Genomic DNA, 123,053 nt, shown 5'->3' with positions numbered 1-123,053 from the left:
ATCAGTTTTACTTCATCATTTTGCTTTGCCTCCCTCACTGCATGGTATTTGATTTTGATGTGCTTTGTGCGGCCATGAAGGATTGGATTTTTGGACATGGCAATTGCTGATTGGTTGTCACAATACAACACATTAGCCTCAGTCTGTTCTAGCCTTAAATCCTTCAGAATTTTTCTCAGCCAAACCAATTGGTTGATTGCAATAGCAGCAGCAACATATTCAGCTTCTACAGTTGATTGTGCTGCAACTTCCTGCTTCTTTGAGATCCAGCTTATGGCACCTGCATTTAAGAAAAAAAACATATTCAGAGGTACTCTTCATATCATCCAAAGAGCCACCCTTATCACTATCAGTGAAACCATACAAGCTGAGGTTTTCAGCTTTCCTGAACCAAATTCCCAGGTTTGGACAGCTTCTAACATACTTAAGAACCCTTTTTGTTGCCTGCAAATGCAGCTCACTTGGTCAATTCATAAATCTAGAGAGTAAGCTTGTTACATACATGATGTCAGGCCTTGTTGCAGTCAAGTACAACAAACACCCAACAATGCTCCTGTACTTAGTTTCATCAACCTTAGTAGCTCCATCATCTTTACAAAGCTTCTGATTTTGTACCAGAGGTGTGTTGATAGACTTGCAATTCTCTATTCCAAATTTTCTAAGAAGTTCATTAGCATATTTCTTTTGGGAAATGAATATGCCATTAGGAGATTGCCACACTTCCATTCCCAAACAGAAACTCATTTCACCTAAATCAATCATTTCAAATTCATTGTGCAACTCATTTTTGAAGTCATGTAGCTGTGTAGAGTTACTTCCTGTCACCAGGAGGTCATCAACATACAAGGATACAAATATTCTCTCATCACCAATCTTTCTAACATATAAGGTGTGTTCATTTGAACTCCTTGCAAACCACAAACTCACTACGTATTCATTAATCCTGTTGTACCAAGCCCTAGGGGCCTATTTTAGACCATAAAGAGCCTTCCTAAGGAGATACACCTTATCCTCTTGTCCTTCAACTTTATACCCTTCAGGTTGCTCTACAAAGATTTCTTCATTGAGCCACCTATTTAGGAAAGCAGACTTCACATCAAGTTGGAAAATTTTCCACTTGAATTGGGCTGCAATTACAAGTAGAAGTCTGATTGTATCATGCCTTGCAACTGGTGCGAAAGTGTCAGAAAATCCTCCTCGAACTGTTGTGCATAACGCTTTACTACAAGCCTTGCTTTGTACCTATTAACTGAACCATATATGTTTAGTTTCTTCTTATAAATCCACTTCACCTGAATAACTTTTCTCCCGGCAGGTCTATCCACCAGTTCCCAGGTTATATTTTTCTCAATTATGCCAAGTTCCTCTTCCATTGCTGTCCTCCACTCCTTTACTCTAGCTAATTCAGAATAGCATATTGGTTCTATCAAGGCCATGTTGATTTCTCATAAATCTCTGCCAAGGTCCTTGTTCCCATAACTGGAGAATCTGCTTCAAATTCTAAACTGAAATCTAAAGCATCCTGGTTGTCTGTCAAATCTCCTTCTTGCTCCAGCATCTTATTCTTCTCAACTTCATCTCTTTCCCAATTCCACAAAGCTCCTTCATCTACCTTCACATCTTGGTTGACCAGAAACTTCTTTGTTTTAGGATTATAAATCCTATATGCCTTGGACAGGCTGTTGTACCCAACAAATATTCTAGTTTCAGCTCTCTCATCCAGTTTACTTCTCTTGTCGGCTGGTATGTGTGCATAAAAAATACTTCCAAACACTTTAAGATTGTTAATGTTTGGCTTCACTTCATACCAGGCCTCAAAGGGTGTTTTGTTGTCAAGGGCTTTAGTTGGCGGCCTATTCAACAAGTATACTGCTGTATTTATAGCTTCTGCCCAAAAAAAAATTAGGAAGCTTTTTCTCAAACAGCATACATCTTGCCATCTCCATTATAGTCCTGTTTTTCCTTTCACTCACACCATTTTGATGTGGTGTGTAAGGAGTACTTAGTTGATGCTTTATTCCAGCTCCTATACATAGTTCTTGAAACTAGTTTGAGGTGTATTATGCACCATTATCACTCCGAACAATTTTCAAACTTAGACCAGTTTCATTCTCCACCATTTGTTTAAACCTCTTGAACATTGCAGCCACTTCTCCCTTTTGCTTCAAGAAATAAACCCAGCACAACCCAGAGAAGTCATCTATAAACAGAAGGAAATATCTACTGCCATTCAAAGAAGACACCTACATGGGACCATGTAACACCCCCCTCCAACCGGGTACCCTCTAAGTATTCCATTAGGATGAAAAATTAGAGAATTCACGCCTGGAAGGTTGTGTATTTTAAAATGTAAATCCTGGTTACAAACATTTACTATATGAAAATAAATAAATAAAAACTTCTTCTCTCATTTATATTACTTTCTTAATCAATCTATCAAGACATGACTATATACGAAAAATATGGTTTAAAGAAAATAACAACATCAATTGTTTTATTAGCGGAAGCAAATATAAAATATCTCCCATCATTTATAAGCAAAACATATTTACTATTTCATAAACCTTAGATTATAAACATTAAACTATATACATTAAATTCAAAGCAACATCCTTTATATAACATCATAAGTGTAGTTAGAACAAAAACATGCATGCCCCAAGCCTCCTTGACCGCTGCTCGCCGTTACTACTTTAACCATTACCTGGAAAACATGGAAACTAGGGAAATGAGTGCTAATCACTCAGTAAGGGTATCGATCATTTAACCCTATGTAACATTCTTAAACTTAGGAAGCATCTTATTTACTTGTACATGAACCAAACATTAATAACATAAAAGTAATATAACATAGCATATTCAATCCATATCATAAGGTATAATATAATTCATGCAATGCTTTCCTTTAATGTTCATGAATAATGCACATCAATGTCATGCATGTATAAATACATTTTTCTTTAAAAACCTTTTACTGTCTACCGATTGGACTAAGCTGAGGCATGGATTACGGAACCTTTGGCCAATGAGCTAACCTTAACTTATAACACAGTCCCCATGGTCATGCAAACAATGGACTGTTCATTTCTTTTGGTCTAGACATGTGCATGAGTGAGCTCAGGTTCCCCATAACATGCCAACATCTTCCATAAAATTTACAAATCATTTTCCTTCACAAAAATGCATGTCTATGTACCTTGGAAGCATTTTGCTCAAACTCGGGATCAAGTCCCTCTTTTTTCATCATTAATATGCTTGACATGCTTCATTCTTTAAAAAAACATACACTTTCCATATATGAACATATCATTTCATCATGACCATTTTGTGGATGCATAACAAATTCATAGAACATATCATACTTAAGCTTGTTTTATAACATACACAGCCATATTAGGTAATACATAACATATTACACATAACCTCCATGGTCATCATTACATCAACTATATATGCTCATGTGATCATTAAATAATCATAAAGATCACTCATTCAAACATACTTCAAACCCTTTAAACTTATTTCCATACTTAGAATCAATCCTAGATTATTAGGCTAAAAAATAAATTAGACATTAGAAGCACTTTTGAGATAGTCATTCTGCACAGGTCAGATTAAAGAAGGCATAACTTAGTTATACACATCGGATTGATATGATCTTGGTATAGTTTTAAAGATTAGAGACAGACTACAACTTTTATGTTTAGGTCTCAACCCAGTTCAATTGGTAAGATCCCAAAAATCACTCAGAAGGTCACGACTGTGACAGGGCAACCATGGTAACATGCCTATTTTAGGGCTTTTTCTTACCTATTTACCTCCACTTACTCTCTGACCTTTCCTAACCATTCTCCCCTGTGAAAACATGTTAATGATTAATAAAACCTCCCTTGTAATATGTTAAAAAAAACTCATGTCACACCTACTTCCATTGATTGTCATCAAACTTCAATATTTTATACATTCACATATAAATCCATCAATTATAGCATCAAACCAAGCTCAATTGCTATTGTGTGACAAGAATTAAGGTTTTCTAATACTAAACCTAGAAACCTAATTCTTTATTTCCTATTAAAGGGAGGTTTCCCTTACCTTATTGTCAAGAAACCACACTCCTTTGCAATTTCCTCCTCCTTATCTCCAATGACCATTTCCTATAAATTAAGGAAACTTCAATAACTTGAAATACACAATATTATATAGATAAGGAGTTGAAATTTACCTCTTAATATCCTTAATAAAGGAAGAAATATAAGAACTTGAGAGATTGCAACTAAGAGACTTGAAATTTTAATGGAGTATAAGAAAATTATGGAAGATTGTAGAAAACTTGAAGAAGATAAAGAAAAGTGTAGAAGGCATATGTTGGCCAACCCATACCATCTAATATCTTTTTTTTTTTTTTTTTTTTTCTTTTGTTTTTGCTAAAGAATTATTCATGTGACATTTGCTTTTTTGCATATATGTCCTAAACTTATTTCCTCTTTTTGCCCTAACAATGTCTTTAATTACTCTTAATCCTTCATCATCTTTATCTTGTCAGCCAACAAAAATATCATTATTCTTTTACCACTTTACCCCTAAGGCATATGCATGGTAGTTAACTTACCAAAAAAAAGAAAAGACTATTTTACCCTTGGACGTATTGGTGCGGTTTATAGACCACATACATTCATGTGTATGACTGCAATTTTTCAGCATCTTCCAAGCTTTGTTTGCTGGAAAAGGCTGTTTACTAGTTTGCCTATTGACAGATTTGGCACACCCCTTCTTTCTCCTCAATTTCAAGCATGCTTTGAACAATGTCTCTCCTCTTCATTTCCTTAAGAACTATGTAAAAAATGGCCTAGTTTCTTGCGCCAAATTTCAGTTTCATCAAGTTTGGCAGACAAACTGAGTTTTTCCATTCATTGGAAAACTTTTTCCTAACATTCTCTCACTTTCATCAACTCATTGCCAAGGTTATCAACTACAATGTATGACAGTTCTGAAAATGCAAATAGTATTTCTTTTCTAACTTTGACTCACACTTAGCACTTTGATTGATTTTAGGCACATAAAGACATTTGACAGGATTTGTGTACCTAATGGAGTTGGGACAACAACTTCACCTCTTCCCCTCTGACTTCCACAAATTCTCCATAGCCAATCTTGACTTTACATTGAAAGACTTGTCAATGTCACAAAGCTTGACAGATTTGGGTCAGTTGGTTTGTACAACCACTATCAATCAGCCATACATCATCACACATCTATGGTTCGAGCATGAGGCCATGAAAAGCTGCTCAGCTTCTGAACTTGGCTGCTGGACCTCCACCACTGTAGCATGCTGCTCTTGCTGATCCGTCTTTCTTCCACACTTTTTCTTTTGACCGAACTATTTACATGACCTGCATTGTACACCAGGTCTAAAACAACACTTATTTTCTGGATGGTTCCTCTTTTTGCCGTGCAAACATGGAGGAAATGATTTCATTCCACCACTTTTTTCTCCCTGATTATTGCTCTTCTCTTTTCTCTTCTTCTCACCACCATATATCTTGTCTTCCTTTTGGTATGCTCTTCCTTTCTGACTTGCAACCATGGCTGCCTCAGTTGGTCTTCTTGCCTTAGTAGCCTTCTCTACTTCTGGCTTGAAGTGAGTGAACCAGTTCAGCCAAGCTGATCTGGGACAGTTCTTTAGAGTCTTCTAGGATGAAATTTTTGCCTCAAACCTTTCAGGTAAACTGACCAGGACCTTCTCCACTATCCTCTGGTTGGCCACTCTTCCCCAAGCAGCTTAATTCTGTTACCACAGTCATAAGTCTGTCCCATATTCCTTGATAGATTCAGCCTCTGTATCTTGAGTACCTCAAATTCTCCCTTCAATTTTAAGACTTGCATATTGCAAGTCTGGCTACTCCCTCCAAACTCCCCTTGAGGATGTCTCAAGCTTGTTTAGGGGTCTCACACCAATGATTCGGGAGAAGACTGGTCTGTCACAGCCGAGTGTATACAGGACATTGCTCTTGGAGCCTGGGCTGCCTCTTCTTCATGGATCCCATCTGGTTCAGCTCGGTTTGGTCCAGCTGGGGAACTTGCTTCTCCTCCTCCACATATTGCCATAAACCATGCCCCCTCAAGTAGGTTTTCATCTTGACACCCAAACATGATACTGGTCACCATGTGAAGATAGAGGAGAAAGTGGGGCAGGGTTCGATGCCATGAGGAAGCTTCACTTACGGTGGTTTTTTTGGTCTTGAAAGATCAAGATCAGCTCTGACACCAATTGAAGGTTTTTGAGTTTGAATATGCTAAGAGAAAGATTTTAGCAGGCATAAAGAGAGAGTTGAAATGGAGAAAAATTCATTTCAAAGTCTGCACAGTTTTCGTTCATAGCAGAGAAATATAAAGCCATGTTTCATCTTGTTACAACCACTCTACAGTGAGAACTTTTTTTCAAATATATACAATCTAACCACTCTAACTAATACAAATCACAATGACATATTCTGGCCAAATCACCAGTTGTCCTTACCTAAACTATCACATATTACATTAAAAATACCCAAACCTGCACTTGACAGACAGCCTACATCCCACTCAAATATGACGCCAAACATTCAAACTGAATGCAAAATGGTTTCCAGCAAAATCATCTATACTTTGACAGAATAGACTTGCAGATAACCACTGGGAACTTAGAGACTTCACGCAAAACTGGTTGCTGCATATGCAAAAGGTGAAACTTCTCCACCTATATTGGTTTTCCTCTGTCATCCATGCTTTATGTACATGTTGTAATAAATTTTGTATTATGTTTGCTGTAGATTTGGGCATGTGTATAACACTCTTCAGACACGTCTGACCAAACTCTTCTCAACGCTCTTTTGGACCAAAGCGATCATTGACTCAACATTATGGGCATTCAAGGTTTAGCAGCCCTGGACCCAACGTGGTACTCTCTCTTCTCATGCTTTTTGGAAAAAAAAAAAAAATGTCCTGAAAGTAAATTGGAAAACAATGGTGCAGTTTGTGATGTTTCCTCTCTCTTACAAGTAGGTTCGCCTTCTTCTACTGCCAATCTTGAGCCTTTTGCATCTTCTTGACACCTGAGATGCTACTTGAGAAGCAAAAGAATGAAGTGAAGAGGCATGAGGCCTGGCGAGTGTGTGGGGCCTTGCTGGTAAGTTGCTTTGTGTAAGAATGCTTATACATTATACCCAGGAGGATAAATCTTGAGAAGCTTATCTAATGAGTAATTTGACTTTTCTTTTCCGAGCATGCAGCTGTCAATGCATATACGATCGCCTCAAGATCTTCCCACCTATGCCATCCCCACCAGCTCAGGTGTCTGGAAATCCAATGGAAAAGTTGTTACCACAGTGCCAAGTAAGAGATATACTGACTTTTTGTTTGCTTAGGAGTAAGACATTGATTGATATAGCATCTGTGGGTTTACCAGAACTCCGGATTAATTTGCATGCTTAGGGACCAAGGGTGTTTGAGATTTGTTTGTTTGCCTTAGATTATATGCTCTATGTGATAATCATTATTGATGTATCAATATACTGATGAATGGGTAAGTTCTTGTTATTGAGGGAGAACAACCTTATAATAATTTGTCTAAAATTTGATCCTTAAATAGGACACAGATATTTTAGAAGCACATTTTACAAACATTTGCTGCATTTGTTTAATTGAGAAAACAACTTTAACCCTTGCTTCCCCTTGTGCAACTTCAAGATAAACGCAAGGCAACCATGGACCACTTGAAGAGCAGCCACCCCACAAGAAAATAGCAACTGATGGACCAACTGGTCCAGTGTCTACCAGCTCCTCATCATCTCCCATGCAGGAGACCAGTAGTAGCTTCTTCTTTGGGGATTCTGATGCGGGCCCCTTATCATCTTCTGCACAGATTTCTCATGATAGCGGATCAGGCAGCAGACATAGAGAGGGCAGTGTGATACATCGAGCTTCAAAGATTTCAGCCATCCTACCGCAGATTTGGAAGGATGACTTAAAATCTGGGCAGCTTATGGTTTCATTGTTTGGTCTATTTGGGGAAGGCATTCTCTCCTTTATTCCTGCTCCTGGATGTCTTTGTTTTTGTAAAGGATGATACAGTCGCTGTGAATTTATAATTGAAGAAAGAAAAAATCATATCAATGAAATACATGGTTTCCGTAGAGCTTATATGATGGAATTCATGTGTCTAATTTGACAGCTGCTATTAATCTCTTTAATCATCCTATCAACTAATAGAATTGTCTGGAAAACTTTATAAATCAAAACTGTTGAAATACTAATAATGTATGAAACAACGCTGTTATCTGCCTATAAAAGGGAGTGATTTGATTGGTATATAGGGAGGGTGTGAATGTTTTTTAAATTTGCAATAAGTTTTTAGATTGCTTCTTCTCTCGCAGATACGAGGGATAGGCTAGTTGATGAAGCTTTAAGGTGATTGTTTCTTCCCCCGTCTAGAGGCTCTTCGAAAGTCTTCGATTTTCATATAAACATTAGGAGAAATCTATTATCCTTTGCCTTGGGAGCTGGTTTCTTAATTATAAATGGACGACCATGATTACCAACAACAAAACATTTTTCATTTATTCATCATGACTTGATTACATTGTCTAGAATTCAAGAGGCATATAACCAAAAACAAAAAGGAAAAAGGAAATTGCAATGTTAAATAAAAGAAGAATGAACAGCGTAACAACAAGCAATTTAAGCACCAAATTTAGTGGTCTCCTTCTCCACAGCTTTTCTGAGGATGCTATCCCTTCCAGGGCCATTTGTATGGGCAAAACTCCGTATACCATTGGCCATAGCAAGCATCATTTGCTTGGTCTCTGCCTTGAACTCCTCCAAATCCACAGATCCATTTGAGTCGTGGTCGAATTTCAGGAACAAGGATTTGTACAACTTAGCAAGCTCATCCGGGTCTGGTTTGTCATCGATTCCAAAATGATTCTCAAACACCCTCAGACTCTGTAGCTCCTTCATCATTTCTGCATAGGAAAGACCATCTTATCTTTATCAAGGTTGGCGAAAAGGCACGTACTGGAGCGCTGAATGCATCTTCGTCTTCCAGAAGCTAATAATGGTTGCACCATCTAACACTTCTACACTCATTTTGCTGACTTCTCTTGGTACTGAAAGCTACAACAGGTATCAAGTAGAAGAAATCTTTCAACTTAATTTGATCGTTGAAAAAAAGAGTTCGGTTTGGTTATATTTATATCTCTAGTTAAGATAGTTCGAGAGCAATATGTTGTTTCAAAATTTGCTTTGTTGGCCTGCTGTTTTCGTCTGGCCACAAGTTTTTTGAAATCATTAGTGAAACAGTGAGACTACTTGATCTTTCATAGTTGGCCCATTGAACGCGAATGCAAATATTCACAAGTCATTGGATTAATACCTTTTTAACTGTTCATGGGTTAGTAAGTCTTATGCACTAGAATTTGTCTTGCCTTTCAACCTTTGAATTTAAATCCAATGGCTAGAAAGTCAAAAATCAAAGAAGTTGACCAAAAAGTCAAAGAAGAAATTGCAACTGCAGTTTAATCTTGCTAAGTCCCCTCGCAACCACCGACAGTTGATAACTGTCAAAACAATGAGATCTGCCCTTAGTCATTCCTCAACCTCCCTCTCGAACAACACCCAATTCCGTGACACACGCAAAACATTATACAAAATATTGTCATGACTTGAGAAAACAGAATTCATCCCAACCTCAATATGCATGCCATGGTGGTGACCAAAGATTACTCAAGAAATACTTGTCACATACTCTTATATACTTGGGGGATCCAGTTCAATGAATATTCGATATCATATTTTGAAAATTGTATATCAAGTATTGCTTTAATGTTATGAAATTAGATTGCAACCTTAAACAATTATTATGTTATTTAATCATGAAATTTATTTTTCTTCCAAATGAAATCTACCCACCATTCTGTACATTATCATATATATATATGATAATTACGATCAATCTTCACTAATTTAAAGATAAGTTGCACCATAAAACATTAATTAAGCATTTAAAATGTGGGATTGCGCAAACAGTGCCGAAGCTTTTATTAAAAGTAGGTGGCATTTGGTGAGTAGCATCTACGTGCATACTCGTACCGCCATTATTTAAACAAGCTGATCAATAACACAAGAAGTAGGTCCCATAATTAACATAGAAGTCGTATGGATAAAAGGTGGAAACTTATTTTAGTTCTTAACATCGTCCTCAAACTCCGCATCTGGAGCCTCCTGTGCGTGTGCGCAGCACCTACGGCACCCATTTGAATAACGGTATCCACGGCAGCATCCGTAGTTGCAATATCCCCTTCTTGGTGGGTTCCCTCCGTACCCTCCACGCCCTCCATTATTGTACCCTCCTGGCCCTCCATTATTGTAACCTCCTCCTCCTCCTCCTCCTGGGTATCCTCCATACTTGCCCTCTTCTACGCCATTGCTTTCTTCTACAATTTGTAAACATTAAGGATACTGTTAGCTTGATAAAATCCTATATATATACACACATATACATGTATATCAACAATGTCCTATTTCATGCATGAAACATATATAATTGAAAAGATGAAGCTAGGGACTTTAATTAAGTAATTGCAGAGCTCACTTGTATGATCAGCTCCAACTTCAGAGGACAGTATAAGAACGAGTGCAAAGAGAAGGCAGAAAAGAAGAAACAAAGTCTTAGATGAAGCCATAATTTGCTCTTGAGAACTAAGAGATTTTATCTCTGATTTTAGATGCTTTGACTGTGAGGAGAGCATTGCAGCTTTACCCTATTTATAGATGGCGTAAATGGACATGGTGGTCTATTTTAGAGAGAGATAGTGTACTGTTTAAGATCTAGCATTAATTGTCGCCCGATGCCCATGAAATTATCACATGCAGCTTCTTATCCATCTTCCCTGATTTTTATGTATTATATTTTGCATTGAGTCCCCACGTAGTAAATGAATTTTGGAAACTATATCAACATATATTACTATGTCATTTATATCAGCGTCATACATGACGTTTCCGTATTGGTGTGTATATTTCTATATATATAAATATATCTTCCTCTCTCTTATATGATCAAGCCTGCTTCCATTATCTTTTTTCGCTTCAGTCAAATAATTGAGCTCACAGGGATTTTGCTCTCATTTTTTTCAGTGATGTTCTTACACTTCATTTACATAATGTTGAACGTTGCGTTCATGGAAAGTGGAAAAATGAAAACTTGTAAAGGATATGATTATATATACGAATGCTGGCAATTGGATATTGTTTTGCTTGATAAGAAAGAATGGTTGTTTAACTTTGAAGCGACCCTGTCGGCCAGTTAGCAACACAAATACTTCTGAAATATTTAATGAACCATTTGATCTGACCAAATACGTTGAGACAGAAAACACAATGAGTCCACATTAATTTTCAGGATAATGGAGTGTTTTTTTTTTTTTTTCAATATGTTGCATAGAGAATATGGGGCGGATCTGAAGTAAAAATGTATTTACTCCTTCAGAATGACGAACTTGGAAGTCTACGCGAGTCTAGTTTTCAGTGTTTTATATATTAAGTGTATGTATTCATTTCCTATAGGAATGAAGTTATGGGCATAGTTTTCTGCACGTAATTGTCATGTTCAGGAAGTCTGTTCAACCCTAAGAAGCACAGTCGATCTCCGTCAGTTTGTAATTACTTCTTGTCTATAAATTAGTCTTCAACTTTGTTGGGGTTGGCAGCTACTTCAACAGTAAGGAGTTCGTTTATAAGGGACAATACACATGGGGTCTTATTGCCCGATTGTTACATTTATTATAATGAGAGAGATGAGAAAATTTTAAAATAATATTGATTTTAATAGATGCAACCCAATTTTGGGTGAACAAAGATAAATCACACATATTTTTTCTCTTTATTATTTCGTTGTTTGTGTGTGATTGGTTTTTTTTTATTATTATTCTGAATACTCTCTAGACCGTTTCACTCTCATCATTTATACGTAAGGCATTAAATTTTATTTCAGCTGAAGCATATATATATCAAAGTTTTCCTTCGGCATGGAACTTGAAAGTTTGCATGCCAAGTAAACGTGTATAATTTCATAACGGAGAGACTGAATTTTTTTTCCCTTTCTGTATGAAATTATTCAACAGTTATCACTTCATTTATGTATGGATAATACGCACACCAACAACTGAGATTAAAATTTTTGAACGTACATGGGTATATTGGATTAACTCCGCAATTAAAAAATCCAAATAAAATATATATAATATAAAACGATATAGTAATTTTAATATATTTATGGTGAATAACATATTATATATCATTAACTAGGACTTCTAATAAAAAAAAAATGATTAATTTTTTTTATAAGAAAAAGGTAATATGTTTAAACGGTTTGTAATATCAGAGAAAAATAGTAATTGTAGTTAAGATTAGACCAAGTAATTAAGTAAAGACATTGAAGATAGAAGTATTTGAAGGAGTAAAAAATGGATGTATTCAATGAGTAATGACATTTTTTTACAGGAGCAGGTGTGGAGTCTGACCTATCTCTCAATTGGCACCAGTGTTCTTCTAGCTGTAAGCTTTGGTAAAGAGTTACAGAGTAGCAGTTCAATAATATAGCTTAAGCTTAGGAACAAAAATGTATGCATCAGTTGTTTTGGTCTGCTCGAGTTCAGAGAAAACTTGAAGAGGGTGTTTCTTTATTTTTCTTCAGTTTTAATGTTGGGTTAGTTGTAATTTAGTACGCATAATTGTACAGTGTGTTAAAATCAGTTGTTTGATGTTTCTCATTTTACGCCTGAAATTCAGGCTTTACTTGGGTTGATGAGCTGAGCTGTATCAAAGTATAAAATACAGCTTCTTGGTGTTTGTAAAAAATTACTGAATCAAAAATTCAGTTTCTTGTCCAATCTCTCTTCTACAAATTCCCTGAAACTTTCAGTGTTTTCTCACAAGCCACATTTACCCATAATGCAAGTTTCTTATTATTATTATTTATTTATCGAGGTGTCCAGATTAGTTTGTGCATATGATAAGCACTCTAAAAATCTAATATTCCAAGTAAGTCATAAATATATGTGATAAGTGACCTTAAAGTGATTCGAACCTAAAAAGTCAATGAAGAAACAAATTTTTTTTTATCGTCAAGCCAACCCCTTGCCTTTGGATTAATTATTGTACATCATCTAAAGTTGAATGTCGTTATACCCTAAGCAATGTCGAAAAGTAGACCGTAAGAAGATAGCTTACTTTGTTCTTAATCATGAATTCCACATATGCAATGCTTTGGTTTATTTTCATCCTATTATTTGAAAATTAACTACTGAGATATAGTTTGATACAATGTATACATACCTCGTGTCTCAGCTTGTTTAGGGTCTCACCACACAATGATTCGGGAGAAGACTTGGTCTGTCACAGCCGAGTGTATACAGGACAGTGCTCTTGGAGCCTGGGTCTGCCTCTTCTTCATGGATCCTCATCTGGTTCAGCATCGGGTTTGGTCCAAGCTGGGGAACTTGCTTCTCCTCCTCCACATATTGCCAACCATGCCCCTCAAGTAGGTTTTCATCTTGACAACCCAAACATGATACTGGTCACCATTGAAGATAGGAGGAGAAAGTGGGGCAGGGTTCGATGCCATGAGGAAGCTTCACTACGTGGTTTTTTGGTCTTGAAAGATCAAGATCAGCTCGACACCAATTGAAGTTTTTAGTTTGAATATGCTAAGAGAAAGAAGTTTAGCATGCATGAAAGAGAGAGTTGAAATGAGAGAAAAATTCAGTTCAAAGTCTGCACAGTTTTCGTTCATAGCAGAGAAATATAAAGCCATGTTTTCATCATTGTTACACACCTCTACAGTGAGAACTTTTTTCAAATATAATACATCTAACCCTCTAACTAATACAAATCACATGACATATTCTGGCCAAATCACCAGTTGCCTTACCTAAACTATCACATATTACATTAAAAAATACCAAAACCTGCACTTGACAGACAGCCTACATCCCACTCAAATATGACGCCAAACATTCAAACTGAATTGCAAAATGGTTTCCAGCAAAATATCATATACTTTGACAGAATAGACTTGCAGATAACCACTGGGAACTTAGAGACTTCACGCAAAACTGGTTGCTGCAATATGCAAAGGTGAAACTTCTCCACCTTATTATTGGTTTTCCTCTGTCATCCATGCTTTATGTACATGTTGTAATAATTTTGTATTTTTTGCTGTAGATTTGGGCATGTGTATAACACTCTTCAGACACTCTGACCAAAACTCTCTCAACGCTCTTTTGGACCCAAGCGATCATTGACTCAACATTATGGGCAGTTCAAGGTTTAGCAGCCCTGGGACCCAACGTGGTACTCTCTCTTCTCATGCTTTTCGGAAAAAAAAAAAAAGTGTCCTGAAAGTAAAATTGGAAAACAATGGTGCAGTTTGTGATGTTTCCTCTCTCTTACAGTAGTTCGCCTTCTTCTACTCGCAAATCTTGAGCCTGATTTGCATCTTCTTGAACCTGAGATGCTACTTGAGAAGCAAAAGAATGAAGTGAAGAGGCATGAGGCCTGGCGAGTGTGTGGGGCCTTGCTGGTAAGTTGCTTTGTGTAAGAATGCTTATACAATTATACCCAGGAGTAAATCTTGAGAAGCTTATCTAATGAGTGTAATTTGACTTTTCTTTTCCGAGCATGCAGCTGTCAATGCATATACGATCGCCTCAAGATCTTCCCACCTATGCCATCCCCACCAGCCAGGTGTCTGGAATCCAATGGAAAAGTTGTTACCACAGTGCCAAGTAAGAGATATACTGACTTATTTGTTTGCTTAGGGTAAGACATTGATTGTATAGCATCTGTGGGTTTACCAGAACTCCGGATTAATTTGCATGCTTAGGGACAAGGGTGTTTGAGATTGTTTGTTTGCCTTAGATTATATGCTCTATGTGAAATCAGGATTATTGATGTATCAATATACTGATGAATGGGTAATCTTTTGTTATTGAGGGAGACTAACCTTATAAATAATTTGTCTAAAATTTGATCCTTAAATAGGACACAGATATTTTAGAAGCACATTTTACAAACATTTGCTGCATTTTGTTTATTGAGAAAACAAACATTAACCCTTGCTTCCCCTTGTGCAATCTTCAAGATAACGCAAGGCAACCATGAGCACTTGGAAGAGCAGCCACCCCACAAGAAAATAGCAACTGATGGACCAACTGGTCCGTGTCACCAGCTCCTCATCATCTCCCATGCAGGAGGAACCAGTAGTAGCTTCTTCTTTGGGGATTCTGATGCGGGCCCCTTATCATCCTGCACAGATTTCTCATGATAGCGGATCAGCAGCAGACATAGAAGAGGCAGGGGTGATACTCGAGCTTCAAAGATTTCAGCCATCCTACCGCAGATTTGGAAGGATGACTTAAAATCTGGGCAGCTTATGGTTTCATGTTTGGTCTATTTGGGGAAGGCATTCTCTCCTTTATTCCTGCTCCTGAGATGTCTTTGTTTTTGTAAAGGATGATCAGTCGCTGTGAATTTTAATTGAAGAAAGAAAAATCATATCAATGAAATACTGGTTTCCGTAGAGCTTATATGATGGAATTCATGTGTCTAGATTTGACAGCTGCTAATTGAATCTCTTTAATCTCCTATCATACTAATAGAATTGTCTGGAAAACTTTATAAATCAAAACTGTTGAAAATACTAATAGATGTATGAAACAACGCATGTTATCTGCCTATAAAAGGAGTGATTTGATTGGTATATAGGGAGGTTGGAATGTTTTTTAAATTGCAATAAGTTTTTAGATTGCTTTCTCTCTCGCAGATACAGGGATAGGCTAGTTTGATGAAGCTTTAAGGTGATCTTGTTTCTTCCCCGTCTAGAGGCCTTCGAAAGTCTTCGATTTTCATATAAGCATTAGGAGAAATCTATTATCCTTTGCCTTGGGAGCTGGTTTCTTAATTATAAATGGACGACCATGATTACCAACAAACAAAACATTTTTCATTTATTCACTCATGACTTGATTACATGGTCTAGAATTCAAGAGGCATATAACCAGAAAACAAAAAAGGAAAAGAAATTGCAATGTTAAATAAAAGAAGAATGAATCAGGCGTAACAACAAGCAATTTAAGCACCAATTTAGTGGTCTCCTTCTCCACAGCTTTTCTGAGGATGCTATCCTCTTCCAGGGCCATTTGTATGGGCAAAACTCCGATCCATTGCCATAGCAAGCATCATTTGCTTGGTCTCTGCCTTGAACTCCTCCAAATCCACAGATCCATTTGGGTCGTGGTCGATTTCAGGAACAAGGATTTGTACACTTAGCAGCTCATCCGGGTCTGGTTTGTCATCGATTCCAAAATGAGTCTCAAACACCCTCAGACTTGTAGCTCCTTCATCATTTCTGCATAGAAAGAAGACCATCTTTATCTTTATCAAGGTTGGCGAAAAGGTCACGTACTGAGACGCTGAATGCATCTTCGTCTTCCAGAAAGCTAATAATGGTTGCACCATCTAACACTTCTACACTCATTTTGCTGACTTCTCTTGTACTTGAAAGCTACCATATCAAAAGTAGAAGAAATCTTTCAACTTAATTTGATCTTGTTGAAAAAAAGAGTTCGGTTTGGTTATATTTATAGTTCTCTAGTTAAGATAGTTCGAGAGCAATATGTTGTTTAAAATTTTGCTTGTTGGCCTGCTGTTTTCGTCTGGCACAAGTTTTTTGAAATCATAGTGAAACAGTGGACTAGCTTGATCTTTTCAATAAGTTGGCCCTTGAACGCGAATGCAAATAGTCACAAGTCATTGGATTATAAACCATTTTTAACTGTTCATGGTTGTAAGTCTTTATGCACTAGAATTTGTCTTGCCTTTCAACCTTGAATTTAAATCCAATGGCTTGAAAGTCAAAAATCAAAGAAGTTGACCAAAAGTCAAAAGAAGAAATTGCAACTGCAGTTTGAATCTTGCTAAGTCACTCCAACCACCGACGTTGTATAACTGTCAAAACAATGAGATCGCCCATAGATCATTCCTCAACCTCCCTCTCGAACAACACCCAATTCCGTGACACACGCAAACATTATACAAAATATTGTCTGACTTGAGAAAACAGAATTCATCCCAACCTCATATGCATGCCTGGTGGTGACCAAAATTACTCAAGAAATACTTGTCACATACTCGTATAATACTTGGGGATCCAGTTTCAATGAATATTCGATATCATATTTTAAAATTGTATATCAAGTATTCTTTAATGTTATGAAATATGATTGCAACCTAAAACAATTATATATGTTGGATTTAATCATGATTTTATTTATCTTCCAAATTGAACTACCCACCAATTCTGTACTAATTATCATATATATATATGATAATTACGATCAATCTTCACTAATTTAAAGATAAGTTGCACCATAAAACATTAATTAGCATTTAAAATGTGGGATTGCGCAAACAGTGCCGAAGCTTTTATTAAAGTTGGTGACATTTGGTGAGTAGCTCCAAGTACTACTCGTACCGCCATTATTTAAACAAGCTGTCAATAACACAAGAGTAGGTCCCATAATTAACATAGAAGTCGTATGGATAAAGGTGGAAACTTATTTTATTTATACATCGTCCTCAAACTCCGCATCTGGAGCCTCCTGTGCGTGTGCGCAGCACCTACGGCACCCATTTAATAACGGTATCCACGGCAGCATCCGTAGTTGCAATTTCCCCTTCTTGGTGGGTACCCCCCGTCCCCCTCACGCCCTCCATATTGTACCCTCCTGCCCTCCATTATTGTAACCTCCTCCTCCTCCTCCTCCTCTGGTATCCTCCTACTTGCCCTCTTCTACGCCATTGCTTTCTTCTACAATTTGTAAACATTAGGATACTGTTAGCTTGATAAAACCTATATATATACACACATATACATGTATACAACAATGTCCTATTTCATGCATGAAACATATAAATTGAAAAGATAAGCTAGGGACTTTAATTAGATAGTTGCAGAGCTCACTTGTATGATCAGCTCCAACTTCAGAGGACAGTATAAGAACAGTGCAAGAGAAGGCAGAAAAGAAGAAGCAAAATCTTAGATGAACCTAATTTGCTCTTGGAACTAAGAATTTTATCTCTGATTTTGATGTTTTGACTGTGAGGAGAGCATTGCAGCTTTACCCTATTTATAGATGGCGAATGGACATGGTGGTCTATTTAGAGAGAGATGGTGTACTGTTTAAGATCTAGCATTAATTGTCGCCCAGTGGCGCTCATTCAAACATACTTCAAAACCCTTTAAACATTATTTCCATACTTAGAATCAATCCTAGATTATTAGGCTAAAAATAAATTAAGACATTAGAAGCACTTTTGAGATAGTCATTCTGCACAGGTCAGATTAAAGAAGGCATAACTTGAGTTATACACATCGGATTGATATGATCTTGGTATAGTTTTAAAGATTAGAGACAGGACTACAACTTTTATGTTTAGGTCTCAACCCAGTTCAATTGGTAAGATGCCCAAAAATCACTCAGAAGGTCACGACTGTGACAGGGCAACCATGGTAACATGCCTATTTTAGGGCTTTTACTTACCTATTTACCTCCACTTACTCTCTGACCTTTCCTAACCATTCTCCCCTGTGAAAACATGTTAAATGATTAATAATAACCTCCCTTGTAATATGTTAAAAAAAACTCATGTCACAACTACTTCCATTGATTGTCATCAAACTTCAATATTTTTACAATTCACATATAAATCCATCAATTATAGCATCAAACCAAGCTCAATTGCTATTGTGTGACAAGAATTAAGGTTTTCTAATACTAAACCTAGAAACCTAATTCTTATTTCCTATTAAAGGGAGGTTTCCCTTACCTTATGTCAAGAAACCACACTCCTTTGCAAATTTCCTCCTCCTTATCTCCAATTGACCATTTTCCTATAAATTATAAGGAAACTTCAATAACTTGAAATACACAATATTTATATAAGATAAGGAGTTGAAATTTACCTCTTAATATCCTTAATAAAGGAAGAAATATAAGACACTTGAGAGATTGCAACTAAGAGACTTGAAATTTTAATGGAGTAGTGAAGAAAATTATGGAAGATTGTAGAAAACTTGAAGAAGATAAAGAAAAGTGGTAGAAGGCATATGTTGGCCAACCCATACCATCTAATATCTTTTTTTTTTTTTTTTTTTTCTTTTGTTTTTGCTAAAGAATTATTCATGTGACATTTGTCTTTTGCATATAATGTCCTAGAACATTATTTCCCTTTTTTGCCCTTAACAATTGTCTTTTAATTACTCTTAATCCTTCATCATCTTTATCTTGTCAAGCCAACAAAAATATCATTATTCTTTTACCACTTTACCCCTAAGGCATATGCATGGTAGTTAACTTACCACATAAAAAGAAAAAGACTATTTTACCCTTGGACGTATTGGTGCGGTTTATAGACCACATACATTCATGTGTATGAGCTGCAATTTTTCAGCAGCTCTCCAAGCTTGGTTTGCTGGAAAAGGCTGTTTACTAAGTTTGCCTATTTGACAGATTTGGCACACCCCTTCTTTCTCCTCAATTTCAAGCATGCTTTGAACAATGTCTCTCCTCTTCATTTCCTTAAGAACTATGTAATGAAAATGGCCTAGTTTCTTGCGCCAAATTTCAGTTTCATCAAGTTTGGCAGACAAACTGAGTTTTTCCATTCAATTGGAAAACTTTTTCCTAACATTCTTACTTTCATCAACTCATTGCCAAGGTTATCAACTACAATGTATGACATGTTCTGAAAATGCAAATAGTAGTTCTTTTCTAACATTTGACTCACACTTAGCAAACTTTGATTGATTTTAGGCACATAAAGGACATTTGACATGTATTTTGTACCTAATGGAGTTGGGACAACAACTTCACCTCTTCCCCTGACTTCCACAAATTCTCCATAGCCAATCTTGACTTTACATTGAAAAGACTTGTCAATGCTCACAAAGCTTGACAGATTTGGGGTCATGTGGTTTGTACAACCACTATCAATCAGCCATACATCATCACACATCTTATGGTTCGAGCATGAGGCCATGAAAAGCTGCTCAGCTTCTGAACTTGGCTGCTGGACCTCCACCACTGTAGCATGCTGCTCTTGCTGATTCCGTCTATTCTTACACACTTTTTCTATTTGACCGAACTATTTACATGACCTGCATTGTACACCAGGTCTAAAACAACACTTATTTTCTGGATGGTTCCTCTTTTTGCCGTGCAAACATGGAGGAAATGATTTCAGTCCACCACTTTTTTCTCCCTGATTATTGCTCTTCTCTTTTCTCTTCTTCTCACCACCATATATCTTGTCTTCCTTTTGGTATGCTCTTCCTTTCTGACTTGCAACCATGGCTGCCTCAGTTGAGTCTTCTTGCCTTAGTAGCCTTCTCTACTTCTGGGCTTGAAGTGAGTGAACCAGTTCAGCCAAGCTGATCTGGGACAGGTCTTTAGAGTCTTCTAGGGATGAAATTTTTGCCTCAAACCTTTCAGGTAAACTGACCAGGACCTTCTCCACTATCCTCTGGTTGGCCAGCTCTTCCCCAAGCAGCTTAATTCTGTTCACCACAGTCATAAGTCTGTCCACATATTCCTTGATAGATTCAGCCTCCTGTATCTTGAGTACCTCAAATTCTCCCTTCAAATTTAAGACTTGCATATTGCAAGTCTGGCTACTCCCTCCAAACTCCTCCTTGAGGATGTCTCAAGCTTGTTTAGGGGTCTCACACACAATGATTCGGGAGAAGACTTGGTCTGTCACAGCCGAGTGTATACAGGACAGTGCTCTTGGAGCCTGGGCTGCCTCTTCTTCATGGATCCTCATCTGGTTCAGCATCGGGTTTGGTCCAAGCTGGGGAACTTGCTTCTCCTCCTCCACATATTGCCATAAACCATGCCCCCTCAAGTAGGTTTTCATCTTGACAACCCAAACATGATACTGGTCACCATTGAAGATAGGAGGAGAAAGTGGGGCAGGGTTCGATGCCATGAGGAAGCTTCACTTACGGTGGTTTTTTGGTCTTGAAAGATCAAGATCAGCTCTGACACCAATTGAAGGTTTTTGAGTTTGAATATGCTAAGAGAAAGAAGTTTAGCATGCATGAAAGAGAGAGTTGAAATGAGAGAAAAATTCAGTTCAAAGTCTGCACAGTTTTCGTTCATAGCAGAGAAATATAAAGCCATGTTTTCATCATTGTTACAACCACTCTACAGTGAGAACTTTTTTTCAAATATAATACAATCTAAACCACTCTAACTAATACAAATCACAATGACATATTCTGGCCTAAATCACCAGTTGTCCTTACCTAAACTATCACATATTACATTAAAAAATAACCAAAAACCTGCACTTGACAGACAGCCTACATCCCACTCAAATATGACGCCAAACATTCAAACTGAATTGCAAAATGGTTTCCAGCAAAATATCATATACTTTGACAGAATAGACTTGCAGATAACCACTGGGAACTTAGAGACTTCACAGCAAAACTGGTTGCTGCAATATGCAAAAGGTGAAACTTCTCCACCATATTATTGGTTTTCCTCTGTCATCCATGCTTTATGTACATGTTGTAATAAATTTTGTATTATGTTTGCTGTAGATTTGGGCATGTGTATAACACTCTTCAGACACGTCTGACCAAAACTCTTCTGAACGCTCTTTTGGACCCAAAGCGATCATTGACTCAACATTATGGTGCAATTCAAGGTTTAGCAGCCCTGGGACCCAACGTGGTACTCTCTCTTCTCATGCTTTTTGGAAAAAAAAAAAAAAAGTGTCCTGAAAGTAAAATTGGAAAACAATGGTGCAGTTTGTGATGTTTCCTCTCTTTACAAGTAGGTTCGCCTTCTTCTACTGCCAAATCTTGAGCCTTATTTGCATCTTCTTGAACCTGAGATGCTACTTGAGAAGCAAAAGAATGAAGTGAAGAGGCATGAGGCCTGGCGAGTGTATGGGGCCTTGCTGGTAAGTTGCTTTGTGTAAGAATGCTTATACAATTATACCCAGAAGGATAAATCTTGAGGAGCTTATCTAATGAGTATAATTTGACTTTTCTTTTTCCAGCATGCAGCTGGTCAATGCATATATGATCGCCTCAAGATCTTCCCACCTATGCCATCCCCACCAGCTCATGGTGTCTGGAAATCCAATGGAAAAGTTGTTACCACAGTGCCAAGTAAGAGATATACTGACTTATTTGTTTGCTTAGGAGTAAGACATTGATTGATATAGCATCTGTGGGTTTACCAGAACTCCGGATTAATTTGCATGCTTAGGGACCAAGGGTGTTTGAGAGTTGTTTGTTTGCCTTAGATTATATGCTCTATGTGATAATCAGGATTATTGATGTATCAATATACTGATGAATGGGTAAGTTCGTGTTATTGAGGGAGACTAACCTTATAAATAATTTGTCTGAAATTTGATCCTTAAATAGGACACAGATATTTTAGAAGCACATTTTACAAACATTTGCTGCATTTGTTTAATTGAGAAAACAAACATTTAACCTTGCTTCCCCTTGTGCAATCTTCAAGATAAACGCAAGGCAACCATGGAGCACTTGGAAGAGCAGCCACCCCACAAGAAAATAGCAACTGATGGACCAACTGGTCCAGTGTCTACCAGCTCCTCATCATCTCCCATGCAGGAGGAACCAGTAGTAGCTTCTTCTTTGGGGGATTCTGATGCGGGCCCCTTATCATCTTCTGCACAGATTTCTCATGATAGCGGATCAGGCAGCAGACATAGAAGAGGCAGTGGTGATACTCGAGCTTCAAAGATTTCAGCCATCCTACCGCAGATTTGGAAGGATGACTTAAAATCTGGGCAGCTTATGGTTTCATTGTTTGGTCTATTTGGGGAAGGCATTCTCTCCTTTATTCCTGCTCCTGAGATGTCTTTGTTTTTGTAAAGGATGATATAGTCGCTGTGAATTTATAATTGAAGAAAGAAATATCATATCAATGAAATACATGGTTTACGTAGAGCTTATATGATGGAATTCATGTGTCTAGATTTGACAGCTGCTAATTGAATCTCTTTAATCATCCTATCATACTAATAGAATTGTCTGGAAAACTTTATAAATCAAAACTGTTGAAAATACTAAATAGATGTATGAAACAACGCATGTTATCTGCCTATAAAAGGGAGTGATTTGATTGGTATATAGGGAGGGTTGGAATGTTTTTTAAATTTGCAATAACTTTTTAGATTGCTTCTTCTCTCGCAGATACGAGGGATAGGCTAGTTTGATGAAGCTTTAAGGTGATCTTGTTTCTTCCCCGTCTAGAGGCTCTTCGAAAGTCTTCGATTTTCATATAAAGCATTAGGAGAAATCTATTATCCTTTGCCTTGGGAGCTGGTTTCTTAATTATAAATGGACGACCATGATTACCAACAACAAAACATTTTTCATTTATTCAACTCATGACTTGATTACATTGTCTAGAATTCAAGAGGCATATAACCAGAAAACAAAAAAGGAAAAAGGAAATTGCAATGTTAAATAAAAGAAGAATGAATCAGGCGTAACAACAAGCAATTTAAGCACCAAATTTAGTGGTCTCCTTCCTCCACAGCTTTTCTGAGGATGCTATCCTCTTCCAGGGCCATTTGTATGGGCAAAACTCCTATCCATTGGCCATAGCAAGCATCATTTGCTTGGTCTCTGCCTTGAACTCCTCCAAATCCACAGATCCTTTGAGTCGTGGTCGAATTTCGGAACAAGGATTTGTACAACTTAGCAAGCTCATCGGGTCTGGTTTGTCATCGATTCCAAAATGAGTCTCAAACACCCTCAGACTCTGTAGCTCCTTCATCATTTCTGCATAGGAAAGAAGACCATCTTATCTTTATCAAGGTTGGCGAAAAGGTCACGTACTGAGACGCTGAATGCATCTTCGTCTTCCAGAAAGCTAATAATGGTTGCACCATCTAACACTTCTACACTCTTTTGCTGACTTCTCTTGGTACTTGAAAGCTACAACAGGTATCAAAAGTAGAAGAAATCTTTCAACTTAATTGATCTTGTTGAAAAAAAGAGTTCGGTTTGGTATAATTTATAGTCTCTAGTTAGAGAGTTCGAGAGCAATATGTTTTCAAATTTTGCTTTGTTGGCCTGCTGTTTTCGTCTGGCACAAGTTTTTGAAATCATTAGTGAAACAGTGAGACTAGCTTGACTCTTTCAATAAGTTGGCCCATTGACCGCGAATGCAAATATCACAAGTCATTGATTAATAACCATTTTTACTGTTCAGGGTTAGTAAGTCTTATGCACTAGAATTTGTCTTGCCTTTCAACCTTTGAATTTAAATCCAATGGGCTTAGAAAGTCAAAAATCAAAAGAGTTGACCAAAAGTCAAAGAGAAAATTGCAACTGCAGTTTGAAATCTGGCTAAGTCACCTCCAAACCCACGACAGTTAAACTGTCAAAACAATGAGATCTGCCCATAGATCATTCCTCAACCTCCCTCCGAACAACACCCAATTCCGTGACACACGCAAACATTATACAAATATTGTCATGACTTGAGAAAACAGAATTCATCCCAACCTCAATATGCATGCCATGGTGGACCAAGATTACTCAAGAAATACTTAGTCACATACTCGTATATACTTGGGATCCAGTTCAATGAATATTCGATATCAATTTGAAAATTGTATATCAAGTATTGCTTTAATGTTATGAAATTATGATTGCAACCTTAAACAATTATATATGTTGGATTTAATCATGAAATTTATTTATCTTCCAATTGAAATCTACCCACCAATTCTGTACTAATTATCATATATATATATATAATAGATAATTACGATCAATCTCACTAATTTAAAGATAGTTGCACCTAAAACATTATTAACATTTAAATGTGGGATTGCGCAAACAGTGCCGAAGCTTTTTAAAGTGGTGACATTTGGTGAGTAGCATCTACGTCATACTCGTACCGCCATTATTTAACAAGCTGATCAATAAACAAGAAGTGGTCCCTAATTAACATAGAAGTCGTATGGATAAAGGTGGAAACTTATTTTAGTTCTTAACATCGTCCTCAAACTCCGCATCTGGAGCCCTTGTGCGTGTGCGCAGCACCTACGGCACCCATTTGAATAACGTATCCACCAGCATCCGTAGTTGCAATTCCCCTTCTTGGTGGGTCCCCCGTACCCTCCACGCCCTCCATTTTGTACCCTCCTGGCCCTCCATTATTGTACCACCTCCTCCTCCTGGGTACCTCCATACTTGCCCTCTTCTACGCCATTGCTTTCCCTACAATTTGTAAACATTAAGGATACTGTTGCTGATGAAACCTATATATATAATACACACATATACTAATATCAACAAGTCCTATTTCATGCATGAAACATATATAAGTAAAGATGAAGCTAGGGACTTTAATTAAGTATTGCAGAGCTCACTTGTATGATCACTCCAACTTCAGAGGACAGTATAAGAACGAGTCAAGAGAAGGCAGAAAAAGAACAAATCTTAGATGAAGCCATAATTTGCTCTTGAGAACTAAAGATTTTATCTCTGATTTGATGTTTGACTGTGAGGAGAGCATTGCGCTTTACCCTATTATAGATGGCGTAATGGACATGGTGGTCTTTAGAGAGAGATGTGTACTGTTTAAGATCTAGCATTATTGTCGCCCATGCCATAATTATCACATGCAGCTTCTTATACTCTTCCCTGATTTTTATGTATTATATTTTGCTTGAGTCCCCACGTAGTAATGAATTTTGGAAACTATATCAACATATATTACTATGTCATTTATATCAGCGTCTACATGACGTTTCCGTTTGGTGTGTAATTTCTATATATATAAATATATCTTTCCTCTCTCTTATATGATCAACCTGCTTCCATTATCTTTTTTCGCTTCAGTCAAATAATTGAGCTCACAGGGATTTTGCTCTCATTTTTTCAGTGATGTTCTTACACTCATTTACATATTGTTGAACGTTGCGTTCATGGAAAGTGGAAAAATGAACTTGTAAAGGATATGATTATATATCGAATGCTGGCAATTGATATTGTTTTGCTTGATAGAAAGAATGGTGTTTAACTTTGAAGCGACCCTTCGGCAGTTAGCAACACAAAACTTCTGAAATATATGAACCATTTGATCTGACCAAATACTTGAGACAGAAAACACAATGATCCACATTAATTTTCAGGATAATGGAGTTGTTTTTTTTTTTTTCAATAGTTGCATAGAGAATATGGGGCGGATCTGAAGTAAAAATGTATTTACTCCTTCAGAATGACGAACTTGGAAGTCTACGCGAGTCTAGTTTCAGTGTTTTATATATTAAGTGTATGTATTCATTTTCCTATAGGATGAAGTTATGGGCATAGTTTTCTGCACGTAATTGTCATGTTCAGGAATCTGTTCAACCCTAAGAAGCACAGTCGATCTCCGTCAGTTTGTAATTACTTCTTGTCTATTAGTCTTCAACTTTGTGGGGTTGCAGCTACTTAATAAGGAGTTCATTTTAAGGGACAATAACACGGGTCTTATTACTCGGTTGTTACAGTCTTTAACGAAGAAGAGGAAAAATATTAAATAATATTGATTTTAAAATATAACCCAATTTTGGGGTGAACAAATAAATCACAATTTTTTTCTTTTTATTATTTCGTTTTTGTGTGATTGATTGTTTTTTTATATTATTTCGAATACTCTCTAGACCGTTTCACTCTCATCATTTATACGTAAGGCATTAATTTATATTTCAGCTGAAGCATTATATATATCAAAGTTTTCCTTCGGCAGGGACTTGCAGTTTGCATGCCAAGTAAACGTGTATAATTTCACAACGGAGAGACTGAATTTTTTTTCCTTTCGTATGAAATTATTCAACAGTTATCACTTCATTTATGTATGGATAATACGCACACCAACAACTGAGATTAAAATTTTTGAACATACATGGGTATATTGGATTAACTCCGCAATTAAAAAATCCAAATAAATATATATAATATAAAACGATATTAATTTTAATATATTAGGTGAATACATATTATATATCATTATTAGGACTTCTAATAAAAAAAATGATTATTTTTTTTATATGAGAAAAAGAATATGTTTAAACGGTTTGTAATATCAGAGAAAAATAGTAATTGTATTAAGATTAGACCAAGTAATAGTAAAGACATTGAAGATAGAAGTATTTGAAGGAGTAAAAAATGGATGTATCATGAGTAATGACATTTTTTACAGGAGCAGTGTGAGTCTGACCTACTCTCAATTGGCACAGTGTTCTTCTGCGTAAGCTTTGTAAAGAGTTACAGAGTAGCAGTTCAATATATAGTTTAAGCTTAGGAACAAAAATGTAGCATCAGTGTTTTTGGTCTGCTTGAGTCTAGAGAAAACTTGAAGAGGTGTTTCTTTATTTTTCTTCAGTTTTAATGTTGGGTTAGTTGTAATTTAGTACGCATAATTGTACAGTGTGTTAAATCAGTTGTTTGATGTTTCTCATTTTACGCCTGAAATTCAGGCTTTACTTGGGTTGATGAGCTGAGCTGTATCAAAGTATAAAATACAGCTTCTTGGTGTTTGTAAAAAATTACTGAATCAAAATTCAGTTTCTTGTCCAATCTCTCTTCTACAATTCCCTGAAACTTTCAGTGTTTTCTCACAAGCCACATTTACCCATAATGCAAGTTTCTTATTATTATTATTTATTTATCAGGTGTCAGAAGTTTGTGCATACGTAACACTTAAAAATCTAATATTCCAAGTAGTCATAAATATTGATAAGTGACCTTAAAGTGATTCGAACCTAAAAGTCAATGAAGAAACAAATTTTTTTTTTAAATGTCAACGCCAACCCCTTGCCTTTGGATTAATTATTGTACATCATCTAAAGTTGAATGTCGTTATACCCTAAGCAATGTCGAAAAGTAGACCGTAAGAAGATAGCTTACTTTATTCTTAATCATGAATTCCACATATGCAATGCTTTGGTTTATTTTCATCGTATTATTTGAAAATTAACTACTGATATATAGTTTGATACAATGTATACATACCTCGATATCATAAATTAATCTTCCACACATTCTGCTCTACCTCAACAATTTTAGGTAATTTGAGTGTTGCTTTTAAGTCAAAATAAGTTTATGCACGTATCAGAACCAACAAACCTCACAACAAAAATTTAAGAGTGAAGAGATGAAAGTTTTAATGTTAAGCATATATAGTTATCTTTATCTTTTTTAACAAATCAACAAACCTCACAATAACAACCTCACGTACATTTATTTTAACTTATTGAAGGCTAATTTGATTTATTTAACTTAAATTAGCAAGCAATACAACAATATAAATAGGCAGTTGTATTACTTAGTGTTTATACAAGAAGTTAATTCCCAATCTTTAAACATTATCCAATAGAAACAAGTGGCCTCATCGAAATACAAATACCTGCAGATGTCGAAGAGGGTGGTGATCATCATGCTTTGCATTCTTCTGACTTTGTCACTCTTGGTGAGGGATACGGAGGGAACCCATATCATGTATGAAGCCATTAGAAGAGGGGATCAAGGTCGTAGATGTAGCCCAAGATTTCCCGACGCATGTAAAAAAACACCTTCTAATCCATACCAAAGAGGACTCAGTCCAGCAAACAGGCACCGAGGGGAAGTACCACCTGAACCTAGGGATGGCCGTGGGCTGGGGCGGGATCCGGGATCCTATTCTCCGGCCCCGTCCCCGTCCCTGATCTCTAAGGGATTCGTTGGGCCTAGCCTTTCCCCAGAGTCGTGGATGAAGGGGGATCTTGGGCCCGACCAGTGGGGATTTCGTTGACCCCCGATCTTGCCCCAGTCAACGGGGTTTGCAGGGTCAATGGTTATGATGAGCTTTAGGATTCTTGACTTTGGGCTGGGTTAGGGTTTTGACGGGCTTTAGGATTAATGACTATGGGCTGGGTTAGGATTTTTATGGGCTTTAAAGGCTTAGGCTTTTTATTTTTTATTTTTTAAAAGTACATTAACATTTGTATCTAATTTTGAGAAGTACAAGGGTTTTTATTTGAAAATTTAGCTTTTATTTGAATACAAAAACATCTATTATTACCAATTTGTATATGATTTCACTCAATATTCCCACAATTATGATCACATTTGATCAACTAACAGTGTGAAAATAATAATTATTAAAATGGTAATTTCTTGACAAATGTGATTTTTTTTTTTTTTTTTTAAGAAAAGAAAATGAATAGGAGAATTTCAAGCAAAATTACTAAACCAATTAATTACAAATATTATTTAAATGAAATGTCACAAATTAATTATTATATGTAGTAAGACTTGTTAGATATAATCCATGATCAATTATAATATTTAGTAAGACTTGTTAGATATAACATTAGTAACTTGTTAGATACGTAGTAAAATTAGATATTAGAATTTAAAAAATATTATTGTCTAAAACTAGATATTAGACTTATGTGATACAATTTATTGTGTTTCTCCATCTTTATAATACATAGAAAGTTTCTCTAGTGCAGCCACGTTGCTCCTTGTTCGGCTGAGCCTTTCTTTTGTGATGTCTTGTTGCCCTCTTCTGCTTCTGTTGCTGCGCCACTCCCCGATTCATTACCTGCCACTACGGCTGAGGTTGCTCCCTCTGGCTCTAATGGTCCTCCATTGGCCTTTAATCCTGATCCTGCTTCTAGGTATACTACAACTGACATGACTACACTGCACCATCATCTTCTGCCACCTTGTCACGTCATCATATGATTACTCGGTCAAGGGATGGCACCAGGAAACCGAAGGTCTTCTCCGCCACTCACTACCCTGTTCCAACATGCTTTCTTACTCTTCAATCTAATGCTTCTTTGACCTGTTTCTCTCAGTCTTCAAAGTGTGTGTGCGTGTATACACACACTACGGACACCGAATTTTTGTACCAACGTGACATCCAATCAAACACAATCACGTTGGAGACAAAACACGTTTTTCGTAAATAAAAGGTTTCCAACCATTGTGAACGGCAGTCCATACGAGCATCCACAACAATATCAATGGACTCTCGTCCATATCTATATATATCCGTCCCCGATCCCTTACTTTTTCGAGGATTCCTCGACCCGTTCAGGGCAGGGTAGGGACCCACCTAAGCGGGTCAAACACTCATCTCTACTTGAACCTAAGCCGTGAGGATCTGAAGGAGGCATGGCCAGAAGAACCCATAGTGGACAATACCTTGGACATGTCCGACGCGCGGGGAAAGCCCTTAAGCCTGAAGGTGGCAAGATAGAGGATAACCCTCAGTTGTGACACTTTGGCCATGGAGGGAATGGTGGATACCTTGGACGTGGAGGGAATTGCAGGTACCCTAGACGTGGTGGGTATGGAGGAAATCCTGGACGTGGCGGTGGCAATTATGGTGGTTCTCCTGGACGCGGTGGGTACCGAGGAAGGTATTACGGCTATGGTTGCTGTGATAATGGGTTTTACCGAGGAAGTTGCAGAACGCTAGCCAAGCCGTTGATGGAAATATAGAAACCAAGCCTCAGAACTAAAGCACCATATATTAATTTATGAATGTTCTTAAATTAGTGGTGCATGAACCTCTGAAATTTATAACAACTACTTCCATTGTATTATATAAATAAACGAAAAACATGTTTGAGAGGATATCTATCTGTTTCCTAACTCCTAAACTCCTTCATCAAATCAAATCTCATGTAAAACATTTCCAATATAGAAACAACTTGTTTCATAAAATATAATCTTCTCTTTGTTTTCTCAATGAATAGGTCAAGAAAATATATTCAAGAAATTAATAGACTCATATGACTATACCAATTTGTGAGATGAATCAGTCAATATTTTAATTCCTGTAATCTTCTTTTTTTCTTCCCAACTGGTAATTAAACTAGGGTGCTCAAGGGAAGATTATCAACAGTGTTAGGGAGGAGCAAACACGATATACGCTATATATATATCTTTGCCTTCCTATAGAAGTGGTGATTTAATTTTTTTAATTTTTTTAACTTTGCGTTATCTTGTTTATCATACCAATAAATACAAAAAAGATAATATTTTAATCGAAATTTTTCGATTTTTAAGGCATTATTGCTATTAAAAAAAACCCGAATTAGAAAATATGATCTTATGAAAATTAAGAAGAATTTTCATATTTATGATTAAAATTTGTCTATAGAGTAAACGACATGTTCCCACCCAAGGTTAAGCGAAATTCAAAGTTCCAACCCCCAGTTTCATAAATTTCATATTCTCACCCTTAAGTTAACAATGTTAATGAATTTTGACGGTTGACACAGCTACAAATGGTGCTATTACCATACTACCACTGACTTTTGATTTCACCGCCACAGCCACCGCCACCATCACTATCACCCCCCAGCCACCACTACCTACCACCATCATGATCGAAACCCCAAAGTTACCACCACCACCGTCACAATCCCTCTAAACCCCAAAGTCAGCCCTGCCGCCACCAAACAACCACCACAAACTACCAACAAATTACTCAACTCACCTTCTACAGATCAAACCGTGGCGTTTCGGACCAAATCCACGAGTTTATTCACGTCGTGCAACAACACCCAGATGCCAAAACATAGACTTTAAGCCATAAAATCACTGAGGAATCTAAAAGAATTTGTAAAATAGTAGCAGACAACACTTCTAATAGAGATTTGTTTCTAAATAACGCTCCAATTGAGGTGTCTCCAACACTTGTTCTTGAGGTTTTTAAGAGGCTGAGCAATGCGGGTGTGCTGGCGTTGTCATTCTTTCGGTGAACTGAGAAGCAAAAAGGGTTTAAACATGATGCCTAGATGCTTTGATTGAATTCTTGGAAATATTAAACAATTCAAAATTATATGGGAATTAGTAAGCGAAATGAAGCGTAAAGGGTTTTTAAATAAAAGAAACTTTTGCTTTAATTTCGAGGAGATATGCAAGAGCTATGGAGGTTAAAGAAGCCATTGATGCTTTTGAGAAGATTGAGAAGTTTGGATTGAGGTGTCTCCACCACAAACTTACCTACAAACCCAGATTGGATAGGTTGTCTTTTGGTGGCTTTGAGGCTATTGGATTTGGCTGTCATAAGGGCGCTGTGGCCAAATCTGGCCACAGCGTGATGGCCTTACGGCGGCCAAATCCAGCTGCCTCAGAGCCTATTCTGAGAGGGAATAAGAGGGAAGGAAAAAGTAAGTAGGAGGAAGAGAGGAAGAAAGAGATGAGGAAAAAAGGAGAAGAAGAAGAAGAAGAATGGGTAAAAGAAAAAGAAGAGGCGGCAGTGGTATGGTGACGTTGGGTGGGTAATCAAACATGGAAGAGAAACGAGGGGGAGAGGGGTGAGTTCAATTACCATTTAAACCTTTGGTCATTCCATTAAATAATTTTATGTTAATTTAAGGGTGGGAATCTGTAATTTATGAAACCAGGGGTGGAAACTTTGAAGTTCGCTTAACCTTGGGTGGGAACATGTCGTTTGCCCTTGTCTATACACTTCTGTCTTCCCTAACAAGGCCACCATTAATTAACATGGATAATTGCACGAGAGCTGGCCCAAGCCTATTTATAAACTCGAGTTTTAGGACTAAAATGGTTGAATCACTGTTTTACAAAGTAAATATACGCTGAGCAATATTTTTGTTTTACAACTTCGGAAGTTGGCTCTTTATTAAGTAATCAAGATCGAGCATAATATATACTTTATTGTTAGTATATAGAGTATGGATATATTCAAATTAAAAAAAAAAAAAAAAAAAAAAACCTCGTCTAACAAGTAAATTCATGTTATTTGAAAACTGCTAGTACTTTTGTAGAACTTGAACTAATTAGATGAACTTGACATTCGCTAGGCAGTAATTGCGGAAATTCCATTTCTATAGTATGTTTTTTTCTTAGAAGGGAAAAGAGAGCAATATCTCACAATTTCCGATCAATTCATCAATATTTCCATTTTGGGGTTTTGACAATTATAGTTGTCGAATTAAACTCAATTTATTGATCATGATGTTGGATGATGGCTTGAAATGCTGTCGTATTTATACTTAAATGGAACTACATCGTTTTGATCTAAACGAAAGAAACAATCCTGAGCGTTGATGAAAAGAAGATCTAACCGCTGAAATTCAACCCTAATGTCAACCATATAAAAGCAGAGTTATTTGGTAGTTTACGCATCCAGTCATTTTTTGCAAATCTCTCTCTTCTTCGTTAAACACCATTTTGAGTCTTTAGGGTTTTTCAATTTGAGTTGAGTGAATCGTGTAACTTGTTGATTGAGTGACTAGGTCAGGTCATTCTGGGTGTATTGGATACGCTGTATTTAGGGATTCAAGGGTGTAATCTCTAAGGTGAGTTACGGTTTGAAGAAGGGGGTTTTGAGGGATTTGTGTTGCTGTGTGTAATCTGTAATCTTGACAGTGATTTAGTGCAGCGAGCTCGTGTGATTCTCGAGTTCAACATGGACGTAGCTTGCTCAAATATAGAGCAAGTGAACCACAGTAAATCTGGTTGTTCTTGTGTGTGTGTTTATTGTAATTCTTGTTCTTGATCTATTATTATTTGGTTGATTCTTTCTGTGAGTGATTATAACAATGGTATCAGAGCCATTTCTTGGAAGATTAGGGTTTCTTGTTGCGAAATTAGGGTTTCATGAAATTAGGGTTTTGAAAATTAGGGTTTTTTGGAAATTGGGGCTTTTCGAAACTGTGATTCCTTCTAGTCTCCAATAGGATCTAGGGAGTCAAATCTTGGTTAAGTTCTAAAGGTATATAGGCTAGAAACCAATAATCGCCTTAAAAACTGCTTGGCAGTAATTGGCAAATTCTGGTGTAACAACGCCACGTACCTTCGTAAGTGCTAAGTTCTAAGAGGTATATAGGTTGGAAACCAATAACCGCCTTAAAAACTGCCTGGCAGTAATTGGCAACTTCTGGTGTAACAAAGCCACGTACCTTCTTAGATTCTTTGTTGTTTTCTTTATTTTTTCATTATATTGTAATGAGTACCACTCGTATGGAGATCTCCCAATATGATGGGAAGATCGATTTTGGGAGTTGGAAGAAAAAGATGAAAGCATTGCTTTCTCACAATAAGGTTGCCATCACACTGGAAGAGGACTCTGAAAAATGGTCAGAGGAGAAGTTGAAAAAGAAAGAGGAGATCAATAAGGAGGCATACAATTTGATAATCATGAATCTATCTGATAGCGTCCTCTGGAAGGTAGATGGAATTGAATCACCGATTGAACTCTAGGGTAAACTCACTACCTTGTATGCTTTGCAATCTGCCCCCCAATCTAGCTTTTTTAAAGGGGGCTTTATTCTTTTATAAAATGGATAGTGCTAAGAGTATAGATGAAAATCTAGATGAGTTTCTGAAAATGACCTTGGTCCTAAAAGGGACAGATCAAGCCTTAGGAGAAACCAGCCTAGCTATAATTCTATTGAATTCCCTGACTGAAGACTACCAGGTAGTCAAGAATGCCCTACAGTACTCGGGTACAATACCAAATCTCGACCTAATAACAACATGACTTAGGGCTAGAGTATTAGAATTGAAAACCCAGAAATGGAATGGCACAAATCTGTTTGTTAAGAGTAGACCAGAACCTAGTGTAACTGGCAAGGGAAATCAGAATAATCAGGGGGCTAGAAATAAGAAAAAATGGAAGGGCAGTAACAAGCATAGAGGAGAGTCCAGAAAATGTATCTTTTGTAATAAAACTGGGCATATTAAAAAGAACTGTTTTGAGTGAATTAAAAAGCAGAAACAAGGGAATACTGAGAATAACCTAGCCACTACTAGAAACCTGGTAGAGGAACCTGAAGTTCTTACTGTGTCAATGAATGACACTGGTGAAGAGTGGGTGCTGGACTCAGACTATTCTTTTCACATGAGTCCTAGGAGAGACTGGTTCCAGGAATTTGAAAATGTTGAAAATGAAACTGTTTACATGGGAAACAATAATGCAGGCAGAGTAAAAGAGATAGGCACAGTGACTCTAAGGGTTAACATTGGAAAAGTGGTAAAACTAACTAGGGTTATATACATACCAGAACTTAAAAGAAACTTGATATCCCTTGGTACCTTAGATGAATCAGGATGTTGTTATAAAGCTGAATATGGATGCTTGAACATATATAGGGATAACAAATTGATACTGAAAGGAGAGAAAAGAAATGGCCTTTATATCCTTTGTGGGAATCAGTCCCAAAACTGCTTTAATTCTGTGATTACTTCTACTTACTTGTCCAATACAGAAAAGTAGCATCTTAGATTAGGCCACATAAGTCAAAGAGGCATGGACATTCTGAAGAATAAAGGGCAGTTTGGTAAGGACAAGACCACATCCCTTGAATTCTGTGAGAATTGTGTTTTAGGGAAACAACATAGAAATAGTTTCACCAAAGGGACACACCTAGCCACTAGATCACTAGAATACATTCACTCTAACCTTTGGGGACCTGGAAAAGTGAAATCTTATGGAGGGAATAACTACTTTATGTCTCTGGTGGATGACTACAGCCGCAAGGTGTGGGTGTACTTATTGAAAACCAAAGATCAAGCTCTAGCTAGGTTCAAGGATTGGAAAACCTCAGTAGAGAACCAAATGGGAAAAAGGGTGAAGGATCTTAGAACAGACAATGGGCTGAAATTCTGTAATCAAGAATTTGATAAGTTTTGTAGTGACCAAGGGGTTTTAAGACATAGGACAGTAACCTATACCCCACAACAGAATGGAGTGGCAGAACGAATGAATAGAACCCTCCTTGATAAGGTTAGGTGCCTGTTAATAACCTCCAAACTCCCCACCTCATTTTGGGGAGAAGCTCTTACAACAGCTGCTTACCTGGTAAATAGAAGCTCATCTACTGCAATAAACTTAAAGAGCCCTGAGGAAATGTGGACAGGTAGAGTCCCAGCTTTAAGCCACTTGAGAGTTTTTGGGTGTGCGATTTATGCACACACCACAGGAGCAAAATTGGAACCAAGGTCAACCAAGTGCATATTCCTGGGGTATCAAGAAGGGACCAAAGGTTATAGACTCTGGGATATAGATACTCTATGGGTCAGAATCATTGTGAGCAGAGATGTGTTATTCAATGAGGGAGTTTTTCCTTGTAAGGAAACTAGAACCAAAACTGACCACATGTCAAGTACAGATGATCCCTTCACCCAACCTGAAGTTACACCAATTGAGGTGGAGCTTCCTATCCAAACTCAAACCAGCCAAGAAACCGGAGCTGTTACTGAACATGGAGAAGAAACTGGACAAACTGATCCAGAACATAAGGATGAGATAGAAATAGCAGATGACACTGAGATTCAATCTGAACACTTGCAAGACTACCAGCTTGCAAGAGACAGAACCAGAAGACAGGTAAGGGCACCCATGAGATATTCCTATGCTGATCTAATATACACTGCCCTCCTTGCAGGTACTGAAGTACAAGAAGAGAACCAGAAACTTATGAGGAAGCCATGCAGACAAAAGAAAGGGACCAATGGAAGGCTGCAATGGAAGCTGAAATGAAATCCTTGGAGGTGAACAGAACCTGGAAGCTTGTACCAAAGCCTAAGGATCAGAAACTTGTACAATGCAAGTGGCTGTTCAAACTAAAGGAAGGTATCACTAATAAGGATCCCCTCAGGTATAAGGCTAGACTTGTAGCCAATGGTTTCACCCAAAGAGAGGGAATAGACTTCAATAAAGTCTTTTCCCCAGTAGTTAAATACAAAACCATAAGACTTATGCTGTCCATAGTAGTTCACCAGGATCTAGAGCTTGAACAATTAGATGTCACAACCGCATTTTTTTATGGAGATCTTGAGGAAGAGATATACATGAGCCAACCCTTAGGTTTCATAGATAAAAGGGCCCCCAATCATGTCTGTCTACTGTTGAAATCCTTATATGGTTTAAAGCAATCCCCTAGACAATGGTATAAGAGGTTTGACACCTTTATAGTAAGTATAGGATTCACTAGGAGTAAGTATGATAGTTGTTTCTACTTTGCTGTTTTAGATGAAATACCTATTTACTTACTGCTGTATATAGATGATATGTTACTAATAAGCAAATCAAAGCCTCTAATATGTGAGTTAAAGAAGAAAATGAATGCTGAATTTGAAATGAAAGACCTAGGGGATGCTAGGAAGATTTTAGGCATGCAAATTGATAGAAACAAGAGTAAATGCAAACTAAAAATTCACCAGTGTTCATATCTGCATAAGTTAGTAGAAAAATTTGGAATGTCAGGGTCCAAAACTGTCTCAATGCCTTTAGCAAACCACTTCACATTAAGCAAGGCTCAATGCCCTAATACTGATGCTGGGTTAATTAGAATGGAGACCATACCCTATGCTAATGTGATTGGATCCTTGATGTATGTTATGATTAGCACTGGGCCTGACCTATCATTTGTGATATCATTGCTGAGTAGATTCATGTTCGATCCTGGTATGGAACATTGGACAGCTCTGAAGTGGGTACTCAAGTATGTTAGCAGGTCTTTAAATGTGGGACTGGAATACTGTAAAAGATCTGCCTCACTTGAGCTGGATGGTTTTGTAGACTCTAATTTTGCAGGTGACAGGGACACTAGGAAGTCAACCACTGCATATTGCTTTACCTTGGGGGGCAACTACATAAGTTGAAAGTCCCAATTACAGCCTATAGTTGCATTATCAACAACCGAGGCTGAATATATGGTCGTAGCTGATGTATTTAAAGAGGCAATATGGCTCAAAGGGATCCCAAGTGAAGCAAACCTGTCTGAACTGAGGCCAACCATTTTTCAGACAGTCAAAGTGCAATACATCTGAGTAAGAATCCAGTGTACCATGAGCAAACCAAACACATAGATGTTCTCTATCACTTTGTGAGAGATATGATCACTAGACAATCCAGCAGATATGGGCACGAAGATTGTTACAATTGCTAAGTTCAAGCATTGCTTGAACCTACTGTCCATTCAATAAGCAACAGTAACAAGAGAACTATGACGGACTCACTGAAGGCAAGCTGCACTAGCACAGGGGCTGTTTTTCAACCCATCAAGGTGGAGATTGTTGGATGATGGCTTGAAACGCTGTCGTATTTACACTTAAATGGAACGACGTTGTTTTGATCTAAATGAAAGAAACAATCCTGAGCGTTGATGAAAAGATCTAACGGCTAAAATTCAACCCTAATGTCAACCATATAAAAGCAGAGTTATTTGGTAGTTTACGCATCCAGTCATTTTTTGCAAATCTCTCTCTTCTTCGTTAAACATCATTTTGAGTCTTTAGGGTTTTTCAATTTGGGTTGAGTGAATCGTGTAACTTGTTGATTGAGTGACTGGGTCAGGTCATTCTGGGTGTATTGGATACACTGTATTTAGGGATTCAAGAGTGTAATCTCTAGGGTGAGTTACGGGCTGAAAAGGGGGTTTTGAGGGATTTGTGTTGCTGTGTGTAATCTGTCATCTTGACAGTGATTTAGTGCAGCGAGCTCGTGTGATTCTCGAGTTCAACGTGAACGTAGCTTGCTCAAATATAGAGCAAGTGAACCACGGTAAATCTGGTTGTTCTTTTGTGTGTGTTTATTGTGATTCTTGTTCTTGATCTGTTGTTATTTGGTTGATTCTTTCTGTGAGTAGTTATAACACATGATATATAATTTAATTAATATATTGTATGATTTATTGTATTCTCTAAACTAACATTAACCTTTCAATCATATTTCTCCGAAACGTTGTTGAGTTCCCTGATTTCCAATGTCATTCTACAAATTAATCTTCTTAAAGTTACTGCTAGTTATGAGCTTATGTTCAGATATTTGCCCCCATGGAAGAACAAGAACCGACTAAAAATATAATAAAGAGAAGTCTTCCCTAGGTGGACCTAATTCCAGTACTTTTTCAGTGTCCTCATGATTCAGGCATTTCATATTTACCAAGTATTAACGACTTCAACAGGATTTCTCGTGAGTCCAATCAAAGTTCATCATCAAAATTTAATTTTCCCTGCCCATGAGGAAATTGAATTCCGAAAATGATTCCTCAGCTAGTTTCTACTGTAGTTTTGGCCGTTGGGATGGAAAGAAAACGATGATGAGACAAAACTAAGAGGCAATAATACCATCACTTACTCTGTAGTGGAATTCAAATATACATTGAATGAGAGTATGAATAACAATATATATCATTTCTGAGCATGAATCTTTGTTCTTTTTTTTTTTCTTTTTCTTTTTCTAATGAGTTCAATCTAAACTCAGCTGAGAATTTTCGTATGGAGACTCATCAGGTAACGAATACGGTAGATACCCCACGAGGTGATGAATAATACCCACCAAATCAAGCAACAAAAAATTAAAGATCTTAGGCTAGAAGTATCATACAGGGAGTTTGATTGGACAAGTATATATACTAATATTTACGTGATTCCAGCCATGATTATCACTGTCAATATAAACAACCCCAACTAGCCAACTACCTGTAACATGTTTTTTTATGGCCAGTCACATGCATCCTCTCTTTATTTTTTCTCATTATCAGCCTATATATATGGATTCTAAGACTACTTTTATCACTCATCTCCAATATGTTTATTTAATATAGTGATGTTCACTTTCTTATTTAAGAAAATGGGCTCTAGGGCGTTCCTTCTCTCGGGTCTTTTACTGGCTATTCTTCTTCTTATCTCTTCGGAGGTGGCGGCTAGAGACTTGGCTCAGACTTCCACTGAGAAGCAAAATGGTGAGCTCATTAGTTGGGTTCTGTATTTTGTCCCTTATGTAATAAGAGTGCCTTGGTTTATTATTTCATATCCTATTCTCAATCATATTTTCAAAATATTTATTTGTTTAATTATTTAGAAAATACTATTATATTTTTTTAATTACTTTTAGACTCTTTAAATTTATTAATTTCATTAAATACCCTCAGAAAAAAAGTTTAAAAATTAATAAAAACACCCCTATCCACCTACAGTTGCTAGATTCCGGAAACCACCATTAGTGGTAGCCAGAATATATCACAACGGCCTACAAACGACCTGAACTAGATGGTAATTCCAATGGTGGTGGCCGGAATCTGGCACTGTGGGTGGGTGGGGGTATTTTTGTCATTTTACAAAAATTTTATATAGTGGAGTGTTTAGTTAAACTAGCAAACTCATGGGGTTTTTTTGTTAAATTTTAAATTTTACCTCGTAATAATCACCCTATTCAAATATCCAATATTATTTTCAAAATCCTATCCAAAATAACAAACCAAACGAACCCTAAAATATTTATATTAATTTATCAAAAGAATAAAGGTATTTGTACAAACTCTTTGTACAAAAAGAGTTTGTATAAAATGACATGACATCTAATATGAGTGTCATGTGACATGAAGGTCCACATAACATTAATATGATACTAAATTACGTGGGTCTCAATGTCATATAGCATTCTTTGTATCATGTTATGTCAGTTTGTACAAACTCTCTTTGTGTAAGAGTTCGTACAAGTAGCATTACCCTTATCAAAATTATATATATTATGTTACATGAGGGAGACTCGATGAGTATTAAAGACCGTTGAGTACTCCACGATCAATAAAAAATTAAGTCTAGTATGAAGCATTATATATCTACATGCATTAATTAGAAATTTAGAATCAGAAAACTCTGCATTAAAATTATATACATCATACTCGTAATTGTTGTAATGTTAACTGTTAATATAGAAGAGATTAATTTCAAATGATTTGTGTGCAAAGAGAAATATATTTATTAGAAGATAGGAGAATACACATTCAAGTTTCAACATTAGGCCCTTATATTTTTTTGTTTTAATGTTTACAAATCGACCCCTTACCGAATTTTGTAAATTTTTAAGACCGTGATTACTCTAGGCTTTCTGTCTCTCCTGCACATTCACAAACTGAGAAACTAATAAATATCTTGGCAAATTTTGACACATGGCCTGCAAAGATTTTCCAAAATGGTGAACGGATCTAAAATTGCATGCATTACTTTCTAACATTAAATATAGTTTTTCTTTTTCATACAAAATTATTATATTCTCAACAGAAATTTTAATTTCTTGTGTAGTAAATAATTTGCAAATTTGATTAGCAGTAAGCGAAACTGGTTAATTTATTTAAAATATTATTTTCGCATTTTAAGTCTCGTCAAATAATTAACTTCAAAATAACATTCGTGCACTTAAAACCATCTGCAGCTAAGGAATCATCAACAGGGACAAATGGAGTAGATGAAGCAAAGTATGATGGAAACGGAAGATACGAGCCACAATGTGCATTCCCAACGTTGCCACCTCCCCCGCCACCGCCATGTGGATTCCCACAAGGCCCACCACCATGTGGATGCGGTGGAGGGCCACCTGGTGGAGGCCCACCTGGTGGAGGCCCACCTGGTGGATCCGGAGGATTCTTCCCACCTGGTGGACCCGGAGGATTCTTCCCACCTGGTGGACCCGGAGGATTCTTCCCACCAGGCGGTAGTGGACCAACCCCACCACCAGGTGGTGGTTTTGGTGGAGTCCCTGGAATAGGGTAATATGGGGCTCTAAGCTTTCAGAAGGTTAGGAACTTGTTAATTAGAAGGCTTGGCCGTTGATTGCTACTACTTAATTAAGGCAAGCCTTAAAATAAAGCACCATATATATGCTAATCCAAGAATGTATTTAGATAAGTGGTGCACTAATAAATTAATGCGTGATCACAACGACATGAATGGATGCATGTCTATTTCCTTGATTAATTACTCTTGCTGTCTTTCGATATTGTTTGATCTCTATCATGCAATAAAATCTTCTTATTTGTATGAATCTATTTTAAAATGACACTTCATACTAATTAATATAAAGAGAAATTGGATGATATCAATTAGTACTAACTGAGCTGAATATGCTTTCTCGTGAGTCCAATTAAAATTTGCTCATGCTCATCCCATTAAAATTTTACCATGTTTATGAAGAATTTTTTTAATCTCTTCACTAAATTACTTAGTTTCGAATTGAACTTCCATTGTTTGGATAGAGAGAAAGAACAAGGAAAAGTGAAAGAAAATGCTAGATTTATGCCACATCTTTTGTGAGATGTCACCACTCGAAATAATTTAACAAGCCGAGCTGCCAACTTCTTTGATTCAGATCATTTATGTGGATAAGTGGGTTGAGTATGGTCTAGTAAGGAACTGATATTTTTCGTTAAGTTGCCAATTCCCACCGCTTAGTCAATATTTCTCACCTCAAAAATATCCACATATGTAATTTAATTTGTATCTACATAATATTTGTAACTAGAGTTATGTCAAAGAGAGAGATAAGACTTTGAAACTCTACGCTAAGAGCCAGAGTTCTTCATCAGCCACTTGACTTTTAGGCCTTATACGGCATCACCCTCTTTAATGGATTCGGTCCCTTAACTGCTTCGCGTGCTAGCCGCTACTTCAGCACTATAAATACTGGTTAAGCAACCCTTGGTTTCTCATCCCTTCTTCAAATATCTTTTTAATCTTCGCAACTATAAATCAATATGAGGGCACCTCTTCTTTTTCTAGTTCTTTTTGGAGTTGTACTCCTTTCCACCCCTTCCATCTTGGCAGCCGTGACAACCAAGGATGGAAACAAACGTTAGTATAGATGTTACTTTTCCCATATATAAAAATCGTCTCTTTTTTCATATATATCTTACTTACTTATCATCTTCATTGAATTTCTTTCCATCTTTTAATACATAGTATACGTACTCTCCCACATTAAGATTATATATGCAATGAAACAATGCATAAACCATATATATTTATATGCATATATATACTTTATATTAATTTATGTTATGTGCTTCATTACATTATTTTGTATATTTCATTCTTTTTCTTTCTTCTACTATATACAGTATTAATTTGCAAGCCAGACCTTGTAGGTTAACGTACAAAAATTTATATGCTTAATTATTTTCGAGAATCTCAGTTAGCATCTAATGGCTGTGACTAATGCTTAGCTTATTAATTAAAATATTTATCCGTTTAAAATTTTTTTCTTAATTTGCTGGATGACCAAAGAAAAAGCTTACATCTATTGGGTTAATCATGTATATTCTTTTTCACACAGCAAAAACTTTGTGTTATATTACGAATTAAGTATAGAAGCTCACAAGAATTCTAGTTCATATGACAAGAATTTGAAGGTTGAACTCTTATGATTTTAACTGGTGCAGTGGATGTAGAAAAGGAAACGAAGAAAGTAGATGATTCCAAGTACCACTGCGGAAAATATGGCTGTTGCGGTTGGTACGGCCATCAATGCGGAAGGTGTTGTTCATCACCTGAGGAGGCTAAACTCATGAACTCTGATGCCATGCCTCAAAATTGTTAGTAGCGTATTATAAGATAGCTTATACACATTAACTCTTCGAAAATATTGATTAATTCCTAGCAAAATTTACAAGCTCATTTTGATTGTGCAGCAGCAGATCAGGTAAATGATATGAAGAATCCTGATGGCGGAAACGGAGGATGGTATGGTAGTGGCGGACATGGAGGAGGACATGGCGGTGGCGGTGGAGGTGGAGGTGGCGGACATGGAGGAGGGCATGGCGGTGGTGGACATGGAGGAGGGCATGGCGGTGGCGGCCATGGAGGAGGGCATGGTGGTGGCTGGTCTGGAGGCAGTGGAGGTGGCGGCAACTGAAAATAAAGCCATGAAACTCAACCTCATTAACCACTAATCCATGTACTAGTGGGAAAACTATATAATGAAACTAAGAATAAAACTTCGTTCATGCAGTGTTTCTCCATGCAAGGCGTGAACTAGGCAGGGTGTAATCTCATGAAGTTGACCCCGCTAAGTACGTAATAGTCCATGTAGCTTTTACGTACTTTGTAAATGTTATGTTTGCTTGCAGTAATAAATTTTACTATTTCAGTCCATCAGCTTATCCTAATTAAGAATTCTCGATTACTTTATAAATTAGAATTACAAGTGTGAATCTAAATAATGCCATATTGATTTATGAGTGTGTAGTATGGATTGTTTGATTATTTCTTACCTTACATTTTCATCACATCATATCCAAAACTAATTACAATATAGATAATTTGAATGAATAACTTTATCTTCGAAAAGAGTTTACATATCTTTAAAAAAAAAAAATTTAATATTTACACATATTAAGTACATGTCTATCCAGTAAATTCGATAATAAACCTTATAATTCGGGATACTTACTAATTAATTAAACTCCGCTGAACGCATTACTAATTAGACGCCGCGCTGAAGTTCCGATAATCTTTTTGAGACATCAGTATTAAAAGTATCTACATAGTGCATGTGCATCCACTTAAAACAATTTATTGATTTTACTGTACAGGTTACTTCCACCTCCTATTTCTATTAAATGCGTTGAACACTGCCAAAAACAAAAAAAAAAAAACACAAATCGGTACTTCTTTAATGTCTCTACGCCATTTCAAAGAGCTTCAGTTGACTGCCGGTTAATTAAAGAAAATTTAGTAGCAAGCCAGTTGCCACCTTCTCTTTCATATCCTTCGTGAGCGGTGAGCTGCCATGAGTTGATTCAGTAGCTTACTAGGAACACAACACGTACAATTTCAACATGATCGATACTGGTTGTGTCACCATGCATGACACCATTCGTTTTAGCTGCCAGTTGCCACCAATTGGTCGTTTCTTAGCTCAAATATATCCATCGGGCAACCCACTCGTCAAAACCAAAGAGGTAAGACTTTGAAACTCTACGCTAAGAGCCAAATTTCTTAATAATGGTTTGTGTCTATTATTGAAAGTATTGTGAAGCCAAAAACGGAGCCTTTTCACTTAAGTATATTCAAGTCAAAACGGGGTCGTTTTGTTTAAGACCACTATCAAGTTTCAGCCATCAGATCAAGACAGATCCAGGGCTGAGAATTGCTGATGCAACCGTATATAAAGAAGAGCAACAGTGATACAAAAAGTAGAACGCGTGTTTTTTGTTAATCGGTGCATTGGGTTTGAAAAGAGGGATAACACTCGGGCTAGGGTTGTTGCTGAATCTTTCTGGGTTAATCTGGGTTGAGTGGAAGGGTTGCGTTTCCTTCTAGAGGCTGGTATTTGTCCTCTGTTTTCTTGCAGATTAGAGAGGTTCTTGAGTGATTAGGCCGTGGTGGGTGTTAGTCTGTTTAAGGCAGATTTGTAGTCTTGTTCTTCGTGTATGTTTGAATATCTTATTAGGCTCTGGGCTTCCATATTTCGGAGCTCAACGTGGATGTAGTCTATCCAAGATTGGATAGACGAACCACGGTAAAAATTGTGCCTTGTGTTGTTGTGTGTGATTCTCTTGATCTTTAACCTTGTGTGTGTTGTTTGTGTTGCGAATTTGCTTATTGGCTTGGTTATAACGTGGTATCAGAGCTGACAATTTCTAAGGGATTTAGGGTAGAAATCGTTGGTCTTCGTACAAATTCTAAAATTAGGGTTGTCAATTTGGGGGTTTTTTTCGATTTCAAGATTCTAGACCGTTAGGACTTCAGATCTTGCTAAGTCTTGGGGCTAATTCGTAGATTAGTTACAAACACAAGGGATCGAGCAATTCGTAAAAATTCTAAAATTAGGGTTTGTCAGATTTGGGGGTTTTTCGGATTAAAGGCTTATAGGGCTTTAGGGTTGTCGAATAGTCCTTAATCAGGTCGAATTGGTTAGTCTGAGTCACAAACACAGTCAGAAGAGAAATCTGGGTATTGTCTAAGGGGCTGTAGTCTTGTCACTTCAGTCTTGTTGGTTCTTGCCTTTGTGATACAGTTTAAGGGTATTTAGGCTGGAACACCAGTAACTGCCTTAAAAACTGCTTGGCAATTGGCGAATTCTGGTATAACAACGCCACGTACCCTTTGACTGTCCTGTCCTGTACTACATACAATGAGCACTTCTGTATGGAGATCACCCAATATGATGGGAGATCGATTTTAATACATGGAAAAAGAAGATGAAAGCCCTTCTTTCGCAAAATAAAGTCGGGCTTGCCCTAGAAAAGGATGCCCAAGTGGTCTGAAGAAAACTGAAAAAGAAAGCAGAAGTGGATGAGGAGGCCTACAATCTTATCATAATGAATCGTCCGATGCAGTCCTGCGAAAGGTTGATGGCATGGAAACGCCACTCACACTCTGGGGTAAACTCGAATCCCTTTATTCCTTACAGTCTGCCACCAACTTAGCATTTCTTAAAGGAGCCTTATTTTCTATAAGTGGATGTTACTAAGTCATAGAAGAAAACCTTGATGATTTTCTAAGATGACATTAGTATTGAGGTACAGATCAGGAGTTGAGTGACTCCTCTGGCAATGATATGTTAAATTCACTGCCTGATGAGTACTTAGTGGTGAAGAATGCTTTACAATACACTGACAGTTTCCCAGTGTGACCTGATTATAGCAGGTCTTAAATTCGAGGAATTGGAGTTGAAAATACAGAAAAGGAATGGCAATAACCTGTTTGTCAAAGGTAGATCAGATCCAGGTCAATTAGGAAGGGATAGCAATAAGAATTTTCAACAACACATAAACCCTAGGTCTAAGAAAAAGGGAAGAATAACAAGTCTAAGGGAAACTAGGAAGTGTTTCCACTGTAATAAACCTGGCCACCTTAAGAAGAACTGCTATGATTGATAAAGAAACAAAAACAGCAAAATACAGAGAGTAACCTAGCTAGCACTAGCATTGGCATTGAGGTTTCAGAAGCCCCACTATCTCAAACCATGCTAGCAGTAAGGAATGGGTCCTAGATTCAGGGTGCACTTTTCATATGATCCCAACATCCAATGGTTTCAGAACTTTAGGAAGGGAGAGTTAGAAACTGTCTTCATGGGCAATAATCACTCTTGTAAGGTTCAGGCATAGAAACATAACCATTAGGTTGAATAATGGCAAAATCATAATGTTAACCAGAGTGAGGATATACCTGACCTCAAAAGAAACCTGGTTTCCTTGGGAACTTTGGATAAGCTGGATGTAGTTATAAGGCAGAAAAGGGATCCTAGTGGTGTACAAGAACAATGAAATACTACTTGAAGGGGTCAAACAAAATGGCTGTACATTCTGTGTGGTCAACATTGTGCACTCACTGTAAATCTGCAATATCATCTACATATCTGACTGCTGCAGAGAAATGCATTTGAGACTTTGCCATATCGGCCAAAAAGGTATGACAGTGTTAAGCCAACATGGGTACTTTGGTAAGGAATCAATATCTGATTTACTTTCTGTGAAGTTTGTGTGTTGGGAAACAGCACAGAATGAGTTTCCAAAAGGGGACTCATCTGGCTGAAAAGGGTTAGACTATGTTCATGCAGATCTGTGGGGTCCTGAAAGGGTTAGAACACATGGAGGGAATTGTTTTCCTCTCCATTGTGATGACTATAGCAGAAAGTGTAGGGTGTACCTACTTAGGTCTAAAGAGAAGCCTTAACCAGTTTAAAGGCTGGAAAACCTGGTTGAAAACCAAGTTAACAGGAAGGTAAAACCTTTAGGACTGATAATGGCCTGGAATTCTGTAATCAGGAGTTTGACTCTTATTGTGTAGAAGAGGGAATCTTGAGGCAAGGACTGTTAGGGGAACCCCTCAGCAAAATGGAGTTGTTGAGAGAATGAACAGAACCCTCCTTGAAAGGTTAGATGTCTCTTATTCACAGCTGGTCTACCAAAAACTTTTTGGGGGAAGCCTTAGGCACAGCAGCTTACCTTATAATAAAGCCCTTCTAGCTCAATAGACTTAAGTGCCCTGAAGAGAAGTGTCTGAAAGGAGACCATCTCTTGAACACCTAAGGGTCTTTGGATGTGCACATATGCACATACCAGAGATGGAAAGTTAGAACCAAGATCCCTAAGTGTGTCTTCTTAGGATATCAAGAGGAAACAAAGGGCTTAGGCTGTGGGAAAGGGATCCCTAGGGGTCAGGTAATTGTTATTAGGGATGTGATTTTCAATGAAACGTTTTTCCTTGCAATCTGGTACTAACAGTGCAGGTAGCTCACAAGAAGAGTCTAAACCTCAGGACAAACTGGGACAATTCAGTTTGAGGTGGAGCCTGAAACTAACCCTATCAATACACCCAACAAATGATCCTGACCCTGTTGGAGATCAACCGCAACACAATCAAGAGCAGAGGGGTCAGATGACCCTACTGACAATGCTAAGAGGATCAGCAGGAAAACCTAGCCCAATATCAGTTAGCCAGGGACAGAGTCAGAAGGGAAATCAGACCCCCTGCAAGGTACAGCTATGCTGACCTAATTTTACAGCACTCCTAGCTGGGGCAGAAATACATCGATCAGAACCAAATACCTATGATGAAGCACTGAGTTCAAGGGATAGAAGAGATTGGTTGGCTGCTAGGAGGAAGAGATGGAGTCATTGCACTCAAAACCTGGACACGGTGTTCCAAAGCCAAAGAATCAGAATTGGTTGAATGCAGATGGTTGTACAAACTGAAAGAAGGGATAAATGATCTGACCCACCAAGATTCAAAGCAAGGTTAGTGGCTAAGGCTACACTCAAAGAGCAGGTATTGATTTCACTGAAATATTTTCTCCAGTAGTTAAATTTAAAACAATTAGACTCATGCTAGCAATTGTAGTTCAACAGATTTGAGATAGAACAATTGGATGTTAAAACTGCTTTCTTGCATGGTGAGTTGGATGAGAAAATATCATGAGTCAACCTGTAGGTTTTAAAGACGAAAACTGCCTGTTATGTATGCTTGCTATAAATCTCTGTATGGACTTAAACAGTCCCCTAGACATGGTACGAGAGATTTGATGCATTCATAATAGGAAATTATCACTAGAAGCATGTATGATAACTGTTTCTATTTGCCTGTATGAATAACATACCAATCTACCTTTTGCTATATGTAGATGACATGTTAATAATTAGCAAGTCCATGTCTCAAATTAATGCATTAAAGCCAAATTGAATATGAATTTGATATAGGACTTAGGGAGGCAAAGAAAATACTAGGAATGAGGATTGATAGAAATAGAGTGCACATACTCTTAAACTGCATCAGTCCTCATACTTACAAAAACTAGTGTTAAAATTTGGACTGAATGAATCCAGACAGTGACAATGCCCTTAGCAAACCATTTCATACTTAGTAAGTCACAGTCCCCAAAAACAGAGTCAGAAAGATTGAAATGGAATGTCCCTTACTCTAATGCCATAGGTTCTGTAATGTATTCCATGATATCCACCAGACCTGATTTAGCATATGCAATATCACTATTAAGCAGATTCATGTCAAACCCTGGAAATGAACATTGGAATGCTTAAATGGTTGATGAATATATTAATGGTACTGTTCAAATGGTTTAATGTTTTGTAAAAGATATGCATCACTTGATCTGGTGGGGTATGTAGATGCATTTTGCGTGATAGAGCCTCTAGAAGTCCACAACTGCCTATTACTTCACACTGGGAGGCAACTGTGTTAGTGGAAACTCAGTTGCAACCTCTGGTTCATTATCCACTACTGAGGCTGAGTATGTAGCAGTTTCAGATGCATTCAGGAAGCAACATGGTTGCAAGGAATCCTAAAAAAGCTGATCTGTTAATGGCACAGCAACAGTCTACTCTGATATCAAAGTGCCATCCACTTGAGCAAGAACCCAGTTGATCACGAACGAACTAAACATGTGGATAAGGCATCACTATGTCAGAGACCTGATTGCAAAGGGAAGATAAATCGTTGAAGGTACCCACTAAAGACAATCCAGCGGACATGGGAACAAAAGTGGTGACCACAGCCAAGTTCAAGCATTGCTTGAACCTGCTCATATTAAGTAAATACTGTCCTCCAAGAGCTAGAAGAAACAAATAGCTCACTGCACTAAAAGGAATGAAGTTGGCTTCAAGGTGGAGACTGAAAGTATTGTGAAGCCAAAACGGAGCCGTTTCACTTAAGTATATTCAAGTCAAAACGGGGTCGTTTTGTTTAAGACCACTACCAAGTTTCAGCCATCAGATCAACAGATCCAAGGGCTGAGAATTGCTGATGCACCGTATATAAAGAAGACACAGTGTACAAAAAGTAGAACGCGTGTTTTTTGTTAATCGGTGCATTAGGTTTGAAAAGAGGGATAAACACTCGGGCTAGGGTTGTTGCTGAATCTTTCTGGGTTAATCTGGGTTGAGTGAGGAGGGTTGCGTTTCCTTCTAGAGGCTGGTATTTATCCTCTGTTTTCTGCAGATTATTGAGAGGTTTTTGAGTGTTAGGCCGTGTGGGGTGTTAGTCTGTTTACGGCAGATTTGTAGTCTTGTTCTTCGTGTATGTTGAATATCTTTTAGTGCTCTGGGCTTCCATTCGGAGCTCAACGTGGATGTAGTCTATCCAAGATTGGATAGACTAACCACGGTAAAAATTGTGCCTTGTGTTGTTGTGTGTGATTCTCTTGATCTTTAACCTGTGTGTGTTGTTGTGTGTTGCGAATTGCTTATTGGCTTAGGTTATAACATTATGTATTGGTTCTGCATATGCATGCTTTACCACTGTAAATACTGTTTAAGCAACTCCCGCTATTCACATCTCTTTCTATTCTTCCCAAGGAAATCAATCAGTTACTTTCCTACTTCTCCTCTTTGGACTGTGCTCCTTCCTTCCATTTTGGCAGCCGTGACATCCAAGATGAAAACAGATGTTAGCATTGATCGATGTTACTTTCCCTCCGAGAAAAAAAAATATTTTCTTTTCTTTTCTGTATCAACTTTAGAAAGGTTTCGTTTTCCTTTTAAAAGTCACTCGCGATCGCTTATTAAAAATTTATACGCACGATGCAACCGTGCATACACAATATGCATAATGCATCTGTATATATGCTCAAATTTAAGTACTTCATGTCACCACATTCAGTGTATTGTTTTTTATCTTCTATTATTGTATTAATTGTAATCCCCGTGTTTACAAGTTAACTTAAAATATTTAGATCATGTTTATTATACGAGAACCTTAATGTTAGCAATTGATCGACTTAATGGCTTAGATCCATGATAAGACATTGAGTCTCGATCAAAATATAGTTTTCTTTTTTTATTTGCTGTGTGCATGATAACAAATTTTAATATAATAACTTATATATGTTTGTTTACTATATGTATTAAAGCCAATGAATTATATGGTCATGTTCTATTGTATTATTAAAAAAAAAAAAAAATTAAAAGGGTGAACCATACATGTTGAAGTGGTGCAGTGGATGCAGAATCAGAAAGGAACCAAATAGATCGTGCAAATAACGGATGCGGAGGAAGGGGGGTGTTGCGGTGGTTTGTCCCGCTTTGGGTGCGGAAAATGTTGTTCACCTGGGAGGAGGCTAACCTCATCAAAACTCAAGGACCGTATAGTATATATGTCTCAAAAGTGTTAGGGGGTGTTTGTCTAAGCTTATAAGCGGGTCAAACTTGCTTATAAGCTCTAAAATTGGCTGACCTGTTTGTTTATATTTTTTTGAGCTTATAAGCAAAAAAAAATAAGTTGGAGGGGAGGCACTTTTTTTTTTGGCTTATAAGCACTTGTGCTTATAAGCTAGTTTGACCAAGTATATTACCACATTATCCTTGTTTAATTTAAAATTCTATAGTATGCCATTTGTTAATATAGTACCTTTTTTAGTAATTTTATAATAAATGTACTTATAAGCAACTAGTACTTATACTAATTTTAGCTTATAAGCATTTGAAATTTTAAGCATTACGTATTTGGTTAAAGTACTTATAAGTGACTGATAAGTAGTTGACTGTTTGGTAAAATGTAGCTTATAAGTATGTTTTATTATAAAATGACTAAAAAATGTACTACATTAAACAAGTATACTATAGAATTTTAAAATTAAAAGAATGAAATTGGTAATAACTTGGTCAAACTACTGCTTATAAGCCAAAAAAAAAAAGTCCCTCTCCTCCACTTATTTTTTTTTTTTTTTTACTTATAAGCTCAACTTATAAGCTCAAAAATATAAACAAACAGGTCAGCTTAACTTTAGAGCTTATAAGTTTAGACAAATACCCTCCATAATGGTTTGCTTATTGATTAGGAAAGACCCTTTGCTGCAATAAACAAAAATTTATGAGCCATATTGCATTGTTTATCAGAACAACAATCCAACCAGGTAAATGATGAGAAGATTAAAATTGATGGCGGCTCCAAAGGGGGAGGAAGTGGCGGCGGAGGTATTGGAGGAGGAGGAGAGTGTGGAGGGGGTGGAGGGTCCAAAGGGGGGAGAGGAAGTGGTGGAGGGTCCAAAGAGGGAGGAGCAAGTGGTGGAGGTATGGAGGGTCAAAGGGGGAGGTATGGCGGTGGGTAGTGGGGGTTCCAAGGGGAGAGTAGTGGAGGGTCAAAGGGAGAGGCAGTGGCGGTGGAGGGTCCCAAGGGGAGGAAGTGGCGGCGGAGGTGGAGGTTCGGAAGGAGGAGGTGTGGAGGAGCGGGGGGTCCAAAGGTGAGGTTCGAAAGGCGGAGGAGTGGAGTGGGGTCGGAGGAGAACATGGCGGCAAGTAACCGAAGCTCATTGCAGAAGAATGGAAGTAGTATTGAAAAGATGTAAATAGAATAAAATGGGTTATGAGGTGCCGTTTGCATGTAACCACCAACCAAGCTAAGATACTCAAATCTAAAGTTGAGCCCGCCAAGGACATTAGTCCACGTGTATTTGTAAATATTTTCTCTACTAGCTGTAAATAAATTTTGGTTTTTTAATAATTATCATAAGTAGACATATTTAATGTAATAGACTTAAGCTTTTTATATCCTAGATTCACAGTAAGAATCATAATTTTATATTCAAACAATGGATTATTACTTAAATTTGTAACATATATATATATATCTCATTTATGCTATTAAATTTAACATTTCAATAAATGAAAGACTTAAAAACTTATATTTATTGTGACCACTAATTAAAAGAATCAAAGACAAGAGGCATCCCATCCCATGCTGTTATAATTTAAACAATTTAGAATACCAAAGGAGAGCTAACTCGGTATCTTTGCACTTGATAAATAAAAAAGAAGATTATATTGTGTAAGTTATGCATGCGTGCTCCCAACTACCAAATCAGAAGGCAGTGTCAAAAACACGAGGAAAAGAATTCATTGTTTCCTTTGTCTGCCCGCTCTATTATGATATAACATCAGATGGATGGGAGTGGACTTTCAATTAATTATGCTGAAAAATCATAATATTTGAATTTATATATACACCATCATCGGGGCTCTGGGCATGGTAAATACCTGAAACCCCAATTCAAGTGATGTCATAGTCTAGTCATACACATATACATGACAAGACAAGATTCCTTTACCGACTCTCGCCCTTTTTCAATCCAAAGCTTAAGATTCCCTACAGCATTTGAAGTCAAACCACCACATTTTCATTTTTCACCATCTACAGTACACTACGAGTAGGTCAAACTTTAAACAGTGGCCCACTTCTTCTTCTTCAACGGGCCTGCGCCGGTCAAACTTATTTGTTGCAGTTGCCTGTCGTTGAGAAAATCATTTCTTCAAAGTCTTGCTCTTTTTATCCACAGCCACACGTTTACTACTTCAATTTATCATATTCTATATTTTTGATCACATCATTCTACACCACTTCGAACTGTCTCATCCATATTTTATTTGTTTTAGTTTTTCCCTTTATATCTTGAACAAGACTTTTTCACCATCAATGAAAATAATTTTTATAAGAAGTTCGTTTTCAATTAAAAAATGTATTCTTTCAATTATCATTTATTAAATTCTTTTCAATATTATGTTTTACAACACGACATTAGCATTTATAACCCTTAAGAAACAAACTCATCTCATCATTAATTCTTGAAAGAAAATATATTAATTACCGATTAACTAGATGTTGAGAATACCAAACCACTTGGCTTCATATTAATTTCTCAGTTGGGTGCAACTCTAAAGTCTTACTTTTATAATGTCATCAACAATTTTATATATATTTAGTGAGGAAGAGAGATTGTATGGAGGAGATGTGGGGGTCTCTACAGTTAGACGGGCCTCCTCTTCCTCAAGTTGTAGAAGTAAATAAGCACAATGATTAATTAATGGGAGAAATATTAATGCTTCGGTTTGACCACCGTTTGAGTAGAAATTGTCAGGTTCTTTAATTGTGGTAGTGACTGTCATTGATGCTAATTTGAATACCAACACCCCAATTAATTCTTACCAAATACCAACTATATACGTGTTTAAGTATCTAATTTAAGCCAAGAATAGTAAGTTATATGGTGATAAATCTTTCGTATATATGACACCATTTTTCTTTTTGTCTTGCATGTTCAATATCAATTACCTGTGATAAAGAAAGATGGTGCGAATAAATCACAAGCGTTGAAAAAGGAAACAATAAACCAAACATTGATTTTGTCAATATACCATTCCAACAAGAAATTGTTTACTACTGCTGCCTGCCTAATTTTCTGGCCTCTTCGAATGAAAACATTATATTAACAATAACACCAGGAAAACATCAGACAGGTGTCATATATTTATTTATTAAAATTCAATAAACAAATTGATATAATAAACACATCCCTCGAATCATTAACTTGAATTTATACTGTTCCCTAAATTAAGGCTAGGTTTGTTGAAAGAAATCAAGGGTTTAATAAATAAACAAAGTGATTTTGGTTAATTAAAACCATTTTGACTGTTGTGAAGACAAAGTGAACCACCCCAACGTGTGAAACAAAAAGGCCTGTTCTTGGCCCACCTTTGAAAACAATACTAGTAATTCTCGTCATCTTCTTGGGAACAATCTTCTCCTTCCTTTCTATCTCTCTCTTTCTTTATAAACCCTTTCTCTGTTCTTCTCCTCATCCATTGATTCATTCCTATACTTCTATCTACATACATCACTTTTCTTTCTTACATATTTTGGTTCTATAAAATCTTTTGGTTTTTTGTAACTACAAAAACTAAGTTTTATGATGGTGAAGAAGAAGAAAAAGAAGAAGAGGAGGTATGATTTCGTCTAGTGGCTTCAAGAAGCATGTTTATACTGTTACATATATTTATATATATAAATTTATATTCACGGAGTTGCAGAAGCTTTTTTTCCTTTTTTTGGGTGAATGATCGGGCACTGATCATGATCAATACACATGATCTCTCTGGTGTCAACATTTAACGGTATACGATTTGCTTAGAGGAATCCTCTTCCCGGTGAAGAATTCATCGGACGGCGTACATGGGAAAGCCAGGCATTTGTTCGTTGTTCTTGTTCTTTTTTTTTTTTTCGGACGGCGTACATGGGAAAGCCAGGCATTTGTTCGTTGTTCTTGTTCTTTTTTTTTTTTAAAGTTTGCTTAGATTTTTTTTTTTTTATAAATTTTTGCTTTGGGTTTTTATTGAGTATGAGAATGGGGATAGGGAGAAATAGTTTACAGGAAGCAATATGTAAAATGTTGTTAGAATGTAAAAAGTGAGAGAGGAGAGTGGTAGCAATGAAAATAAGATTTGGCTGGTTTTCCGAGTCTCTCGCATGCTCATGTTCATGTTCTTATCATGTTTCTTGTTATTCTCGATTCTTACAATATGGTTCAACATGAATTACTTGCAATAAATATTAATAGTTACTGTGTTTAAAATTACTTCTTTATTTCATCTAATATGTATTAATTAATAAAAATGTTGTTATGTTTAACATTATTTATACTATATAAATATATGTATTTTCTCACAAAATACATATATTTATAAAGTATAATTTCTATCAGTAGGGATTCTTCATTTCTTTGGGTGTATTACTAAAGATGTTTTAAGTTTGAGTTTCTCTACAAGCGTTATTACTTATTAGGGATAGTCATTGGAATTTTTATTCGGCCGTTACTTTCAGGATCTTGAGAGATTAATTGAAATACACGTAAATTAGTCAAGACAACTAGCATTATAAAAAAATAAATCTATCAGTAGTTTTTGGTGTGCACAGTTGCATGTGAATTTTTCATGTCCTTAAAAGATAACTAGAAAGAATTGCCTGAGAAATTAACAATATAAATGAAATAAAACAGTTAGAAAGTCGAAGCAAATGTTTTTGCCAATTTGAGTCATATATTATATATTGTTCCTCTATAATTGGTTGGTACAGCGTTAAATCAAATAGAAGGATCGAAACATTTGTTACATTTCATCAGCAACATCGCTTTCATTTCATGACGAATGTTTAATTTGAGGCTTCACCAACTAGTATAATTGAACATCTCTGGATAGTATCAAGTCAATTTTAATAATTATATTAAATAAAATATTAGGCAAACAATACCTTGTATACCTTTCTTTCTTCTACTAATTTGTTTTAATTATTTTTGTCTGGCCCATGAATAAGAGATAGGTGCTACAGTAGAAGAGAAAAATAATTCTCTAACTATATTCTACCCATTAATTATATGGTTTGTTCTGGTTGTATTTGTTTCTGCCAATATATCTAGAAGAGGAACCTTCACCTAACACTTGATTTTGACAATTTAGTATTAAATTTGTATGTTATAATTATTATGCTAAGATAAATCCATTTATTTGAACAAAGACGTATAAAGACGGCATAATAGTCATTATCAACTATGTATTAGGTGTAATCTTCTCGTTGATTGCCCTAATTAAGTAATTGTGTCTGTTAGGTGAGTAATTAGACTTGGTGCATGCGCACAAACAGCTATCTGCAATTAATTTGAAACATTAATTCATAGTTATTAACATGAAAATTATAAGCTACATTTAAGTATCAATGATCAAAAATCTTTTTTCTTAACATTTTAAGAACATCTCTAATTATACTTTTTCTTTTAAAGAACATTTTTCATATAAATAAATAACATCTTCGTTAATGTATAAATATAAAGAACAAAATTTTTATTCAAATTTAATACGCTCTTTAAATTTAATGAAGATGATATTTATTTTCAAGAAATATACCTAATATGAAAGAAAATTAATAAATAAAATTTATTAATTAAACTTATGATAGAGAGTGAAATTTAACTTTTTAGATATAGAGAGTCAAACTCACTCTTTAATTTATATATAAACGATGAAGAGTCAGTTAGACTCTTATTTTTACGAATAGACTCTTTATAATAAAAAGTTTGAGCCATATAAAAAGTCTTTTAAAGATGTTCTAACTTAAAAGACCTATATTAATACTATGGTCTGACCTATTTTTAGAAACTGTACAAGTACATTTGTTTTATTATTATTAATTTGTTGATTATATAATTGAAACCCCCTTTGTATTTCTTATCTTATTTGTTGGTTTTAGAATAAAGATGCAGGGTGTGTGGGTTGTGGTTTTTCTAGCTTTTAGGCGGATTTATTTTGAATTTAGGTTATGGTTTTAAATGGGGGAGAACGACATGTTCCCACCCAAGGTTTGGCGAAACGACACTTTTCCACTTATCAAGTTTCAAAATAACACTTTTCCACCATTCATTAGGTTCTGTTATGTTTTCCGTTAATATTTTACTGAAAAGACGAAAACACCCTTAAATATTTTCCTTTATAAATTTTTTATTATTTTTTAATTAGCCAAAAAGTCAAATATTAAAAATTCAAAAAAGAAAAAATATTTAACCTCACCTAAAAAGTTACGAGTAATGTTATAAAATTGGTTAAAGTTAAACAATCTTAATATTTATTTATAATGTCATCAATATCACATCACTATTATTTATAATGTTTTTCATTTTTATTAATTAACATAAAAAATCAATATTCCTAATTAATTAAATAAATAAAGAAAAAAATATATCTTTATACTTGGACTAATAAATAATCGAATAAAGACTTTGACTTAACTAATTTTAATTTATAATAGACTAATTAAGAAATAAACTATTTAAGGGTATTTTCGTCTTTTCAGTTAAATATTATCTGAAAACACTAACAAAACCTAACAAATGGTGGGAAAATGTCATTTTAAAACTTGACGGGTGAGAAAATGTCGTTCTACCTTTAAATGGAGAGAGTTTCTGGTTTATTAGGATTAAGGAGTAGACAATAAATTGTGGTATTGAGAACTAGTATTTGTTTTGTAGAGCGTGTCGAAGGGAAGGAGGGAGGTTTCAAAATTATACGGCATGCATTACGCCCGAGGGTAACTTGTTTGACTACCATTCTTTAATTTTAATTGAATCTATAAGTTTAGAAATTACTGCCTATTTGCAATTATTGAATATACATTAGAAAGATTGTCGACCTTTTTTAATGTAATATATAAGATAAGATTATGGGCAACAATATTAATTGAATCTTCAACGACAAGAATGCCTTGGAATTTTGTACCTAATAAAGACAGGTAAAAACTGGAATTCTTGACATAACGTAACCCTCCACACGTGAGTCAACAATAATATTTCTCTTTTCAAAAGACAAGTTGCTTGCTCCAGGCATTAGCCTTTACAAATGTGGGCTATATTTATAAGCTTGACCTTAATCTACTTTAAATCAAATCGCGAGAACCGGGAGTAGAAGGCTGAATTCTTAAGAGGGCAGGCCATGTGGTATTGGAATGACAAGACCCAATAAATGCTCAGTTTATTTGTGTACTTTATAATTATATAGATCCTAGTCCCATCAAGGTTTTCTATTAAGAAGGCAGGCCACGTTGTATATGATAATATGAAGCTTTCCAGTTAATGGTATCTTCGGTTCTTAATTTGACAATAAACTAAAAGATGCTATCTCTCGGGGTTGGGGTTGACATCCAAATTCAAATTTGTGTATATGAAATCAGGCACAACAATATGCATATATGAAAGTCTTGGTTTATGAGCGCGCAGTTGAACAAACTTTTGACTTGTTTAAACAAAATACTAGTATTAGTTGCATGAATCCCAATAATACAAACGCTGGCGTTGTGGGCTCGTGGGTTCACGTAACCGCTTAAAATTTAATTACTTTTTATGTACAAAACCATTTTAGTCAAATATGAATGGCTGTCATACACTTTCTCACGTTTTGGGATCAATTTTTATTGGTTCTAGTTTAGGCCATTCATTATGATTTATTATATTAACTAAAATAGTTTTATTAATTTACATATGCTACAAATTCTCAAAGTTCAAATTTAAAATTTAAAATTTGGAATTAATGACTTTTTTCCACCCAAATAATGGTTTAATGACACTTTCCCACCTACAAACTTTTAAAATATCATTTTATTACCTAAATTTATATTTCGACGACAAACAAAGAGTAAATTCGGTTCAGACTGTTGGAGTTTTTGAAAATGGGAGGTCGATGAGTATTTTGATGATGAAATGTTAGGTTTTGGTGGTTGGGATTAATCAGAATTTGACTTTGAAGGGACAATTGTACAAACCCTAATCGCTCTATTGCCGATGATTAACGGGGCGATAGGAGTAGGGTTTGAGGGGTTTTGGTAAGTGATGATTGGAGAAGAAAATTGTAATATTGTGGGGTCGCAACGATGTCGAAATAGGAAACGAAATATAAAATTGAGTAATAAAGTGGTATTTTAAAAGTCTGAGTAGGAAAGTGTCATTAAGCTATTATATGGGTGGGAGAAAGTCGTTTACTCTAAAATTTAAACCTAAATTATAGAGTAACTAAAAATTAAGGCTGATGCTACCTATCACAATAACATCGTGACTTATCTGGTCTTATATTTGTAAGGTGTTTAATGGATTATGGAGATTAATTGAAGTGTGCACAATATAAAAATTAAGGTTAACGAACTATAGCTCATTTTGATATTACATGCACCATATAAAATTGTTAACCACTTATCAATTTTGGTCATTCACACTGAAGAATAAGTGTTATATATATGATGATGTTGCTCTAGATATTGTTTGTATTAAGTGCTATATAACGATTAACGATTAGCAATTGGGTGAAATGAAATTGTAGAACTTGCTAGAGTATTGGGCCAATTGTTTTTATGAACTGGTAATGATGGAGGTGGTCATCAGAAGCAGATAACATATGATATGTGGCGTTCTGACTTGGCATTGAAGATAAAAACAAATGGTAGCTTCACGTGAAATATAAGAAATACTGCCTTGGAGAATGATGAAGTTGAGGTTGATTGAGCAGCAAGGGACCCCTCAAATTCCACCAAAGTAACGGTGCCCTCCATCTCTTGCTGCTCTTCTCTTCCATCCTCAACCTCATCATGGAAACAATTTTTTTTTTTAAATATTATTTTCAAAAGGTTAGCATTTAAGGAATATTTTTTTCCTCCAGTCAAATATTAAATACAGAAAGACAAAAGAAACTTGTAAACTAAAACAAGGTAGCTTATATTACATTATGAACAGATTCACAAATTCACAAATTCTGTAAACTTTGTCATGCTAGATATCTGTTTGAAGTATTCCAGCATGTTTTCTTTGAATCAAGGGTTGTCCAGTCAGTATGAATACCAAACATATATATTATGCTACGGGTGCAAGATATAAGAGTGATTAATTTAACATATATACGAGTGAATTGAACTAAAAGTAGAATGAGATTTATTATTACAATTTGGAGTTATATTGTGTTATGCCTCAAAAGTCACGCTTATGTCAGCCTAATAAATGTGTTGTTAAGCCCATATCTCCTCAAAGATATTCACACCAACTTTATCTCATTTCAAAGAGATGAATGGACGAGAGCCTTCCATGTGTCAAGACAACTTACAAAACAGTTATTACATTGAGTGTANAGAAACTTGTAAACTAAAACATGGTAGCTTATATTACATTATGAAGAGATCCACAAATTCTGTAAACTTTGTCATGCTAGATATCTGTTTGAAGTATTCCAGCATGTTTTCTTTGAATCAAGGGTTGTCCAGTCAGTATGAATACCAAACATATATTATGCTACGGGTGCAAGATATAAGAGTGATTAATTTAACATATATACGAGTGAATTGAACTAAAAGTAGAATGAGATTTATTATTACAATTTGGAGTTATATTGTGTTATGCCTCAAAAGTCACGCTTATGTCAGCCTAATAAATGTGTTGTTAAGCCCATATCTCCTCAAAGATATTCACACCAACTTTATCTCATTTCAAAGAGATGAATGGACGAGAGCCTTCCATGTGTCAAGACAACTTACAAAACAGTTATTACATTGAGTGTAAATGTGTATAAATGGACACTCTTTTTCCCGAAGAAGGAGGCTGGACTGAGATTTGAGCTTTATTTCATTCTCTCTCTGTAAACATTGTATTTCTTCATCTTTATATGCCTTATGGGTAAAATTATAGAAATAGTCAAAGATCAATAAAATAACAGTGGATGTAAGAGTCGCTTGTTGAGTATCCGAACCACTATAAAAACCTCTCTTGTCAACCTATTATTTATATTTTCTGCAACATATATAATCTCAGCTCCATATTCAAATCTTATGGATCCATCACGTGTGATTCCTAAATCCACTTAGCACTTCTCATATGCGAGTCGTTGGCGTCAAAAATCAAGCGTCAACGTATTGTATTTACCAAAATGTCAATATCGTTTTCTTCAGAAAACAGCAGATCCATAATCGACCTATATCTTCATCCTATATATATATAGAGAGGTGGTCACGAGAAGAAACTTGCTCTCACTTAACTCCATTAATTGAAAAAGACCTATGCAATCGACTATATACAGTATATTACCAATTTTTCCCATTAAAAAAACAAAATTTTCCCAGTTGAAACTTAACATACAAATCAAACATCTTCAATAATAACAACTATATATATATCCCATATCCACCAATATATAGTTGAGAAATTAAACATCCAAAATTTATTGAACTAAAAATTTAAAGTATAATTACAAAGTTCAGAAATTTTAAAAAATAAAAGATCCTCTAATTGGGACCCACTTTACCGGCCCACAACACTTCCTTGTTCATGCAAGCCGGCCCATAATCCAAAACTTTACAAATGTCAATCTTCTGACTTGTGAGTGTGTGAAACAAAAAAGAATTGGAAATGAAGCAATAGAATCGATCACACGTGTGAAAGGTTTTAACACAGTAACTCTCACTCTCCACTGGACCTCTTGTCTTTGTTCTGAGTCTTCTGACACGATTCAATCTGTGATTTTTGCTCGCTTGCAATGGGTGGACCACCACCTGACGAGTAGGCCCCACTGTTGCCAGCTCTCCGCAACTTCAGGCAATAATTTTTTTGGGCATGTTCAATTACTTTTATGTCTCGGTGTTCTGTAGAGATAAAACGCGTCCTGATCGTGTGTGGAGTAACAAAATTGCCCTTGGAAACAACCATTAGAAAGTCAAAATTTGCCTCAATTCATTACTATATATAACACTAAAACTCTATCTAAAAATATAATAATAAATTTACACACAAAAATTAACAAATTATACATCTGTAATGCATGTCAATAATGAAAAGCAATTATGTATTAAATTATTTATCTTAGTTTGACCTAATTATTTTATTTCATTTATTTATATTTATAGATAAATTGGAATTTCAAGTATACACTTTAATAGAACCAAAACTCAATATAATTCAAAATTAATGGAAAATAATTAATTGTTATTTCAAATTATTCAGTTGAAAAAGATAATTAGGTATATATGGGAATAGTAAATAAAAAATATTATTTAGTTTAAATGTGGGTGATTCGGATTGCTTCAAAATTTGTCAAAGATTTATCAAAAATTTGTTTTCAATGAAATTCTAAACTGGTTTATAAATAATAATAAATAAAAAAGCAATTAAAGTTGAAGGGCACATCATAAAAGTCGCAAATTGATACATCTTTAATGGAAAGGGCATTTTAGTCATTAAAGCTAATTTTAATGGTGTGAGCAATGCTAACCTGCCCAGCTGGCACACCACAACAACATCAACGTCTCTTCATAATAGCCACTCTAGTCTATAACGTTCCAAAAATATATTTTATATAAAAAAAAAAAGGAATTTCAAAACATCATTACAATTAACCCCTAAAACCTAAAATTGGTTTCAACTTCACCCTCAGCATCAGTTTTTCACTTTCTTTCTTCTTTCCAATAGAGACAAAGACCATCACCACTCTCAAAACAACCTATGTTTTTCGTTGGGTCCTCCTTTAATAGCCCCTCAAACTTCGGGTCTCTTTTAATCCTCCCAAACCTTTCATCCTCCGTTTCATCAAAATTCTCCCTTCCTTCCTTCCTTTCTTTTTTTTTTTGTTTTTTGTTTTTTGTATTTCTTTTGTTTTGTTTTTAGAACTTCTTCTTTGTATATGCATTAGTAGAAAGATCTTGTCTGGGTTCTACTCTTTTGCTCTCAGTTTAATTTTTCAAAATTTGTTTTTGTTAAGTTTTCTCAAAAATCCAGATTTTGTTGTCTCAAGGAGCCCACTGAAAAGAAAAGGTTTTAATTTGCCTCATTTTTTTAGATTTGTGTAGTGAAAATCTAAGCTTTTTAATGGCATATTAGTTTCCGACATCTCTTCATCTGATTTTTGAAATACCCATGTGAAGTTTCTCTCTTTTTCTTCATTTGTTTTTTAAGCTTTTATAGGCTCACAAGAATTGACCATTTCATAGTTTGATTCCTGTAAAGTTTCCCTTCTTCGTTTGACAATTTCTTTTTAGAATTTATAAACAAAATCCAATCTTCCTCTATTGATCTATCACAAAAGGAGAAAAAATGTACGGAACACAAAGCAAGAGGGACCTGGCTTTAGAATTACAAGCACAAGTTCCTTTCTTGAGACCAAGCATACATGCAAGAAGAGCAAACATCACTGTCAAATTTCAAGACCTTTATGGGTTTACAGTAGAGGGCAATGTTGATGATGTTAATGTCCTAAACGAGGTCAGAGAGAAAGTCAGGGAACAAGGCCGTGTTTGGTGGGCTTTAGAGGCCAGCAAAGGGGCAAACTGGTATTTGCAGCCACAGATTTCTTCAATATCGGAAGGAATTGCCCTTAAATCATCGCTAAAGTTGTCAAATTTTGCTAATGCTATTACATTGAAGAAGCTTATAAGGAAGGGGATACCACCTGTGCTTAGGCCAAAGGTTTGGTTTTCGCTCTCTGGTGCAGCCAAGAAGAAGTCCACGGTACCTGAGAGCTACTATGATGATTTGATAAAGGCCGTTGAAGACAAGGTCACTCCTGCTACCAAGCAGATTGATCATGTGAGTACATTTGGATTGTTCTCTTCTTATGATGATGATGATTATATTCGAATTCTGGGATTAGCTTACTCTTTGAAGATTTGTTATTTGTACCATTAATTTGGTAGTAGAAATGATTGTAGTTTCTATTTTGAGGTTGAGATTCTATTTTTGGACATAACTTGGTTGTTTTTGGTTTTTGTTATTCTGGATGAGACAGATCCAATGATGCATTGCTTGCTTGTTGCATTATAGATACCAATGAATCAGGAGATTGGATATAACAGACAAGACAAACATTGAATTATTGATCCACAAAAGTGATGATCAAATTTTTATTCTCTGGAGGGATGATCTTGATTTAGTTCGACATTGGTTGCCTAGATAAAGAAAACACCATTCGTTTTTAAGGAGGTCAAATTTACATTGAAAGTGGTATGGTGCTGAAGTTTGATGGCAATGCTCAGACAGATCTTAGAGATTTGAGATGCCAAACATGACTATCATTATGTTTAATGTCAGAGTATATAAATAAATCTGACTTCAGTCACAAAATTTATGTGTCTTAGGGATGTATTGCTCTGCCATTTTATCTGAAATAGTTGAAATGCGAAAAAAGAAATGGGTAGATCTTATGTGTTTCTTAAGTATAGAACTTATTTAAATACTGGCACCTTGATTATGAACCAACATACAGATGGTTATCACCTGGCTTAATGATACTTGATTACCACAATCAAGGAAGTGATATTATGGAATTAAAGTTTCTGGAGAAGAGTGGGAGGGCTTAGTCATTGATTTATTTTATTTTGTTATATTGCTTCCACTGATGACTTGTTTTTCTTCTGTGTACAGGACCTACCAAGAACCTTCCCCGGTCACCCTTGGCTGGATACTCCTGAGGGTCATGCTGCTCTCCGACGTGTTCTTGTTGGATACTCGTTCCGTGATTCTGATGTTGGCTATTGTCAGGTGGGTTCATTTCCTCTACTGTCTTTAATGGAGTCTCTTGGTCTTTAGTGAAGTAACATGTTGCATACATTCGTCTAACGATAAGAATCGATTGACAAATACAAACTGAAGTTCTTTCTGTATTTTGTATTGCAGCATCAGCTTTCTATTGCAGTGCTTTTTTGTTTTTGTTTTCAAGCTATAATGATAAATAATATATCCTAACAATTTTAGCAAATACCATTCTGGAAATAGCACACCACAGTTTCTGTTCCACAATTGTGCAACATGGTTTTGATATTTTTTTCACAAGTTTGACTTTTATGAAGTTGCAGTTCTATTCAAACTATTGTCTCTTGAACTATATATGTGTACAAGAGACATCTGGCTCCTGTCTATTTATTGTATTAATATTATAGCTAGAGGAATATAAAATGAAATGTTAGATGTATTAGTCATGATATTTTTGTTGTTGATCCTCTCATCATGGTGCTCATCTTCACCCTATCAATCCTTATAATAATTGCCTATTCTTTTGAGTTGCATTCGCTTATGAATCACATATACCTAATCTATAGCCGAAGTTTTATCAAGAAGCTTCTCAATTCTCATCAGTGTAGTGTATAATTCCATGTTCCATGTTTGTTTCCCAACAATGATGCTAAATGACCATTATCTGGCTCAGGCAGATATAGTTTCAGAGTTGGATTTTTCTTATAATTTAAACCTCTGCAGTGCTTATGCTGCAAATTGAATTTATATTCTTCCTTCTTCTTTTTTTTTAAAAGAAAACAGAGAAATTTAAATCTAATTAATAATCCTAGTTTCATTTTAATTCCTGATGCAGGGCCTGAACTATGTTGCTGCACTTTTGTTACTTGTGATGAAAACGGAGGAAGATGCTTTTTGGATGCTTGCTGTCCTACTAGAGAATGTCCTAGTTAGTGATTGTTATACAAATAACTTATCAGGTTGCCATGTTGAACAAAGAGTTTTCAAAGATTTGCTTGTTAAACAGTGTCCAAGGTATATTCCCTGATTGCAACTTTGCTGATATTTCTTATTGTTTGATTGCTGTTATATTTTAACTTGGAGAAAAAGGAAAATACAGGATTGCCTCTCATTTAGAAGCATTGGAGTTTGATGTATCCCTTGTTGCCACTGAGTGGTTCTTATGCCTCTTTTCTAAGAGCTTGCCCTCAGAGGTTAGACCAATGTCGATTGCCTATCATTCTATCTTTGCTTCAATTGCTTTTGTATATAATCACAGTGAATTTGTTTCATTAATGAGAATTTTGCCTTCTGGATGCTTCAATTTTCAGACAACTTTACGCGTGTGGGATGTTCTTTTCTATGAGGGGGCAAAGGTTCTATTTCATGTGGCTTTGGCTATATTTAAGGTGCCATTTCTTTTGCCCTTTGACTCTTTACATTTCTTCATGTTTATAAGTTGCTTGATATCAGGTAATAACATATGAGAGATTTTTGCAGATGAAGGAAGAGGAGTTGCTTCTAACCCATCATGTTGGTGATGTAATAAACATTTTACAGAAAACCACTCATCACCTTTTTGATCCTGACGAATTATTGACGGTAAGTCAATTTTCGTTCTTTCTTCTTTTGATTTTTGTTTGGGTGGCACGAAACAATGAGTAAATATTATACCTTGTGGAAATCAGCATTCAGAGACCGTAAAGAGCTTGTTTCTAAATTCTGAGAATAATCCTTTTCTCAGCATACCATAAATGTAAATGAAGCTTTGGTAATCTCTAACTACGCAGGTTGCATTTGATAAGGTTGGGTCAATGACAACCAATGCTATATCAAAGCATAGGAAAAAGCAGGAACCCGCCGTAATGGCAGAACTTGATCAAAGATTGAGACGACTGAACTCGCTGAGAGTGGATGACAAATAACATTTGTCTTGAAAGTTCGATGAAAACTGAGACCATCCAAGAAGGGGCTTGTTACCCCTCTGGAGAAGGAGAACAATCTTAAAAGTAATGTATTGTTTTTGTTTCTTTTTCGGATGTGCAAACAGGGAAGACCCCATGTGAAGAGCTCTTGTGTTGTTCCGGGTGGTGTAGGTGGTAAATGTAAATTATGAATTGATACATGATCTATACAGTCGAAATACGTTTCAACTCGGGGCATTCCTGGATTTTTCGTGCCCACAAAGTTCGAGTTTCTAGATTCTGAAATGCTCTATAGTCCATAATTATACGATTGTTTGGTTATCCCATATAACAGAAGCTTCGTTGGTGGTCTTTCACCACCATAACCAATTTGGACATTTTAACACATGCCTGAAGTTGCTTAACGTCTCAGCATCTGGAGCCGAGGGGCATATCAAACGACGCATAAAAATGATTAAAAAAGAAAAAAGAAAAAATGAAGAAGAATTAAAGTATTGTGCAACGTACGAGTTAACCACATGGCTAAAGGAGCAATTCCTGAAGTTTTTATCAAAGCAATTTTGTAAGTGTGGCATCCTGGGTCTAGACTCTAGATATTGTGGTTGTGTCTTTGTTCAAAACTGGTAGGTAGTTGGATATCTAATAGATGGAGGTGCAATAATTTCATTGGTGTGTCACATTGGTATAATGGCTGGCTTCTACTCAGTTGTGAAGTTGTGATATCTGTTCCTAAACATCTTTTAGGAATTAATAAGAAGTACCTTCAGGTTTGTGAAAGTTTAAATGGCCCACATATTTTAGAAAGTGACACTGGCCTCCCATAAATCTTTTAGAAATAAATAAGGGTTAAAAACTCGACGCCCATAAAAAAATCCGTTAGAAGTTTAAAGACAAGTGTCCTCATTTGCAGGAAATCAGCCTACCTATAAAACCCAAAATCTCCCTCCATCTCTCCCTCTCTGTCTTCTCTCAAATCCACTCAGCAAAAACCCTAAACCAGAAATGCTCACTCTCTTAGACCCCAATTCACCAACCTCAATCAATCACCAATTTAACCTCCATCATGACCATGATCATGACCATCTCGACAATTACTAGTCATCCCTGCAACTCTAATTTATTTCCAGAATGCCACCGACCGCCCGTCCCTCCTCCTGGACCACCATCGACGCTGAACTTGACGAGATTGACCTCGACGCCTCCGACTTCTCCTCATCTGTCCCGATAAAGAAGGTACCCAACGGCGACGTATTCGAGGCCTCTCGTGCCGGTGACTTTGACCGCCTCAGGTACCTCCTGGAGTCCGGAGTTAACGTCAACGCACGTGATCAGTGGGACTCAGTTGCGCTCTACTATGCTTGCCTTGCGGGACACCTCGAGGCCGCGCGTATGTTGTTGGAGAGCGGCGCGATTTGTTCGGAGCATACGTTTGATGGCGACAGGTGTCACTACGCGGCGCTCAATCTCAAGGTGAGAAAGCTTCTGAAGGCGTTTGAAGCGAGGCCGCCACCATTGGGACCATTGCAGGCGTCGCTGAGAGACACGTTCTTAGGGTGTGGAGCTAACAGGCAATTCTTGGAGCAGGCTGAGGGTATTCTTGGGATTTCAGGTACATTTTGTGTTGCTAATACTGTATGGTATGAAGTTTAGAAATTGCATAAGCAATTTGAAGTTTCGTTAGTGAAAATTGAGATGCCTTTGGTGATAATGGCTGACACGTGAGAGTTTGAATAGGTGTTTCATCCAATGTGGCAGTGAGTTTCAATTCTTTCCCTCCTGATGTGGTATTTTATGTTCAAGGTAGACCTATTGAAGCTCACAGAGTCATTTTAAGTGCTCGGTCTTTGTTCTTTAGGAGAAAGTTTGAAACTGATTGGAAACCACCCCGTAATGAAGTCAGATTTTCGAAGGAGAAGTTGTCATATCCAGCTCTTTACAGTCTCATACACTTTTTTTATTCTGATAGACTGGAGATTGCGGTAGATTACATGGAAAATCTTGTGAGAATTTGCAAGGTGTGCAAGTGTGAGTCACTGCAAAGGATTCTTGAGAAAGAATTGATTCATCAAAAATATGCAGAGTATAAGGCATTGAGAGACGTTGACAACTCTCAAAAACGATTCATTTTACAAGGCTCATCGTTACCTGAAGAGGATCGGCTTCCTGCTGCATTGTATCGGCTCCTTCAAATTTCCTTATCAAGATCCACTATGGATAGCAATATTGATGATAGTGTTAATAAATTAGCATCTTGTGTTAAGTCGATGCACATGAGTGATTCCTTAGATGATCTAGCTGATGTATGTGTAAGAGTTGGTAAGAAAATTTTCCGTTGCCATCAAGTGATTTTAGCATCAAGGTCAGAATACTTTAAAGCAAGGTTGTCCCGTGTGAAGGATTTTAATGAAGGGAAGGATGGATTACCCAGTGATACCCTTCCTTGTATTGAAGAACATGATTTGAGCATGGACACATTTGAGAAAATGGTTGAGTATATGTAAGTGTTTTCAGTTTATTATCTTGAAAGATTACATGTTATTTAAGTTAGTTTGGAGAAACATTTATGCATTTCTAGATTTGACTTGCAACATTTATCTTTGTATGAGTAGTAAGTGAGCAGCGTGGAGTAGGAAAATGTATAATTGAAGTAACCAGAGTTATGTTTCCTTATTAGCATTTTACATATACCGCATATAGCATAATCAACAATTCTAGTATTGGGACCATTTTATCTTTTTTTATGTTTTATTATTCAGCTACTTAATTTAATTGTCACCGTACTTATTTTTGAATCGCTGGTTAATTCAGGTACACTGATGGGTTGAAGGAGATAGACCCAGATCAGGTATCATGTGTGTCAATAAACATGGCTTTTGACATTAAAGCTTTATCTTTTTTCTAACTTCCATTGTTTTGTTTGAGCAGGCTGAAGAAATGTTTGATGCTGCTTCTAGATATTTATTATTTCCTCTTAAGCGTGCTGTTGCTGATGTGCTGTTGCAGCACCTGGAAATGGTCTCACCAGCAGAATTGTGCCATTGGCTGATATTGTCAGATATGTACGATGCTATTGCTTTTTTCTCCTCTTTATGGTCTTGATTGTTTTTCTTAGTCTTCAATAGCATTTTTGCAAATATACTCACCTGCTAGGAGAAACTTTTTAATTAATCATTGGTAGTAAACTGCATAATTTGGGGCCTAGCTCTACACCCTTCCGAAATCCTTATTCCACATTTAAAAACAGATTTGCAATATGCTGTTAACTCTTGAATTAGGCACTTCGCTTTACTCTTGGAGCTCTGATCACTTAAAAAAAATCCTGAATACGATCATAAACTTGGTAATATGAGACAGAACTGATATACCATTACAAAACTACCTTTCTGTGGCAAAAAATAACATAGAATTGTTGAATCAATAGATATCTTCGTAGTTGTTGACTTGGTTGTAACTATACAGTTGACTGTTCAAATTACATTTGTAGGTATGGTGTTTTCAAGATACGGGAATACTGTTTGGAGATAATAGCTTCTAACTTTGAGACATTTGCTGATACTCGTGAGTTCCGGGCAATGCTTTTGACACTACCTCCACCATCTGGAGATTCTTCACTTCGCACGACTGTTCCAAGTGCTCCAGGAGCTATGGTGAATGTAGATCAAGGTAATCTTCTCGATGATTTGCGGGAAAAATGGCTTGAAGCTGAGGGTGCTGAGCTTGACGAGAGAGATGAGAGTGCATTAATTTTTGACAAGCGCCTTGAGATGCTTATGCAAGTGGCAGAACAAGAAAAATCTGATATGAGCACCAGCAACAATGAAGACTGCGTCACATGATCACAGAGTTTAACCAAAAAGAAAAAATGTTAGTTATAGACATTCTTTTTCCACATATATAAATAAATACATCGTTTTGTAGCATGTCAAATTTGTAAGTGCAGACAGATGTTTAAATGTGTAAGCCTCCAAACGCTTTAGTTGGGTTTTCGTAACATGTGTTGCTGTTGCTGAATCAATGTCAGAGTATTCGTTCTGAGAAAAGATTTCGTTGTTTATGTATAGTTTGAGTCACTCTGGATTATAACACCTAAATATCATAATAATTCAGATTTAAATATCTGATACTGAATCCGAAAGTGTAAATTCAAAGGAATCTTGTGGATTTTAACGTCAATTAAGAGCTATACAGTTATACATCTCTTTGTTGGAAGTAATGGTGCATAATAATCGCATATCACCATTATTTGTCACCTTTGATAATTGACAATGACACGGATGAACCCGGTAGTATTCCTAACCAGAAGAAAGAAACTCCACCTTTACAAGAACAAAAGGTTTTGTATATGTCGAATAATCTGTTTCTAAGGATGGAAGTAAAAAACTCTCTCCATCCCGACCTCCCCAGATCACATTATTCAGCATAATCAATGATTTTTTTTGTCAAATCAATAAACCTATCAGCAAAAAATCTAATTACAAAAAGGAAAATTTACAGGACTTTTCTGTAGTTTACAAGCACTTAAGAATGAGCTCTGCTTGCATAAAGAGCGGCTGAATATCTGCTATCTGTAGTTAAATCTCCTGTCATTTCTTTTCTATTGAAAATAAGACTGAAGATTTAAGAAAAAGAAAAAAGAATTAAAAGAACTTTTTCTTTGGTTCATTCTTTATCAAGATTCGTTTTCTTCGTTTCCTTCACCAGACAGGACTGTCTCACTCTCGCCATCAGGAATGCCACTATCTTCAGCAGGGGGTGATTCTGGCTCCCCTTGTTGCAGGCTCCAGTACATGATGCTGGCAGTCAAAATGAGGATCATCTTCTGGTTTACCTGTCAAAATGTCACACATCATGTGGGTTTGAAGTTAAAAACAAGTATTGCATAAACCATTCAAAATTCTAAGTTGAATTGGTTATCTCCAGTCCAGGAACATCCGGTGACAGCCTTTTGTCATCCTCAATAGGAAGTGATATAATCGGATATAGAACTGGAGGGTAGAGAGGCAATTGAGAGAACTAGTTAATATCATTGTTTTAATTTTGGATAATCAACCCAGTGGAGGGCAAACCAACAACCAATCAATTCATATTGCCCATCAACTAGTGTTCTCATATTATAATAAACCGTCAAATAGTATGATAAATTCTTGGATTTAGAGTATGGAATAGGCAGGGTAAAAATCTCCATCAAGTTTTAAATGTAAAGTTCCATGATTTCAATAGATCCCAAAAACTGATAAATTCTTTATGTAAATTAGTTTGCAGTGCAGTGACAGTAACCAAACATATTAACAGCCATACCTCTATAATGTCCTCCGGTAACAAGAAAATAGAGCACCCAAGCTTCCGAGCAACACTGATTATATAGGTTGCATTTAACTTCTTATCCTCCTCTGCAATGTTAATAACATCAAACGTGAGGCTTTCTCAATGGTGTCTAAACAGACAATATTCATGCATATCCGTTCTAGTCAAATGCTTGTTGGGAAGCCAAAAGTGGTGCAAGCCTGGCAGATCTCCCATTTTCATGCCAAATTCAACAACGCACTGATTTAAAAAAGATACAAGAAATAATGAAATAATGGCATACCATTTTCTCCTTTTGTAACAAGACTCCAGTTAACCACCCTTGGCTCCACCGCGCTAAGCAGCTCAAGGAAGAAAACCCCGGTTGAAAGTTTCTTATCCTACAAGCAAACATTACATCAAACACCAAACAATGAATCATGGCATACAATCCAATCACAGAATAAAGTAATTGTTTGTATATTTACCTTGAAGCTCTCCATTTGAGAGGTTCTATCTGCCTTCTTCACTTTATTGTTTGCCCAGTTTAGAATGTCAGCATCGGTAATCTCTTTTCCCTCGGAGTGAGATCTCAAGTTTTTCAGGAGTTGGAGCATAGTAAACCTCATCAGTTGCCATAAAAATGCTGAGAAAAAAAAAAAAAAAGAAAAGAAAAAGAAAAAGGCAGAGTTAAAAGTTCGTTCAAATGCTACACTGAAGTCTCAAGTCGAACGACAAATAAATATGTACGTACTACATACTTACAACATGGACCTTTACTTATTCCCCAACGGAAATAAAGATGGAAAAACTTGCCTAGTATTAACTTTTTATTTCCTTGCACGAATCTTATTCCACATTTAAAAACGATTTGCAATATGCTGTTAACTCTTGAATTAGGCACTTCGCTTTACTCTTGGAGCTCTGATCACTTAAAAAAATCCTGAATACGATCATAAACTTGGTATATGAGACAGAACTGATATACCATTACAAAACTACCTTTCTGTGGCAAAAATAACATAGAATTGTTGAATCAATAGATATCTTCGTAGTTGTTGACTTGGTTGTAACTAACAGTTGACTGTTCAAATTACATTTGTAGGTATGGTGTTTTCAAGATACGGAATACTGTTTGGAGATAATAGCTTCTAACTTTGAGACTTTGCTGATACTCGTGAGTTCCGGGCAATGCTTTTGACACTACCTCCACCATCTGGAGATTTCTCACTTCGCACTACTGTTCCAAGTGCTCCAGGACTGAAATTGTGATATCTGTTCCTAAATATCTTTTAGGAATAAGAAGTACCTTCAGGTTTGTGAAAGTTTAAATGGCCCACATATTTTAGAAAGTGACACTGGCCTCCCATAAATCTTTTAGAAATAAATAAGGGTTAAAAACTCGACGCCCATAAAAAAATCCGTTAGAAGTTTAAAGACAAGTGTCCTCATTTGCAGGAAATCAGCCTACCTATAAAACACAAAATCTCCCTCCATCTCTCCCTCTCTGTCTTCTCTCAAATCCACTCAGCAAAAACCCTAAACCAGAAATGCTCACTCTCTTAAACCCCAATTCATCAACCTCAATCAATCACCAATTTAACCTCCATCATGACCATGACCATCTCGACAATTACTAGTCATCCCTGCAACTCTAATTTATTTCCAGAATGCCACCGACCGCCCGTCCCTCCTCCTGGACCACCATCGACGCTGAACTTGACGAGATTGACCTCGACGCCTCCGACTTCTCCTCATCTGTCCCGATAAAGAAGGTACCCAACGGCGACGTATTCGAGGCCTCTCGTGCCGGTGACTTTGACCGCCTCAGGTACCTCCTGGAGTCCGGAGTTAACGTCAACGCACGTGATCAGTGGGACTCTGTTGCGCTCTACTATGCTTGCCTTGCGGGACACCTCGAGGCCGCGCGTATGTTGTTGGAGAGCGGCGCGATTTGTTCGGAGCATACGTTTGATGGCGACAGGTGTCACTACGCGGCGCTCAATCTCAAGGTGAGAAAGCTTCTGAAGGCGTTTGAAGCGAGGCCGCCACCATTGGGACCATTGCAGGCGTCGCTGAGAGACACGTTCTTAGGGTGTGGAGCTAACAGGCAATTCTTGGAGCAGGCTGAGGGTATTCTTGGGATTTCAGGTACATTTTGTGTTGCTAATACTGTATGGTATGAAGTTTAGAAATTGCATAAGCAATTTGAAGTTTCCTTAGTGAAAATTGAGATACCTTTGGTGATAATGGCTGACACGTGAGAGTTTGAATAGGTGTTTCATCCAATGTGGCAGTGAGTTTCAATTCATTCCCTCCTGATGTGGTATTTTATGTTCAAGGTAGACCTATTGAAGCTCACAGAGTCATTTTAAGTGCTCGGTCTTTGTTCTTTAGGAGAAAGTTTGAAACTGATTGGAAACCACCCCGTAATGAAGTCAGATTTTCGAAGGAGAAGTTGTCATATCCAGCTCTTTACAGTCTCATACACTTTTTTTATTCTGATAGACTGGAGATTGCGGTAGATTACATGGAAAATCTTGTGAGAATTTGCAAGGTGTGCAAGTGTGAGTCACTGCAAAGGATTCTTGAGAAAGAATTGATTCATCAAAAATATGCAGAGTATAAGGCATTGAGAGACGTTGACAACTCTCAAAAACGATTCATTTTACAAGGCTCATCGTTACCTGAAGAGGATCGGCTTCCTGCTGCATTGTATCGGCTCCTTCAAATTTCCTTATCAAGATCCACTATGGATAGCAATATTGATGATAGTGTTAATAAATTAGCATCTTGTGTTAAGTCGATGCACATGAGTGATTCCTTAGATGATCTAGCTGATGTATGTGTAAGAGTTGGTAAGAAAATTTTCCGTTGCCATCAAGTGATTTTAGCATCAAGGTCAGAATACTTTAAAGCAAGGTTGTCCCGTGTGAAGGATTTTAATGAAGGGAAGGATGGATTACCCAGTGATACCCTTCCTTGTATTGAAGAACATGATTTGAGCGTGGAAACATTTGAGAAAATGGTTGAGTATATGTAAGTGTTTTCAGTTTATTATCTTGAAAGATTAAATGTTATTTAAGTTAGTTGGGAGAAACATTTATGCATTTCTAGATTTGACTTGCAACATTTATCTTTGTATGAGTAGTAAGTGAGCAGCGTGGAGTAGGAAAATGTATAATTGAAGTAACCAGAGTTATGTTTCCTTATTAGCATTTTACATATACCGCATATAGCATAATCAACAATTCTACTATTGGGACCATTTTATCTTTTTTTATGTTTTATTATTCAGCTACTTAATTTAATTGTCACAGTACTTATTTTTGAATTGCTGGTTAATTCAGGTACACTGATGGTTTGAAGGAGATAGACCCAGATCAGGTATCATGTGTGTCAATCAACATGGCTTTTGACATTAAAGCTTTATCTTTTTTCTAACTTCCATTGTTTGGTTTGAGCAGGCTGAAGAAATGTTTGATGCTGCTTCTAGATATTTATTATTTCCTCTTAAGCGTGCTGTTGCTGATGTGCTGTTGCAGCACCTGGAAATGGTCTCACCAGCAGAATTGTGCCATTGGCTGATATTGTCAGATATGTACGATGCTATTGCTTTTTTCTCCTCTTTATGGTCTTGATTGTTTTTCTTAGTCTTCAATAGCATTTTTGCAAATATACTCACCTGCTAGGAGAAACTTTTTAATTAATCATTGGTAGTAAACTGCATAATTTGGGGCCTAGCTCTACACCCTTCCGAAATCCTTATTCCACATTTAAAAACAGATTTGCAATATGCTGTTAACTCTTGAATTAGGCACTTCGCTTTACTCTTGGAGCTCTGATCACTTAAAAAAAATCCTGAATACGATCATAAACTTGGTAATATGAGACAGAACTGATATACCATTACAAAACTACCTTTCTGTGGCAAAAAATAACATAGAATTGTTGAATCAATAGATATCTTCGTAGTTGTTGACTTGGTTGTAACTATACAGTTGACTGTTCAAATTACATTTGTAGGTATGGTGTTTTCAAGATACGGGAATACTGTTTGGAGATAATAGCTTCTAACTTTGAGACATTTGCTGATACTCGTGAGTTCCGGGCAATGCTTTTGACACTACCTCCACCATCTGGAGATTCTTCACTTCGCACGACTGTTCCAAGTGCTCCAGGAGCTATGGTGAATGTAGATCAAGGTAATCTTCTCGATGATTTGCGGGAAAAATGGCTTGAAGCTGAGGGTGCTGAGCTTGACGAGAGAGATGAGAGTGCATTAATTTTTGACAAGCGCCTTGAGATGCTTATGCAAGTGGCAGAACAAGAAAAATCTGATATGAGCACCAGCAACAATGAAGACTGCGTCACATGATCACAGAGTTTAACCAAAAAGAAAAAATGTTAGTTATAGACATTCTTTTTCCACATATATAAATAAATACATCGTTTTGTAGCATGTCAAATTTGTAAGTGCAGACAGATGTTTAAATGTGTAAGCCTCCAAACGCTTTAGTTGGGTTTTCGTAACATGTGTTGCTGTTGCTGAATCAATGTCAGAGTATTCGTTCTGAGAAAAGATTTCGTTGTTTATGTATAGTTTGAGTCACTCTGGATTATAACACCTAAATATCATAATAATTCAGATTTAAATATCTGATACTGAATCCGAAAGTGTAAATTCAAAGGAATCTTGTGGATTTTAACGTCAATTAAGAGCTATACAGTTATACATCTCTTTGTTGGAAGTAATGGTGCATAATAATCGCATATCACCATTATTTGTCACCTTTGATAATTGACAATGACACGGATGAACCCGGTAGTATTCCTAACCAGAAGAAAGAAACTCCACCTTTACAAGAACAAAAGGTTTTGTATATGTCGAATAATCTGTTTCTAAGGATGGAAGTAAAAAACTCTCTCCATCCCGACCTCCCCAGATCACATTATTCAGCATAATCAATGATTTTTTTTGTCAAATCAATAAACCTATCAGCAAAAAATCTAATTACAAAAAGGAAAATTTACAGGACTTTTCTGTAGTTTACAAGCACTTAAGAATGAGCTCTGCTTGCATAAAGAGCGGCTGAATATCTGCTATCTGTAGTTAAATCTCCTGTCATTTCTTTTCTATTGAAAATAAGACTGAAGATTTAAGAAAAAGAAAAAAGAATTAAAAGAACTTTTTCTTTGGTTCATTCTTTATCAAGATTCGTTTTCTTCGTTTCCTTCACCAGACAGGACTGTCTCACTCTCGCCATCAGGAATGCCACTATCTTCAGCAGGGGGTGATTCTGGCTCCCCTTGTTGCAGGCTCCAGTACATGATGCTGGCAGTCAAAATGAGGATCATCTTCTGGTTTACCTGTCAAAATGTCACACATCATGTGGGTTTGAAGTTAAAAACAAGTATTGCATAAACCATTCAAAATTCTAAGTTGAATTGGTTATCTCCAGTCCAGGAACATCCGGTGACAGCCTTTTGTCATCCTCAATAGGAAGTGATATAATCGGATATAGAACTGGAGGGTAGAGAGGCAATTGAGAGAACTAGTTAATATCATTGTTTTAATTTTGGATAATCAACCCAGTGGAGGGCAAACCAACAACCAATCAATTCATATTGCCCATCAACTAGTGTTCTCATATTATAATAAACCGTCAAATAGTATGATAAATTCTTGGATTTAGAGTATGGAATAGGCAGGGTAAAAATCTCCATCAAGTTTTAAATGTAAAGTTCCATGATTTCAATAGATCCCAAAAACTGATAAATTCTTTATGTAAATTAGTTTGCAGTGCAGTGACAGTAACCAAACATATTAACAGCCATACCTCTATAATGTCCTCCGGTAACAAGAAAATAGAGCACCCAAGCTTCCGAGCAACACTGATTATATAGGTTGCATTTAACTTCTTATCCTCCTCTGCAATGTTAATAACATCAAACGTGAGGCTTTCTCAATGGTGTCTAAACAGACAATATTCATGCATATCCGTTCTAGTCAAATGCTTGTTGGGAAGCCAAAAGTGGTGCAAGCCTGGCAGATCTCCCATTTTCATGCCAAATTCAACAACGCACTGATTTAAAAAAGATACAAGAAATAATGAAATAATGGCATACCATTTTCTCCTTTTGTAACAAGACTCCAGTTAACCACCCTTGGCTCCACCGCGCTAAGCAGCTCAAGGAAGAAAACCCCGGTTGAAAGTTTCTTATCCTACAAGCAAACATTACATCAAACACCAAACAATGAATCATGGCATACAATCCAATCACAGAATAAAGTAATTGTTTGTATATTTACCTTGAAGCTCTCCATTTGAGAGGTTCTATCTGCCTTCTTCACTTTATTGTTTGCCCAGTTTAGAATGTCAGCATCGGTAATCTCTTTTCCCTCGGAGTGAGATCTCAAGTTTTTCAGGAGTTGGAGCATAGTAAACCTCATCAGTTGCCATAAAAATGCTGAGAAAAAAAAAAAAAAAGAAAAGAAAAAGAAAAAGGCAGAGTTAAAAGTTCGTTCAAATGCTACACTGAAGTCTCAAGTCGAACGACAAATAAATATGTACGTACTACATACTTACAACATGGACCTTTACTTATTCCCCAACGGAAATAAAGATGGAAAAACTTGCCTAGTATTAACTTTTTATTTCCTTGAACGATATCATTCCCAGCTACATTCACAAGAGAGAACTTTAGCTGCTTCCCTATTTTCACAACTTGGTTGCAATTCTCAACTTTTCTAAATGGCATCTTCATGGGAGGCTTAGAAGCCTGCTTCCAGTTAACTGATTCGGGTGAAACTTTGTCAAGAACTTCTAAGAGAACCCATCTGCATGCACAAGCGGTAGACATCAACCAAAATTCACTGGGTTTAATACTGTTATAGGAAATAGATGAAATCCTCACCCATTTCTGACATCCTCAAATACATTGTTGACATATGTAGGAATACCAAGACTGTTAATCCACAGTCGGAAACATCTCTCTTCGCGAGAAGTTTGTGCATCATCTGTCATCATCTCAGCAAAGGAAATCTTTTTGCTGTCAAAAGACAATCCATTCCTGCAAGAGAAAAGTCCATGCTAGTAACAAAGATTGCAGAAACCACAGTTGAAAAATAAGTCAGAGTTTGCACATGCACACATGAAAACAGAAATTACTGTGTCCTATATGATACATCTTCAGAAAGCTGGATGATCATGATAACTATAAATTTGTTATTAAAGCAGGGATATGATTTTTCCCCAAAAGACAGAAAGCAGTTCTCAGAAAATCCAGCATAAATATCTCTTTTTATGTGAAGGTACAGAAAATCACTCCTCAGAACACAGAGGTAGAGCAAAAAGTCTAGGAACTCTGCAAGCTTAAAATGCATGAAAACAATATGGATCACAGCTTACCTATGCTGGAATATTTGTGCAACAAATGCAAGGTTAAGATTGGGTGAACCCTCAACGATATCCTTTGGAGTGAGATATCTTTTGCAATCCAATTTCTCTGCCTGTTCAAGAACTTTGGTTGCCCTTACAGTAGGATCTTTTGTATCAAAGGTGTCAGGGCTACTGTGTTCTGGAGCAAGAGCAGTCAACAAGTGAGCATAAGCTTCTCCATCCTGCAAATTTATTAGTAGCAGAAAGGGCGAAAATTAATTCAAACACAGTGCTTCATGAAACTTTCATCCTCAAAAGTTGAAACTACTAGAGTTCTAGACAATTGATGAGGCATCATAAGTTAAAAAAAACAAAAAAAAAAAAAAAACATTTTATTCAGACTTTATTCTCCAATTTTGGGACAAAACTGAAGGTTATTTAAGCAGGAACAAGTATGCAAAAAGTTTTGCAGTAAGATAATGATTCTACTTCAATGAAAAGCACATGCAGATCCATTCAACCAAAAAAAATTGGGTTAATCATCAAACCATGCCAACAACGAAGTTACTACTGAAAGAAATATACATAAACATAAAGTGGCTTTGTCATAAATAAATTGATGATTTCCCTACCTTCAAATCAGAAGAGAAGTTTGTAACTTGCTTTTCGTAGCCAGCTTTCTTGAGATGAAAATTCATCCATTTCAACAAAACCTTTTCAGGCGATAAACCAATAAGCTCCTCCACATCCTGCAAAAGTTTATAATATCATAACCAAAACTATTATTTAATCATTGCTGAAAATGAAAGCATGACTAGATCTTATTTAGAATATTTCTGAAGATGAAAGCATAAATAGAACTTATTTAGAATACATAACACCAGAAGCCGTAAAATTGATCAACACATCATTACCTGGCTGTCATCCACCAATTCCACAAGTTGAGGAGTTTTCTTTAGATTGAGATCAGCTAATAGTTGAATCTGATGTCGGCATCATACGAAGATACGAAAAAACCAACAGTTCAAAATTATGCGAGTCATTGAGAACTCAAATTTAGGTCTTACAATTGAAATAAAATTCCATCACTATTTATTTATATGGATACTTTCAAAACAAGAAATTCAAGTTGAATACCTTGATTATTTGAGAAATCAATCCAAGTAGTAGATGGGGCTACCAAAAGTAAAAAAATTGAAGAATAAGTCAGGATCTCGGGTAAAGTTCAAACCAAAGTGACTATAAAAGCAAATTCCCATTAGTAACTGGTACTCGCTCAACTTACTCTTGCTTCAGCCAGGTCCTGTGTGCCTATATTAACCACCGTGCAGCCAATAGCTTTTGCAGAATTGAGGCCAAGGGTATGGTTCTCATTCTTCTCCCATGGGTTTAGGACACGTTTTGTGTTAATGGCTCGTTCATCTATGGTCCCAGGAACAGCTACATTGATAAGCTTACTGCAAGCGAAAAATACAAACCATCAGTAAATGCTGAAACATGCACTAACGCCTATGGGTGAAAAAATAGTCAGGCAAGTAAGGTGCATCTACCAAAGTAAAACTCCATCTTTAGCAACTTCAAATAATTCATTCGTAGCTGGATCTATTGGAAGATATTTTTTCAAGAATGGATCCTCAGCCAGGTAGCTGTTGATGTGGGCAACATAAGAAGCCTTCTCAGATTCATTAATAGCATGGTGAACAGTGGTTGTGGTTGCTTTTAGAAATGAAGAACTACTACTTGAACCACCTGATTTCTCCATTGCTCGGGCTTGCAAATTTAAAAATGCCTGCCAATTATAAAAGTCCCACACATTGCTGATCCTTTTTCATTTCATCATAATTATAACCCATCTAACAAAGAATGAGAAATGCCATCTTGATATACGAACACATAGTAGCACTAATTGAAATTATGTAAGTAAGTTTTGAAAGCTTAATTTACATGCCATATCACCCATCATCCAAAAAATAGAAAAACCGGAACACATTCATTAAAAGCAATGCCAACTATTCCACAATATCCACAAATAAATTTTCATATTCAAGCATCATGAAACTATAATTGACAAAAGCTGATAAAGAAATTATAGTTAACAAAAGTACAAGAAAATGGAACAATAAGCAAGAATAATCCTAATCGAAAAGATAAAGGAATCACCCGAAGGTAGGATTCAAAGTCGATTTCTTCAGTCATGTCCCTACAGGACTCTCCCAAGATGGACTTAATCTCATCCTCATTACTCATTTCAGAGAAAGCCTTTAACTTTGCAAAAACAGGCGGCAAATCTTCCACCTTGACACGACCCGACTGAGTCCTTATCGAAATAAACTGTAAAAAAAGAAGAAAGAAAAAAGCAATACAACCCCACCCAGTTCATATATCATTCAAATGGTTTGATTCTATCACAAACTCATCTCAGTGAATAATCACATTAAAAAAGAAAAAAGAAAAATATAATTACCTTGGATTTGAGGGTGCGTAGCTCGACTTGGGTGAACTGACTTTGAAGCCATGGATCAGACACAATAACACCCACAAAACTAGACATTTTGGCCTTGTTTTTTGGTTAAATTTTTCTCCACCTATAAGAAAACTGATTTCCAACTATATATACACTTTTACATATACATATTAGCTAACAAATGATGTATAAATGCGTAAATAAAGATGAAAGCAATGCATGCATCAAAGATCAAAACTTTTCATACAAAGAAACATACAAGAAAATGAAGAAGCATAGAAGAAATGAAACCCGTTTAAGAACGTGAATATGTTGATAAAGAAACAAAGAAAACACGAACCTTTAAGAATAAAAAACTCAAGGTAATTAAGAAGATAAAAAAATGTAGTCGTTTATATGATCACAAGTATTGTGTGAGTTGTTTTGACAGAGAAAGGGAGAGAAATGAAATGGTTTTGATGGTGAAAATGAATGAGAAGGAGAGAAAAGCGTGGTGGTCAAAAGGACCCGCGAAGACGCAGGAAATGAAATAGAGAGGGAGGGAGCAGAAGAACCAAATCAAAATAAAACAAAGCACAAACGACCATACGAATACCAAGCATCTGCCTCTGTGTTTGTTCCTTTCCTTTTATTTTGTCCCATTTTTATTATTGATATTTATTATAAATAATATCCCACTCTTCAATTAATTTGTTTCTTAATCATATGATTTATCATTTAATTTCTTTCTTTTTTTACATAAATTTATTAGATACTTGTCATTAAGATACATATTTTATTTAATAATATATTAAATATCAACCTTTTTGACCAAATATATACGCGGTTCAATGAAATTATTATTGAAATGAATCTCTAAAACTTGGGCGGACTGATAAATAATCAATAAAATTGTGTTATTGACGTCTGTAATGGTTTAATAAGTCATGGTGGAAAAGAAAGCCGGCAAGGGTGGGCGGCGGTGTGCGGTTGTGGTGGTTGTGTTTAGTAGGGTGCCTGCAGCGCTTCAAAATGTCAACATATTATTTAGTTTGATTTATGTTAAGTATATTATAAATTAAATTAAATTTGAACATATTTGAGTTGAGGTAGCATTAATGTGGATACTTTGAACTTTTATAATATCATTAATTAATCCTTAAAAAGGTTGTTTTAGCTTTGGTTACAGGCACGGAGTTAGTCATGTTAGTAAGATCCTAAATGCATAAATCTTCAAGAGCAGTATTTAATATTCATACCAAGTTTTAGCCCAAGCATACCAAGAAATTGAGCGTGGGAACGGAGACGTGGCAAATAAAACTATTCTCCTTAGACAAGCCCAATTGTGACTAAATTATCATGCTTCCTACATTCCAATTGCCCCCACCCAAATACATTACGTTTAATTCTGGCCCATTTTTATTAAATTTCTGCTTGGGCCAATAAAAGTTTTGAATGATAAGTCCATTTCTGGTTGAACAGTAAAAAAATTTGGCCCATGCAGGTCTCGAACCTGCGACCTTCGCGTTATTAGCACGACGCTCTAACCAACTGAGCTAATAGGCCGGTGTGTCTAATTGTTTATCAATAGTATACAATTTTTAATGATGGCCAAAAGCAGCAATAAAGTAATAATAAAGCAACTACTACTCATAGCTCATTAAATAAACCTTGCTTAATGAGGTAACCAAGTTAGCTAGCATGTATAATAAAACCATAATTTTCAATAGTCTGATACATAAATGTCTTCATCACGCAAGAGACGACAAAAACAAATGGGGGTTTGCTTTTTACAAGATGACAGTAATTGCAATCCTCCTTATCTAGTAATCTTTAAATTCGGTTGGTGACAGATTGCACTACTCGTGAAAACATTTGTTGGTGCATTTGGTCCATGCTATCACTACTTCATCTTCATACTCTCGATGATTCGAGAAACCCCCAAATGCTTCTAACTTAAAACATTTTTTTATGATGAACTCAAAACAACACAGCAAGCACTAAGTTTGTTTATGATGGAGAGCCCTTTTAGTATTTGTATTTTTAAGTTTATGGGAAGTTAAACACATCTTTTCGAGTCATTGCTCATTGTCTCTCCCTTGTTCATCGGGGAGGTGTTATGATGAGTCTTGATGAAGCATCGTCTATTTTTGTTAGTAAATGAAACAAAAAGCGCCGGAGAAGAAGAGCTAGTACATAAAAATTGACTTCTTTTATTGGCAATTACGCATCATCTCAGTGTAGGCTCTGTTGAAGTCGCTATACCGTCCTCCTTTGTTTTCTAGAAAATATATTACATGTTTCTTATATACTTCCTCCTTCTCTCCTGACATGCTGACAATTTTGTTGCCCTCTATGTAAGATTATATATAATTGAAAGAGTTATGGGGCTATTGTTTTAGATAACTACAGAAAATTGCTAAACTTCACATCTTATAAGAAATATGAATCATAGAGATAAAATTGAAGGCATATATTTTGAATAATGACACAAGAAATCATATTCTGATACATGATCCCAATAGCATATTTAATAAAAAATTTGTTTAAAAATCAAAGCAAATGAAACAAATCCGGATATATCCTTGTAACATAAATTAAAGACTGAATCGAATCATCTCTTACAAGAACAATACCAACCCACCAGACACTGCCAAAACCAACTGACTCCAAATACCCCAGTTGATGACCACACCAGAAGAATTTGCTGGTGAAGATTTTGGAGAAGTACCGTTGTCACTTGTATCAGATGGAGTATCGGCAGGCGGTGCAACAACAGGAGCAGGAGCAGGAGCTGGCATCGGAGGAATGTCGGTACCAAAGATTGCCTCTGGAAGAAGGACCTTATCAACTTGATACACGGCAACAGGATCAGTTGAATGCACACTGCTACTAACTTTAGTTCTAGTCCATCCTGAATCAATGTGCACGGTCCCAGAATCATCAGTGAAATTCAAGGAGTAACCCCCAGAACCAGCATATGTGTTAACAGGACCTCCTTGGCTAAGATTCTTGAACTCAGCCAGAGAGTAGAAATGTGGCAAGGCATGGAATAGGCAAAGTTGCTTAAGCTGGTCTTGAGTGAGTTTGGATAAAGAAGGGTTCTTAAGTGACTTAAAGGCATCATCTTTGGGCACAAATATGGTAATGCCTTCTTCAGTATTGTTAGCTTGGTTTTGGAAGGTATCCAAGACTTTAGTGGATTCAAGATAATTAAGGAAGGTGTGGAATGGACCAGCCACAGTGAGTAAATCAGTCAGGTTCACATGATCAGGGGCTGGCGCTGGCGCTGGAGTTGGGGCTAGTGAGGGAGGACTAGCTGCTTTCTGAGCATTTGCTGAAGAGCACAAAAACAATAGCGCAGCAATCACGAAAACCATGGAAAGTCTCATTTTTTCCGTGACTTTTTATGTTGCCTTTTAAGGTGACCAGACTCCCTGATTCCTGCAAGAACAAAAACAGCGAGTAAATAGATCTCATCTTATAAAAGAAACATGATGCGGGCAAATTCAATCAAACCACAATGCGCGTCAAAGTTCTGTCAATTTCACCCCTAAATCAAAGCCTCAAAGTCCAGAAAAAATTATTAGAAAAAAAAAAAAAAAAGAATCGACTGTTCTCGCTACCCACCGCACTGGCTATAACCCATAACTAAGGTGTATAAAAGTGTAGCAAAACACAACTCAATGAGCCTGACTGGGACACAAAGTCAGATCTTGAGCAACTAATTCAAAGAGAAAGAGATGCACCAACAAATGAAACAGACATGTGGAAATTATGCAAGCATTGACACATAAGACATGCAAAGCAGAAGCGAGATTCGGTTTCAATTTAAGAACCCTTTCAAGAAGTGAACCCAACCTCAGAAATCTCCAAAAGATCAAAACTTTACAGCAAAACTCAGATCAAAATCCCATTTTGAATTCGCATTACAAAATTTCTGAGTAAACCCAAGTAAAAAAATCTCTCAAAGATCAAGAGCAGTCAACGACCACACAATGTATGTACATCGAGAATGACAAAAGAAACAGATCTAGATCAGCTAAAGAGTAAAGAGACACACATTATTAAATAACACTAAAAATAGTTTAAAAAAAAAGAAGAAGAAAAGCATAGCAAAAAAGAAGTACAATGAGAGCAGAGTTTGACAGACACTGACCTGACCAAGAGGAATTGAGAGAGAGGAGAAACAAAGAAATGGTGATGATATGCTTCGGCAGAAACTGAAATGTTTAAGAGAGTATATAAAGATGGATTTAGCAGTAAAGAAAAATGAAGTTGTGATGGTACCAGCTGGTGAAGTGAAATAAAGGTTTAAAATAGTAGGTGATAGTATTTTTTGTTTTTAAAAAATATTTTAGAAAATGTGTTTCCAAACTCGGGAGGTTACTTGTTTAATTGAATTACTTAGAAGAAAAGAGGATGGATTGGTATTGGTCGCCTTTCTTAATCACTCTTCAACTAATTATTTTTTTTTATAAGTCTTACCTTCTACTCTTTTTTTTATCTTCAATTATTCATCATATCATGATAACTTCTACAGTGTTCACTTGCTAACATGCACCTTATCGTTTCTGCTCTACAGAATTTGTATTAGATATTAGAATGACATGTAATCTATAAATCTGATCCATAAACACTCTTTTAATTTATAGATCGTAAATGCAAAATTAAGAATTAACCGAAAAAACAAATAATGTGATGTATATCACGAGTAGAAGTTAGTAAAAATGTCATGAGCCGAGAATTTGTTTTCGAGAGGGGCCCACCACGAGATTTGGGCCAACCAGCATCCGCTGTCGGGTTGTTTGTCACCACTAAAAGCCAATGCCAACTGTTGCTCTCGAGCGATGGTTATTGATTCCACGCCAAACGTGCGCACCATCCACCTAAAACTACGCAAGGGAAGTTTATGTTAGCAAACACGGCTTACTGTACTATGGAAACGACATCGTTTGGTCCTGTCCTACTCTCGCCGACACTAAATGTCAAACCTTCACTAGATAAAAATATTTATAAAATAATCAGATAAATTTGATTTGCTGATTTGGGCATTGAAAGACTATACTTTGGTTGACTTACACTAATTACTAACACGAATTTCAAGAAAATCAACAAACTTTTAAGTTAAATTGAACTGAATGAAATGAAACTTTAATGTAACAATAAGGTGAAAATGATATGATGAAAGCAAAAATCTAATAAATATTAAATCCTGGTTTAATAAAAGATTTTTACCGACTGAAAATTCAAATGTCTGCTTTTTATACCATATGCATCCAATTCAATCCACTGAAAATTAATTAATTAAATTTAATTTTGGATTAAAATGACATGAATGGAGTAATTTGGTTACTTTACCTTAAACATTACAAAATTGAAGAAAGATGCACGTGAAGTTCGTTGGGATGTGCGGTCAAATTAAGCTGAAGATTATATAATCTTAATCATAATATATATTTAACTTAATGAACATTGACTTAAAAAGAGGTTGAGATTTCAAATTTGTCTTTGTAAGAGAGGGAAGGTGGTATGGCAATATCAAATATCAAATGGGNTATATGCATCCAATTCAATCCACTGAAAATTAATTAATTAAATTTAATTTTGGATTAAAATGACATGAATGGAGTAATTTGGTTACTTTACCTTAAACATTACAAAATTGAAGAAAGATGCACGTGAAGTTGGTGCGGTCAAATTAAGCTAAAGATTATATAATCTTAATCATAATATATATTTAACTTAATGAACATTGACTTAAAAAGAGGTTGAGATTTCAAATTTGTCTTTGTAAGAGAGGGAAGGTGGTATGGCAATATCAAATATCAAATGAACCTTTTTTTTTTTAAATTAATCAAATCATATATCAATTAAGTAAATCAAGTTTATTAACAAATTGATTACACATGTCAAGTTCTTTAAGTGTCCCAGTACATGCTGGTCAATGTTAAAGGTAATCAAGATTTTAACTAAACATGCTTAAAGGTAATATAATTACATGGAGAATCAATGTCAACCAAGAGGCGGGAAGATGAGAGGTTACTGTCAATTTGATTTGTCTTGCTTTGTTTTACCATTTCAATACTCCAAATCATGTTGAGAAAAATGTTTTCATGTATATTATCCAGCCATTCAAGAGTTTAAATTAAAAAGAAATTTTAGCATTATCAGCTAAAAAATTCAAAGAACAAAGGTGCAGTTACTTGAAAATAAAACTCATTACCGGCAAGGCTGTGCTGCTTTCTAAAATCTTACCAGTCCTAATATACCAATAGTTTACAATCTACTAAAGAATGAAGATATGACAGTTAAAACAAAAACCCAGGGAGATATGCCACAGGCAAGATATGATTTGATTAAGGTAACATTGGAAGCGGAAAGTCTTCAACCAATAATGGTCTAAGAACATCAACTGAACGAGGATGAAAACGTAGTTGAGACAGGGAGGAGTTGAAGAAACAAATTCATCGTCGGGTCAGGAATGCCTAAAGCTTCCATATTAAATAGAGATTCATCGTGGACAATAGTAGTAGTTCTTTGACGTTTGTCTCCCTTTTCTCTTTGTATTTATTTACTATGTTGTTTTCTTATTAAAAACGCCTACTGCATGTGCCATACAGATAAACCGATTTCACAGCCAAAAGTCAAAAAGCTAGCAAATTGAAGTCTACATCAGGCAATGACTAGATAGCCCCCGCAATTGAATTGATCATATGAAATAACAGATTCCAGATAATGGAACATATATTTAGAAAATGTGGTATTCTGATAGGACTAATAACCAACCAAGAATTATTAAAAGTATTGTGTAGTTAAAAAGAAAAGAAGCACCTGAGAGTTCAAATTTGAATCAGATTTTGGCCCGTGATGTGGTATGAATTGGTAAGGTAGATGATTAATATCCTCAAGGGGATCTCAACAACTCTGATGATTCACCCCAGAGTTGGTGCCTTGGTTGAATTGAATAAATTAATAATATGGCATGACAAGCAAAAGTTACGTCAACAAGACAGACTTTCTTTTACTTTTCTAAACAACTACAGTGATCATATTTTGGGGTCAGCTGATTAAAATTAATCAAGCAAGTTGCAGTAAACTCTATACATTAATCTATAAAGTTAAAACCACTAAACGGAAAAGTTCTAGGCATAATGGCATGCCAGTGGATACCTAAAGGAGATTTTGATCCAAACAATAAATCTAAAGCTAATATAATTCAAAAGAATACCACTTTAACAAAGGCAGGCAATTAAACTGACCTTTGTTCTTGCAGTATATGATCCTCTTGCGAACATGCCAGAAGGGGTTGTGTCTTCTGGCATCACATGAGTGTAAGGTTCTGGCTGAGGACTAAAGGTTCCAAGCATCTCTTTAGCACTTTCAACTGATGAATACTAGTTGTGAGATAAACATTTAGTGGTTGAAATTCAAAATTTTAGTACAATGTAAGAGCGTAGATGGCTTACCTTTGATACCAGTTTTCCAAACAGTGTTGGTGTACTTAAGGCCAGATACAATGTTATTATTGACTTCAAATGTTATTTTGAAGCTGTAATGAGTACCTTCTTTCAATGTAAACCATGACCCCTTGGGTTTTCCACCCTCTGGAATAGTGAGAACAATGTCAGATCTTCCGGGTGAGAGAATTGTCAGACTAAGGATCTTCACTTCAGGTTCAAGAGTTTCTGCATTGAAAGAAAAATAAAACCAGATTTACTGTAAGCAGATGGAAGAGAAAGATGCAACTTGTCAGAAGAAAGCAATTGGATAAGTTTTACTATGATGGATATGAAATATCTCATTAAACAGGAACTACTTCAGTAAGATGGGGGTGTAATGATGGAAATGGTATTCGAAACACATATAACTACAGAGACGAGATTGGTTGCTAAACACAAGATAAGCGGTCAACTATATTCTCTTGAATTGATGAGCACACTTTCATCTAAAGATTATGTTATCTTACTGATGGCACGTTTTTAAGTAGGCAAAAAACCCTCTGTCACAGACTATTCAGCTTTAAATTGTTAACTAGAATTACAAGCAGGGACTGGAAGTTTAGTGTTGGGTTTACAAGAAAGGTGAAAAACAGAATTGCTCTTGGAGAATCAAAATTTGGGGTCTGCTAACGGAATTAGAATTTGAACATGTTGCTAAAATTGACAATTCTCAATTACTCAAAATGGCAGAAAGGGCAGCTATTTCCAATGACCAGTATGCAGCGAACAGTTTTTAGTACCCAAAATTCTGCAACTTCTTCAACAAACAATTAAAAGGAGAGCAGTCTAATTCAACACCACACTTGACTCACTTGTGTTTTTTGGACATAAAACCACTCCTCAAACCAGAAATCTTAAGCCATCAGAGAAGAACAATGTTATACATGCTTTTGTAACCAACTTAATGCCAGAGAGTGAAATTTAAGATGTTCTTTGTCCTTTTGATACGAAAGTTGACAATGGAAGAACAAAAATAAAAACATCAAAACTTTTTCAGAATACTTAGGATTCTCATTTCGTTGTAACAGGAACGAAGAATGACCATCAATTCTATTTGGATATAAATTACACATCAACGGGAGTAATGAAAATACAACATTTAAATGTAGGATCAGGAAAGCGTCAAAATTTCAAACCTTTAGCGAACCTCAGAAATACACATTGTTTGTCATTGACAATCAACACCAAAATGAAAATAAAGGAATCATAAAAGAAAATGTTATATCCTCAAAACCCAATTCTAACAAGATCATAAAACTAAAACGGAGAAGATTAATACCTCCAATGTTTTCAAAATTAACACTTCCAAGAAGTTGCTCCTTCCACTTCCTCAGGCTCTCATCATCCTGTAAAATTCACAAAAAGTCAACAACACATATCAGAGATTGTGCATAGAAACAATTAAAACAAAAGAAAAAGAAGACAAAAGGACCTTATCCTTTTCAAGCTGTTCTTTGAGAGTGTACTGAGGACCAAGTTCAATTTTGGTGTCTACCTCTTCTTCATCATCAGTTTCAGGCATGTGCTTACCTAGCCTCTCCGCGGTTGCCTCATCTTTACCCTCCAAAGCAACATCACTTTTCTCTCCTCGCTCTGTGTTCTCATCAAACCCCATATCCCTGGAACTTGACACAGCTCTAACAGCCAAAGACATTAATAACTCATCAACGCTGAACCCAAAAACAAGGCAAGCAAAAACCAGTACTAATAATGAAAGAAGAATTGGTCGAAATGACTTGAAAAAAAGGCAAGAATTGTCTTTGTCCAAGAAAAACCAACAAATAAGAACCAAAGACACAAAGACCCACAATAACAAAAGAGCAAAAAGACAAAACAGAAAATGGCTGTTTTGTCTACTAGCTTTTTTTTTTTTCCTTCTTTTTGGGGGCGTGAGTGGTGGGTTGTTGCAGACTTATAATGTTGAAAATCTCAAAAGCAAAAATGAATGAATGTAGATAGAAGTAGTTTTTAGTTTTTAGTTGGAGAAAATGTGCAAGGGAAAAGCAGAGAAAAAGTCATGTGGTGATCCGTAATTAAAGAGGAAGAAAGAAACAACGTGAAGGTCACTCATGAAAATGTGAAGACCAGGATCTAAGTAAACTCAGCCTAAGATTGTGCGAGAGATGTTAGGGTGTTAGTTATTACAAGTACAACTACTTGGAACAGGTCCTTTTTTCAGTTCATCTTATCATTGCATTCTCCTTTTTAAGGTTAATACATTTGGATTATGGTAAGAATCGAAGATTAATTCCATGTCACCATTATGTATTTTTTTTCTAACCTGTGGAAAGTCAATATTTATTACTTACAGTTTGTTTTTACCTGGAATTGTAGTTTGGACTGGGTTTAAGAGAGTGTGTGTGTGTGTGTGTGTGTGTGTGTGTGTGTGTGTGTGTGTGTGTGTGTGTATAAGGTTATTATTATTATTATTTAAAAATAATTTTGAGGGAAAGACAAAGTAGGATTATGCAAATTAGAAGTTAGAAAATCGTTGGGTTCGAAAAGGGATTTCTGATATGATAAAATTAAAAAAAATAAAAAAAATGGAATTTATTTAAAACTAGTAATCTATGAACGCGTGAACGGGATTGGATTAAAATATGTTATTAATCTTACCAACTAAACTCATCTTGATTTGCACATGGTATTATTGTATTTAAATGTTTGAGTATCTTTGTTTTGAATAAGCAATTCGTGTAAGCATGTCTTAAGCTAAAATTAAATCATCTGTTATGATATAATATTGAAATTAAATCAATAATTATTTTTTTTAGATGTTGATAAAATAAACAGATTAGTGGATATCAATCCGAATTCCATTTAGTGGGGTAAAATATCCGAATTCGAACACGGATTGGGTTATTGTCAAGTTTTTTTTTTTTTTCATCTGGGTTTGCTTTTGTATTGTGCCTGTCAACTTGAACTAGAGGTGAAATCGAGTCGAATGTATGGGTACTTGAACTCAACTCGGTTACTACGGTATCGAGTTCAAACCTGATGAATCGAATTTGAACTCGAATTCGGTACATAAAAGTTGAATTTGAGCTCGATTAATCGAGTTTTAGTCGAGTTTAATCAAGTTTTAATCTAGCTTTTCGAACTTTTTGTACAATGATCGAATTCAACTTGTAGGATTATTCGAGTTACTCAACCAATGCCAAGTTGAATTCGAGCCAAAACCAAGCCAAACTTGAGCTGTTTGCGAGTGGCTCAGCTCGATTTTCAGCCCTAACCCGAACCTGAGTCAAGATCTATAATCTCAAATTTACTTATATATGTATATACTGGGCTTATCATCTTTAGGCTGGGCCCAATTTCTCAAAGCGACATGGCCCACCTCTTCAAATTACTATACCATGCCCATGTAATGTGTATGCCTAAAAAGAAAAGCGTTTTTTGTATGTAAAAATAGTGGGACAATGAGCCTGACATATACCCATTAAACCAAGTCAAGGATATAAGTTAGATTTAAACAATATTAAATATGGAGGTTGGTGAAATATTACATCAACGTTAGATAATCTGTAGACTAAACTCCCTAGGATGTAGCCATAATCTAACTTGGGAAATGTTGATTTCTCTGCCCTTGTTATGGAAACACAAATGAAAAAAGAACAACCAAATAACATTAAAGTAACTCTGAGGATTGGTTTGGCGGTTAAGAATGTTTGCTTCTTTCATTGATTTCTTGGGTTCGAATCTTGGGGATATCTACTATATTTGTGATTTACTTTAAAACATTAGGTTTATAGAGTATTTAATGGGTCTTGGGGATTAGTTGAGATCCTACCATTTTTGTAATTTACCTTAGAACATTAAGTTTATAGGGTATTTAATGAGTCTTGAAGATTAGTTTAAGTATGCATAAGTTGACCCGAATACCCCGATCATAGCAAAAAAAGAAAAAAAAAAGAGTTGAACCGATAACATCAGTAATTTATATTCTTGTTCAATATTTTCCTTTGAGAAAGATTTTCACTTGTACAAACGCAATCTACACTCTTAAAAAGGAGTTAAAAAGCTTTTCAATATTAATAAGAGTAAACAACACTTTCCCACCCAAGGTTTGGCGAATCTACAGATCCACCCCTGGTTTCATAAATTGCAGATCCTTACCTTTAAATTAATATAGTTACTTATCTCTCAAAATAACCTCCACATCTTAATTTTCTCTCAAATAACCCCCAGAGCAGATCCTAGCCAAGCAAAAAATCTGGTCTGATTTCGATACCAATAGACCTTACCGATACCACCATCAGCATCCTCTTATCCTCCTCACCAAACCCCCTAACTTTTCCACCTGATTGCACCTCGACGAGGTGCCGAAATTTGGTTGGAAAAGCACGACAAAATGTGAAAACCTAAAGGAGAGGCGGGGCCTATTGGCTGGCAATTGCGATCGATCATTTTAGGGGTTTTGGGTGGGGGAAGCTGGTGATACTATTGGTGGTGTTGAGGGTGGTTTCCAATGCTGGGACCTACCAGAATTTGGATGAAATGTATATTGAAACTAAGAGCGGCGGCCGACGATTGGAGGGTTCAATCAGGTGGGGAGGTTAGGGGTTTGATGTGGGGGTTGAAGTTGAGGGGATTGTAATAGTAGTGTCGGGAGGGGTCGACTGTGCCGGAAATAGGGTGGAATGACCTGAAATCGTTGATGGGGTGAATTTGAGAAGTAGAGTGTTATTTTAAAATTTTTATCTTGGAAATAACTATTTTACCTTTTAAACTATTAAATTAAATAGTTTTTTGTTAATTTAAAGGTAAAATTTATAATTTATGAAACCAGGGATGGGAATGGGGAGTTTCGCCAAACCTTGGGTAGGAAAATGTCGTTTACTCTGTTAACAATGATTCAAATGGTTGAACCAAAAACAGATAAATCCATCACAAGATACAAACAATGTCACCACAAAAATTATAATCCTCCAATCTGTCAATAAATCATCATAATTCTTCTTTCCGCCTCTCACATCATATCATATTTATCAATATCCACCTACGTGGTCGGTGATTTCCTTGCCACGTTGGATACTTTGATTGGCGGGTTCCACCTTTAGTGGGTCCATCCACCGCCCCCTAGCACCTAAAGTCCTTTGTCTATGTGAATTTGAGTCCCTGCCCTAAAGCTATAAGGCAGCCATAATTCAAATGGACAGACGCATCTGGACTGGAGGCAAAATCAGGTGCCTGCTAACGTACGAAGTGTTCAGTTATCGTTCTCTTCTCTTGGGATCTACAATATTATTACAAAAATCTCTGCATCATTGGCCCATGTTGTCACGTTGCATGCCAATAATTCCATTTTATGTCCACTTTTTGGTTAAGAAAAAGTTAGCATTATTGTGGTAAAAAGTAGTACATACATTATCAATATTCAATAATGTTGTATTATACTCCTAGAGTGTAATACTCGATACATTAGTGGTTGGTATGAGCGTATGACATTCATTCTAGCTAAAAGAATATTAGAGTTTGAATTTTTCATTAATAATGCAAATATGATATGATTGCTTATTTCAAATAACGATTCATTGGATTTGTTTTAAACATCAAATTTTAGTTTGCCTCCAAAATTTCAACCTCAGCTTTTGTCTTTTGATGATAATATAAAGTGGGTCCTGAGTCAGCAAGGTCAAATCTGTCCATCAAATGGGGTCCACTGGCCTTTGTTATAGAAGTGCCACGTCACCATTTGATTCGTTTCTTTCAAGTAAATTATGCCCATTGGTGGTGCAGGACCCCACCGCAGACGCCGCCCTTTGTTGGCTGAGGTCAGATGGATTGTCTTTTATTTTTTTCTGCTTTTAGTCAAGAATTTTGGTAATGTAATAATTATTTTTTTAAATCAATACAAAACAATAACACGTGACTACAAAAAGAATGAATTCAAACACATTATCATGATCTGAAACTGTAAATTATATCTTAATAATTATGTCATTAAATAATTTGTGGTAACATTTTCAGGGAAGTAGATAGGCTTTTCCTTTACTTCTCAATATCTAACTCTACGATTTTAAGTAAACAATTTATATCATTCGCATTTAAGAGCTTGAGAAAATAGTTAAAACTTTTTCATAGAGATTGAAAACAATTAACAATTATTCAAGAACGTGAGGTGATGATAATCAGGTCACCTTCACACCCGACTGCACAGAACACACAAGCACACATTACAAAAGATAGCTTAGCTGAAAAAATCGAATCAAATAATTAAATTCAACTTGTATTAAAAATACCCTAACTCATCCTCCAACTTGTTTCGCGGCTCTCTTAAATATAATTTACCAAACATGCTAATGGCCTTGAATTCAGTGTGAGGTGTCAAATCTCAAGATTCTTCAAGTGCCCTTCACTTTACACTCCTATATAACCCACTCTCTTCACTCTTCTTTACATCTCATTTCTCTACAGCTAGCTACCTGCGCTATTCATTTTCTTCCTACTTATATTCCATTCACCTTGATCACTTTCCAATGGCTACTGTTGAGGTAAACCATCAGTTAAATCTTTCGCAATTATGTTCTTCCTGAAGCTTACCTGATAGTTATAGATATATGCTTTTCGACTCTTCTATATCATCTCATCTGATTGTTACGACTATAGTCATGATCCCTAATGGCTATATGATCAAATTTTTACTTTTCCTATTTAAAGAAATATAGTTTAAATTATTTGTTGGTTGTGCGGTGCAGGTTGTGTCAGCACAGACAGCTCTTCCGGAGGAGAAAACTGAGCAAACGATCAAGGTTGAAGAAACTAAAGCCGAAGAGGTGGTGGCTGCACCAGCTGCAACAGAGACTGTTGCTAAAGAGACAAAGGAAACAGAAACTGTTGCTCAAGAGACAAAGGAACCAGAAACTGTTGCCCAAGAGACAAAGGAACCAGAAACTGTTTCTGAAGAGAAAAAGGAACCAGAAACCGTTGCAGTATCTGAAGAAAAAGTAGCACCGGTTCCGGAAGCTGAAGCCCCAGCAGAAGTGGAGACAAAGGAAGTGGTCGAAGAGGCCAAGGTTGTGCCTGAAGAGCCAGCAGCAGTAGAGAAAACTGAAGAGGAAACTCCTAAGGAGACTCCAGATGAGCCAGTGGAAGAGAAGGCTAAAGAAACCACAGAAACTACTGAGCCTGAGGTACCAGCACCAGCACCAGCAGCAGAAGCAGAAGTTGAAGTTGAAGCTCCAAAAGAGGAAGTGAAGAAAGAAAAGAAGGTGGTTGAAGCTGAGGTGAAGGTTGAAACAGAAGCAGTGGTTGAGAAGACCGAGTAATTAGAAAACCTCAAAAGAATTAAGTTCGAATAGTGGTGCTACTTAGTAGCCTTCTAGCTTGCATGTCGAGTTCAATGGCTTAATCTAGCTTTATTTAGTGGTTCTGGTAATAAGACGGTTGGGCGTCTAGGTATGGATATGAGTGACCCGCTTGGATTTACCAATGCCAACTTACCACATGGTTCATGGCTGACATGAATCACATCACTCAAATCTGAATATTCTTCATCTTCATCTGCCAACATGCTTCATTCTGATTTTGTGTGCTAATTGGTGTGTGGGCAGAGTTTGTTTGTTGGTGCCAAGAGTGTCATCAAGTTTATTTTATGTTGCATGTATGTTATATTATATAAGCTCATATAAGATCCTTGCTTTGCAATAAATAATAATGTATTACTGCTTTGTTTCTTATAAGATCATGGTTTGTGAGTTATGTATATAACGTAATAACAACTCAAGAGTAAATTAATATTCACAAAACTAACATATAAACTGTGATATGCTATATATATATCTCCAAATTCTTGGATATATAGAAAAAAGAGAGAAATCATGATCCAAAATGTGGGTTACACATATCGTTCCAGCTACAATTGTACAACAATGGTGTCACTCAGTTGTTGTGTTGTGTGGCCAGCAAAAAAGTATCCATGGCCTTTTTGATGGCTTTACGATCGACAAAACTTCATTTTGCTCTTGCAATGTTGTGAGAATGATATGTCACGTTTCAAAGAAATGACAATGTAATTAAAAAAAAGGAGTTACTCTTTGAATTTAAATGCTATTTATTGTTGAACCCTTATTAATTTTGTTTTTCTATTAATTGATTATTTAACATTAGATCGCCGTACTGTGTTCGGATCCATCAAATCCATTATTGATGAACTAAATTTTTGTTAAAAACAAGTTCAGTGCACAAATTTTTAACTAGTTGAGCAATACCAAGTTCTAACCTACACATTCGAAATATATTTTGTGCAATCATTTATTTATTTATATATTTTTGCAAATCTTACAAAAAGAGCCATTAATTTCTTAAACTAGCCACTTTCCATTTGCAGTTCTAATAGCTTAGAGTCCCGACATAAAACTGTAACGGGCTTCTCTTGTGTACTATATTGATCCAATATCAGGCCCATTTATCAGAACTCATGTAATGCCACCATTAACGGTTGAATTTTCATTGAAAAGGAAAAGCGAATGGCTATGGCTATGGCTTCTCCGTTCACAAATTCAGCAGGCGTAACAAGAGGCAGAGATGAAGTGTACGTGGCGGCAGTGCCATTAAGAGCCACAAAGGGACCTGCCCAGTTACTCATGTCTGCAGCTTACTCTCTCAGTTTATGGGATTTGCAGCACTTCATGGTCATCATCAAACCCTCCTCACCTCCTCCTCCCCAGGTATTTTCTTCTTGATTTATAAAGCTAAAGAAAAATTGAGTTTCAATTATGGTGTTAGCCCTCCTAATGGAGTCCATGGTTCTGTTTTTTTTTTTTTTTTTTCTCCATATTGCAGGTGTTTGTTTTCGATTTTCAACCAAAAGATCCTGAAAATATATATACAGCACTTGAAGTTCTATCTGGTAGAGCAATACCTGGTCAGTGTACAAAAGTTGCTGCATTTTATCTGTTGAACAGTCAATTTATCTAGTAATGGATCAAATTAGTTGTTACCAATAAAAAATTTTCAGTCTTATAATGAAAAATTTGACAGAAATTTTATCCTTTAACAGTTAGTTGGCACCAACTAATTGTAAAGGATGGGAAGTGGTCATATCTCAATCCGATTGGGATTAACTTATAGAATTTGCATATGATAATTTGTTAATGAATAATATGGGTTGTTTTCTCTCCATTTTTACATATCATGTGCATCTTAAACTTATCTTAGGAACTATTCTTGTAAGAAAGTTGACAAAACTGCCAAGAAACAAATGTTGGCTTGTTGGATCTTCCAATTCAGATGCTATTGATGTAGCAATTAATTTCAACCAAAATTGGGAAACTGATTTGAGAGTTGGCCATCATGACTGTCGAGATTATACTAATGGTAATAGTCCTATCCGTTATTTAAAATGTACCTTTTCCTTTGAATTATAGACTCTAAATAAACGAACTTATTCATTTGTTTTGTAACTTGGAAGGATTGGTTGAGCATCTCACTGGCAAAAAATATGTGTTGCAGTACCTGAGAAGCATTGGTGGTCAGAGTTAAACCATCTATTCAATTGGCTTCTTGATCATAAACAACGCTTCTTTTCTTTCTATTAGCAGTTGTACATGAGCAAAATTTCTGCTGTCAAAATATGTTTTGTATCACTATGATGTTGTATATGGAGTCCTGTCTTGCATGTCCAAGCTACCCAGACTTGCTAATTTTCAACAAATTCTTATTCTTTTTAGCAGTACAATTGTATTCTTATTATATGGTAAAAACATTATCATTCAGGTACTTTTGTCAGTTTAAGCACTTTCGAACTCGCAGGAAATTAATCAGCAAGACATTACAGAGGTACTAATAATGAGGGGGAATATGAATCCTGTGAAGATCTAGTCTGGTGCAGAATTTCTGGTTGCTGAGTTATATTAAGCTGTTCTTAAGATAATTATTTAGATGCTGACATGCCAGAACCTTTCTTTCAAAATTAAATATTAAGTCATTTCACATTCTAGTATGAATATAGCATCAATAATATTGAAAGGGGGCATATATATAAGTTTGTAGTCAAATCAATAAAGGAAAAAGGTATTTGGGTTATGACCTCATTGAGTAACATAATAGCAAAAACCAAAATGGTCCACGCATAGCGACAAAATTTTATTGGTATTGGACGACTGGAGTAAAGTGATCTCTCTAAGCACTCACTTATTAATGGGTAGGAGATTCCCCAGATGAAGAGTTACTTGAAACTGATGAGCATTGCCAGTTTTATACGTTTGAAGCTCTTATCTTTGGCCTTTGGGTCATAAGATAACAATACATGATAGCAACATTTGACCAAATGCTTGAGGGGATTCATGAAGGTCGATTTCTTTGTTTTTGTTTTTTTTTTTCTTGGTTTATCTGGTACTATATCAATATCTTTGTTCCAAGAACATGTTAAACTAACGTGCAAGAAATGCTACTCCGACATCTTAAGTTACTTTAAAAGAACCTCACTGAATGTGTAAACAATTGGATCCATGAAGCCGTCTTGGTAGCTGACAACTAAGGTAGTTTATGGCACGTTTTTTAGTGGATGCANTTTTGTTTTCGATTTTCAACCAAAAGATCCTGAAAATATATATACAGCACTTGAAGTTCTATCTGGTAGAGCAATACCTGGTCAGTGTACAAAAGTTGCTGCATTTTATCTGTTGAACAGTCAATTTATCTAGTAATGGATCAAATTAGTTGTTACCAATAAAAAATTTTCAGTCTTATAATGAAAAATTTGACAGAAATTTTATCCTTTAACAGTTAGTTGGCACCAACTAATTGTAAAGGATGGGAAGTGGTCATATCTCAATCCGATTGGGATTAACTTATAGAATTTGCATATGATAATTTGTTAATGAATAATATGGGTTGTTTTCTCTCCATTTTTACATATCATGTGCATCTTAAACTTATCTTAGGAACTATTCTTGTAAGAAAGTTGACAAAACTGCCAAGAAACAAATGTTGGCTTGTTGGATCTTCCAATTCAGATGCTATTGATGTAGCAATTAATTTCAACCAAAATTGGGAAACTGATTTGAGAGTTGGCCATCATGACTGTCGAGATTATACTAATGGTAATAGTCCTATCCGTTATTTAAAATGTACCTTTTCCTTTGAATTATAGACTCTAAATAAACGAACTTATTCATTTGTTTTGTAACTTGGAAGGATTGGTTGAGCATCTCACTGGCAAAAAATATGTGTTACAGTACCTGAGAAGCATTGGTGGTCAGAGTTAAACCATCTATTCAATTGGCTTCTTGATCATAAACAACGCTTCTTTTCTTTCTATTAGCAGTTGTACATGAGCAAAATTTCTGCTGTCAAAATATGTTTTGTATCACTATGATGTTGTATATGGAGTCCTGTCTTGCATGTCCAAGCTACCCAGACTTGCTAATTTTCAACAAATTCTAATTCTTTTTAGCAGTACAATTGTATTCTTATTATATGGTAAAAACATTATCATTCAGGTACTTTTGTCAGTTCAAGCACTTTCGAACTCGCAGGAAATTAATCAGCAAGACATTACAGAGGTACTAATAATGAGAGGGAATATGAATCCTGTGAAGATCTAGTCTGGTGCAGAATTTCTGGTTGCTGAGTTAACTTAGATATTAAGCTGTTCTTAACATAATTATTTAGATGCTGACATGCCAGAACCTTTCTTTCAAAATTAAATTTTAACTCATTTCACATTCTAGTATGAATATAGCATCAATAATATTGAAAGGGGGCATATATATAAGTTTGTAGTCAAATCAATAAAGGAAAAAGGTATTTGGGTTATGACCTCATTGAGTAACATCATAGCAAAAACCAAAATGGTCCACGCATAGCGACAAAATTTTATTGGTATTGGACGACTGGAGTAAAGTGATCTCTCTAAGCACTCACTTATTAATGGGTAGGAGATTCCCCAGATGAAGAGTTACTTGAAACTGATGAGCATTGCCAGTTTTATACGTTTGAAGCTCTTATCTTTGGCCTTTGGGTCATAAGATAACAATACATGATAGCAACATTTGACCAAATGCTTGAGGGGATTCATGAAGGTCGATTTCTTTGTTTTTGTTTTTTTTTTCTTGGTTTATCTGGTACTATATCAATATCTTTGTTCCAAGAACATGTTAAACTAACGTGCAAGAAATGCTACTCCGACATCTTAAGTTACTTTAAAAGAACCTCACTGAATGTGTAAACAATTGGATCCATGAAGCCGTCTTGGTAGCTGACAACTAAGGTAGTTTATGGCACGTTTTTTAGTGGATGCAAAAGCATTATTGCCGAAGGGCTCTTTTGATTTTTTATTTATTTGTTCTAACTTTTAATGCGTGCAGTAACCTCTGATATACTATCAAATTTTCAATGGCCTTTGTCTGTTTTAAGATTTCTCAGGTACTGGTGTATGGTGATCCTCTCTGCAACTCTTTAACTATAAAAATGAAAAACAAAAATGGAATCTGAATGTATGGCTTGCGATTAAAATATCTTTAACAGGAAATATATATGTGGTTTGTACAGTTGTGCTTTTCTTTTTTTGTTGTGGTAACTGGTAATTCTTTCTATTTTTCAGACTGGGACTTATCGTAACATGTGTACGCCTTAAACTTTATATGATCAATCTTGACTTGGTTGAAGATTAGGTGGCTAAGATGGAGCTTTCAGCTTTCGGCTTTACACTAACAGGTTGAGGTGGGTAATTGGGTATAGCAACAAGTACATTAAAGTTAGTTTTGAAAGAAGAGGCCCAACTTAAATCCCATGCAAAAAATAAGGACAATATGACTCCACTTATTATACAAACAGAACTCAGATCTATTACCATTACCAGTAGAAATCAAATCTTTCATTGTTATTTTTCTCGGATGACTGGATATAGAAGAACGGTATGAAACGTGCAATCTATCCCTCTTTATGTAAATTAATAAAGGAATGGATACGTATTGAGTGAAGAGTAAAAAGATCAGCCGTATTCTTTAATTAAATATGAAACGATAAATCTTAGAGATTGCAAAAACTTCAAGGGAAAAAAGTAAAGGGGCTCGAGGCATGGAGTCCTTTTTGGTGGCTGACTTTAAGAAAAGTTCAACCTTGGTTTGGTGGAAAGCATGATTGAAGGGCTCCTTTAAGACTTAGTCTTATTGTTATACTTACACAACAAATAATATATAAATCTCTTGCAAGTGCTGGCGGCCACTTTGCACTTGCAGAGTTCAAGGCCTTCAGAACAAAATATGGGAGGATAATGTTGTAAAGAAAAAAGAAGTAAATGCATCTCTAGTCTAAAACTTAAATGCTAGATTTAATGTCAACCGTCCAAAGTTGTTTGATTTAATGATCTAAAACTGATGAAAAAAATGTGGTGCATTGATCCTTGCCTAAAAACGTAATACTCCGTATATAAAAAGTCCAAAACGTAGAAAAATAAAAAAGTTGGTGAGTACATTGAAGCTATCACAGGCATTAGTGATCACCAAAAAGTCTCCGGAAACTGACATTGATCAAAAAATTTGTTGACCGGGTAAGCGAGTTCACACTAAATTCTAGCGGGTTACGGGCCTTGGGGCATACCAACCAAACAGCGTGTGGATGAAGAGTGCCACACCAAATTGGTGACTCACCATTCAACCACACTATTCATCTACCCCAAAAACATCTTTTGTTTCCTTATTTTTGTTATTTTTATGTTAATTTGATTATTATTTATATAAATAAATCTGAGCAATAACTAGTTCAGAAAAGAAAAGGGGTGGTGATTGAATTGAAACTCCATGATGGGATTCTAGTTCAATTCTTATTTTCAAAAGAGAAGGCAGAACTTGAAGGTCTGATCTAGATTCATTTCAATTGCCCAATAAGAAAAAATGAGCTTATTCTGAGGCCTAATGAAGATGATCCTCTAACTTTTCAGATGCCTTTTTGTTCAAATTATTGGTTTCAATTATTACAATTAAGAGAATGGTTTTGCTTTCTGTTGATTTGGTTATCATTATTCCTCTAGCAGGAGAACAAGTTTTCATAAAATTTTTACAGAGAAAATGAGGCATAGTTTAACTATTCCTAATATAAATAAATTTATGAACATTAACCATGTGTATATCATAACTGACAATGAAGATTAAAAGCAAGTCACAATTTGTTATAAGAAAATACAACAAACACGAAAACAGAATTTTGTTTCAGTAAGGTATAAACTCACTGGAAAAGAAGCACTAGAACTTTCTTTGTTTCTGCACTTTAAATATCAAGCGGCGTATCGATCCAGTTGAAGCTTCCTTGATGAACAATGGTTTGAAACCAATTTGGTAGACTCTGAAACATGAGATCCTTAAATTTTCCGCTCTTTGGATCATAAGAAACAAGAACTCTGCTCTTATACTCCAACAAGATCTGCCCATTGTATAAAAGACACAGAACTCTTACAACTCTTCCATTGGAAGGATTCTTCCAAATCTTGAAAGGTCTATCAAGATTTTGTTTGAGTCCCTTTGGGATGTAAGCTCCAATATTAAACTCCTTAATCCAGGACTCATTCTTATTATACTCTTTCATAACCCAGATCTCCAATTTCCCATAATTTCCATAAACTGCTGCAGAGAGACACCCTTTAAGAACCGCGAGGTGATAGTTACACCTATTGAGACCACCGCAATCAGGTTTGGGAACCTCCCGGAACTGCTCATCAGCCAAGTCAAATGAGACTATCCGACGAGCAGGGCTATATCTACGAGGTCTAGTAACCCAATGAAGTCTCCCGTTCACCAAAGCCTCGGACGGCCGCCTCACAAACTGATATGATAACTTTCCAAGACTCCTCCAGGCGGGGCTGCCTAGAGTATAAACTTGAACATCTGATCTTGGATAAATGATTCTCCGGGCACGTTGATGGTAGTTGCTACTACTATAGCTTTTTCTATAATAAACTATTTTAATCACCTTATATTGTTTAGTCACAGGATGGAATCCAAATCCAAACACAACTTCTTGATCAGGGTATTGCAGAGATTTAGGCAACTCAATATAATCCCTGGTGAAGGGATTATATATATAGAGTGCATCATTGTATAATGAATCAGACAAAGCAAGTAAGCCATTACATGAACCAACTACATCAAACTCAGGCATCTTAGCTTGGAAAGGCATATGAAATTTTCTTACCTTGTCTTTTTCATCGTCTTTGTGAGAGAAAAAATCTATGAAGTAAAGTTGGTTCCTGATGGGAAAGTCACAGTGAAGGATGAGACATGGATTGTTGGTTGCATCATGAGGTTTGGTTGCAAGTTGAAGGTTCGCAATAAGAGGATCTTGAACCAAGGCACGCCAACCTTTGCAGACATACTTGAATTGTACCAAAGATGTAATTGGTAGCCTGGAAAGTATGTCAAGAACAACATCGCGTGGCAGAGCTTCCATCCCAGTTGTTGTTTGTGGAAGATCATCTTCAACCTTTCTTCTTCTTTTGTTAAAAACTATTTTCTCATAATAATCTAACTCCATGGCTAAAGCTGATGCGGTGAGTAACAAAACAAGATGGTATGAAAATCAAAGAAGAAGTAGTAGTGGTAAGTTTGGAGAAGAAAAATAAAAAGGGGTTGAAGATAAACATTACATGCTAGACTTTGATAAGATCAAATTAAATAAATAAACCAAAAACGAAAAAAAAAAGAGCGAGAGAGAGAGAGAGAGACGAAAAACACAAGAAAATGGTGTTGTATGGAATCCACCATTGAATATTAATTCTCTATGTTTAGTTTCTCTTTATTTTCTTTCATTTTATTGATGGACCCAACAATCACAACCGTTGATTATGAGAGTGCATAAAACGCAAAAATATATGAATCCAATTCCATGGCCATGGATAGGTCATAGGTGACCCTACTGATAATGACCCTGCAACATAGAAAATATATTTTGAAAACCAAATAATATATAATATATAAATAGTGGTACTGTACATTGTTCAAACTTCGCTAATAATCACGGAGTTGAAAGTTTCTGTAACAGGGCCCCATGTGCATTAAAAAAGTCTAAAGATACAAAATAAAAGTCTTTGCAGACGATATATACAAAGATAAAAGAGACCAAACCGAAGCAAAATGACAGGGCCACTTTTGGGCAGATTCTAGCAACCAGCCAACAAAAGAAAAGCCCGAAAGTTCCTCATGGTTTTCTGCGTTCATCACCATCTATAAACCCTTTTGCGAGTAGGCTAATATATATTTCTTCTATTTATATCTTTTTAATTTAATTTGAGTTATCGGGTTAAATTTAAGAACTACAGTGTGAGTTCCAAGTCTTATATATTTCCAGGAAAAATCCTGGAAGTTTACCATGTCATGTCACTTCCCATCAAGTCTTGCATTAAAAATCACAAATTAAAAACAGGATTCATTATGTTTCTGACATTGTAATTGGATTCGTTGAATATTTGGCCAGTAGGATATCCAATAGTCAATGTTACCGGGATAGCACTATATCATCTTTGTACATAAAAATATGAACAAGGGCCAGGTGGTTGGTTTGAATAATATACACTACTATCTTTATAGTCCTGGTAAAATTAATGTGGGAAAGAAAAAGAGAAACTGTAAAGTTTCAGATTCCAATTTACAGTAGTCAAGAGGGGACAAAATAAAATTCTTTTTCTTTTGAAGGGAGGTCTTGCTGTAGTGAATAGAAAAATCAAATAGATAGATTCCAAATTTCAAAATAAGGGAAGAGAATTTAAAAAGAGGCATTGCTATTTTGATATTCCTTTTTTTTTTTTTTTAATTTAACATAAATGTGACTTGTTGGGATTTCTTTCTTATCTTTTCAAATAAGGGATGCCAATAATTCAGAATTCTTTTTATTGGAATATTTTCAAAAGCAGTTTTTTAAAGAGTAAACGACATAGTCCCACCCAAGGTTTGACAAAATCCTAAGTTGGTACCTCTGGTTATATTTATTCCAGATTTCCACCTTTAAAGTGACGGAAGAGTGTTTGATGTAACGGTAAAGAGGCAAATTGGTCATTTTGCATGGATGACGCACGTTAGCAGATTGTCACCTTTAATAGTCCTCTAGTGCACGTTAGCAAACGGTGTCTCCGATGTTTTTTGCCATTTTTCCGGGGATTCTTCCACCCAAAATCACCATTGCCACCACCGTTTGAACCCCCATCGTCCCCTCTACAAAACCTTACCCTTCACAAGCTCTCATCACTCATCGATCGCCAGCCACGACAACCGCAACATTGTTACTAGTTTTTGCTGATTTGCAGCTATTTTGAATGGTGACAACCTCAACCACCACCACCATTTGACTCCTCGCATCCTCCCCTACAAAACCCCTAACCTTCTCAGCCACGACAGATCACCGTTTGTTGTCTACCACTTCATCAAAAAACGATCAATGAACACAAACTCTTGGCCCACGAACAACGACTAAACGATTGCTGGGGACATAGGGGTTTTATAGAGCTGGAGACATTGGTTTTAGTGGTGGTGTCCAATTGGATTTTCATTGCTAGAATCGATCGGAATCCGACGAAGAATAGAGAAACCCTAAGCCTAATGGCGCTGACAATTGGAAGGGCCAATGAGTCGGAACCAGAGGGGTTTTGGACGAAAAACTGCAGGGAAGGTGATGGAGGTGACCAGGGGGTTTGACACCGTCAGAAACAGCCCAGATTGGGCAAAAATCGAGAGGGTGTGCAGTGATCGAGGGTGTTATTGAGATAATTTAAAAATAAAATGGTAAGTTTTATAATTCTACTAAATTAGGGATTAAAACATAATTTATTAATTTAGGGTTAATGGCATTATGGTAATTGCACCCTTTATACCCTAAAAATTGCTAACAGTGTTATTTTAAGGGTATGAATCTAGAATAAATATAACTTAGGGTACTAACTTGAGATTTCGTCAAACCTTGGGTGGGAATGTATCATTTACTCTTTTTTAAATGTAAGCTACTGTAAGATTATAGTGAATTCTATTAAACTTTATACTGTATAGCACTTTTTCGAAATCGTTTTGGATTATTAAGTTAAATACCCCTTTAAAATAATAAAAAAAGGGGTCAGTTCAATTGAAAAAAGATTATATGCTAAAAAAAAAGTTGATATTTGGATAGGAAATTATTACAAGGGTGTAAAAACTTTTAAATGGTTATCTTTAACAATTTTTTTATTTTATTTTTTTATGTTTGAGGGTGTCCAAACCAGTTTATATACAGTTTAACTAATCCTTTAAGACTCTATGATTATCGATCGGATAACGGTTCTAGTAACTATATCTATTAGTATTCGATGAAGAGTTCGAACACTAGAGTTCTTAAGTAATATACTTAAAAGATCTTATTGAATCACTCAATTACCCATAACGTAATTTATCTATACCATTATCGTAAAACAAAGAAAAGGGCAGCTTACCAAAAATTGTGATCGCACAGAAAACGATGAGACAATCTTAGTGAAAATTTATAAGGGTTTTGGTATAAATCTTAGAGATGATAAAGAAGAGGTAGAGTTGGTTGGTGATATCTTTAATGAAGATTGACGAGGTGGTAAACGTTTTTGACTTTTTGTCGTATGTTGAAAGAGTATGAATCATGCATGTGACAAGTGGTTCCATGCCTCCTCCTTTACCATCTTCATCTCCCCTATTCTTTAAGCTTTTAGTCATGTTTTTCAAACTTGTCTGTTTAGGTTGGTTTTGGTTTGAGATCTCAAAATAGTTTTTAAGAGTTAAAACCAAGTTAAGAGTTTGTAGTAGAACATAATTTGGATATGTCATAGTATATTTAAAAATTAAATTAATAAACATGATTAATTAGTTTTTAAGATTAGACGATAGTGCCTTGATCACCAATCAAAAATATCCCAAATAATTATTTAAAATTTTTTTAGTATATCTAACTATTTCCTCTTTATTTGTTTCCAAATAATGATATTGAAAGAAGATTCTCCGATTGCGTAGAGGCTCCTCAAACAATACCCCATTGTTCATAAATCCTCTTCCATCAAGTTTTGTTAAAAAGTACTTTCATGAAATTATTTAAGAATGATTAATATAAAATAAAGTATAATGGAAATCAGTATTCATTCATCTCTAAATTCTGCAAAAAGAAGCGTCTGCAGAATAACCATTAGGACCTAACACTAACTGTAGTGATTGCTGAACTGATGAAAATACCATGCAAATGGAGAGAAAACAAGTAAACAACAATGCAACGAACAAGGAGAAAATCGATTTTCATTATAACGAAAAAGAAGAACATGCTTCTTTATTTTTTCAATTTACATATCAATGGGGATATCAATCCAATTGAGGCTACCCACATGAACAATAGTTTCAAACCAGTTTGGCACTCCTGGAAAATCTAGATCCTTAAATGTTCTGTTTTTGGGGTCATAAGAATATAAAGCTCTGTGCATATATTCTAACAAGATTTCACCATTCTTCAGAAGGCAAATCACCCTAAAAAATCTTTTTTTCAAATACAACTTTGAACTCTTTGAAGGATGCATCCCAACCTTGTTCTAAATTTATCCTTTTGATCCAAGACTTCGTCACATTATATTCCTTCATAACCCAAATCTCAATATCTCGAGTTCTCGACCATCAACCAAAAAAGCTGCAGATAGACAGCCTCCTAAGACTGCCAGATGGTTATGATGACCTAAGGTTGGACAGTCAGGCTTGGGGACCTCCCGGAATTGGTCATCTGCTAAGTCAAATGACACGACCAGGAGACCTAGCCAATATTTATGGGGCCAAAAGATCTAGTGAAGTCTTCCATTGAGCAAGATGGGTGATGACCACAATCCAAGGAAGTTGTAAGGTAATTTTCCTACTCTTCTCCGAGCGGAGCTTCCCGGAGTGAGTACCTGAGCCTCTAATTCTTTATCGGTATATAAATCCCTATACAGAAGACTATTTGCACTTTCAAAACATATAGCAATCACCTTGTATTCCTTTGTGGTAGGATGGAAGCCAAATCCAAACACGTTCACCATCTCTTTATGCGAGACCTTCGTGGGTTCAGGAAGCTTTAAGTAATCCCCGGTAAAAGGGTTATATATACAGAGTGAGTGGCTTGCAGGTGATGATGAATACCTTAAGCATAGAAGGCCATTACATGAGCCTACAATGTCAAATTTAGGCATCAAAGGAACGCAAAATTTCTTCAATGCCTTGTAACTTTCATTCCGAGCAGAGAAATCTACAAAGTAATTTTGGTCTTGAACAGGATAGTCTTGGTGTAGAATGAAACAAGGATCATTTTCAGTCATGCGCAAGAAATGCATATTAATGAGAAGAGGGTCTTTTGCTAAGTTGCACCAGGCTCGGCAAACAAACTTGATTTTGGCTAAAGATGTAATAGATAGGCTTGATAATATATTGAAGGAAATCTCACGCGGAAGACACTCTAATGTGATCTTTGGTGCATCTCCATCTTTGCCAAGCTTGCGGCTCTTGCTCTGTTTCTCACAGACTGAGTCCATAGTTGGGGAAAGATTTAGAAACAACAAGATTTAAAGAAGGCCTGGAGATGAAAACAAAGTTGAAAACAAATAAATATGATTCTTAGATATAAAATGAATAAAAATAAGTTGGAAATTACGATGAAATAGTGCTGTTAGGGATAAAAAATGCTACAGGGTGGCAAAACTAAGAACACACAAACAAATAATGTCATAAAATATATTGAATCATCTTATCTCGTCCATTTCAAGACTCCAAATTATTCCAGTTATGGACATTTAGATGCATTGAGGTCAAATTAAAGAGCAAGCCCCCAGTAACTACAAAGAAGAATGGTTTCTGAGGCCACAAGAGCACTTTAAAGACCAAGGTTGATATGCACCAAGGTAGCAAAAAGGTAAAAAGTAGACTATACAAATTTTTGGGAGAATAAATTGCATAGATGATCAATTGTATTTGCAACTTCATACATTCCATCGTCTATCATATTGTTCAATAATTTCAATGAAAGAGGGCACAAAATAAATGTAAGGACATAATATTTTACTTTACTCGCTAAACTTACATATTGTCTGTCATCCCATTCTAATGCAATGTACGCTCAACTTTCTCTAAAAACAGTATGAGTAGTTCGAAACTGGGACTTGATCTTCAGTGGCGGTGTGGCACACAGCTCATATAATTGATATTATTTTGAATAGATGAAAACCAGTGAGAAGCGTCTACTCATCAGTTGCACACTCTCAAGAGGAATTAATGGCGGAAAAAGTTGGTTTATTTGTAACATCCTAATATATGCTCATTCTGAAACTTTATTAAAACACTTGGTTGAATGTCAACATTAGTTTTCTGGACAAGTGAGGGAAGTGCTATGTCACGGGATGATAAGTCATTGAATTGGAATATCAAAAACAGTGTATATTTTAAACTCACAAGATAACATAAAACCAAACTTTATTTTGTCATCGAAGAGCAAATTTACTGAGTGAGAAAGAAGCATAGACTTTGATAGTCTTCCATTTTTATATCAACGAGAGTGTCAATCCAATTGAAGCTACCATCATAAACAACAGCTTCAAATAAATGTGGCATTTCAAGGAACAAAAGATCCTTAAATGTTCCATGTTTGGGGTCATAAGAAACAAGAGCTCTGCGTTTATACTCCAACAAGATTTCACAGTTTTTCAGAAGGCATAACACCCGCGATGAGCTATACTGATAGAACTTTAAATCCCAGAAGGATTAGGGTACATCTTGCTCTAATCCTCTTGGCACGTGAATTCCAATCTTGTATTGCTTGATCCAAGACTCCTTCACATCAAAATCCTACATAATCCATATCTCAAATTGCCCATAACTGATCAGGACGGCTGCAGAAAGACAAGCTTGTAAAACCAAATATATTAATTAATATAATAATAATAATATTAAAAAAAAGTTTGTTTTATTATTTTGAATAGAATTTTTGAAAAAATTAAGTTTGATTGTTATTATGAGGTAGGATGCTAGGATTTGAAAATTAACAAAAATGCCCTCTAGGTTTGTTCATTTAGCTAAACACCCTCTATAAGAAAAAAGTTTAGAAATTGACAAAAACACTCCCATCCACACACATTTGCTAGATTCCGGTCACCATCGCCGAAAAGTGGCCAAAATCTGGTATAATGGTACATGACTGGCTGAATCTGGCCAATCGTGTGCCGATATGACCTTCTTCAGCTAGATCCATCATGGATCTGGTTGAAAAAGGCCAAATCTATGGCCAGATCTGGTTGTCAACGATAGCCAAAGATATGACCATTGTTGACAGTCAACCATGGCAAAGATATGGTTGTCATTGACGGTCAACTAAAGCCATATCTTGGCCGTCGTTGACGACCAGATGTGGCTAAAGATATAGCCGTTAACGACCAGACATTCGGTTGTAGATCTGACATTTTTCGGCCAGATCTACGATAGATCTGGTCGGAAAAGGCTAGATCAGTGTACTACTAGTTAGATCCAACCGATAGTGTGCCATTACTCCATATTCTGACCACCTTCCGATGATGGTGGCCGAAATCTGGCAAATGTGGGTTGGTGGGGGTGTTTTTGCCAATTTCTAAACTTTTTTTTTTTTTTTTTTGGTTGAGGGTGTTTAGTTAAATTAACAAACTAAGAGAGTTTAAAAATAGTTGAATTAAATATAATTGAATTTTCAAAATAGAAAATAGATATGTATTTTGAGTAGGATTTCAAAAATCCTACTCAAAATAGAGAAACAAACACACCATACAATACAGTCAAAGATTTTTTTCATAGATTTTTTTTATTATCTTAACCAAACATATTAATTATTTATACTCACTAATTTATTTCAATCTAACCAAACATATCTAATATGATATTCCCAATAATTTTCAAAATAATATATCTTCCTATTAATATTATTAGTAATAAAATATTCCTTGAACCAAACGCTAATATAACATCATCAGTAATACAACATTCCTTGAACCAAACACTCACTAAGTTTCTTAGCTTAGAAATGCTCGCTTATTTGAAAATTAGAATATTCATTCAAAAGTTATGTTATCATGTACATAATGATTTTAAAAAGTAAAATTATAAACCATTTATAAATTAACTAATAATATATATTTAATTAGAAACCCAAGTTCCCGTGTTGGATCTGAAGCCTATAATAGGGCCCAAACTCGGGCCTTGTGTTACCTGGTCCACTTCGCTATGGTCTTGATTCGGAACCAGGTCTTTTTGCGGCATATGACGTGGTTTGTTGAGAAGATGAACTTGAATTTAAATTTTAGTTGTGAGGAACGATGATTATTATTTTTTATCCAGTAAACGAGCAGATTTAGATTGTAAGCAACATGACAGGAGTTCATGGCATCTTAATTACACACATCAACTTTAACACAAACTTTTGGTATGGAGTAGTGTTACGTTTGCAAACTTTTGCTTCTAATTTCTATGTAGAAATGAGAGTGATATTACTAGGGGTGTGCGGTTCCAGGTACCTTGCACTTTTTGAAGGAACCGTGACCGAAACTGGAACCGATGGTTCCTTGAAATTTGGAACCAGAACCAGAACTGACGGTTCCTGTTCCTAGGTACCCAGAACCAGAACCTGTAACAACGGTTCCAGTTCTGGTTCTGGGTATCTTATAAAATTCATGACCCCCCAAAAGTTTTTAAAATGGCAAAAAAACCCTTAAAAACTTACAAATACCCCCCACCTGGCACTTGTTAACAAAAATAAAATTATAAATTATAAATTCAAAATTACAAACTCCATTACTTTGTAAAGGTAGATTCTCAAAAGTCAAACCAACTTACTTTAAATTTTATGAAATATAAATATAAATGTATTCACATTACTTTTTCTACAAAAGTTTTTATTAACCCCCCTAATATTTAATTTAATTTTATATTAGTATCGGTTCCTGGTTCTTGGTTCCTGGTTCCGGTTCCAAAAATTTGGAATCGGAACCTACCCATTGACGATTGATTTTGGGTAGGAACCGGAACCAAACCCAGGGTACCTGCCGGTTTTAGTTCCAACCGATTCTTTTGAAAACCCCTAGATATCACCCTCACACCAAATTGGCATTCGGTGGAATGTCACATCCTTGAATATTCTATATTATGGTTTACAAGATGTCATGTCACCGTTTTTCATAAGGCATAAGACTCGAAACAATGATAGAAGTCATAGAACTTTGAATCTCTGTAGCCATTCCTCTTCTAACTTTCTCAGGGGGAAATTTGTAATTTTTAATACCTTAGAGAGATTTTTGTTAGTTAATTAAACCTCAATGGTGGAAATAATTCTAACAATAATACAAAGATTCTATAACTTCCTCACCGAATTTCACGAGCCCACCATCTCTCGTGTTGGTTTATACTCCTTTTGTAATTTGAAGTTTCTTTCGCAAAATCTAATTCTTACAAGCTTTTCAAATATAAAATACATATTCGTTACAAAGTTACAATATATATATATATCATAGAAGGTGTCTGAGCTAGTTTATGTTCACCTTAACTAATCCTCTGAGGCCTTGAAATTATCTATTGAGTAAGAGCCCTAATGACCACCTCTATTAATGTCTGGAGGACTCGAACTTAAAAGCTCATGGAAAGATGAAACCTCTTTTTGTTTTTTTTATTATCAAGCCACCTAGTGGTGGTTACGAAGTTACACTACTTAAATAAAAGAAGATGGATATATACATTAATAGCAATTATAAAATTGTAAAAATACAAGGATCTGCTATGTTACCAGTCAATAAGTCATTGGATTGGAATCTTAAACAGTGTATATGGTTCCAACACAATTGAAACCCTACGTTAGCATATATTGACCAGAAGCGAACATAGAACCACACCGTTTTATTTCACTAACTCATAAAATAAACATAAGACTTGCATATTACATATGAATAGGAGTGTCAATCCATTTGAAGCTACCCTCAATAACAATAGCTTCAAATGAATATGGCATTTCATGGAACAAAAGATCCTTAAATATTCCAATTTTCGGGTCATAAGTGTTAAATTCTGATATTTAACTGGAAATGTAGCAGTTTGTTAAGCCCTTTTTGAATCTGTTCTGGCGCCAAAGTGTGTATTGCAATCTGCCGTCTGATTGTTTTGTGAGGCAGCCTTATTTGATTTATTTTGTAATGGTTTAGGTGTGTACTGCCAGGTAATATGGGATTTGTCCATACTGTTTGTTGTAGGTTGGCCTTAATATATGGCTTTAGATTAATATTGCATAAAATATCCCTGCAAAGTGGTTGTTAACAGTGGATATTTTGCTTTATTAGTTATGGTGTAAAAACTCAGTTGGTAATGCAAAAAAAAACTTTTCTCCATTTTTTTTCAGTTGTTCACTTTCTTTTCTTAGCATTCTCCGGCATTAGAAACAACAAAATGGTAGTAGAGCATGGTTACTTGAGTTGAAAAATCTGAAACTTTTCTTCCTCTCGATCAGCTTATCTATTTTTCTGGAAAAACTGTCCTGCATCAGACCTTTTTTTTCTTGAATCAATGGCCACTCAGACAGCTTCTCTTTTACCTCCTGTCTTTAATGGTGAGCATTACCATATATCGGCTGCCAAAATGAAGGCATATCTGCGGGGTCAAGGACTCTGGCAGTATGTAGAGGAGGAGAAACAATCCCCTCAGTTGGGACCAAATCCCACACTCAACCAAATCCGACTGCATGAAGAAGAAGTTTCAAAGGCTCCAAGAGCCTTGTCCCACATTCATTCAGCTGTCACAAACTTTGTTTTTACAAGGATCACGGCATGCGAAACAACAAAGTAATCATGGGACAAGTTAAGAGAGGAGTTCATGGGGAGTGACACTACAAGAAACATGCAGGTGCTGAATTTGAGAAGGGAATTTGAGACATTGAGAATGGAGGAGGCTGAGAAAGTGAAAGAATATGCTGACAGGTTGATGAATATAGTCAACAAAATGAGGTTGCTTGGAGTAGAGATGACATATAAAAGAATAGTGGAGAAGGTGATAGTAAGCCTACTTGAAAGGTTTGAAGCAAAAACTCTTCGTTGGAGGACTCAAAAGACCTGACTCAGATCACTTTGACTGAGTTGGTCCATGCTCTGCAGGTACAAGAGTAGAGAAGGCTCTTGAGATTAGAGGATGCGAGTGAGGGAGCAATGTTAGCAGCTCACAAGGGCAAGTCTGCACAAGGAAACAACAAAAGGTTTGTTGGAGATAAGAAAGGAAAAGAAAGGTCCATTGCTCAGTGGAACAAGTCTGGTGGAATGAAGAATTTTCTAGCTTGTTCTCACTGTAAGAAGAAGGGACATGCAGAGAATAGATGTTGGTTTAGGCTAGGAATACAATGTAGGGCCTGCAAACAATTTGGCCACATCGAAAGAGTCTGCAAAAACAAGGGAGAGCAGTCCCAAAACCAAGCTCAAATGGCTGATGAACAACATCCAGGATAGGAGACAAAGCAGTTATTTGTGGCCTCATCTAGTTTGATCCAAGCATGTGATGAAACCTGGTTGATTGACAGTGGATGTACACATCACATGACACTAGATCTACAGAGTTTTGTGAACCTGGATCACTCACATTGGTTAAGGATCAAAGTGGAAAATGGAGAGTATGTGGAAGCAAAAGGGAAAGGAGAAAGGAGATGTTGTTGTCCAAACACCAATAGGTATGAAGCTAATCTCTAATGTACTTTATGCACCTGATATTACTCAGAGTCTCCTTAGTGTGGGACAGATGCTGGAAAAGAATTATGCACTGCATTTTCAAAATCAATCTTGCATAATCCTGGACAGTGAAGGAAGTGAGATTATGAGAGTAAGAATGGTAGGAAAGAGCTTTCCAATCATGTGGAAAAATACTCCACACAAAGCATGTAATGCTAGAGAAGATGAAACTGAGATATGACATAAGAGATTAGGCTATGTACATTATAGAAGTCTAAGAGAGATTCAGTCCAAAAACTTAGTTCAGAATCTGCCTATTGTTGAAGAACCAAAAGGAGTTTGCCAAGCATGTCAGTTTGGCAAGTTGAGTAGAAAACCTTTTCCGGTGAATCAAGCCTGGAGAGCCTCTGAAAAACTTTAGCCTGTTCACTCGGATGTGTGTGGCCCTATGCAAACCTTATCCTTAAGTGGAAGTAGATATTTTGTATTGTTCATAGATGATTGGTCTCGGATGTGTTGGGTTTATTTTCTAAGGCAGAAAAGTGAGGTGGCTGGAGTATTCAAGAAATTCAAGCAGCTGGTGGAAAACCAAACAGGAAAGACTATCAAAAGCTTGAGAAGTGACAATGGTGCTGAATACACTTCTCAAGAGTTTGAAATGATTTGCAAGGAGGCTGGAATTAGACATCAATTTAGCATCCCTTATACTAGAGGTATTCAAAAAAATGCAAAAACCGAACCGAAAAACCGGTTAACCGAAAAAACGGTTCGGTTACGGTTCGAAAAATTCAAAAACCGAATTTTCGGTTCGGTTACCGGTTCGGGAAAAAATAAAAAGCGGTTAACCGAAACCAGTTTTACAAAATATATATATATATATATATATATATTATATTAAATAAAAATAAAAATATATATTATATAGTAAATAAATAAAATAATAATATTATATATTATATATTAAATAAAAAATAAAAATATTTTTAATGTATTATTAGTAGTGGTCAATGGATATATATGAATGTCTAATTTTTATTTGGATATGTATTATTTATATTTACAATTTAATTTAGGAAAAAATAAAAAAAATAAGTTTTATAAAAAAAAGAGAAAACCGGTTCAAAACCGGTTAACCGAAAAACCGGTTTTCCCTCCAAACCTGTTCGGTTTCGGTTCGAAAATTTTCCCGAACCGAAAAACCGGTTTGGTTCAAAAAAGCGGTTAACTGGTTCGGTTAACCGCTTTTGAACACCCCTACCTTATATTCCACAACAGAATAGAGTTAGTGAGAGGAAAAACAAGACTGTTATGGAGATGGCAAGATGTATGATGGCTGAAAAAAAACTTCCGAAATTCTTTTGGGCAAAGGCTGTCAATACAAGGGTGTACTTGTTCAACAGACTTCCTACAAGAGCCTTGATCAGTCAAACACTATTTGAAGCCTGGACTGGAGTTAAGCCAACAGTGGATAACTTGAAAGTTTTCGGAAGTGTATGCTATGTTCTGGTACCAACTACAAAAAGAACAAAGCTGGAAGATAAAGCTTTGACAGGAATTTTTATTGGCTATAGCAGCCAATCTCAAGCTTATAGAATATACATTCCCGACTCAAAGAAAATCCTTGTTTCCAAGGATGTTACAGTTGATGAGAGTGGAGTTTGGAATTGCGAGGAAGGTAAGGTTGATGTAGAAACAAGACCCCAATTGAGTGAAGCTCCAGCTGATCATGTTGAAGAAGATCCAGGGGATGAATCAGATGAAGAAATTTCTGTCAGAGGAACAAGATCTCTGGCTGATGTGTATGACAGATGCAATGTGGCACAAGTGGAACCTTCATGCTACTCAGAAGCAGTAAAGTCAGAAGCCTGGAGTGTTGCCATGAAGGAGAAGCTTGCCATGATTGAAAAGAATCAGACCTGGAAGCTTATGGACAGACTAGAAAATAGGAAAGTGATCCAAGTCAACTGGATTTTCAAGAAAAAGCTAAATCCGGATGGTTCAGTTCTTAAGCATAAGGCCAGGCTAGTTGTTAAAGGATTTGCTCAGCAATATGGAGTAGATTTCCTGGAGACATTTGCACCAGTTGCCCGGCATGATACCATCAGATTGCTGCTTGTTGTGGCATCTTAATTTTCCTGGAAAATTCATCAATTGGATGTTAAATCTACTTTCTTGAATGGTTGGTTGAATGAGGAGATTTATATTGAATAACCAGAAGGGTATCAGATTCAAGGAGAAGAGGGAAAAGTCTACCTGCTGAAGAAGGCCTTATATGGCCTAAAACAGGCACCAAGGGCCTAGTATAGCAGGATTAATGACCACCTGCTTAGCTTAGACTTTGTGAGGAGTCCTAATGAGCACACTCTATCTATTAGAGAAGTCGAAGATGATGTGATGATCATTTCTCTGTATGTGGATGATCTTCTAGTGATTGGAAGCAAGCATGATCAAGTGGAGGAATTCAAAAAATCCTACATAGTTAGTTTGAAATGACAGACTTAGGGGAAATGTCATACTTTCTTGGGATAAAGATTGATCAAGATGCAGATGTTATTTTTGTGAATAAGAGGAAGTATGCAAGTGAAGTCCTTAAGAAGTTTTGCATGGAGAATTGACCTACCATTGGTTCCAAATATGAAGTTATCAAAGAGTGATGAGGCTGAAAAGGTTGATGAAGGATTGTATAGGAGCTTGATTGGTTGCCTACTGTACTTGACAGCAACTAGACCAGACATAATGTATGACACAAGTTTGCTGTCCAGATTTATGAGTCAACCAACTGAGACTCATTTCAAGACTGCAAAAAGGGTGCTGAGATATGTGAAGGGTAGCACTGACTTTGGGGTGTGGTTTAGGAGATTAGAAGACTTCAAATTGGTTGGTTTTTCTGACATTGATTGGGCTAGTTCAACAGATGATATGAGGAGCACTTCAGGGTATGCATTTTTCCTTAATTGTGGTACAATTTGCTGGCTTTCCAAAAATCAAGAAACCGTGGCTCAATCCACAGCAAAAGCAGAGTATATATCAGCTGCTGCTGCTGTGAATCAAGCCATTTGGCTGAGAAAGATTCTTGAAGATTTGAAGTTGAAGCAGGTTAAGCCTACTGCCATCATGTGTGACAACCAATCTGCTGTAGCAATGACCAAAAATCCAGTGCATCATGGACGTACAAAACACATAAAAATTAAGTTTCATGCAGTGAGAGAGGCTGAACAAAATGGTGAAGTGCAACTAATGCATTGTTGGGGTGAATTACAAGTGGCTGACATTATGACTAAAGCTGTTTCCAAAGCCAAGTTTGAAGAATTCAGATTCAAACTTGGTGTTTCCAGCCAACTATCAAGGAGGAGTGTTAAATTCTGATATTTAGCTAGAAATGTAGCAGTTTGTTAAGCCCTTTTTGAATCTGTTCTGGCGCCAAAGTGTGTGTTGCAATCTGCCGTCTGATTGTTTTGTGAGGCAGCCTTATTTGATTTATTTTATAATGGTTTAGGTGTGTACTGCCAGGTTATATGGGATTTGTCCATAATGTTTGTTGTAGGTTAGTCTTAATGTATGGCTTTAGATTAATGTTGCATAAAATATCCCTGCAAAATGGTTGTCAACAGTGGATATTTTGCTTTATTAGTTATGGTGTAAAAACTCGGTAATGCAGAAAAAACTTCTCTCCATTTTTTTTCAGTTGCTCACTTTCTTTTCTTAGCATTCTCCGGCATTAGAAACAACAATAAGACGCCATACCTCTGCATTTATACTCCAATAAGATGTCAGCGTTCTTCAGTTGACATAAGACCTGAACATGTGAGCTATGATGATAAAACTTTGAATTTCTAAAGTCTTGAGCCGCATCTTTTTCCAGTCCTTTCGGCACCAGAATTCTAATGTTGAATTGCTTGATCCAAGACTCCTTCACATTATATTCCTTCATAACCCATATCTCAAATTGCCCATAACTGCCCTGGATTGCTGCAGAAAGGCAACTTCGAAAACCAAAGGAGTAATATCAGAACTATCTAGTCCACCACAATCAGGTTTTGGGACAACCCCGAACTACTCATCCGTTAAATCAAAGGAGACGGGGAACGATTGGGGACGGTACCTCTCTGGGCAAGTAGCCTAATGAAGTCTTCCATTCACCAACGTCTGTGACGGTTGCTCAGAAAGAGTGTTATTTAAATTCCCTATACTTCGCCATGCTGAGCTGCCGAGAGTCAGAACTTGAACCTCTGATTGCTAGGGAACGAAAAGACCATTGTAACGGCCGAATCCCTTTGGAATCAGATCATAGACAACCTTAACTACTTTATACTCCTTTGTAGTTGTGGAAACCAAACCTGAACAACACTTGCTGATTCAGAGATTCTTTTGATTTGGGCAGCTCTATGTAGTCCCCAGTAAAAGGATTACATATATGGAGTGAAGTTTTTGTCACCACATAAAACTCAGGCAAAATAGGCAGGCACACGGATCATGTTCACCTTTTGACTGTCCTCATTTAGAGATGAGAGCTCTAAAGAATATAGCTGGTTACGGATGGGATATTCAAAGTAAAGGATGAGACATGGATCATTCTCAATGAGACATGGAACATTCTCACCCCTACGGGAAAAATGCATGGTAACAAGAAGAGGATCTTGCACTAAGTTGTGCCATGCTAGACATACAAGCTTGAACTGCAGTAGTGATGTTACGGGCAGCCTTGAAAATATTTCAAGAACAATATCTCGCGGAAGATTCTCTATTTGTGCTTGTTGGCCTATAGTGATCTCTGAGCTTCCTCGGTCTCCTACTCTCTTTCTCACAAAGGATGATGTCAAGTAGAGATTATATAGTAACAAGTAAGTAATAACACAAGACAGAGTAAAAATGAAGGTATATTAAACAAATAGTATTGAAGTTGATCAACTTTGACAATGATTTATTAATATAAAAACACGACTCACAATTCAACATTGACTAAGTCAACTTATTGGATACACACGAATCTTGTTCAGTTAGATTAGCTATTTTAGAATTCATATGCAAAAGTCAAAAGAATTAAGTTTGCCGGCAAGTACAAACCCAGTGCCTTTAGAAAATTGATTTAATAGATTATTATTAAAAATTTTATCATATGCATCGAGCCAATATAAATTTATTCTTATATGCAACAGTATTGAAGATTATAAGATGTAAAAATCATAGACCATATATAAATTAATAAAAATATATTTTTTAACTAGAATCGGATATGATCTGGATCCAATAATAAGACCCAAACTCGGGCCTTGTGCAGGATGGTGTTGATTCAGAATTGGGTCATTTGACCACACATGACATGGGTTTATAGAAAAGATGAACTTGAATTTAAATTTTATTGAAAGGAATGAACTTTTTTATTCTTTATGCTGTAAAAGAGCTGAATTAGATTAAATTACTTGCAACAGGGGTTCAAATAATCGACATAATATTTTTGTAAACACAAAAAAGGGCTACACACTTTCGGGTAAAGAGGAAATACACATGAACTTGAACACAAGTGGAGTAGCGTTACATTTGCAATTTTGTTTTGGTTCTATGTATGGATGAGAGTGTATAAGTCACCACATTCAGGTTTTGAGAGAACTTGGAATTGCTCGTCTGCTAAGTCAAATGTGATGAGTGAGGAACCAGGACGATATATTTATGGCCACGTGCTCCATGAAGTCTTCCATTTACCAGGACCTGTGATGTCTCTTGATACAGACGGTAAGGTATCTCCCCAAGCTTCTCCAGGCAGGGCTGCTTAGAGTACCTAAAATTTGAACTTCTGATTCCGGAGCAAACATCCTGCCAATATAGCGGAAAGGACCAAGAGGTCTACGTGAAACCCTACCATATATAAACTTAATCAATTTGTATTCCTTTGTTATCTCATGAAAACAAAATCCGAACACCACATCTTGATTTAGAACTTCAACGGATTCAGGCAGCTGTATGTAATCCCTGGTACAAGGATTATATACCTAGTGTAAAGTTTTTATTTTGATAAATTACATAAGCATAACAAGCCCTTACATGATCCCACCACGTCAAGCTCAAGCAGCGTTGGTACTCGGACTCTTTTCACCTTCATATTTTCTTCGTTAAGAGTTGACAACTTTAAAGAGTAAAGCTGGTTTCAGATGGGATAGTCAAATTCAAGATGAGACATGGATCATTCTCACCCGTGGGAAAAATGCATACTTATGTTATAAGAAGGGGATCTTGAGTCAAGTTTTTCCAGGCCCGGCATACAAACTTGCTTTGCAATAAGGTGGTTATTGTGGGCAGCCTCGATAGTATGTCAAGGACAATTTTGCAAGGAAGATACTGCATCATGATTGTTGGTTCTTCTCCTGTTCTGTTTCATGCAAAATGAGATATGAAGTAGACAGAGAGTTCGAGTGAAGATATGATTGAAACAAAATTTGAAGATGAAAACTCTTTTAACTAGATTTTAGGTCAATGGTAAAGTAGGTTTGTAGTGTGGAGGAGTAGTAATTGAGGGTATTCTTATACTGTTTTTTGGATCTGTCATTGTGGTCAGTTTTAAATTTTGTCTTTCCATACATGCTCTACAACTTAATTTCTTTGAGAAAAGATGTCTAGCATAATCAAACTGAAATGTTCCATCTTTGAAATTTTATGCATCTTTCACCTCTAAAATAAAACC

General features: G+C 36.1%; 15 protein-coding genes, 1 long non-coding RNA gene, 1 other non-coding gene and 1 pseudogene across 18 annotated transcripts; 9 read left to right on the top strand and 9 right to left on the bottom strand.

Moving 5' to 3' along the window:
* Positions 1-10,218: 10,218 nt before the first annotated feature.
* LOC116120370 (glycine-rich protein-like) lies at positions 10,219-10,787 on the bottom strand. The gene is made up of 2 exons (XM_031406321.1): positions 10,631-10,787; positions 10,219-10,472 (listed from the first exon to the last, which is right to left on the bottom strand). The coding sequence occupies exons 1-2, from the start codon at positions 10,785-10,787 to the stop codon at positions 10,219-10,221; spliced, it is 411 nt and encodes a 136-aa protein (XP_031262181.1).
* Positions 10,788-15,261: 4,474 nt separating this feature from the next.
* On the bottom strand, positions 15,262-16,580 carry LOC116120369 (annotated as a pseudogene).
* Positions 16,581-21,030: 4,450 nt separating this feature from the next.
* LOC116120367 (transcription initiation factor TFIID subunit 6-like) lies at positions 21,031-23,123 on the top strand. The gene is made up of 6 exons (XM_031406318.1): positions 21,031-21,105; positions 21,546-21,616; positions 21,707-21,839; positions 21,946-22,071; positions 22,171-22,282; positions 22,644-23,123. Exons 1-6 carry the CDS (start codon positions 21,031-21,033, stop codon positions 23,018-23,020), a joined length of 894 nt encoding a protein of 297 aa, XP_031262178.1. The 3' UTR covers positions 23,021-23,123.
* Positions 23,124-39,718: 16,595 nt separating this feature from the next.
* On the top strand, positions 39,719-41,883 carry LOC116120409 (galectin-3-like). The gene is made up of 2 exons (XM_031406369.1): positions 39,719-39,873; positions 41,346-41,883. Exons 1-2 carry the CDS (start codon positions 39,738-39,740, stop codon positions 41,681-41,683), a joined length of 474 nt encoding a protein of 157 aa, XP_031262229.1. The 5' UTR covers positions 39,719-39,737; the 3' UTR covers positions 41,684-41,883.
* Positions 41,884-42,637: 754 nt separating this feature from the next.
* On the top strand, positions 42,638-43,820 carry LOC116120365 (cold and drought-regulated protein CORA-like). Its single transcript, XM_031406317.1, has 3 exons — positions 42,638-42,760; positions 43,357-43,500; positions 43,597-43,820. Exons 1-3 carry the CDS (start codon positions 42,664-42,666, stop codon positions 43,818-43,820), a joined length of 465 nt encoding a protein of 154 aa, XP_031262177.1. The 5' UTR covers positions 42,638-42,663.
* A 19,347-nt stretch (positions 43,821-63,167) lies between these two features.
* Positions 63,168-67,374, top strand: LOC116120241 (TBC1 domain family member 2B). Its single transcript, XM_031406185.1, has 7 exons — positions 63,168-64,283; positions 65,118-65,234; positions 66,061-66,239; positions 66,325-66,418; positions 66,536-66,613; positions 66,705-66,806; positions 66,995-67,374. Exons 1-7 carry the CDS (start codon positions 63,792-63,794, stop codon positions 67,127-67,129), a joined length of 1,197 nt encoding a protein of 398 aa, XP_031262045.1. The 5' UTR covers positions 63,168-63,791; the 3' UTR covers positions 67,130-67,374.
* A 540-nt stretch (positions 67,375-67,914) lies between these two features.
* Positions 67,915-71,169, top strand: LOC116120240 (BTB/POZ domain-containing protein At2g04740-like). The gene is made up of 5 exons (XM_031406184.1): positions 67,915-68,738; positions 68,864-69,626; positions 69,938-69,974; positions 70,055-70,188; positions 70,614-71,169. The coding sequence occupies exons 1-5, from the start codon at positions 68,258-68,260 to the stop codon at positions 70,963-70,965; spliced, it is 1,767 nt and encodes a 588-aa protein (XP_031262044.1). The 5' UTR covers positions 67,915-68,257; the 3' UTR covers positions 70,966-71,169.
* A 211-nt stretch (positions 71,170-71,380) lies between these two features.
* On the bottom strand, positions 71,381-73,240 carry LOC116120224 (fimbrin-5-like). The gene is made up of 5 exons (XM_031406167.1): positions 73,178-73,240; positions 72,901-73,058; positions 72,717-72,813; positions 72,428-72,519; positions 71,381-71,957 (listed from the first exon to the last, which is right to left on the bottom strand). The coding sequence occupies exons 2-5, from the start codon at positions 73,039-73,041 to the stop codon at positions 71,799-71,801; spliced, it is 489 nt and encodes a 162-aa protein (XP_031262027.1). The 5' UTR covers positions 73,042-73,058; positions 73,178-73,240; the 3' UTR covers positions 71,381-71,798.
* Positions 73,241-73,825: 585 nt separating this feature from the next.
* On the top strand, positions 73,826-76,994 carry LOC116120388 (BTB/POZ domain-containing protein At2g04740). Its single transcript, XM_031406340.1, has 5 exons — positions 73,826-74,563; positions 74,689-75,451; positions 75,763-75,799; positions 75,880-76,013; positions 76,439-76,994. Exons 1-5 carry the CDS (start codon positions 74,083-74,085, stop codon positions 76,788-76,790), a joined length of 1,767 nt encoding a protein of 588 aa, XP_031262200.1. The 5' UTR covers positions 73,826-74,082; the 3' UTR covers positions 76,791-76,994.
* Positions 76,995-77,205: 211 nt separating this feature from the next.
* On the bottom strand, positions 77,206-82,824 carry LOC116120386 (fimbrin-5-like). 2 transcript variants are annotated; one of them, XM_031406338.1, is made up of 14 exons: positions 82,259-82,824; positions 81,955-82,125; positions 81,345-81,583; positions 81,080-81,251; positions 80,932-80,970; positions 80,709-80,777; positions 80,427-80,543; positions 79,825-80,036; positions 79,331-79,486; positions 79,003-79,253; positions 78,726-78,883; positions 78,542-78,638; positions 78,253-78,344; positions 77,206-77,782 (listed from the first exon to the last, which is right to left on the bottom strand). In XM_031406338.1, the coding sequence occupies exons 1-14, from the start codon at positions 82,343-82,345 to the stop codon at positions 77,624-77,626; spliced, it is 2,019 nt and encodes a 672-aa protein (XP_031262198.1). In that variant the 5' UTR covers positions 82,346-82,824; the 3' UTR covers positions 77,206-77,623. The 2 variants fall into 2 exon arrangements, with proteins under 2 accessions (XP_031262198.1, XP_031262199.1); XM_031406339.1 differs by having other exon boundaries at positions 79,054-79,253; positions 82,259-82,822.
* A 905-nt stretch (positions 82,825-83,729) lies between these two features.
* On the bottom strand, positions 83,730-83,803 carry TRNAI-AAU. The gene has a single exon. It is a non-coding gene; the product is annotated as a tRNA-Ile (tRNA).
* A 937-nt stretch (positions 83,804-84,740) lies between these two features.
* LOC116120389 (fasciclin-like arabinogalactan protein 7) lies at positions 84,741-86,545 on the bottom strand. Its single transcript, XM_031406341.1, has 2 exons — positions 86,397-86,545; positions 84,741-85,681 (listed from the first exon to the last, which is right to left on the bottom strand). The coding sequence occupies exon 2, from the start codon at positions 85,627-85,629 to the stop codon at positions 84,859-84,861; it is 771 nt and encodes a 256-aa protein (XP_031262201.1). The 5' UTR covers positions 85,630-85,681; positions 86,397-86,545; the 3' UTR covers positions 84,741-84,858.
* A 2,912-nt stretch (positions 86,546-89,457) lies between these two features.
* LOC116120390 (rho GDP-dissociation inhibitor 1-like) lies at positions 89,458-91,534 on the bottom strand. Its single transcript, XM_031406342.1, has 4 exons — positions 91,172-91,534; positions 91,019-91,085; positions 89,707-89,925; positions 89,458-89,624 (listed from the first exon to the last, which is right to left on the bottom strand). The coding sequence occupies exons 1-4, from the start codon at positions 91,391-91,393 to the stop codon at positions 89,473-89,475; spliced, it is 660 nt and encodes a 219-aa protein (XP_031262202.1). The 5' UTR covers positions 91,394-91,534; the 3' UTR covers positions 89,458-89,472.
* A 4,617-nt stretch (positions 91,535-96,151) lies between these two features.
* On the top strand, positions 96,152-97,426 carry LOC116120288 (major latex allergen Hev b 5-like). The gene is made up of 2 exons (XM_031406242.1): positions 96,152-96,233; positions 96,438-97,426. The coding sequence occupies exons 1-2, from the start codon at positions 96,219-96,221 to the stop codon at positions 97,005-97,007; spliced, it is 585 nt and encodes a 194-aa protein (XP_031262102.1). The 5' UTR covers positions 96,152-96,218; the 3' UTR covers positions 97,008-97,426.
* Positions 97,427-98,147: 721 nt separating this feature from the next.
* LOC116120339 lies at positions 98,148-99,614 on the top strand. Its single transcript, XM_031406293.1, has 4 exons — positions 98,148-98,408; positions 98,524-98,605; positions 98,899-99,057; positions 99,152-99,614. Exons 1-4 carry the CDS (start codon positions 98,208-98,210, stop codon positions 99,220-99,222), a joined length of 513 nt encoding a protein of 170 aa, XP_031262153.1. The 5' UTR covers positions 98,148-98,207; the 3' UTR covers positions 99,223-99,614.
* Positions 99,615-100,252: 638 nt separating this feature from the next.
* On the top strand, positions 100,253-100,914 carry LOC116120408. Its single transcript, XR_004126534.1, has 3 exons — positions 100,253-100,332; positions 100,626-100,784; positions 100,879-100,914. It is a non-coding gene; the product is annotated as an uncharacterized LOC116120408 (long non-coding RNA).
* Positions 100,915-103,787: 2,873 nt separating this feature from the next.
* On the bottom strand, positions 103,788-105,400 carry LOC116120243 (F-box protein At3g07870-like). Its single transcript, XM_031406186.1, has one exon. The coding sequence runs from the start codon at positions 105,208-105,210 to the stop codon at positions 103,951-103,953; it is 1,260 nt and encodes a 419-aa protein (XP_031262046.1). The 5' UTR covers positions 105,211-105,400; the 3' UTR covers positions 103,788-103,950.
* Positions 105,401-108,981: 3,581 nt separating this feature from the next.
* On the bottom strand, positions 108,982-110,203 carry LOC116120364 (F-box protein At3g07870-like). Its single transcript, XM_031406316.1, has 3 exons — positions 109,586-110,203; positions 109,325-109,480; positions 108,982-109,237 (listed from the first exon to the last, which is right to left on the bottom strand). The coding sequence occupies exons 1-3, from the start codon at positions 110,201-110,203 to the stop codon at positions 108,995-108,997; spliced, it is 1,017 nt and encodes a 338-aa protein (XP_031262176.1). The 3' UTR covers positions 108,982-108,994.
* Positions 110,204-123,053: the final 12,850 nt, after the last annotated feature.

Source organism: Pistacia vera, unplaced genomic scaffold (assembly GCF_008641045.1).
Source record: "Pistacia vera cultivar Batoury unplaced genomic scaffold, PisVer_v2 Contig93, whole genome shotgun sequence".
NCBI classification, from domain to species: domain Eukaryota; kingdom Viridiplantae; phylum Streptophyta; class Magnoliopsida; order Sapindales; family Anacardiaceae; genus Pistacia; species Pistacia vera.
The sequence above is the reverse complement of the archived record's forward strand: the minus strand, read 5'-3'. Positions and strand labels throughout refer to the sequence as shown.

Bases quoted from the DNA above. Each gene is read 5' to 3' on its own strand.
- LOC116120390 (XM_031406342.1), bottom strand. From the start codon at position 91,393: ATGTCTTTGGCTGTTAGAGCTGTGTCAAGTTCCAGGGATATGGGGTTT. The intron at 91,086-91,171 runs GTCCTTTTGTCT...TGAATTTTACAG, and splicing joins AACAGCTTGAAAAGGATAAG to GATGATGAGAGCCTGAGGAA. The intron at 89,926-91,018 runs GTATTAATCTTC...CTTTCAATGCAG, and splicing joins TAATTTTGAAAACATTGGAG to AAACTCTTGAACCTGAAGTG.
- LOC116120370 (XM_031406321.1), bottom strand. From the start codon at position 10,787: ATGCTCTCCTCACAGTCAAAGCATCTAAAATCAGAGATAAAATCTCTT. The intron at 10,473-10,630 runs GTGAGCTCTGCA...TACAAATTGTAG, and splicing joins AGTTGGAGCTGATCATACAA to AAGAAAGCAATGGCGTAGAA.
- LOC116120339 (XM_031406293.1), top strand. From the start codon at position 98,208: ATGGCTATGGCTATGGCTTCTCCGTTCACAAATTCAGCAGGCGTAACA. The intron at 98,409-98,523 runs GTATTTTCTTCT...TCCATATTGCAG, and splicing joins CCTCACCTCCTCCTCCCCAG to GTGTTTGTTTTCGATTTTCA. The intron at 99,058-99,151 runs GTAATAGTCCTA...GTAACTTGGAAG, and splicing joins CTGTCGAGATTATACTAATG to GATTGGTTGAGCATCTCACT.
- LOC116120241 (XM_031406185.1), top strand. From the start codon at position 63,792: ATGTACGGAACACAAAGCAAGAGGGACCTGGCTTTAGAATTACAAGCA. The intron at 65,235-66,060 runs GTGGGTTCATTT...TTCCTGATGCAG, and splicing joins CTGATGTTGGCTATTGTCAG to GGCCTGAACTATGTTGCTGC. The intron at 66,419-66,535 runs GTTAGACCAATG...TTCAATTTTCAG, and splicing joins CTAAGAGCTTGCCCTCAGAG to ACAACTTTACGCGTGTGGGA.
- LOC116120388 (XM_031406340.1), top strand. From the start codon at position 74,083: ATGCCACCGACCGCCCGTCCCTCCTCCTGGACCACCATCGACGCTGAA. The intron at 74,564-74,688 runs GTACATTTTGTG...GAGTTTGAATAG, and splicing joins GGGTATTCTTGGGATTTCAG to GTGTTTCATCCAATGTGGCA. The intron at 75,800-75,879 runs GTATCATGTGTG...TGGTTTGAGCAG, and splicing joins AGGAGATAGACCCAGATCAG to GCTGAAGAAATGTTTGATGC.
- LOC116120365 (XM_031406317.1), top strand. From the start codon at position 42,664: ATGAGGGCACCTCTTCTTTTTCTAGTTCTTTTTGGAGTTGTACTCCTT. The intron at 42,761-43,356 runs GTTAGTATAGAT...CAGTGGATGTAG, and splicing joins AACCAAGGATGGAAACAAAC to AAAAGGAAACGAAGAAAGTA. The intron at 43,501-43,596 runs GTTAGTAGCGTA...TTGATTGTGCAG, and splicing joins TGATGCCATGCCTCAAAATT to CAGCAGATCAGGTAAATGAT.
- LOC116120409 (XM_031406369.1), top strand. From the start codon at position 39,738: ATGTTCACTTTCTTATTTAAGAAAATGGGCTCTAGGGCGTTCCTTCTC. The intron at 39,874-41,345 runs GTGAGCTCATTA...AACCATCTGCAG, and splicing joins TTCCACTGAGAAGCAAAATG to CTAAGGAATCATCAACAGGG.
- LOC116120364 (XM_031406316.1), bottom strand. From the start codon at position 110,203: ATGGACTCAGTCTGTGAGAAACAGAGCAAGAGCCGCAAGCTTGGCAAA. The intron at 109,481-109,585 runs GTACTCACTCCG...AGACTTCACTAG, and splicing joins ATAAAGAATTAGAGGCTCAG to ATCTTTTGGCCCCATAAATA. The intron at 109,238-109,324 runs GTTGATGGTCGA...GGATAAATTTAG, and splicing joins GTCTATCTGCAGCTTTTTTG to AACAAGGTTGGGATGCATCC.
- LOC116120389 (XM_031406341.1), bottom strand. From the start codon at position 85,629: ATGAGACTTTCCATGGTTTTCGTGATTGCTGCGCTATTGTTTTTGTGC.
- LOC116120240 (XM_031406184.1), top strand. From the start codon at position 68,258: ATGCCACCGACCGCCCGTCCCTCCTCCTGGACCACCATCGACGCTGAA. The intron at 69,627-69,937 runs GTAAGTGTTTTC...TGGTTAATTCAG, and splicing joins GAGAAAATGGTTGAGTATAT to GTACACTGATGGGTTGAAGG. The intron at 69,975-70,054 runs GTATCATGTGTG...TTGTTTGAGCAG, and splicing joins AGGAGATAGACCCAGATCAG to GCTGAAGAAATGTTTGATGC.
- LOC116120243 (XM_031406186.1), bottom strand. From the start codon at position 105,210: ATGGAGTTAGATTATTATGAGAAAATAGTTTTTAACAAAAGAAGAAGA.
- LOC116120367 (XM_031406318.1), top strand. From the start codon at position 21,031: ATGATACTGGTCACCATTGAAGATAGGAGGAGAAAGTGGGGCAGGGTT. The intron at 21,106-21,545 runs GTGGTTTTTTGG...ATACTTTGACAG, and splicing joins ATGAGGAAGCTTCACTTACG to AATAGACTTGCAGATAACCA. The intron at 21,840-21,945 runs GTACTCTCTCTT...CTTTACAAGTAG, and splicing joins CAGCCCTGGGACCCAACGTG to GTTCGCCTTCTTCTACTGCC.
- LOC116120386 (XM_031406338.1), bottom strand. From the start codon at position 82,345: ATGTCTAGTTTTGTGGGTGTTATTGTGTCTGATCCATGGCTTCAAAGT. The intron at 79,254-79,330 runs GTGAGGATTTCA...TTGTGCATGCAG, and splicing joins TTTGAGGATGTCAGAAATGG to ATGGGTTCTCTTAGAAGTTC. The intron at 78,639-78,725 runs GTAAATATACAA...GTTTGCTTGTAG, and splicing joins CTCAAATGGAGAGCTTCAAG to GATAAGAAACTTTCAACCGG.
- LOC116120224 (XM_031406167.1), bottom strand. From the start codon at position 73,041: ATGAGGTTTACTATGCTCCAACTCCTGAAAAACTTGAGATCTCACTCC. The intron at 72,520-72,716 runs GTATGCCATTAT...TTAACATTGCAG, and splicing joins TGTTACAAAAGGAGAAAATG to AGGAGGATAAGAAGTTAAAT. The intron at 71,958-72,427 runs GTATGGCTGTTA...ACATTTTGACAG, and splicing joins TACCGGAGGACATTATAGAG to GTAAACCAGAAGATGATCCT.